The 144,179-nt window shown below is 38.4% G+C and overlaps 2 protein-coding genes and 1 long non-coding RNA gene across 4 annotated transcripts; 1 reads left to right on the top strand and 2 right to left on the bottom strand.

Moving 5' to 3' along the window:
- Nucleotides 1-27,154: 27,154 nt before the first annotated feature.
- APLF (aprataxin and PNKP like factor) lies at nt 27,155-104,702 on the bottom strand. The gene is made up of 10 exons (XM_032873749.1): nt 104,404-104,702; nt 89,625-89,696; nt 80,247-80,419; nt 76,382-76,529; nt 75,710-75,842; nt 68,166-68,347; nt 52,073-52,428; nt 51,294-51,419; nt 36,356-36,402; nt 27,155-27,693 (listed from the first exon to the last, which is right to left on the bottom strand). Exons 1-10 carry the CDS (start codon nt 104,497-104,499, stop codon nt 27,488-27,490), a joined length of 1,539 nt encoding a protein of 512 aa, XP_032729640.1. The 5' UTR covers nt 104,500-104,702; the 3' UTR covers nt 27,155-27,487.
- Nucleotides 104,703-104,916: 214 nt separating this feature from the next.
- On the top strand, nt 104,917-109,635 carry FBXO48 (F-box protein 48). 2 transcript variants are annotated; one of them, XM_032873750.1, is made up of 4 exons: nt 104,917-105,020; nt 105,694-105,837; nt 106,931-107,347; nt 107,718-109,635. In XM_032873750.1, the coding sequence occupies exons 3-4, from the start codon at nt 106,967-106,969 to the stop codon at nt 107,877-107,879; spliced, it is 543 nt and encodes a 180-aa protein (XP_032729641.1). In that variant the 5' UTR covers nt 104,917-105,020; nt 105,694-105,837; nt 106,931-106,966; the 3' UTR covers nt 107,880-109,635. The 2 variants fall into 2 exon arrangements, 1 of the variants encoding a protein (XP_032729641.1); XR_004384570.1 differs by lacking the exon at nt 106,931-107,347 and having other exon boundaries at nt 107,718-107,827.
- Nucleotides 109,636-133,073: 23,438 nt separating this feature from the next.
- Nucleotides 133,074-135,100, bottom strand: LOC116877114. The gene is made up of 2 exons (XR_004384546.1): nt 134,330-135,100; nt 133,074-133,450 (listed from the first exon to the last, which is right to left on the bottom strand). It is a non-coding gene; the product is annotated as an uncharacterized LOC116877114 (long non-coding RNA).
- Nucleotides 135,101-144,179: the final 9,079 nt, after the last annotated feature.

The following is a 144,179-nucleotide window of genomic DNA, read 5'->3' on the forward strand; positions in this document are numbered from 1 at the left end:
AACCCTGGTGTGCTGATGGTGGGAATGTAAAAGGAGACAGCCACTGCGGAAGACAGTATGACAGTTCCTCAAAAGTTAAATAGAATCATCGTAGGATGAACAATCTCACTTCTAGATACACACCCAGGATTGTTGAAAGCAGGGTCTCAAAGAACTATTTGTACAACTATGTTCATAGCAGCATTATTCACCATAGGAAAAAGGTGGAAACCACCCAAGGATGCATCAGCAGATGAATGGGTAAACAAAATGCATTCAATCAATGGGATATAAGTCAGCCTCCAAAAGGGAGGAAATTATGACATATGACACAATATGGATGAAACTTGAGGACATCATGCTAAGTGAAATAAGCTGGTCACAAAAAGACAAATACTGTATAATTCTACTTACATGAGGTACCAAGAGTAGTCCAAAGCAAAGACACAGAAAGGGGAATGGTGGTTGCCAGTGGCTAGAGGATTAAGGGAAGGCAGAGTGACTGTTTAATGGGTACGGAGTTTCAGTTTTGCAAGACGAAAAGAATCCTGGAAGTGGATGGTGGTGATGGTTGCACAATAATGTGAATGAGCTTAATTCACTGAATTTTACACTGCAAAATAGTTAAGATAGTAAATATTATGTGTATTTCACCACAGTAAAAAAGGGGGGGGAAGGGAGGAATGAAGAATTGATTCATGCTACAATGTGGGTGAATCTCGAAAACATCATGTTAAGTGAAATAAGTCAAACACAAAAAAAATTTATATGATTCCACATATATGAAGTAAATAGGCAAATTCATAGAGTCAGGAAGTAGAATGTTATGTAGCAGGGGAGAAGGAATGGGAAGTTATTGTTTAGTGGATACAGAGTTTCTGTTTGAGGTGAAGAAAAAGTTCTGAAGATGGATACACTTAAAATAGTTAAAATTATCTATAGAATAGCTCAGTCCTCATTAGCAAGGGATCCAAGGTCAATCCTAATTTGATCTCCAACTGTCCATAATGGAAAGGGAGCTGCTCGGGTTCTGGATCTCTACTCCTCTTGCTACTATCAAGCCTCAGGCAAGTCCCATAAATTTCTAGAGCTCCCTTTCCTCATTTACAAAATGAGTTGAGCTTACACTGGAAGTCACTGCCAGGTTCCAGTACTTCATGCAGTATCTTCCCCAGGGCCCCTATCCCTTCCTGAACACCTTCTCCTGTCATTCGCATGAAACTCCTGCCATTTGTAAAGATGTCACAATCCTTTCACATCTCTGAGTCTCATGTCCCCTGGGACATGGAACATGATAGCAATTTAGAGAATGGTATACAGAGTCCCCTGCCTCCTTTCCACCTAGCTCTGTACACAGGAGCTGTGTGACCCTGGGCAGTATGGTAACCAAAGCTGAGCTTTCCCATTTGTAAGTTACAGGTGGTAACGTTATTGCATAAGGATGTTGTGAGGATTAAATAAGATAAAACCCGTCAAGTGTTTGACACAATGCCTGATACTTAGCAGGCACCTGATAAACGCCAACTGTTACTATCATTCTATGATTCTTTCCCTATTGTGCTCCATGAGATCTTAATCAACCAATTTTCTTTCCACTTTGCACTGTTACCTGAAGAAGGGCTGTGTCTAGTTCATTTTTTTTTTAATCCTTTCTTGCAATATTTCTCAGGCTTGCCTGATGAGAGAATTATCCAGGGTGCTAGTTAAACAGACTGATTCCTTGGTCCCACCCCAAACCCAGAGAAGGGGCCTAGAAATCTGTATGTTATACCAGCATCCCCGGTGATTCCTATTATCAGATAAATCTGGGAATCCAGGGATCTAGATCAGAGCCTGGCACAAGATAGACAAATCTTGATTTATCATTTCACGCAGCATATGTGGGCATTCCATATAGCAAATGTCTTCTTGACTCTATTCATCTCTACTCAAAAATCGAAAACAAAGCACAGAGTTATCTATTGCTACTAAACAAATTACCTCGAAACTCAGCACCAGAAAACAACAAACAAAGTTTCTCAAGGTTGGGAATCTGGGAATGGCTCATCTAGGTGGAACTAGGATCAGGGTCTGTCATGAGATTGGAGTCAAGGTGTCGGTCAGGGCTGCAGTCTCATCTGAAGCCTCCACCGGTGGGAGGATTCACTCCCGAGCTCACTCATGAGGTTGTTGTCAGGTCTCAGTTTTTCCCGGGCTGTTGCTGGAGACTTTGGTTCTTCATCATGTGAGCCTAGCATAGGCTGCCCAAGTGACTTTATTTGGTAGTTGGTAGTTAACCTCTCCCCACCCCACACCTCTGTTATATGTTATTCACAAACAACAAGGACAATAATCCTGGTGCTATGTGAGAAGGAATCACGCAAGTGTGTGAATACCAAGGCGGGCAGGGATCACTGGGGACTGATTTGGAGGCCACCTTGGGGACTGGTTACCATACAAAACTTAGAATTTTCCTTTTTCCCCATCAAAGACCTGACAAGGAATGGTGCCTGAGTTTAGCAATGAGGTTAGCCACAATGAAGACATATTGAACTTCAGAGTAAGGATAACCTGCATAACCTCTGGAGTTGGAAGGCATAATTGGGATGATTTATCAGGCCAGGACCCCAATGAAAGAAATGAAATAATGGAGGTAGGTACACTCTGGCAGGTCGTATTGGGAACTCCCTTGGATAAGTCAATCCTTATGTGCCAAAGACTTCAAGAGATCTCCCTTCCATCTGAAGAGCACATGTCCATCAGTGGCATATGAATAGTTTGTCTCTATGACAGAGTTAAACCAGGGCTACCTTAGCTTAGAGCAAAATATGGCACTAAAAAAGTTAAAAAAAGAAAAAAGGAAGGAAAAAAAGGAATTAAAGAATTAAGAACACAATCTGCAACTCCAGTGGGTGTCTGTGTGTGTGTGTGTGTGTGTGTGTGTGTGTGTGTGTTTTCAAATTTATAGCCCAAAGGATGCCAACAGCTTTGAAATCGTTGTTACTGTTACAATCTACTCCCAGGAGCGGCAGCCGTGTTTTGCCTCATGATGCCAACAAAAGAAGCCATAGGCTGAGAGAATTTGCCATCTCAGGGACCCCTGGCCAAACAAGATCAAAGAACTCATTTAGGAAGCACTTTCTTTGGAGATGTCCTTCACCCTTAAATAACTTCCTTAGGATACTTTAGATTTCTTTTCTTTCCTATTCCACTAGCAGGAATCATCCAAAAAGTCCTCTGAATTCTCATTTCTTCATCATTTTAATCTATAGTTATATCCTTTGGTTTACACATGGAAGTTTTTTTTTTGTGTTTTTTTTTTTTAAGATTTTATTTATTTATTTGACAGAGAGAGATCACAAGTAGATGGAGAGGCAGGCAGAGAGAGAGAGAGAGAGAGAGGGAAGCAGGCTCCCCGCTGAGCACAGAGCCCGATGCGGGACTCGATCCCAGGACCCTGAGATCATGAACTGAGCTGAAGGCAGCGGCTTAACCCACTGAGCCACCCAGGCGCCCCTACACATGGAAGTTTTTAATGAACTGGGGCATTTTTCCGCCATGTAACCCCTGGGATACTCTAGTAAATACCACATAGGAACTCAGTTCAAGGAGCCCTCAGAATTCATTCAATGAGCACTCTTAGGTCGAACAAGGAGAAATCAGATGCTGGGGAGGGAAGCCCACTAGCCCAGTGGAACAGAGATGGCTTATTGCAGAGCCCAGACCGAAATCCCCATCTCCTGAGGTTGGACCTTGCCCTCCATCTCCAGCAGCCCCACTCGCAGCACCTACTGCTACCTGTCTTCATCTATAGATCCCCTTTCTCAGCGATCCTTGGCTCCATGGATCCTTGGTTCTGGTCACAATTACTCCCAGCTGGCAAATTGACTAAATCAGCTTATTTTCTGCTTTCATCAGACTTGTTCTCTTGGCACACATGCTCCTCCAGTGCCATGAAAAAAATCAAGGATTCCTGGAAGATACCCAGAGCTGGCTCAGAACTCATCCTGCTTCCTTTTCCAATTACCTCTGCAGCACTCAAGCCAACAGTGTTTGATGGGCTTCCCAAAGCTCACTCAGAGGGTCGTGCGGACTGCTCTCTGCCATTCCTCTCCACTTCCCCAAATCCCTCTGGAGGAGCTGTGAAAGAAGATTCTGATAGATACAGAGACATGAGGTCATTCTTGATGGAAGCCCAAACACTTCAAAGATGTCAATTCTTTCCTTAATTTCACTGGCTTAATACCATCCCTAACAAATATTTAATGGTTGACCGAAATATCCCTATATTTATCTCAAAGAATAAACAGGTAATAGCATATGAGAATTTTTCTTGAAAAAGTAGAGTAATACAGGGAAATTTGACCTACTAATAATAAAATATTACAAAGGTTCAAGGAGACAGCAGCTAGTGAGCTTGAGCATAAAGTATGCCCACTCTTGAGATGTGGGTATGTCTTGACAGGAAGTCTGATAACTCAGTGACTCGCCAATAAGGCATATTTCACATAGGGATGGGGGAGGGGAGAGCTGAGGACAAGGATGGAGCTGGTGCCTGGTATCTGCCTCCAATTCTGGTCTTCCTGACTAAGCCTGGTGGTGACAGGGCTTCAGGCAATGGGACTCTGAGAAACGGGGGCACAGGTAGTGCTAGCTTGCAGCCCCTGGTACAGGGAGGGAAAGAAAGCCCTTCTCATCTTGTTTGAGAAGTGTGGCCTGGTTCTAAGGCAGTGAGTACCACATGGAATGTCACAATATCCTCATACCCCGTTTTACCTTCTGAAGCCTTGACATGGGTCCTTTCTGTTAACATGGTGTTCTCTCAAGAGAAATAGCAGAGCCAGGCCCCAAAAGTCTTTATGAGTGGATGTGTTGAGGGGTCAACCAGGAGCGGAAGAATGTGAGAACTTGAATGATAACCGCCCCCACCCCCCGCCCTGCCAGAGACTTCCAGAAATGAAGGTCTGGGATTTTCTGCTTTATGCAGATGGTGGCAAGAGTCAGTTATACATTTACGTGAGTCCACTGTACCCACAAGTTAGGGAATCCTGGTGAAACTGGAGTTATAGGAGAACACATTACAAAGGAAGCAGTCCACATCAACTATCTCACCAAGTACAACACTTAAAGATAGTGATTTGATGGTTCACAGCCACTGTCTTACTTATATACCTTATTAATATTCTTGGATACAAAGACTTCACTTTTGTAGTTTCTTTTAAGGAAAAAAAATTAAAGGAATATTCAAAACAGTGTAAAAAAATAATAAAATGTGAGAAAGATCCCAACTCCAGCAAAATCGAATTAAGTGCCTATTAGTTTCCTACTGCTGCCATTACAAAGTACCTCAGTCTAGGTGTCTTAAAATAACAGAAATGCCTTCTCTCACTGTTCCGGAGGCTAAAATCTGAAACTGAGGTGTCGACAGGGCCGGCTCCCTCTGAGAGAGGGAATCCTTCCTTACTTCTCCCCAGCTTCTGGTGGTGGTTGACAACGCTTGGTGTCCTTGACTTGAAGCTGAGCCACTCCAGTCTCTGCCTCTCTCCTCCCATGGTATGCTCCCTGTGTGTCGCCATCTTCATGGGGCCTTTTCCTCTCATAAGGACACTGATTCAGACTGGACTAGGACCCACCCTAATGACCTCATCTTAACTTGATTACATCCACAAAGGCCCTATTTCCAAATAAAATCACATTTGCAGGTACTGGGGGTTCGGATTTCAACCTACCCTTTGGGAGGACACAAATTAACCCATAGTAAGCACATTATGATATGTTTATTTGTGACAGAATACTAAGAAGCTATCAAAAATGGCACTGTGGAATGAATCTATGCTCCTAGAAGTCAGGATGGAAGGGTAAAGCCTACTCTCAGGGAAGGGAGATCACTGGAAGGAGCCATTTGGAGGGCTTTTGGGTGCCATTAACATTCTTTTTCTTCATGTGGGAGCTGGATACATGGCAATTGTTCACTTGGTAAGAATTCGTCCAGCTATACACTTATGAAATGTGCACTTCTCTGAATGTATAGTATGTTTCAGTGAAAAGTTAATTAAGACATAGTGCCACAAAAGTACATTGATTGACATGGAAAGATAGTCATGATATATTACTGAATGAAAAAATGTCAAGTTACAATACCATATTGCAATATGATTCCATGTGGAGGGGAAATATGTGCATACATCCATAGAAGAAAATATCTGGAGAAACAAAGCAAATTGCTAACATTCAACTCAGAGTAGAAAGAAAATACAAGTTTTTCCCCCTTTATTTCAATTTTTTTTCTAATTTTTAAAAAATGAACCTATAGTATTTGTATTATGCTTTACATTTCATAAATGAGAAAAGAGTGAATTAAAAACAATGACAAACAAAGCCAACATCACAAGCTAAAAATTGAAATTGAATCAGTAGCTTACTTTAAGAATTCAAATAAGCTCTGTAACTTTGGAAGAATCTTGAGCTTTCTCAGATTCCTCAGCCTTTCCTGCATTGTGTCTAGAGGTGCTTTGTAATAAATACCGGTCGATTCTGTTGATTTCACACAACTGTTTTCTCCTCTTCAAATTTACTTCCGCCTGACATTTACTTGAGCTGCAGCCAGGAGGACAGATGGAGGAACAGGGCCAAGAAGATGATGTCATTCCAAGGAAGGTTAAGTGTCAGAGTACTTTGCTCCCTACACTTAGAGAGAAACCAACAGTACAAGATTGAACTCATGTTATACCTCAAAAATGTGTGGTTAATCTTTTGCAGGGTTATTGAATAAGTTACAATATTGTCTTATATTCAGACCATTTTCAAGGGTGTGTGTGTGTGTGTGTGTGTGTGTGTGTGTGTGTTGTGGGGAGTGGGAGACAGGGGATATGCATGGCAAAGCCCCAGAGGCATTTTATTACCAACCAAAAGCCAGAATGTAGTGACACAGCCGACCTAATGAAAACACACTTAATGTTGATTAACCTAAAGAGCATTCAGGGAAGGGGCAATGACAGGAAGGGCAAATATCTAGACAAGGGACTAGAACTTTCTATGACGTAGGTAAAGTAGAATAGAAGCCATCACTTAGTAAACAAGGTTTGAGAAGAGCTGAACATGCTCAGACAGAAAAATCATCTTGTACGGCAGCACCTTCTCTTCAACTCCCCGGCCTCTTCATCAGCCCTCCCGGAAAGATGGCGTCCCCTCAGCCATGCTCAGGCATGTGTCTAGAGCTGGCGCTCACCGCACCTGCTCTCTGTCTCAACCTCTCTTTCTCCCTCCCCGAACCAAATACTATTCTCAAGAACAAAGGGATATATATAACACATATATACATAATATATGCATAGCATACATATATTGTTTAATTAGGAATAGTACACGAGATATATATTTCCAGTGCCTTTAAGTTTTGTCTAATCACAAAAGTAACGTGTTGTCATTTTAAAAATGTGAGCATATTAAACAAAAAAATAAAAAATTGTTCACATTTACCTTTATCCCTAATACCATTATTAACAGTTGGATATAGAGACTTTCCTAAATATAAGTGTTTCAAAATAACCTTACACAGAAATCATTAATGTGATAATAGCTTATGTTAATGTACATTTGGACAAATAGGATAGACTATAAAGTCACAAATGTTCAAAATAGCTGCCTCAGTGTCAGAACATTAGTTAAACATTCTAAGGTGTCCATGGTTTGTTAGCATAGTTTCTATGTACACGTGTCAAAGAAATCAGGTGGGAGGCTGAACAATCCATGCTTTGGTAGAATTCCAAGCTCAAATTATTCCTCCCCCCTCCAATCCCCAGAGCTGGTCTCTTGGGAACCCAAGAGGACAAGACAAGAACACAGTTACTCTGCATCTCAGTCATACCAAGGCAGCAAATGGATGGGCATTGGGGTAGGTGGCAGAGAGACACAGAAAGGCCATATGGAAGAGCCAATAGTGGAAGTGAGCTGGTCTTCGAGAGGCAAAATGGTTGTGTGGCCAGACTTCTCCACTGTCCCGACTGATGGTTGGAACAACCATTAGAAAAGCCTTGACAGTGTGTGGGAGCCCTCTTCAGTCTTGGTCCCAAAATGAGAAGAGAGAGCAGACCTGGATCCATCCCAAATGCTGTAGCCAAGTCCAACCCAGCCCAGCAGCATTTAGCAGAGCCATAGGCACAGACCCATGAATGAAACATAAATGTTTATGGTTTAAGCTAAGTTTCAGGGTTATTGCACCATTCTTGCAGCAAAGGCTGATTAGTATAGCCTGTAACGGTTTACAAAGTCAAGAAGCATGGAATGCTGGCATATCCAGAGGTAGTCCTAAAGATGCCATGTAGCTCAGTGCTTGTATCCGTTTGCTAGGGCTGCTATAACACAGTAACACGAACTGGGTACTTTAAAAAACAGAAGTGTATTGTCTTGTAGTCTTGGAGCCTGGAAATCCAAGATCAACGTGTAGTTAGAGTTGGTTCCTCCTGAGAGCCATGAGGAAGAATGGTTCCATGTCTCTCTTCACTTCTGGTGGTTTGCTGGAAGACGTTGACATTCTTGGGCTTGTAGAAGCATCACCCCAAACTCTGTCTTCATCTTCATGTGGTGGTCTCCTTGTATGCATGTCTGTGCCCCAATGTTTTAATAAGCATGAAAACTTTTAATAAGGATGCCAGTCTTATTGGATGGGGGCCCACTCTTTCCTAGTATTACTTCATCTTAACTAATTATATTTGCAAAGGGCACATTCTGAGCAACTAGGAATTAGGATTTCAACATATGAATGGGTGGAGGGGGGCACAGTTCAATCCTTAGCAGTGTTTCCTATACTTTGTTCCTTGAATCAGAGAAAGAAAAGAGACCAAACACCATTATGGTGACCTTCTCCCCCTTGCGCCACTGGCCCCTATTGTAATGATTCTCATTTTGAGAGGAATAAGTTGTTCATGGCATGGTATGTGTTGGAGGCTTATAAGTTCTGGAACCACGATGAGAATCTTGGTATCTTGATATTAGAACCTTTCCCCTGCTGCATTCTGCCCTGTTACTGGTCAGTGATTCAGGGAGGTAACCGAAGCAAACAGAATAATGGAAATAGCCAGGTAGTGGTGGGAAAAGAAAACAATAAGCATACGCATTCAAATCACCATAAACTTCATCCACTATTACTAAGGCAAAGTTTCCCAGGCATGAAACCTCTGAAGGAAATGAACAGATCAGTGGTAGAGGACACTTCAGCAGTCAAAAAAAGGGATATCAGTATGGTTGTGTAGAAGATTTTCTTAATGTGAAAGTAAATTTTTATATGTTCTCATTTTATGGAAATTAGAAAAACTGACCCAAGAAGAGGTATAGATCACAGTAATTATAGATAAATGTGAGAGAAGGTAAAGATTTAAAGGTACCAAGCCCAGATTTATGCAAAAAGTCTACTGTTGAGGAATCGTTGAGGAACAGATAATGGAAATCTCCCCCAAGTATTTGTCCATCACCCTTATGAACAAAGATAAAAAACATTTAATAAATATTAGCAAAATTGGATACAGCAGGAGAATCATGGGCTGGATTTATTCCAGGAATACAAGCATAGTTCAATATTAGAAATATACTATGTAATTCATTACATTAATAGGTGGATGGTAAAGAAATATACTTAGTAGATGCTAAAAATTATGATAAATTCAAGACTTTTTTAAAATTCTTTTAAAGATATGAATAAAAGTAACTAGAAACTTAACTAGAAACTCATTTACAGAAAAAAGCAGACCCAGTGATCAATAAAATATCATATCACATATTCTAAATGTTAACATTTCAAAGAATTACTTAATATTTTACTCCTCTGGACCAACTCTGGGATCTCTTTACAGTCACTCAGTGTTTGACTTCCTTGGAAAATATGTTATGGTGCCTTCTTGAATACTTTCCTGGATAAATATCATGTGTGTTATCAATGACCTTTCTAAATTATGACCCAAGTGCCACTCTCATCTTCCTTTTTGAGATTTTATGCGTCTTACCTTTCCCACTTTATGTCATGAGACCCTTTTCCTCCTTGCTTACTCTAAAGCAGTTCTTGAAGAGCTCTTAGATTATGCTTACATTATATATATACATAAAAAAAGACCCCATGATTTTAATGCATAAAGGACCAAACTATTGGTGTTTTTTCCCTCTTCATTTCTTCCTCTATACAATTCTTCAGATAATAGACAGGAGTTTCATTTGTAATATTCTTTTTGAGAGAGAGAGAGAATCTCAAGCAGGCTCCAGGCTTAGTGCAGAGCCAAGGGGGGCGGGGCTCAATCTCACGACCCTGAGATCATGATCTGAGCTGAAATCAAGAGTCACAGGATGCTTAATCGACTGAACCACCCAGACGCCCCTCATTCATAAAATTCTAATACCATGATTTTTTTTTTCCTATAATGGCAGCAAGTCCCATACCTCATGGTGAAGAATTAGAAGCACTCCCATTAAAATCAGGAACAAGATAAGGATTCTTGTTGCCACTTCTGCTACCAACACTGTCCTGGAAGTTATAGCTAATTTAATGCAAAAAGAAAAATTAATGAAGTACAAATATCAGAAAAGGATGGGGGCAGCTGGGTGGCTTAGTCGGTTAAGTGTCAGCCTTTGGCTTATGATCTCAGGGTCCTGGGATTGAGCCCCAAATCAAGCTCCCTGCTCCATGGGTAGTCTGCTTCTCCTTCTGCCCCGCCTCTCACTCATACTCTCTCTCTCTCTGAACTAAATAATAAAATCTTTTTTAAAAATTTTAAAAAGGATAAACATAGCTACCATAGTTTGCAGATGACATTGTTGACTAGAAAATCTCTAGAATATGTGAAAGAAATATCAAAACTAATAAGACATTCCATTAAATTGGGCTGATAAAAAGATCAGCACAGGAAATGGGCTTGTTTTCATATTTACAGCAATAGCAATAACCAATTAGAAAATGCAAAGAGAAAAATATTCCATCCACAGAGGCAACAATAATTATGAAGTACTTAGAAATAAAAGTGACAGGAAATACGCAAGGCCTATTAAGAAAACTGCAATATTAAAGGACATAAAAGAAGAACAAAATAGATTGAGAGGCTGGTATGTCTCTGAATGAGACTGAATTTTGTAAGTATGTCAGCAGTCCCCAAATTAAATTATAAATTTGGTGTACTCCAATTACAAATCTGAAAAGAATTCCTTATTGGATTTGGAAATCTGATTCTAAAGTCTATCTCCAAGAACAGCCATGACAGTTTTGGAAAAGAACAAGAAGGGTTGTGGTAGGCAGCCTCTAAGATGATGCCCACTGACACATTTCAGCATTCATGCCCTGTGAAATCCCCTCACCCTCAAGCAGGGGGTGGTCCGGCTGCCTCACTTGTAATAACTAGAATATAACAGAAGTATGACATGTGTCACATCTGAGATTAGGTTAAAAAAAGACTATGGCTCCATATTGGGCATGACTTCTAGGTGTCTCATTTGGTCTAGAGCCATCAAGCTGCCATATTGTGAGCTGCACTATGGAGAGGATTTCTTTCTTTCTTTCTTTCTTTTTTTAAAGATTTTATTTATTTATTTGACAGAGAGATCACAAGTAGGCAGAGAGTCAGGCAGAGAGAGAGGGGGAAGCAGGCTCTCCACTCAGCAGGAATGCTGAGGCAGATGTGGGGCTCGATCCCAGGACCCTGAGATCATGACCGGAGCCGAAGGCAGCGGCTTAATCCACTGAGCCACCCAGGTGCCCCTGGAGAGGCTTTCTTGACAAGGAACTGATGTCTGGCCAGTAGCCACGGAAGACATAAGGCCTGCACCAGCCACATGAATGAGCTTAGAAGTGAGCCTTGAGACAACCTGGGCCCCATACGACACCTTGACTGGAGTCTTGTGAGAGATCCTAACCCAGAGGCTCCCAGCTAAGCCATGCCCAGACTTCCGAACCCACAGAAATTTAGAGAAATAAGTGTTTGTTGTTTGGGGCAACATGTAGGCGGTGATCAATATTAACATACCCACAAATACTTGATTCCTTTGTTTAACCACTACCACCTCAGTCTCATTCAGCTTCTACTGAAACTTAGAACAGAGGAGTCATGGGTTCTGTGAATTAAAGGTCCCATGAGAATTAGGCTCCTCAGGACTCCTGCTTACTCCCGGGTAGTCAAACTGAGGAGTTTTATGTAGAAAAGCAGCTACATTCACCGAGGGAGTGGCCTGAAGGCTGCCGTTCCCTCACAGGGCAATCACTAACTTCCTGTGTTCCCAACCACTCAGGGTAGCACCTTGCAGCCTCATGGGCTCAACAACCTGGTTTTACAGCCAAATGAGGCAGGTCCACCTCTTAACAGAGGACTCCTATCATTCAGGCACGTGAGACAGAAGCATTACACCAACGTTTCCGTGGACAAGCTTAAACGAAGAACTCTAACTCCCGTGGGATCTGGAACAGGGAGATCCCCAGGAATCAGCTGCTCTCTCTGGGTAAACTTCTTGGGCAGCCAAGTTACTCGGTAACTTGGGTTACCAAGTTGGCCAAGGTAAACTCCTTGGCCAACTCCTTGAAAGCCAAGGAAGTGGAGGAAGTTTGCTTGGTTGGTTGAAGGCATCAAAGCAAACATTCATTCCATCCATTATCGATTGCTGCATAAAAATTACCCAAACTGAGTAGCTTAAAACAACAGTCCCGAGCCTCTGAAGTGCTTCAGAACTGAAAATGCTTACTGCAGGACCCGGCGGCTCTCAGCAAACAGTGACGGTCACATTCATCCATCATCCGCGTTCCCGCTAGTGATTCGGTGTAAGAGGGGCCGAGCCTTGGATGGAGTGCCAGCCTTGGGAGCAGATATCCTGCGCTGCCATTTATTATCCGTACTGTCCGCGTCCACTGCGGGCCGGGAGCAGCACTTGGCTTCTGTTAGAGGTATTTGAGAAGTGAGTGGATGCCCTACAGTAGTACTTGAAAGCATCCACATGCCAAGAGTAGTAAAAAAGCCCTAGCAATCTAATACACACTTGCTCAGAGGCTAGAACTGAATGATTCCAACAGCTGAAAAGAAAGGGTAATTAGGCAACATGACAGAGGCCTTCATTATGGCTACAGGGACAATCATATCACAATGTATAAATATATCAAATTAACCTGCTGTATGCCTTGAATTTACGCAAGGTTATATGTCAAGTACATTTTAAATCCATGTCAATAAATAAATATAAAAATAAAAATGAAAACTAGACAAGTCTTGTTAAATAATCACCTAGAGAAATCCAAGGATGATAAACAAAAATACTTCTTGAGGCTGGAAGCATTTTAGAACCAGGGGTTGCAAACTCACATGTCTGCCTAGAAGGCAGTGTAAAGAGATGAAGCCTCAGAAAGGCAGACAAAACCAGACTTGAGGGTCATGTAACTTCTTCAGCGCTTCCGGTGGGAGCGGAAGTCTTCAGGGCTGCTGTTCATGCTGGCTACTTGGTGAACAAGCCATCAGGGTAGCACGGCCCGCATGCTGTGGCCTGTGAGATGCTCTACGCTTTCCCAGCCATCAGCTGCCAGGGTCCTCGGAAAACGGGAAATGGTAAGAGTGTCGGGAGCAGAGGCTGGGCTCCCTTGCCACAGAGTTAGAGAGGAATCTGAATGCTGGTGCTACAGTGCTTTAGCCATTTAAGGTGTAATTCTAGATCCGTGTGTTCATTTTAATATTTGTGCATCACAAGGAATAATTATGTGAAAGGGGGCTTTCGGATGATCACTCTGTCATGGACATGGAATCATATGACAGAGGGGTGTATGAAAGTCAAAAAGAGTTATTAAACTCATAGGTGCTAAAAGAGGAAGGCACAGTGTGTCATGTGGGGGACCACTGGCAGGAGTGTCAAGGGAGTGAGCTCAACCGAACAAAGTGGGGAGCCAAGAGAGGGTGAGGACCTGTGGACAAGTAACTTCACTGTGGTCAAGGTGAATTACACAGCCAAAGGCATGAAGGGATTATATCAACGCAATTGAATGCCACTAGCTCACAGGAAGGGAAAAAGGGGAAACTGTGGGTGCCTGGATGGCTCAGATGGTTAAGCATCTGACTTCAGCTCAGGTCATCATGATGTCTGGGTCCTGGGATCAAACTCCGAGTTGGGCTCCCCGCTTAGTGGAGTATGCTTCTCCCTCTGCCTCTACCTCTGCCCCCTGCTCATGCTTGTTTGCTATTTTTCCCTCTCTCTCTCTCTCAAGTGAATAAATGAAATCTTAAAAAAAAGGTGGGGGGAACTGTGGCAGGAAACAGCCTTATCACACTGATACACCTGGGCAGGCTGCTCACAGTCTGTTTGTGGAAGACATCAGAAAAATATGAAGTTTTAGAAATTTACAATATGGATTTAAAATTTATTTTGTAGTAATCTCCTTGGTAGCAATGAACTTACAGAAAGGAAAAGATTTACTCTAATTTTTTTTAGGGATGTTGATGAGAAATGTCCACTATGGGATCATGGCACTATCATTGACCATGAAAACAAGATATATACCTGCCAGAAAGTATGAGAATTAGAAATCATTTTAAGAAGATGGGGAATTTGCTAAGTCTGAATGCAGAAGGTGCATTTCCTTACATTCTGTGAGGTAGGGCTTTTCGTTTAGATCAAATGACCAATCTTCTAAGTTAACTTAACTCAGTTTTAATTCAGGTTTTTTGTTTGTTTGTTTTTTGTTTTGTTTTGTTTTGTTTTGTTTTTTTGTCTGTGCAAACAAATGAAGCAATAGCTATTAGTGGTTTGGCTCCATTTATAAAAGAAAAATTGTATATAAACATTTTATATTGGTGTCTTCAAAGGATTCTAATCGAAAGTCAGTTGAACTGATTCCAATAATGGTTTGATCAGCTTTTTTCAATACTTACAGACTCATAGTAAAGCTTTTGGAAATTCATTCTGACAAAGGCAAACATTTGACATTATAGTAAATGTTATTATAAATTCAAGTAATAAGTTCAACATTGGTGACAAAATTATATGGGGTTTGTGTGTGCATGTGTATTGATAATCAGAATTTCAATGCAGCACATTATCATGGCAAAAACTATGCTCTTATTAAATAAAGAAACCTATGGAGTAGAATTCTATCTCCAGAATTGGTTTTGTTGCACACATAATTCAATATTATACTCAAATTTCAATATTTTACAAAACCACATAGAAGCTACAGTTGTCAACATTTATAAATATTATTAATATACATAGAATAACAGAATTTTTAACATTTAGTTACTGCTAAATTAAAAAAATGTCTTTAGCTTAGGAGAATGTTCTATACTTTGTGTTATCAATCAGATTTTAGAAATGTTTGTATCTTTGATGAACAACTTTGTCAACTAAAGTGATGTAAAATTGTATAAAATCTTTTTAATAGGACCTCTAAACTTTGGTTGCATTTTGAGTAAAAACAATTTCAGATCTTCCATTAAAGTATTCAGTGACTGTAACAGCAAAACAGCTTAAATTTTAAAGCTTTTAGAAAATTACAATTATTGAAAACAAAGTTTATAAGCAGAAATATTGAAGTTTGTCCCTATGAAAGCTAGAGGGTCTAAAAAATTTGAGTAAGAGTTTTAACTGGTATTCTCTGATGGGGCTTTGGAATGTCTCTACTTTTAAGAAGAATTTTTTTTTTAATTGTGATAAAATATATAAAATATTTACTATCTCAACCACTTTAAAGTGTACATTTCAGTAAGTTAAATACATTCACTTTGGGGCGCCTAGGTGGTTCAGTGGGTTAAGCCTCTGCCTTTGGCTCAGGTCATGATCTCAGGGTTCTGGGATTGAGCCCCACATCAGGCTCTCTGCTCAGCAGGGAGCCTGCTTCCCCCTCTCTGCCTGCCTCTCTGCCTACTTGTGATATCTCTGTCAAATAAATAAATAAAATCTTTAAAAAAAATACATTCACTTTGTTTTGCAAACCATCTTCAGAACTTTTTCATCTTGCAAAAATGAAACTCTATCCCCACAAAACAACAACTGCTCGCTTTCCACCTCTTCCCAGCTCCTGGCAACCACCACTCTGCTCTCTGTATCTCTGAGTTTGACTTACTCTACCACCTCACCTAAGTAGAATCATAGTGTATTTGTCTTTTTGTAACTGCCTTATTTCATTCAGCATAATGTCTTCAGGTTTCATCCATGTTGTAGTAGGTGTCAGAATTTCCTACTGTTCTAAAGTTGAATAATTTCTATTATACATATATACAACATCTTGCTTATCCATTCATCTGTCAATGGACATTTGGGTTGCTTCCACATTTTGGCTATTGTGCATAATGCTGGCATGGAAATATCTTTGAGACCCTGCTTTCAATCCTTTGGGCAAATTCCTAGAGGTGAAATTGAGGGATCCTATGGATATTGTATTTTAAATTTTTTGAGGAACCGCCATAATGTTTTCAAAAGCAGCTGTACCATTTTACATTCCCACCAAACAGGGCACAAGGGTTCCAACTTCTCCATGTCCTCACCAAAATTTATTTTCTGCGTTTTGCTGCTGTTGTTTGTTTTTTGAAAGTATCCATCCTAATGGGTGAGAAGTGATATTTTTCTATGATTTCAATCTCCATTTTGCTAATGATCACTGATGTTGAGCATTTTTTCATATGGTTGTTGGCCATTTGTAAATCTTCTTTGGATAAATGTATATTCAAATCCTTTGCATATATTTATCAGGTTATTTGTTTTTTGTTGTTGTAGAATTGTAATGGTTCTTTATATTCTCTGGGTATTCACTCCTTAATACATACATGATTGATTAATAGGTATTTTCTTCGATTTTATAGGGTGTCTTTTCACGCTGTAGGTTATGTCCTTTGATGCACAGAAGCTTTACACTTTTTTTTTGCTTTACATTTTTATGTAGCCCAATTTATCCATTTTTAATTTTTGTTTTCTGGGCAGCTCCCCACTTGCTCCGTTAAACCCACTCCCTTGGCGCTCCTCTCTCGCAGCTCCCTGCATGGCACAAAGTTGCTGCATCACCCAGTCTTCCCCAGTAGAGGGCGCCGGAGAGCAATGAGGAAGCCAGGAAAGAGCAGGTGAAGGCAAGAAAATCAAGTCTACAGCTTGAGAAAACTATTTGTTCACATGAGCCAGCATAAACAAAGACCTGAAGAGGATATGAAAAATCTAGGCAGTTCAAAAGAAATGGGTTTCGGAGGCTCTTGAGAGCAGCGGTCTGCTAGAGCCTTCATTCATTCCCTTAGAAAGAAACAAGTCCTCTTTGGGGTGACACATGCGCAGAGGGACAAAGCTTGGCGCTAATTACGGTGTGTCTGCAAGGACCAGTCATCCTCCGGAAGTCCGCTGTGAAGTGGAATGTAGAAATAACACAGGTAATCGGATCCACAGATTGCTGGGATGATGCAAACACATTATTCTCTCCAAATTAAAGCACTTCATTCGCGTCCAGAGCCTGAAAATGCATTTTCTCAGTAAAGGTCAAGAAAAGCAAACACTGCTTGAATTTAATTAGCAAGCCAGCTGTCAGTCACTGGCAGTGACAGAGGCAGGAAGACGTTTTGAGGCAGGAAATGAGCTAGCATTAACATGACAAGATCCTTGCACTTTTAATCAAGAACTCCTGTTTCAGAAATACTTGATTTGTCACTGACAGAATGACACCAAGTTGGCATATATTTTATTTCCTGAGTTCTCATCCTTTTAATAGCGTATCTAGCAAAGGAGAATTTAGTTCACCGAAAGGAGGGATTCAGTAAGGCCGGTCACTGTATTAATCTGTCATTGATTGTCCATTCTAAATTAGTGCCCTGAAGCAAGATTAAAGCACAAGATAAAACTCAGACCTCCTGGCACTTTATTTTGTTCATGAGCTGAGGTGCGAGAGGGTTGGTCAAGACATCATGATGGGGAATGGGTTCTATCCTTGAACCCACCACTATTAACTAGTGGCAGCTTCAAAAGGTAGAAGGGACTTGGTAGGTTGGAAGGGAATTGTTCAACTATCGACTTACACTGAATAAGGAGAAGGCCTCAGTCACCTGCCATCCCTCTTATAGCCACACGCTACTACTAATTTTTACTCTGTAACTTCGGAGAACTTGCTTAAACTCTCTAATCTTTAGCTTATCAATTGCAAAACAGAAGAATACTCAAAAAGGGGATTGCTAGCAATGGTCTGAAGTTGGCAGCCCCTGTGGGTGATTTTTATGTTGTTCTTTCTGCTTGTCTGTTTTTGCTGTTGTTGTTTTTTTTTTTAAGAGAAAAAAAAATGGAGGACTCTAATTCATTATGAAACATTAAGTAAATACAAATCTCTGAATACCTAGAGATACTGCTGCCATTACTACTAGATAAATATTTTTTTTAAAAATCAAAAGAAAGAAAAAAAATAAAAAAATTTTTAAAAATTAAAAAAAAAATCAAAAGAAAGAAAAAGCTCATATTCACCTAACTTCTTCTTCTAGAAATTTTTGGAAACATTTATTCTACCTTTGGAGAAGAACTATATTTCATTTCCAGTAGAGAGAAAAATCTCTACTTTATAGTAGAATACCAGCTAATAAATGGGAAAGAAATGAGAGATTAGGAAATCACCATTTTCTAATCCCCCCAGTGTAATAATTGATTCAGGTAAGGATCATCAATAGATCCTGAAAAGTATCATAATTTGCAATGAGAAAACATCACTTTGCAATGAAGAGATTAGGTGTCACCCATCAATAATGGGATGGCTTAACATGTGCTTCCTGAGGCAATGTTTTTGCCAAAAATGTTTTACTGAATCTGATCAAGCTTTTGAATCTAACTCCCAGGAGACAGGAAGTACAGTGGATAGAGGAACATGGTAAATGACACCACAGTAAAACAATGAGATCAATACAAAATGTGGGAGTTCCTACCTTGTCTCTTAAAAAATAGCTGGGAGCACTCTAGACCTAGCATAAAGAATTTTTTTTTTTAAGATTTTATTTATTTATTTGACAGAGAAAGACACAGTGAGAGAGGGAACACAAGCAGGGGGAGTGGGAGAGGGAGAAGCAGGCTACCCACTGAGCAGGGAGCCCAATGCAGGGCTCGATCTCAGGACCCTGGGATCATGACCAGAGCCAAATGCAGACACTCAATGACTGAGCCACCCAGGTGCCCCTAGCATAAAGAATGTAAATAAACTACAACAAGCAATGCATGAATCTTGATTTGATCCTTGTTTAAAAAACAAACAAAAACTATAAAAGGTGTATTTAAGACTATTAAATTTGAAAATGAACTAAATTTGATTAGATGATATTAGGAAATTATTAATTTCCTCAACTATGATAACAGTATTTTGATTCTGAGGAAGAATGTTCTCAATTGTAGAAGATAGACACTGAAGTATTTATAGCCAAAGTGGCATAATAATTTTAGCTTATTTTTTATTTTATTTTTTATAAACATATATTTTTTTCCCCAGGGGTACAGGTCTGTGAATCGCCAGGTTTACACACTTCACAGCACTCACCATAGCACATACCCTCCCCAGTGTCCATAACCCCACCCCCCCAACCCCCCTCCCCCCAGCAACCCTCAGTTTGTTTTGTGAGATTAAGAGTCACTTATGGTTTATCTCCCTCCCAATCCCATCTTGCTTCATTTACTCTTCTCCTACCCCCTTAACCCCCCATGTTGCATCTCCTCTCCCTCATATCAGGGAGATCATATGATAATTGTCTTTCTGCGATTGACTTATTTCGCTAAGCATGATACCCTCTAGTTCCATCCACGTCGTCACAAATGACAAGATTTCATTTCTTTTGAGGCTGCATAGTATTCCATTGTGTGTATATACCACATCTTCTTTATCCATTCGTCTGTTGATGGACATCTAGGTTCTTTCCATAGTTTGGCTATTGTAGACATTGCTGCTCTAAACATTCGGGTGCACGTGCCCCTTCGGATCACTACGTTTGTATCTTTAGGGTAAATACCCAGCAGTGCAATTGCTGGGTCATAGGGTAGTTCTATTTTCAACATTTTGAGGAACCTCCATGCTGTTTTCCAGAGTGGTTGCACCATTTAGCTTATTTTCTAATGGCTTTGTTTATACACATACACACACACAAACAGATAATGAAAATATGGTACAATGTAAATTAATGTTGAATTTAGGTGGTGAGTATTCAAATACTCTTTATGCTATTATTTCAACTTCTCTGAAACGTTAAAATTAAAAAGATTTTTTTTATTTATTTGACAGAGAGAAAGCAGGAGAGCACAAGCAGGGAGAGCAGCAGGCAGAGAGAGAGGGAGAAATAGGCTCCTCACTGAGCAGGGAGCCCAATGCGGGGCTCAATCCCAGGACCCTCAGATCATGAGCTGAGCCGAAGGCAGTGGCTTAACCGAATGAGTCACCCAGATGCCCAAAATCTTATATCAATTTAGAGGAAGGAAAACATGGGGATGATTTCTTTTTTCCTTTTTTTTTTTTTTTTAAGATTTTATTCATTTACTTGACAGACAGAGATCACAAGTAGGCAGAGAGGCAGGCAGATAGAGAGGAGGAAGCAGGCTCCCCATGGAGCAGAGAGCCTGATGTGGGGCTTGATCCCATGACCCTGGGATCATGACCCCAGCCAAAGGCAGAGGCTTTAACCCACTGAGCCACCTAGGCACCCCATGGGGATGATTTCTTAAATGTCAAAAGAAAGTGATGAATAGCTCTATCCTAGTTAGTCTGAAAACAAAAGAATCCTGTTTGAAAATATTGATTATTTCAAGTTGATCTCATCCTTTTAAATTTTTAATTTTGTGTTTTATAGTGTATATATTAATATAGTAGTACATATAAATATTTTATATCAAGGATTTACATAAATACTTGATATTTACATAAATACTTGATATGAAGAAATGTGCATGCTCAAAATTTCCCGCTCGTGCACTATGCATCAGTAATATTTGGAAACTCCTTCCATGCCTGCAGTTTCTCATGTTTCCAGGTCAAATTTTAAACTTCCACCAAGGCAAGTAAAATCATCCAGCTGCAGAGAGGATGTAAGCAGAGTGCGCAATTAGGATTTGTTAGGGAGGCTTCAATCAGGATTGTTTTCTTGGGGGGGTCCCACTTAAACATCAGAAGTTAGAAGGGTAGCTGCACCAAGATTGAGTAAAAGTTGGAGAGAGCTCTCCAGCCTGCGTGTCTGTCTTCAAAGACTTTAACTTTGTCTAGGGGAAATTGGGAGTCTGTGAAATGTAATCGAGATGTTTCCTACAGCAGAGCTCCCCAGGCTCTGACTCTGGCTGCAGTGTTCCCTGCAAGAGCACAATAATTTTCTGGGGGAAAGCAACAAGTGGCAGTGACAAGCAGATACATCCTGACTCCTCACAGTGTCCTCCAACCCACACATCCTACAATAAGGAAGACTCGTGTTGGGAGGAGGCTGGAACCAGAGCAAGATTGTAAAGTGCTGTCCTGGAGGTCTGAGAGATCTACATGAGATGGATTTGGGTGTCATATTGCTGGTTACCATAGGGCTCTTTGGGTTAAAAAAAAAAAATCTCCAGAGTGGTCATCAGCAGACTTCTCTTTCTCTCCTGTGAGGGCCAGATTGCAGGTGCTCTGACTGCTGAGAGTGAGGCTCTGTTTCTGGTCTAAGAAAGAAAATAGGAAATTGGAGGCGGGAGTTGGAAGAGAGGGAGCAGGGGATTGCCTAGAGGTCAGAAGATGTCACTCCCCCCTCAAATATTCTCAACAGATTTCTAGAGCCAACAGCGGCCTTTCCCAAAGGGAATTCTGATGTTATAGGATGTTTATTAGGTGAGGCTCAAAAAGGAGTACAGTGGTGATCAGTTTGTGAAATGCTGGACTACAGGGGCTTCTCAGAGACCCAGCATAGCCTTGCATAAGCAAACCCATACGGTTGAAATCTTCAAAATTGGGCTTATAGTATTTATTGTCTTTGAAACTTATATAAACCTGATTTTTTTTTTTCCTGGAGCATTCTGGAAATCCTAGAATATCCATTCACTCTTTCATTCAACAAATATGTGTCAAGAAGTGTGGCAGACATTGTTCTTGGCACCAAAGATGCATAAATAAAGAAGACAATGTTCTTTCCCCGAACGGAGTTTATATTTAAGTGGGAGGGCAGCAAGTAAACAAAACTGGGACTATGAAGCAGTATAATAAGGGCTATGAAAATAAAGCAGGGCAAAGAGACAGGGAATGGTGTGAGGGCTTGAGGGGGTGGCTATTTTAGATCAGTAGCAGAGAAGGCTCCCTGCAGAGTGCTATTTGAGTAGCGACCATGAGTGAACGGCTGTGGCCAGGTGAAGATCTAGGGAAGAGTATTCCCAACACAGCATCAAGTCCAAAGACCACAGGCCAGCAGGGAGCTTGAGGAGTTCCAGAAACATCAAGAAAACCAGAGTGTTGAAGGTAGAATGGGCAAGATGGAGACGAGGGGCAGAAGACCAGGAGCGTTAAGAGACCTCTCCCTTTAGTAGAGGTAGGTAGAGCCCATTATGAAGGGCCAGGAAATGGGAATGTTCAGGGAAAAGCTGAGCAGATGCAGACTGTGAGTTCAAGGGCAAGTTCCTGACATTCCTCTTCTCCCTCTAACTCCTTCAATGAACCTTATCTTTCCATCCCTTAAAATAGTGACACTCAAGATCTCCCCCAACTCTCTTTTCCCTAATATCACTTACTCCTTTGGTGATGGACATGACTAGTGTTCACTCTATTTGGTTCTCATCTTTTCTGGGCACCCCTTTCAGTGGGCTGGACCATGTGACTGCTTGTGGCCAACAGCCTGTGAGCAGCAGTGATGAGCTCCCTTCCAGCCTGCAGTGTTGGATTTGCGGGGCCTAACCCCCCACTTTCTCTACTCCCCTGGCAGTCCTGGTTAAGAAGGTCCCAGGTTCCAGAGGGTGCAATGTAGGATGATGGAACCTCTGAAAGCCTGGGATGTCAATCTGTCCTGTGTTAGTGCCCCAGAGAGTCACCTAACACAGGAAATCTTGGCTTAAGAAAACTTTCCTGTAATTAAGTCACTGAGATTTTAGGGTTATCCAACTATAACCAACCTAACTGAATGGTGCACTGACATAACAGAATGGTTCTCAAAATTTTGAGCCTTGTGACTCCTTTTACTCATAGATTATGAAAGACCCCAAAAAGCTTTTGTTTATGAGGGTCATATCTATAGTGATGTATCATTTGGGAAGTTATAATTGAGAAATTAAAAATATTTATTTAGTAACTCATTTAAAAATAACAAACTGGGGCACTGGGGTGGCACAGTTGGTTTAGTGTCCAACTCTTGGTTTTGGGTCAGGTCATGATCTTAGGATTGTGAGATCAAACCTTGTGTTGGGCTCTATGCTCAGTGTGGAGTCTGCTTGAGATTCTCTCTCCCTCTCCCTCTGCCCCTCCCACTCATGCTCTCTCTCAAATAAATAATAAAGAAATCTTTTTTAAAAATAAAAACGTATTTTATGAAAAACAATTAGTTTTTTTTTTAATTTAGTGAGGTGAATGGCATTGTTTTACATTCTTATAAATCTTTCTAATGCCTAGCTTAATAGAAGACAGCTAGATTCATGGAGCTACTCTCATATGTTGTTTTGTTTGAAGGATATAGAGAAAAGTAGGCCTTACACAGATTAGTACTTGGGAAAGGAAGGAGTATTTTGGTAGGCTTTTCAGATAATTATGGATATTATTTTTGGTATGTCACCAAAAATAGAAAAATGGTAGCTTCTGGAAGGTTAGTTACAATATGCAGTCTGAAACTAAATTAATGAACCATACAAACAGGCTCTGTTACATTAAATTCCACTGGTCTATCTTATGCTTTGAATGGATTTTGCTCAAGCCTGATTTTGTAATGTACACTGGTCATTTGGAAAATATTGGCTTGCTCACTTCCGTAGCTCTTCCAAATGTTGACACACTACATTATATTATATTGCCACAATAACAGTTTCGAAAGCTTCGGGAAGCTATCAGGGACACAGTGACAAATCCAGATTTTCCAAAATTCTAACTTTTGCTTGAAAGTCCAAGTTTTACAATTACAACAAATAATGTGGTTGTTTTCCTTGAAAAACAGATTCGCTTCATACATTTTTGAGGAAACATCTGCCAAACACTCAAATTTGAATAACCATAGCATATCTACTATGCTAAACATTCTTTCAAGTAAAAATTGTGTTCTATGGGAAAATCTACTAGTTCAGCTTGCAACTCTATCATACAAAGGCTCTTCCTCAGGAATGAGACTATATTTCAAAATGCGACAAGACGGGATATTTAGATTATAACCCAGCATTTCCTTCTCTGACTAGTCCCATTTATCCACTGTTACTTGGCTAATTGCCTCATTGCTTTGTAAGCTCTGTGACTGTAGATCCATGTCTTTTTCTCCCTTGTAGCCCCCATGGTATGCAGTAGTCACTGTTACTAAATGAATAAATACCCAACTTCCCAAGTAGATTGTAAGCACATCAGAACAGGGATTCTATGCCATTCTGTGTGAAACAGGGTCTTGGGCACAACAGAGCCCAACTGTGGTTGCTTATAATAATAAAGTTTATAGACTGTGTTAGGATAGCTGGTCATAATGTCAGCAGTCATTCATCTTTATCCCTTTTCCTTCAGTATCTATTGTAGAGGAGCCTTGGCAGGAGGAAAATACATACATAGACACAGGCACAGACACACACACCCCATTTTAGATTCCTACTCAAGAAAGAGAACTTAATAGGAACAAGGTGGTCTCACAGAGCAGAGCTGAAGACAGCATGTCAGCATGCAGTTTCTCCCACCGTGGGGTGTGTTGGTGACATTGAACTCTGCACACATTAATTAGAAGAAAGTCACTGTCTATTTATTTTCAGCTTTATGTCACCATTCTTGGAAAACTATGCTCCCAATCTATTTGCTTTCATTACATGAAATGAATGTTTCAACCACAGGATCTTCCAGTTTTAGAAACCAATAGCACTGACAAGGCCATCCTCAACCTGGGGCAAAAATAGAATCAGTGTATGGGTGTCACTGAAAAATCTTCATGTCTAGGTTCCCAAGGTCATAGAAACCACACCCCACACACAAACACATGAGAGGTCAACAAAAAACATTTGCTTTCCATGACAAATCAGTGACAAAGGTCTATGTGACAATTTTTGGCTGAGATACAGTTTAAATTCTGTGAACACCCATGATAGGAAGCGTTGGCTCCTAAACACTGTTTAGGATGGCAAATATTGAAAAGAATCAAGTTTTTGTTAACACTACTCTTGCACCCACTGACCAGCTAATGTCATAAGTTTTCCTTCTATTTTGTAAGTCACAGATTTAAATGTAGTCCAATTACAAGTGGCGAATGTTCACAACACTCTAGTCAATTAAGTTATCTATTTATATAGCATGCTGAAAAGTGTCTTTGGGATAATTATGGAAGTCACATCAAACTATCCTTAAAAACAGATACCATGAGGTGTGCCTGTGTAGCTCAGTCAGTTGAGCATCCAACTCTTGATTTTTGGCCTGGGTCATGATCTCGGGGTTGTGAGATTGATCCTAACATTTGGTTCCACACTGGGCGCGGAGCCGGCTTGAGATTTTCTCTCCTCTCCCTCTGCCCCTCCCTCCTCTTTAAAAAAAAAAAAAAAAGCTACATGAGCTGCTATCACATTATTGCCAAGAACATATTCTGATTAAATGCTTTCTTCTTTCTGAAAAACTAGTGTCACCTTTTGCATTATCTTTTTATAGCAGGTTTATTAAAATACATAATCCCCATACCACAAAATCTACCCTTTGAAAGTATACGAGTCAGTGGGTTTTGGTATATTTACCAACCCCACTAATTCTAGAACATTTTTAACAATCATAAAAAGACCCTCTACCCACTAGCAGTCACCCTCTATCCCTGCCTCCTCTAGCCCCTGGCAACCACTAATCTATTTTCTATGGATTTGCCTATTTTGGATAATTCATATAAATTTGTTCGTATAATATGTGGCCTTTTGTGGCTGGCTTCTTTCATTTAGCACAACCTATTCAAGGTTTATCCATGTTATAGCATGTATCAATCCTTCACTTCTTTTTTATTAACAAAAATATTCCATTGTAGAGATATGCCACACTTTGTTCATCATTCATCAACTGATAGGCATTTAGGTGTTTCCACTTTTTGACTATTATATCACTTTTATTTTTATTTATTTATTTAAGTAGGCTCCATGCCCAGCATGGAGCCCAACACAGAGCTCGAACTCACAACCCCGAGACCAAGATCTGAGCTGAGATCAAGAGTCAGATGCTTAACTGACTGAGGCACCCAGGTGCCCCTACTTTTTGACTATTATAAATAATGCCTCTATGGACATTGTGTACAAGTTTTTGTGTGAACACATTTTCAATTATTTTGGGATATACCTGTGAGTGGACTTAAAAAACCTTTAAGGATTAAGTCAGTGCAGGGATGAAAATAAGTTCAAAGATTTTTTTCATTGGCCTGTCAAGCCCCTAAGAGTAAAGGGACATTAGAAGGGACAAATCAGTTCCCAAATAAAAGAGGGAAAGTCAGAATAGTAGGTAATAATAGTCTAAAGAAATACTTATCTTGTCCCGGACAGTTTAAGTTAATTTTAACATTACATAATTAACTTCAAAAGACATTCAAAAACAATAAGAAAACAAATATAAATCTGCCTTGCTCTTTTAAGATATAAATTTCTAGGTTCTCTTAGAATAGAAAATATTACTGTAAGAATGTTTTAATGTAAAGAAGGAACATGGAGAGTTAAAATAACCATGTAAGACTTTAGTCTGAAAAGTCTGAAAAAATAGTCTGAGTCTCTACACTGTCAAGTCATTTGGATTTTTCTACTTTTAAATTCAGACATAGAGTAAATTACAGATGTGGGACACAAAATAACATCATTCCCTGCAGGGTGAACATTTCTATAGTCTAGCTGAATATATTTTCAGTATTCCTTTGATACTCATTTCCCCAAGTTTCAAAGAACAAAAGTAGTAAATGAAATTGTAAAGCTCATATCCAGGGTACTAGAAAAATCATAGCCATTATATGATGGCTGTCACTTTCTAAAGCCTGGTTCTGCTTGAAAAATTACTTCAATAATAAAAGAGGCATGCTCTCCTACCCATGATGTCATTGGCCTGGTTCTGCTTGCCTAGTGTTCAATAAAGATAGAATCTTTGGAAAAAAGAAACAAGGCCAAAGTTTTGTGCAATCTATGGCTTTTACTTTTTATTCCCAACACACAAAGTACATGAAAAATATCAATTATTTCTCTTTAACTCTTTGTCTGCTTCCTATTTCCAGATGCTTTAAATAGGAGAGAAAAAGCAAGGCAACAAAATTAATTCCATCTACTACATCAAAGGCTGGCATATCAATGTTTCATCTGCAAAGAGTCAATAGCAAAGTCACAACTATAAAAAGAAGAAAAACCAATTATCATGTAAGTGCCTCGTTAGTACCTGAATTTTTTCCATAAAGAATAAATGTGAGCCATATATTACTGCAGAAAAAAGTTACTTTCTCCTTTTCATGAACTTTTTTGCTTCTTTCAAAAGCTCTTCCACATCCTCCTTCTCTTGGTCTTCCTGTCCTGGTTCCCAATCAGAATCTTCATCTGTTGGCTCATATTCTTCTTCCTCATCATCGAGAAAGCTGTCATTGAGGTCATACTCATTGGGTTGCCCAACATTATCACTGTCTTCATCTGCTCCGCTTCTCACTGGAAAAAAAAAAAAAATTGGCACACAACATATTAACAACCACTCAAACCTGGGAGCAGAGATAGCCAGCTGTAAAATGTCTTTCTCTAATGAGAAGAATTACTTTTACTTAAGACAGCACTAACCACCACAAGTTTCTAGAAAGGGGGCTTAAATTACTTTGTTAGAATTCTAACTTTTCCTACCGTGAGGCTCCTGAAACTAACATGTCCTGTGAGAATCATAACAACAGTTCCTTAATAATACCATAATCATATTCATCCTACCCTACCCTCGGGGTGGTAGAATATACTCTTGCTCCAGTTACTTATTGTCCCTCCCTATGATATGATTATATTTAATCAGCCCCAATGACATCACACTTGGTCAAAGGAAAGTGGGAGGAAATAGTTTGTGGCACTTCCAAGGGGAAGCTGTAAGTGCCTTTCTGGGGTTCTGCTGCCGTTGTTTTCCCTCCGCCACCATCTCCCTCATGTCCCAGCTCAGGGCTGATCCTTCAGCCTGGATTCCAGGATGAGAACACACATTGGACAAGGCCACAGCTAACACGCAGCCATAACATGAAGGAGAAAAACACCTACTTATTGTCGCGAGGCACTGAAATCTGGGGACAGTCTGTGATCACAGGAAAGCTGGCACAATCTGATTAACACACCACGTTTGTGATCAAATGAGAAAACATGAGTCTATACACTTCAGAAAGTATGGTTTTATAGATCTTTGTTTTGGGGACTGTGACTACTGAAAATATCAGGATTGCTATGATAAAGCCATTCTGCTTTGGAAGTTATCTCTTATAAATATGTGACATCTCAGTAACACCCGTCTCCTTTCAGATTCAGAAATTAACCTAGCAGATTCACAAGAAAAACACATAATGCTGAAACAACTTCAGGTTCTCCTCCTGCTTTATTTGGCTATTCCTTCTCAAGCCTTTGCTGGCTCTTGCTCGTCTTCCCAACCTCTAAATTTTGGAGTGTTTGAGTTCCTGGCTGGGACCTTCACTTCACACACTCTAATAACACACTCCAGTCTTATATCCTATATTCCCAAATGTATATCCCAAACCTTGACTACCACCTGAATTCCACTCTCCTTTATCTCACTGTCTATGGATTCTCTCCACTTGCATAAGGAACAGGCATCTTGAAACATCATATTCCCTGAACACAGCTCTTGAGGTGCTTCACCCAAATCTAGTCATTTTCTTATCAGTCTTGAGTCTGTGACTTCTCCAACCTTCCAAGAAACCCTGGAGTCATCCTTGAATATCCTCCACTGAAAACCCAATATCCAATATGTCAAGAGAATCCTATTGACTCTGCATCAAAAACTGTCTGCCACTTCTCACTCTACCTACTCCATTGTCTGGTCTCCATACCATCATCATCTTTTCTCAGTCAATTCTAATGTTCACCTAATGGATTTCTTGCTTCAACTCTTATCTATTCTCTACAGAGAAGCTAGATAGCTTCCAATAGCTTCCTACCTCACTCTGAATTAAATCTGAAGTTCTGACTTGCAGGTGCTGGCCTCTAAGAGCCTACACAACTAGCTTTTCTGAACTCATCTGCCACTCCTTCCTTACTCTCTTTGTTTCAATTCTACCCTTTTTCTACCACACCTTGAATAGGACAAGCAGGATCATCTCCAGCGCTTTTGGAGTCACCATTTCCCTTGCCTGGCAAAGTCTTCCCTTAGATGATCACCTGTCTTGCTCTATCCTTCAAGCCTCTGCTCTCATGTCAAACTATCAGAGTCCTTTCACCATCCTACCTGAGATGGCACCTGTCCGCCCCCCCCAACACACCCTTGCTATTCTGTCTTCTTACATACTTTTTCTTCTCAGCAGTTTCACTATATGACATCACATAGTTGTTTACCTGCGCACTGTCCACCTTTGTAAAATTCTACAAGGGCAAGGCTTTGTCTCTACTGTATCCTCAGCTCCTACAACAATGCCTAACACACAGAAGAAACTTAATATAAATATTTGTTAAATATATGACTGGATGAGCAAATGAACAATCCGCAAATCAATTGCTGAATACCTTTAGTTTTACAGAAAACCTTCTTAATATAACCTACACTTTTAATCACTAACCTGTCAATATAATGAGTTACATTAAGGACTTTTATCTAAATCCTGCTAATTGGAGGGGCTTTAAGCTTCAGTGAACTTTGGAAATCTTCAGCAGTTTACTGGGAAGGCTCAGCTCATTCCTTGAGCAACAAGGTCATGTTATTTATTTTCTCAAAAAATTATTTATAACTATCAAGTCTTCATTTATATAAACATCACATAATATGATTCTTTTATTTTTTATTTATATTTTTAAGATTTTATTTGTTTATATGACACAGGGAGCTTGCAGGACAGAGAGCACAAGGAGTGGGAGCCGCAGGCAGAGGCAAAGGGAGAAGCAGGCTCCCTGCTGAGCAAGGAGCTGATGTGGGGCTCCATCCCAGGACTCTGGAATCATGACCTGAGCCAAAGGCAGACACTTTACTGACTGAGCCACCCAGGTGCCCCACATATGATTCTTTTAAATAGCATCTAAAAAATCTAAAAAAAACCCATCCATAATAGAACTCCATGCAGCTGGTAGCAAATTTCATCCACTCTACTTCACATGATTGGGTATTTTGTGCTTTAAGTAAAAGCACCTGAAGAGCCAACTCATGACAAAGGCAAAGTCAGCTCTCTGTCCTGTGTTAGCAGGGCCATGCCATGTGGACACTTCTTAACAGGGTATTAAATGCTGACATGTGATTATCTTTCTGGAATCAATTACAATGGATCCTCTTTAGCAGACTCAGTTAGTGGCCTTAAGTATTGTACAATGTAAATACCATCTAGATGGGAGTCTACCTTTTTTTTTTTTTTGTTTTTGTTTTTTTTAGAAAAATAACAGTTTCTGCCTTTCAGTGTAATTGGGCTACGCAGACAGTGAGACTTGACTTTCTTGGAAAATGCTTTGAATAAGCATACTTGGTGATCTGAATTATTACACGATTTCCTGAATCATAGGAATAAACTCAGGAAGCAAGGTTCTGAACTAAATATGGCTAACACCTAACCTAGGAATAAAATGCCTGTCCTTAGCACACAATTAAGCTTTTATGCCAAAAGGGATATGAAGAACACTGAAAGCAAGGGGAAAAAAAAAAAAACCCAAAAACCCATGCATGTATTTTCCAACTGGGCACGCTGAACATACTACAGTATGGTAGCTGGGTATCTGGATTTGAAGTGATAAAACTAGAAAAGTTCACATAAACCTTGCTAGTAGCACTTTTTTGCTAGATAAAAACTTCAAACAAAGCTCATACAAGGAAGTTGGCTGGTAAGAGAACCAGGAAACACTCGAGGAATCCCATCACAGACCATCCCAAGCCAAGACTTCAGTATCGTACAGATACTGTAAATTGGTGAAAAGCTTATTAAAGTGCAAAAATAATAACAGAAGACATAGCAGGAGCTGTTTAACTTTTTTACTCAATAACAAAACATAATTTTTATAGTTATTTTTTGTAGATTTCCACAGAATTAATAATATAATTGCATTTAAAAAAAGTAAGTGCCTACACATTTTCCTATATAATAGCTAGATTTGAAATATGTTTTTTTGGTTTTTTTTGTTTTTTTTTTTTTTTTTTTTTTTTAAAGGGGTTGGGGGGGTGGAGGGGGGGGGGGGGAGGGCTGGAGGGAGAGAGAGAGAGAATCTTAAGCAGGCTTAATGCCCAGCACGGAGCCAAGGAGAAGCCTGAAATCATGATCTGAGCCGAAATCAAGAGTCTGGTACTTAACCAACTAAGCCGTTCAGGTGTCCCTGAAATATAATTCTTGAGTGTGTCTAAGAAATCAGAACTGCACTTGTTTCTTCCAAATCAAGGTAAGCTCAGATGAAATATTTTTTTTTTCTCTCTATCTTCACCTAGAAGTTTCTTGCTGTTAGTTACTGCTATTTTTATGTGATTGTCCATCCCCCTCATCCAACAAAAAGTCTCTAAAAAGCAGCCATGGTTTAAGAGAGAAGATAGACTGGGGAGTAGAAACCCAAAGATCTATGTCATAAACAAGCCCATAAACAATGCACAAGTCACTTAACTTAATGGCTTAATGGAATTTATGTTTTTTATCTATGAGTCGAAGGATGTTGATTAAATTACTTCAAAAATCTTTTCTGACTCCCAAGTTATAATTTTAAGTCCAAAGTAGGAATCATCATTTTCTCTACAAAACACTGAAGTCATATGAAACACAGGGATGACAGCCTGACTGCATGAAGCAGTGCAGAAGAAACAGGCGGTCACTTATTTTGAAGAACTGATGGGTAACACTGCACTTCCATGATGGAAAAGAACCACCTTTAGAAAAGTAACAAGACTCTTTTAACATCTTTAAAGTAACAACGGATTAACTATTTGATATTAGGCTGTGGTCATTTCTTAATTTCTGCTCATGTAGAAGGATGTGTCACATCAGAATGACAATTCCTAAATTTGTGTCTCAACTTTTCTTTACAGTTTAAAATTTCACTGTCAGTTCTTACCCTAAGAACATCAGTCTGAAGAGCTAGTGAAGAGTACACTGTGTCAAATGCATGTTGGAAGAAATGCTGGTTTTTACAGAGAGAAAATATCGTTCCAAATTGCTGATTTTTCCAAATAGATTTCTGGTGTTAGGATCTAAGACTGTCATCTTAGATGACATCTAAGAGATGTCTCATAACAGATTTATAGCTTAACATCAATAATTCTTCAGATTTTATTGTTCTTTCTTTACCAGTAAATCTGAGGACTAATTAGGATATTAATTCTCATTAAGTAAAAACAAATTTTAGCTCAATATTCTAAAGATGAAAACCTACTACATACTACAAGAATAAACACTTTTTCAAATACTTCATTTTACTACTAAAGACTCATCTTTCTCATCAAGCTACTAGTTGGGTATTCATATTTTAGCCTTGGAAAAGCAGCTTGTATATTCCGGTCTACTTTATTATACATTAAGTTTATTCCTCTTTTTAAATTCCACTGCACTAGCCTTTTTTGTATCCCCAAATCTCTCTGCTTTCCCTACACTAAGCATCAGTTTATAGAATCTCATTTAAGTTCCATTAATTTCCATAATAGCTTTCTAGAACTTTTGGGTTCTACTTCTGGAAGGAAAGTATATATAAGCAAATGTGTGCATACCATTGCAGAACTAGAGATAAATTAAAATAGCTATCAGTAGAACATTTAAAATTTTCAGCCATGGGTGGTACCAATAGCCTAGAATAATGCATATCACATAATAACAAAAGCCAGAATGACTCCAATAATCAAATAATAAAATGCTGATAATAATTTTTTTTAATGCTGTCAACAGGTAAGGTAGCTAAGAAAGTATAAAATAAAATTTTCCTGGAACTGATCGCTCTTGCATTCAGTATTTTGTGCCAAAACCAGAGTACTCTAAGAAGTGTGGAAAGTTAGTGAAATTTTAAATCAATTAGATATATAAGAAACTTAATAGATGACAGCAGTCAAATCTACAAAAAAAAAAAAAAACCTACATAAATTGTTACATGTGTGGAAGAACTCTGTAGACAGAAATGTTTTAGGAGAGCTAAAATCAGAAATTAAATATTAAGAGTTTAATGCAGTTATTTTAACATTGGTACCATCTTAAATTTTATTGTCTCATTGCGTAGATATGATACCCCACCTCAAATTCAACATGTTTAAATTAAAGCAACAGCTACCTGGCTCTTCCTCCTGATCTCTATGATATGTAAATGTCATCCCTAGTCTCCTGATAAATTGTATTATAATTCTGAGTCATCATTATTTCCTTTATGTCACCACAGGCCCCAAACCAATTAGTTGGCAAATCTGATATTTCTTTCAAAATCTTACTTGAATCCAATTCTATCTTTCCATTCTCATGTTGGCCAACAAAGCTCTGGCCCTTTATTCAACTGCTTAACATCCAGAAATCTTCCCCCACTCTAACTCTGACTGTTCATCGTCACCAACTTGATTTGGATAAAATACTGCCTCCCCACTCCAAGCCAATGCACCTGTATCTTTGGTATAGTTTTCAAGGGCTTCTGTAATCTGATACAATACAACCTTTTAGTATCATCCACAGTTAACTACAGACACTCTCCAGGTTAGCTGAACTGATCCACTTGCTAACCCCATACACCACTTACCATCTTCCTCCTTGGTGTCTTTCACTGATCTATTCCTCACTTTGTCTGGGATATCCTCTATCTACCGACCACAAAGCTAAGAAACACAGGCGATTCAAATCCAAGCACCTTAAAGACCAACTTAGCCTAGATTCCCACATCATGGTCTACCCTGATAAGCCCCAGCAGAAAGTACTTCTTCCCTTTCCTCAGAGATTTTAGACCGTCTTTGCCACAAGCACATATAGAGCCAGAGCTGGTTCTCACGATCTCTGTTAACTCTGCTTGTTTGGAAGACATAATAAATGAATCAATAAGTATATAATGAATCTATGTAAATGAGAGTAAGATCTTGGGTGATGTTAAACTTTAAGGATTCAGGAGATAAGAAAAACTAGGATGTTAGAATTCACTGTGAGATAACTCTAAATTAAGAAATATAATTACACCCCAATATTTAAGATTGGAAATACTCCAGAAACCTTAATTTATAAGTTTTAGAGTAGGAAGAGTGTTTCGACAATTTGGCCTTGAAAGTAGATTAAAAATATAAAATTAAATTTTGGAATGCCTGGGTGGCTCAGGAGGTTAAGCATCTGCCATGGGCTCAGGTCACGATCCCAGGGTCCTGGGATCGAGGCCCACGTTGGGCTCCCCGCTCAGTGAGGGATCTGCTTCTCCCATTCTCTCTGCCTCTCCTCTCCAGCTTGTGTTCTCTCTCTGTCTCTATCTCTCTCGCTGACAAATAAAATCTTTTTTTTTTTTAAATTAAATGTTGCTTAAAAATACCTACACTTTTATAAAAACTGGCTTTCCAATGAGATGAAAATCTTTTCTTAAAGAAAATTAGTTGCTGTAAAAATATGTTCTTCCTTCAGAAGATTCCCTAATGATAATTCAAAGAGGCTTTTCAAAGAAAGCTCAGATTAAACTATTGTACCTGGTGTGCATTGATAGTTTTTAGGAAATTGGTTCTTATTTTTATAAAGATACAGATGTGTCAAATGCATTTTCCTGGGACAGTGTTAAATCTTGCTAAGAAAATATGCTTTAATCAACATACATTACATGACTGCTGGTAAGAAAGTTTATTTAACCCCCAGAAATGCTACATCATTGGATACAGCCCCAGTAAAAATATGTGTAACACGTAAGGTGTAACCTCTATAACCTATGAGCTCGGATAAAATGAGTTGTGTTTGAAATACTAAAGTACGAAAATGTGTTTCAGTGACAAATTTCAAATGGAATTCTTTCATGGTGAAATTCTTTACTTCTGTCACTTGGTTACAAAGGGGCTGTGTTTATGCACACACATGTGCATGTGGTCATAGCTTGCAGAATATGCATTTTCTTCTCTCATTCTGTGGGTAGAAATATTGTGTGCCAAATTGGCCTCTGCATTATATGAACGATACAAAGAAGCCAGAATTTGTTAAAGTTAAAAAGTATTCGAGTTTGGAACGGGGGAAAGAGAAGGTAGGACGGATGCCTGCACCTAAGACTGAAGGACATTGGATGGATGCTTCCCTGGTATCTGTCCTCCCTGCCTCTCTTTCCCCCAAAACTTAAGTTTCTATCAGGGATCCCTGTGGTTCTGAAGAAAGTGACCTATCCTAATTCCAGGGATGGTTCAAATTCATCAGTGGTCCTAGTGATTCATTCAAGAGTAAACGATATGATCTAAATCAGTAAAAAAAGTAAATTTCATGATTCTTCCTAGGAATAGTGAGAACTGAAGTTGTTCATCCACTCTCTCTCCTGAGATGTAAACAAGGGTGCTGAATAAGGATGCGTCTAGTCCCTTTCTGGTGGGGAGGAGCCGGTCTTAGGATGATAATGACCCCTTTAAAGACAGAATGATGAAAGGAAATTGGGTCATTGGTGACATTATTGACATTACTAATGAGCCAAAGCAGTAAATGTCTAAATCCATCCACACTTATTGTATTTTTTCACTTAAAAAAATCAGTAAGTTCTCATTATCACTGAGGATAGTTTGAGATTTTGTTTTCAGATACTGGCCAACAAAAGAATTCTAAAAGATACAATGATAAATATATATTGTTGTGCAACGATTGTAGAAAACATCTGGTATATAAAAAATTTACCACTTTAAAAAAATTTTATTTATTTATTTGAGAGAGAATGAGAGAGAGAGAGAGATTGAGAGAGCGAGCATAGGAAGTGGAGGGTTAGAAGGAGAAGCAGACTCCCCGCTGAGCAGGGAGCCAGATGTGGGACTTGATGCCAGGACTCCAGGATCATGACCTGAGCTGAAAGCAGTTACCTAACCACCTGAGCCACCCAGGCGCCCCTATCACCTTTTTTAAATCTAAGAAAAACCATTAAAATCAGCAAATTCATAGAAGCAGACATTAAACAAAAATTCACATAACTCGAAATTGTACCTAGGTTTAACAAGAGAATCATTTGAAGATTTCATCTTGTTACCTGAGGTAAAATTACTTACCTGGAACTGCACTATGTCTATATTCTATCTTGTGCTGAGGATTCTTCCTAAAAAAGGAGAACCAAAAATAAGATCTAGTTTTCCAATCACTAAAAATTAGTAGGAATATTTACACAAAAACGACAACAACAACAAAATAACTAACCTACAAATAAAATTAGGCCCCAATAAGCTTCTTACTGAAAAGCATTTGTTTTTTTCGTTGTTAACTACAGTCACCATGCTATACAAAACCCTTTTTTTTTTTTTTTATTTTTTTAAGGATTTATTTATTTGAGAGAGAGAGCACAAGCCGGGGGAGAGGCAGAGGGAGTGGAAGAAGCAGTCTCCCCCTGGCAGGGAGCTCGACATGGGGCTTGATCTCAGGACCCTGGGATAATGACCTGAGCCGAAGGTAGACGCTTAACTGACTGAGCCACCCAGGTACCCAAAGCATTTGCTTTTTAATTACAACATTAAGTGCTTATTACATGCCAGGCATATTTCTAGATGCAAAGATATCCTGATGAACCAGACAAAAGTTTTTCCCTCATGACTTACTGGAGAAAAATAATATGAGATGAAAAACAAGATGTCATATTCCCCAAATATAACATATTATATTTCTAAAATGTCAATGCCATGTATCACATATATAAAAATACAATGTATAATCGTGTATAAAACATAGAACACAAAATATCAAATATGTGTGTATATGTGTTTGTAATCTCTGAAAGGATACTTTTATGGTCTTCTTGAATCCAAAGACAAAAGCATCTAAGTCATGTCTCTAAAGATCACCAATTGTTAAGAGAAAACAGAAAAGGCAATTTGCATTGAGAAATGTATACGACATACTCCAAAGTCAAACAGAAACTACTGTTTGGGTATCTGTTTTTGATTATATGTACCTATGATCCTTCTATTATTTTGTTAGTTAAATGAATGTTGGGATACACTATATATATAAGACATTCTCCAGATAATAAAAAACTGCCCAGGCAGCAAAAATCCAAATCAGTAGCTGGTCGATCATGACCCACTTGATGGGTACCTCTCTTAGGGGACTCACACAGGAGAGCTGGGGTACACTGACAATAGGCATGAGCTAAGCTACACAGCTCATACAAAGCTGTTGTGAGGATTCATGAAGAATACAGAGCAAGTCCTTAATCTAAGGGCATGATAGGTTGTAAGTAATGAATGTTAACCATTGGCACATCCATCACTGGTTCAATAAATAGTCATGGGGCACTAATTACATGTCAGGCTCTGTCAGGTGTCAGGGATGTTTCTTATTGCTAATATCTCTTCTTTCTTGGGTTTCTTGGGATCACTTTTCATCTGTGAGCATTAACACACTATAAGATTGCAACCACACAGTTAATTAGGGTCATAACTCAACAGTTTTGAAAAGTGGATAAAAGATTCTAGAAAAGATTGTGTATTTGGGATAATTAACCCAAATCTGACCTTTTAATGGAAAAGATACTTCGAAGTTGAGAGAAAGAAACTGGACAACTTCAACGTGGCCAAGAGAGTTGCACATGAACAAAGCTGCCGGGATGATCTGTGGGAAGACTGAACACACCAGCACAGCTCACTGACTTGTTGAATGCAGTCTATGAAAATGCAATTCATGCTGGAGGTCAGAGGAGGAGGAGCAGAAACATGAGGGAGAGGGACATTAATTCCAATAACCTGGAAAAAGATTGTTGGTCATTTGGGAGTATTTTTGGTAACCTTTTACAAAATCTTTTTGTGTGAGTGTGATAAAATTAAATACACTGGAAGGTTTTTGTTTTGAAAAAAATGGCAAACCTACTGAAAAGTAGCAAGATTAGTACACTGAAATTTCGTAAACCTCTGTTGAGATTCTTCAAGTGTTAATAATCCATATAGATGTCCAATTGTTGTTATTATTATTACTATTTATAGTCTTCTGAGATTTAAAACTGTTTTCTTCATTTTAATACATATATTTTTCAGGTCCCAAGCAGTCCCAACTTTTCCCACTTTGCTCTTAATAATTAAGAAGAAATTTATTGAACAGTTTATAGTCTTAACTGTTTGCTACTACAGCCTCTTTCAAAAGCTGCTTTTAGAAAGTCTCAAGTAAGTGAATGTCTGTCTTTAGAAATAAGTACAGAAATAGTACAGAGGACCTGAACAGAATTTTTCCAAAGAAGACCTATAAATGGCCACCAGACACTTGAAAAGATGCTCACCATCACCAATCAAGGAACTGCAAATCAAATCCACAATGAGATGTCACCTTACACCTGTCAGAATGGCTAAAATCAAGAACACAACAAATAACAAGTGTTGGTGAAGATTTGAAGAAAAAGGAACTCATGTGCACTACTGGTAGAAATGTGAATTGGTGAAGCTACTGCAGAAAACAGCATGGAAGTTCCTCAAAAATTAAAAACAGAAATACCATATGATATTTACCCAAAGAAAGAAACATTAATTTGAAAGAATATATGCACCCCTATGTTTACTGTAGCATTATTTATAATTGCCAAGATATGGAAGGAACCAAAGGGTCTATCGATAGAAAAATTGATAAGGAAGATGTGTGGTGTGTGTGTGTGTAATCTCGTAGACCCATTAAAAAAGGATGAGATCATGCCATTTGCAACAACATGGATAGCCCTAGAGGATATTATGCTAAATGAAATAAGTCAGACTGAGAAAGACAAATACAATGTGATTTCACTCATACCTGGAATCCGAAAAAAACCCAAGTGAATAAACAAACAAACAAAAACAGAATGAGACCTATAAATTCAGAGAACAAACTGATGGTTGCCAGAAGGGCGGAGGTGGGAGGATGGGAAAAATGGGTGAAGGAGAGTGGGAGAAAGAGGCTTCCAGCTATGGAATAAGTAAGTCACAGGAATAAAAGGCACAACATAAGGAATATAGTCAATGATACTGTAACAGCTTGTATGGTGACAGATGGTAGCTACCCCTGGGGTCAGCAGAGCATAATATATAAACTTGTTGCACTGTGTTGTACACCTGAAACTCATGTAACATGTGTGTCAACTACACTCAAATTAAAAAAAAAAAAAGATACAGAAATGGAACCAAAGAGTTTACAGAGACTCAAGTACAGTTTATGCACCAAATACCAGTTAAAAGACTGCTGATAACAGCTGTCACCACCACAGAGACTGAAAGTGAGAATTACTGTTTTTAAAGGCAAACAGGCTGGGGGCCTGGGTACTGATTCAACCTTCCGGTTGCAGAAGATAGTTCCTGCTTCTCCATTATCTTGAAACACAGCCACAGTGGGCCTCGCAAACCCCGCCTATATAATATCATCTCACATACTGCCTAGGGGAAGGCAAACCACTTCAGAAAAAAAGATGAGGAAAAAAGTTTTACATTTGTATATTCCCAAACAGAAGAGCAGAAAAGTGTATTTTGAAATTTTGTACCCAGAAAAGAAAAGGATTTGCAGCTCCATGGACAGATTTTCATCTGCCTTAGAAGGGGGGGATGCTTCTTAGAGACTCTGATAATAGTTTCCATCCTTTCCTAGAAGAACTTGCTATTTTCATTACAAGACAAGCGTAGCGGCACCTGGGCGGCTCAGTTGGTTAAGCGTCTGCCTTTGGCTTAGGTCATGATCCCAGGGTTCTAGGATCAAGCCCCACATCAGGCTCCCTGATTGCAGAGGAGTCTGCTTCTCCCTCTACCTACTGCACCCCCTGCTTGTGCTATCTGTCAAATGAATAAATAAAGTCTTTAAAAAAAAAAAAAAGACAAGTGTAAGACCATAAAGGAAACCAGAAGAAACGAGTCGATTTGATACTTTTCCACATTTAGAGGCCAAACTTCCAATTTCAAACAAAAGGATTATCAGTACAGTTTTTGCTTAAAAACGAAGAAAAAATATCTTCTGTGACAAATCCAAAAGTTTTCTCTTTAGATCTTTAGGATGTATTTCCAAGTATATTTTCTTCATTGATGATAAGTATAACTCTCAGCATGGACTTTAATAGGAAAATGAGCCAAAAAGAAAAGAGAATATATCACATGTAAAAGCACATACTCAAAATAAAAATAAGTTTTAGACATGTCTTGTTTATGTAGCAATTTAAATGTTAAAAAAAATCAGTATTCTGAATGTTAAATTCTTAAATTATGCCCTTCTTCAAGGTGTCCTGTAATCCCAGTCCCAACCTTTATTTGCAGTTCCAAGTTTTCATTTCTACTCCAGGAGAGTATTTTTGATTCTTTGCCATCAGTAGGTACTTGCTCACAGCGTTTTTGCCAAGAACGTTCTTCCTGCTATACAATGCCCAAGTTCAAATCATACCTCCTTTAGGAAGGGAATTCTGATAATCACTGGGACACAGCTCTAGAATACATGGCCCATATCTACCATTGGGTGCTCACTACATAATTTTTTTTTTAGAAGATTTTAATTTATTTATTTGACAGAGAAAGACAGAGTGAAAGAGGGAACAGAAGTAGGGATATTGGGAAAGGTAGAAGCAGGCTTCCTACTGAGCAGAGAACCTGACGCAGGGCTCAATCCCAGGACCCTGGGATCATGACCTGAGCCAAAGGCAGACGCTTAACAACTGAGCCACCCAGGCGCTCCTCACTAGGTAACTTCTTACAGTGTCATCTAAATTTTCAACACAAGTGTGTATGTATGTGTGTGTGTGTGTGTGTGTGTGTGTTCTCTATCATCTACCAAATGAGCCACTAGAAGCCACGGAGTTTTTCTTGCATCTTTTAATATCTTTTATAGCACCTTTCACAAGGCAGTATTCATCTGTAGTTTTAACAAATTTACCTACCAGAATGTAGATTCTTTTAAGGTAAAAGGTTTTTTTTAGTTAAACTTTTACATGTTTCCAAATTGGTGAAATATTTTATATTTTCCTATTTAATAAGAAAACAAGAAACTTGTTTTTGCTAACTTTACTACTGTTTCTTAAAATAAGTGTTGAAAGGAACTTGACAGAATATTATCAATATTGTATTGTCAATATTGTCAGTACATACCAAAGTTTAAAATTCTCACTGGTTGGAGCACAAAAAGCAGTTTCTAGTAATTTCGAGACTGGTAATAAGTGTTTTTGAGTTCATGTTAACACTTAACATTTTTATAGTAATCCTAATCCACGAATCCTAATGTTTTCAGAACCCTATCCTTTGAAAGGTGGTTTTTTTACCGGAAATTTGCCAGAGAATGCCTATTCTCATTAGGTTGGAAAGAACGTCAATGAGCTGAAACTCCTTTATATTCACACTTATAAAGTTAATAATCCAAGTACTCACTGAATCTTTTTATGCAAACCTAAGACTAAAACATGTTAGAATTTCCTGCCATTAACAATTCATATTACTTCCCCACGAAACAATGAAAATGTAACAATCGTATAAAGCAGACTCCACTGCAACCAGGTTCCTGAGATACTGACTGGTCAGCATCACCAGACACTTAGCTCTAGTCAATCAATCATGCATGGAATACAGGAACACACAGTCCTTCACAAATGCTTAAGAGATAGAGGCCACCGTGTTCTGGATCTGTCCTCATTTGGCTGGTTGAACTTTGGACCACTGGCATTGCTATGGAAGGGGTTCAGGTTTCAGGATCAGAAGGGCTGATTATGAATTCAAACTATACCTTTTACTGGTTGTGTGATTCATGGAAAGTCCTATAAACCAAGTCACCATTTACTCATCTGTAAAGCAGGGATAATACTGCTTAGCTCACACAGGGTTGTTCCCAGGGTTAAATGAAGTAACAGGTATAAAAACTTATAGGCTATTTAAGTATATTCCACATGTCAGCTATTTTTATAGAAACAGAAATTAATTTTACTTTAAGACAGCCAACAATGTGTGAAAACTCTATGTGCCAGTAAAAGTAACTGCCAATTAAAGAGTGCATATGGAATGAAAAAAATTAAAAAATTCGAAAGTCTATTAAATAACAAAATATGGGGGAAAAAGTATTGCCAATTAATACTAAATAGCTGAATTTTGTTTTTAATAATACATATTATTATGATAGAATATTTTCCTCATCATGCTTCACATATTCATGGAATATTTTCTTTCTTTTTTTTTTTTTAAGATTTTTCTATTTGTCAGAGAGAGAGTGTACGTAAAAGAGAGAGCACACGTGCAAGCTGGGGGAGAGGCAGGCAGAAGGAGAAGCAGACTCCCAGCTGAGCAGGGAGCCTGATGTGGGCCTTGATCCCAAGATCTCGGGATCATGACCCCAGTCCAAGGCAAATGCTTAATTGACTGAGCCACCCAGGCATCCCTATAGAAAATTTTCTAACATTCACCTGTGCATATTTCATTTTCAAAAATCAGTCATTTCATAACAAGGCAGAATGTCTTTTTCATATAACTCTGGGTTAAGGCTAAGTGGCAGTTTTGTGCAGCTCTGTGAGGGCACATGAGCATTTGAGATAACTTTCAAAGATAATGCCAAATTCCACCTAGGACTTTTTCCTAATAATGAATGGAAATACTCAGAGTTCATTCATAAAAGATTTACATCCATCGCAAATGGCATTTTCTGTAACTTAGCAGACCTCAAAATCCTTTCTGAGGTTTTTTTTTTGTATTATTCTTAATTATTAATGGCAATATTTGGTTTCTGAACATAAAACTATACACCCATAACCATACCAGGGTTTCAGGAGCTGTTATATTTTAAAATATACATTTTCCAAAAAAAATTCTGATTTTAATGATATTGGTATTGGAATAAATACATATCTGAAGGAAGAACACTCCAGGAAAAGGAAATGGAAAATGTCTGTAAATTCACTAAGTCCCTGAGGTAGGAAACAAGCTAAGGTATTTGGAAAAACACACAGATTTGTAAAGCTCAAAGAGAATGAATGAGAAACAGTACAGTATGTAGTCAGAGAAGGACTTGTAAGCTACAGTAAAGAGTTTTGTGGGAAAATATTGGGAGATTTTGATTAAGAAAACATGATACAATTTAATTTTAGAGAATTATTCTGGTTGCTTATGGAAAATGAACCACAGGAGGGCAAGAGGAGAAACTAGGGTAACACTTAAGAAGCTACTGCAGCACTTCAGAGGTAAGACGTGGTGGTTAGGACTAACATGATAAGAGGTGGGGAAGAGAGAAGTGCTCAGTGCCTAATATATTTTCAAGGAAGAAATGGCAAGAACCGCTGATGGGACTGAAAGTGGGACGTGAAGAAAAGAGAAAAATCAAGGCTGTTTCTAGGTTTGGAGCCTAAACACTGTGGAAATGGTGAAGTCATTTACACAGGTGGAGAGCACTTGGGAAAGAATTGTTTTCATGATAAAAATCCAGAGTTCTGTTTCACATGTACTAAGTTTGAACTACCTATTTTACAACCAAGTGTATGAGTCTGGAACCATTTAGTTGAATCAGATTCCCTCAGGAGTAAGAACAAATAGAGAAGGACCTCATTCAGGGAACTGAGCTCTGTGGCTTGGTGATAATTACAGGTGGGGAAAAAGAAGAGGAGGTAGGAGAGAAGGCTAAGGAAGAATGGGCTAGGAATATGACCGGTCTGGCTTTATGGAAATGAATAAATCGCTCTCTGCTCTGGGCATTGCCATTACTGAGTATAGGACCCTGGAACACAAATGATCCAACCTCTGCGTTTCCCATATTTTCATGAGGAATTGAAGCCCAGGAAAATCAAATGACAAAGTCATGCTACAGAGTTGGTACAACTATCTAGAACCCAGGTCTACTGACAATGTCTCTCCACCATAAAGCCCTACCTTAAGATTAACTAGGCAACGGTAACAAGAACGGACTCATACTTTTTATTTTTGTTTACTTCCAAAGATTTTGTAACTTAATACCAAAACTTAAACCCGTAATTTAAAATGAGCCTGAAGTACTATTTTACATCAGCTCCTATAAATAGTGACTACTGGCTGGCTGGATGCTCAGTATTTGCTCAGTAAGTGATCATACTATATTTTTGTTTTCATTCCAAAATAATTTATCTTGCATTTTTGAAAGTCAATATCTATTTTAAAATCTAAAGCAAAAAACATGAATCCTATGTTATCAAATATCTAAGTCTCAAAATTTAGAGGAAAAAGAAGAGTTAGTTAATATGGTCTTTATTAAATAATAAAAGAGTAAACCAGCATAAGATAATGAAAAGTAGCCAATCTGTTAAATGAACATCATTACATTTACTATCCATGCCAAAAGAACTCTGAAAATTCTTATATACATGCAATTAACACTAAACATAACAAAAAAATAAAATTTCTCATTATGAAAATAGATGCATATTCAAATAAAGAAGTAAGAAAAACAAAACCACAAAACACATTCCAGTACATTTTTTCAAGGCTACATAGACATAGTTGATGTTGTCACTACTATTTCTAAATGTAGTTAAAAAAAAATTATAGCCAAGTCTTATGTAAAACTGCATAGCTGAGCCTGTGTGTGTAGTCTAAGATACTTTCTTCAAAGATGATATTCTTACATGTGATTAAAGAACTGCAAGCATGGCAGGCAATGATAGGTTACTTCCTCTATATGCAGATCCTATAAAAATGGATTAAGATTCTAACAACTTTGATTATTTGTAACCATAAATAAAATGACTAGGACACTTGGGTGGCTCAGTCGGTTAAGCGGCTGCCTTAGGCTCTCGTCATGACCCCGCATCCTGGGACTGAGCCCCACATCAGGCTCCTTGCTCAGCGGGGAGCCTGCTTCACCCTCTGCCTGACACTTCCCCTGCTTCTGCTCTCTCTATTGCTCTCTCTCTCTGATAACTAACTAACTAACTAAATAAATAAAATCAATCAATCTTAAAAAAAAGACTGTTGGCCTCACATGATTGATTCTGGGAATCTCAACTACCAGACAACTAGTTTCCCTATTAAAACCTACTTATTAGGGCACCTGGGTGGCTCAGTTTGTTAAGCTGCTGCCTTTGGGTCCTGGGATCAAGCCTGGGATCCCAGGGTTCAAGTCCTGGGATCTCAGGGCCCTGGGATCAAGCCCCGCATGGGGCTCTCTGCTCCTTGTGATCTCTGTCAAATAAATAAATAAAATCTTTTTAAAAAAAAAACCTACCTATTTTGCCTCAAATAAAATAATACGGATTGATGTTAAACACACATTTCTAATTTTTATGAAGCAGCTCCCCAAAATCAGTATCCTCTGAAGTGTACATCTGCACATATGATCAATTAAGGTAATACTGCAATACTTTGGAATACTTTTCAAAAATAAAAGAGGAGAGGCGCCTGGATGGCTCAATCGACTGAGCAACCGACTCTCGGTTTTGGCCCAGGTTATGATCTCACGGTCCTGAGACTGAGCCCCATGTCGGGCTCCAACCTGCATGTGGAGCCTCCTTGAGATGCTCTCTCTCCTTCTCCTTCTCCCCCCACCCTGCTCATGAGCACATGCATGTGCACTCTCTCTCTCTAAATAAAAAATATGAATACATAAGTAAGGAAATAGCAAAAAAATTTAGATCATAGTTATAAGCTTGGATCAACAAATAACAAAAGAAAATGAATTTTCTTACTATCAAATACACTTTTAAAAAACCAGTTATGCTTGTCGCAGAACACTGTGTTCCTTCAACTATACAGATCACGTTGCAGATTCATGACAGTGAGAGCACTTACAGCTGACAACTAATACACTTCCTTACGCCATCCCTCTTGGAAGGTATTACAATTATAAAAAAAAATAAAAAGTAGGTCATTGGCTTCCAAAAAACATCAAGGCACCAACATTTTCATTTGCATAATACATACCTGCCTTGAGTGTTTAAATCTGAGGCAGTGTTATGAGTTTGACTTCACATTTTTACACTAAACTGGTTGCAGATGGATTCCATTCATTTTAGCTTATATATATTCTAAAGTTAGTGCCTAATTTAACAAACAAGAACAGGAGTAATACACTGCATAAAATCCTATTACACACCAGAGGAAGTGAATGAGTCAGAGACAAGCACAGCAATCACTGGGTTATATTAGACATTAAGTATCTAATATTCTATTTCCGACAAGTATTAAGCTAATCAAATGCATTAAACTGAGCACCTCTTCTGACAGACTATAGAGTACAGCACAAAAAGAATAAATCAGATTTACTAATGGGCAAAGTACTTAAAATGACAACATTAACTAGTTCTTTCATATTACCATTTTTTCAGGTTGATTTAATTTTGTGAGGTTTAAAGAAGTATAATGTCAGAAAATTTTAGTAATACTTATAGTCTAGAAAAGAATAAAATTTAATAATTAAATATCTTTTTAAAACATCAACCTCTTATATGGGCTTTAGGAATCTTTATTTTTACTGTAGTATGCATTTAATATGTGATTCATATCTGTTTTTCTGATTTACTCATGGGAATGAATGGCTGAAAATGAAATATATCCATATATGTGTACCTTGGTGTTTTCATATTTGCTCTATCATGATAAAAACTTTGACCATAGACAGCAATGCTTGGAAATACACTATCACAAAAATGTAGGTAGCTGACATAGTATAAAACTAAGATTATTTAGTGTATTGCACACAGCTGCGATCACCTATATATTTCAAAAAGAGAAACTGAGTTGCACACATTCAAGGGATTAGAAGGTAAAACCAGAAAACAAAAAACAAAAAACCAACTCAGTGTTTCACTTGAGAGACTGTTTTTACTTGAGAATAATAATACCCTGTTTTGTGAAGGCAAATTTTCAAAGATAAAAAGCAAACAAAAATGTTTCAGCAATAAACTTCATCTCCCTTCCAAATGTGTCAACAACCATTATGGAAAACAAGCTTATCACAGCTCTACTTTCAGAATACATATATTTTTTTACTTTTGTAAATATAGTAATTTCTGGCTGATTTTTGTGGGTTATTTTATGATTTCTGAGACTTTGGTATTTTTCTTCTGTGGCTATAGGAAAATCTACCATGCATTTACATAAAACCTTGTTTTTAAACAAACCGGATTAGAACATTTTATCATTCTGATACAGTAGACTTATATGCTAGCACTGTAGCAATAAAAAATCAAGTCCCAAGATTGAGTTGCTCCTGCCTGGGGTGCCATGTTAGCAAACCAACACTTAGATAACTTTCATGTCCCTAGAAATGCTCTCTTTGACCAAAATCATAATATATCCAGTCTGCCGATCCCCAAATGCCATACCAACTCTGGGTTGTATACTTATTTCCTTGTTTTTTCTCACCTCAAATAAGGTTGAATCTGTGGCCCCAGCTAACCAGATATTTTCTATTTTTCTCTTCCTTGTTCTTTATTCTTTATCCTCTAAAAGTTTCCCACCTTCCAACCTATTCTGCATCCTGGGATGGAGCCCAATGTGGGCTCCCGGCTCAGAGGGGTCTGCTTCTGCCCCTCCCAATGCTTGCATAGTGTGTACATTCATGTTGCTCTCTCCCCCTCTCTCAAATAAATAAAATCTTTTTAAAAAATGATATATTCTTGCAAATCAAGATTGTTAAAGAGTAAATTGCTAAAACTAAAGTAATGTTATATTATGATCAATGACATATCTACTAGAGCATGTTTTTTGCCTAAATAATAATAATAATGATGTGTCAAGAAAGGGTATATAAATATATATCATACTTCCATAACTAGGGTTTCTTCTACCGTCTTGATGATCTGAAAAATTCATAATTTCTTCAAAGTAACTTATCTAGAGTTGCTTTTTTTTTTTTTTAACTCCAAAATATTACTTTGCCAATTGAATAAAAAACAAACACTGTAATACTTTAGAAAGCCATGAATGGTATGCCTGGGTAGCTCAGTAAGTTAAGCATCTGCCTTTGGCTCTGGTCATGATCTCCAAGTCCTGGGATCAAGCCCCCCATTGGGCTCCCTACTCAGTGGGGAGTCTGCTTCCCCCTCTCCCTCTGCCCCTCCTCTGTGCTTGTGCTCTCTCTCTCAAACATTGATAACTAATACACTTCCTTATGCCATCCCTCTTAGAAGGTATTACAATTATAAAAAAATAAAAAGTATGAAGTAAATATATATAAAATATAAAGATAAAATGTTAAAAAAATAAAGAAAGGAAAGAAGCCAACCAGCCAGCCAGTCATAAGTAACAATGGTGGAGTCAGGCCCTGCCACAGAGAAATGCTGGAATGGAGCAAGGAAGAGATTTGGTTTTCATCTCACTGGCTTTAGAGTCTTTGGCAACTCATTAAACTTTCTTATTCTCGTTCCTTTATTCCTTTAGTAGTCAGAGTAAGCAATCATATCTATCATTCTCCAAGAGTCTCTCTGAACTGTAATTAAAATTAACAAGGGAAAAAAAACCCTTCAGATTTTATCTCCAAGTTGAACCAACACACCAAGCAGCTAAAGAGATGAAAAAAAAAATACACTCTATGTATATATAAATATATTTAGATCTAGATCTAAAAGTTTCTATTAGCATATGCAGGTCACTGGATTTGGAGTAATTTCTCTTGCCTACTCACAGTTCTGACCTCTTGTAAAGAGACTGATGACATGGAGGCAGCAATTTTTGACATTATTTTGATGATATTTCACATTTGATGATTCTTAGGAAGGTTTTATATTTTACATTCATTCTTCTCAAGAATAGGCACATTTGGATTTTGCTTCTAGGAAGGGCACAGGACATCATGGCAGGTTAATATCTTAACAACCAGGGAAAAAACCCTGATAAACTGTCAAAATTATTTTTATGACAGAACTGTGGAAGCAATGAGAATTTGGGGTTATCTAAAATTCCACAGAGAAAAAGCCCTTCCTAGGTTAGCTGACAATCACTGGTATTTTCTTCCCTAGAGGTCTTTGCCAGTTCTTGGTGTGGACTGAAGAATAAGATTTGAGTCACCTGGAGGAACTCTAGTTGAAGAAAGAGAAACTTGTAGAGCTTTTCATGGGCTCATGGGGTTGTCAGGACAATTTGAAAACTAAAAGAACCCCAAACACGAGGCTGATTCTTTCTAAGAAATACCTGCTGAGTTCCTGGGAAGTATAAGAGGTTTAACGTCTGTGTCTGGAACTTCAAATTGGTAGAATGAAATCTCTAATTCATGCTGTTATTTCAGAGATGAAGCCCCACTAGGAAGAAAGGATCTGCAACAAACACATAACTAGTCTCCTCTCAAGAAATGTGCCAGATTTTAGGATGCATGGGTGGTAGCCTAATTGGCTAAACTCAGAATACCCAAGGGAAGTTTCAGAGCTAAGAAGACAGAGACCTGCTTTTCTGTTAAAAGTCTAGACAAGCCATGCCAAAGGAATATAGACAAACCAAAGGCATATTGAGTTTTATTAAAATAACAACGTAGGTATTACTTATAATCCAAATCTCTGACTGGACAGAGATGACTAGCCCTATCTGCCAAACAGAGTAGGGGGGATGTTCACTGATGACAAATAACAGGCATAAAATGCAATTTCGGAAATTATGAACTCTGTGCATAGGTTTATCAGCAGCCTAGACACCTGAGAAGAGAGAATTACTAAACTCTAAGACAAGCAACAGCAAATATCCAATCTGAGGCACAGAGGTAAAAAAAAAGAAAAGTAATGGAAAGAATGAAACAATGTATAAGAGACAAATGGGACACAGTCAAAAGACTTAACATGGTTAACTGGAGTAGAAGAATGAGGGAAGACATAGAATGAGGCAGAACAATATCTGAGAGATGAGATAATAGCTAAGCAATGTTTTCAAACTAACAAAGACAAACAACATGCAAAAAAGCTCAGTGAACCCTAAACAAGATATATGTTAAAAAAAAAAATCATACCTAAACACATATTAGTTAAACAGTTGAAAGTAAAAGCAATGAGGGGCATCTGGCTGGTTCACTTGGTAAAACATGAGACTCTTAATCTTGGGTCATGAGTTTGAGCCCCACGTTAAGGGTAGAGTTTACTTTAAAAAAAAAAAAAGGTCATGATAAAAATCTTAAAAGTGGCCAGAGGAAAGGCAGGTTAATTTCAAGGCAACAATAAGACAAACAAGTAACTTTTTTTTAAAATAAATTTTATTTTTTTTAAACATATATTTTTATCCCCAGGGGTACATGACTGTGAATCGCCAGGTTTACACATTTCACAGCACTCACCATAGCACAAACCCTCCCCAATGTCCATAACCCCACCCCCCTCTCACAACGCCCCTCCCCCCAGCAACCCTGTTTGTTTTGTGAGATTAAGAGTCATTTATGGTTTGTCTCCCTCCCAATCCCATCTTGAGACAAACAAGTAACTTTTAACAGAAACTACAGATGCATGAGTCAATGGAACATCTTTAAAGTGACGGACAAAAAACCAAAGGTGCCAAGCTAAAATTCTACACCCAGTGAAAAGAGCCATCAATCAACTGATCAATTAGGACATATTCAGATACACAAAAGCTGAAAGAATCCTTTTCCCATAAGATTTTCACTAAAGAAATAATAAAAGAACTTCCTAAGCCTAAGAAAATGATTCCAGATAAATTCTTCGGTGCATGATACAGACATGCTATGAAAGGAAAGAGAAGAAGGTACTCTTCTTTTAGGATCAAATTTCATGTGTTGGGAAGAATGGCAGAGTGGCAGAAGTTGACGAAAGCAGAGATAACATCCTGAATTGATTTATGTCACACTAAGGAGCCTGGATAGAGTGTATGACGGGGTAACACTGACAGTTTTTCAATGATCTGATTTGCATTTTAGAAAGTTAGAAATGAGGAACAATTTCAGGCATTTACAAGGCTAATAACTTGAACAATTTATAATTATCTAAAAGAAATATTATAGTCCTACCTATTAACAAAATGAAAACCTACTATTTATGGAAGTATAAAGGCTTGAAGTGAGAAGTTGCCTGCCATTTCTTCTGAATATACCACAGAGACTAAGGAGAAAAGGAGTACAACCTAACATTTTAGGTGTACATACCTGTAACAAGATGCTCCATAGGGACATTCAGGCCGGTCATCAGCCTCATCTTGACACATGACTTGGACACCTCCATAATCACTATCACCAGGGTGACTGAAGTGTTGAAAGTGAACAGGATTCTTCCTATGAGGGTGGCAAATATACTGTCAGAAAAAACCATTAATAGGATACACGAGAGTTCTAGATATACTACAAAAAATAATTAATAGGATATAGCAGGAAACCAACTAATGCACATCTAATTATTCCAGACATTGAACCAATGTGCTACATTGTTAAAAATAAAGCTTATGACATCTGGTTGGCACAGAACCCTCATGGTAGCAAAATAAAAGCATCATGATGATTCAAAAGCACAATTAGAAAAATATAAAGGGAAAGCACAAGTAAGACACCTTAAACACAACTTACAATTCTTTTGAGAGTTATATTATATACTATAACTATTTATGAGGCCATCTTTCTAATATCTAAATAAGACATTAAATAAGCAGGCATTTAGGTATGGGTGGTTCAGTTCTCAAGTCTGGATTCCCTAGTTCATGTCCTTGCATTAATCAGCATGTCTACATATGAAACAATTCCCCCACTGTATCTTGAAAGTTTCTAGCAAGATTTACAGCACTGAATCCTGAGAAAGTGTCAACAAGCAGAAACATGATAAAGCTCCTTACCCTTAGCTCAGTGTGCTTTACTAGGCTTTTAATACACATATACTACATAGCCACCTGCTATGGAAATAATGGAATTCCGGGCTACCTGTAATTTCATTTTACCTGTAGCAGTTTGCCCCATACATGCAGGATGTCCTCTTGATCTTGTTTTCTTCAGAACCTTGTGCAACTGAGTCAGTTGCCTTTGCATGCAAAGTTTCAGGATTGGAGAGTTCAGAGCTGGACTCAGAAGGAGATCCTTGAGACTCCTCTTGGTAGGACTTGTCCTGGGCACTCATGTGACTCTCAGAAGAGCTCATCACCTCGCCTTCTTTACTTTGTGTTTCTTTCACAATACTTTTATGTTCAGGAACCTTACCAAGTTCCTCTATTGGGATTTCATTTCTCTGTGTACTAGCCTTCATATCATTCACCTCTGTATTACTTAACGTGATTGTAGAACATGACCTTGGCATTGCCTACAAAGACAAATCAGAAAAAAGATATTAGAAATAAATGAAAGATGTTTTAAAAGAAATATGTAAGCTTAAGCAAAAAGGCATGAAACTGTAAGATTCATTCAACATGTATATTTTTTAAACTTTTAAGATTCACATTTTAAAGTTATTAAAAATGCCACTTTCCATGTCTGTAATTTGGTTACTTTAAACCAATTTACAGTTATTAGAAAAGGAATATACAGGGACACCTGGCTGGCACAATCAGAAGACCATGTGACTCTTGATCTCGGGATTGTGAATTCGAGCCCCACACTGGGTGTAGAAATTACCTTTAAAAAAAAGAAAATCTGGGGTGCCTGGGTGGGTTGGTGGGTTGGGGCCTCTGCCTTCGGCTTGGGTCATGGTTGCAGGGTCCTGGGATCAAGCCCCACATTGGGCTCTCTGCTTGGCAGGGGGCCTGCTTCCTTTCCTCTCTCTCTGCCTGCCTCTCTGCCTGCCTATGATCTCTGTCTGTCAGGTAAATAAATAGAATCTTAAAAAAAAAAAAAAATCTTTAAAAAAGAAAAAAAAAAAAAAAGAAAAGAAAATCCAAGCAGAAAATCAATAAAGAAACAAGAGCATCGAATGACACATTGGACCAGATGGACCTCATAGATATATACAGAACATTCCACCCTAAAACAACAGAATACTCATTCTTCTCAAGTACACATGGAACCTTCTCCAGAATAGACCACATACTGGGTCACAAATCAGGGCTCAACCGATACCAAAAGACTGAGATTATTCCCTGCATATTCTCAGATCACAATGCTTTGAAACTGGAGCTCAATCACAAGGAGAAGTTTGGAAGGAACTCAAACACCTGGAAGCTAAAGACCACCATGCTTAAGAATGCTTCGATCAACCAGATGATCAAAGAAGAACTTAAAACAATTCATGGAAACCAGTGAGAATGAAGACACTTCGGCCCCAAACCTATGGGATACAGCAAAGGCAGTCCTAAGGGGGAAATACATAGCCATCCAAGCCTCCCTCAAAAAAACTGAAAAATCCAGAATACACCAGTTGTCTCTACACCTTAAAGAACTGGAGAATCAACAACAAATTAAGCCAACTCCACACACAAGAAGGGAAATAATCAAGATTAGAGCAGAGATCAATGAGATAGAAACTAGAGATACAGTAGAATGTATCAATGAAACTAGAAGCTGGTTTTTTGAAAGAATCAATAAGATAGATAACCACTGGCCACACTAATCCAAGAGAAAAGAGAGAAAGCTCAAATTAATAAAATTATGAATGAAAAGGGAGAGATCACAACTAACACCAAGGAAATAAAAACAATCATCAGAAGTTATTATCAACAGTTATATGCCAATAAGTTAAGGAACCTAGATGAAATGGATGCATTCCTGGAAAACTATAAACTCCCAAAATTGAACCAGGAAGAAACTGACAACCTGAATAGACCGATATCTAGTAACGAGATGGAAGCAGTGATCAAAAACCTCCGAAAAAACAAGAGCCCAGGACCTGACGGATTCCCTGGGGAATTCTACCAAACGCTCAAAGAAATAATACTTATTCTCCTGAAGCTGTTTCAAAAAATTGAAGCAGAAGAAAAACTTCCAGACTCTTTTTATGAAGCCAGCATTACCCTGATCCCCAAACCAGGCAAAGGCCCCACCAAAAAGGAGAATTTCAGACCAGTATCACTGATGATATGGATGCTAAGATTCTCAACAAGATCCAAGCAAATAGGATCCAACAGCACATTAAAAAGATTATCCACCATGACCAGGTGAGATTCATCCCTGGGTTACAAGGATGGTTCAACATTCACAAATCAATCAATGTGACAGAACAAATCAATAAGAGAAGAGAGAAGAACCACATGGTCCTCTCAATTGATGCAGAAAAAGCATTTGACAAAATCCAGCATCCGTTCCTGATTAAAACACTTCAAAGTATAGGGATAGAGGGAACATTCCTGAACTTCATAAAATCTGTCTATGAAAAACCCACAGCAAATATCATCCTCAATGGGAAAAAGGTCACAGCCTTCCCACTGAGATCAGAAACACGACAAGGATGCCCACTCTCACCACTCTTGTTCAACATAGTATTAGAAGTCCTAGCAACAGCAATCAGACAACAAAGAGAAATAAAAGGTATTCACATTGGCAATGAAGAAGTCAAACTCTCTCTCTTCGCAGATGACATGATACTTTATATGGAAAACCCGAAAGACTCCACCCCCAAACTACTAGAACTCATACAGCAATTCAGTAATGTGGCAGGATACAAAATCAATATACAGAAATCAGTTACTTTCTTATACACTAACAATGAAAATACAGAAAGGGAAATTAGAGAATCGATTCTATTTACTATAGCACCAAGAACCATAAGATACCTGGGAATAAATCTTACCAAAGAGGTAAAGGATCTGTACTCGAGGAACTACAGAACACTCATGAAAGAAACTGAAGAAGACACAAAAAGATGGAAGACCATTCCATGCTCTTGGATCAGAAGAATAAACATTGTTAAAATGTCTATACTGCCTAGAGCAATCTATACTTTTAATGCCATTCCAATCAAAATTCCACCGGTATTTTTCAAAGATCTGGAGCAAATAATCCTAAAATTTGTGTGGAATCAGAAGAGACCACGAATTGCTAAGGAAATGTTGAAAAAGAAAAACAAAACTGGGGGCATCACATTACCTGATTTCAAGCTTTACTACAAAGCTGTGATCACCAAGACAGCATGGTGGCATAAAAACAGACACATAGACCAGTGGAAGAGAGTAGAGAGCCCAGATATGGACCCTCAACTCTATGGTCAAATAATCTTTGACAAAGCAGGAAAAAATATACAGTGGAAAAAAGACAAGTCTCTTCAATAAATGGTGCTGAGAAAATTGGACAGCTATATGTAGAAGAATGAAACTCGACCATTCTCTTACACCATACACAAAGATAAACTCAAAATGGATAAAAGACCTCAATGTGAGACAGGAATCCATCAGAATCATAGAGGAGAATATAGGCAGTAACCTCTTTGATATCAGCCACAGCAACTTCTTCCAAGATATGTCTCCAAAGGCAAAGGAAACAAAAGCAAAAATGAACTTTTGGGACTTCATCAAGATCAAAAGCTTCTGTACAGCAAAGGAAACAGTCAACAAAACAAAGAGGCAACCCACGTAATGGGAGAAGATATTTGCAGATGACAGTACAGACAAAAGGCTGATATCCAGGATCTATAAAGAACTTCTCAAACTCAACACACACAAAACAGATAATGTCAAAAAATGGGCAGAAAACATGAACAGACACTTCTCCAATGAAGACATACAAATGGCTATTAAACACATGAAAAAATGTTCATCACCACTAGCCATCAGGGAGATTCAAATTAAAACCACATTGAGATACCACCTTACACCAGTTAGAATGGCCAAAACTAGCAAGACAGGAAACAACGTGTGTTGGAGAGGATGTGGAGAAAGGGGAACCCTCTTACACTGTTGGTGGGAATGCAAGTTGGTGCAGCTACTTTGGAGAACAGTGTGAAGATTCCTTAAGAAATTAAAAATAGAGCTTCCCTATGACCCTGCCATTGCACTACTGGGTATTTACCCCAAAGATACAGATGTAGTGAAAAGAAGGGCCATCTGTACCCCAATGTTTATAGCAGCAATGGCCACGGTTGCCAAACTGTGGAAAGAACCAAGATGCCCTTCAATGGACGAATGGATAAGGAAGATGTGGTCCATATACACTATGGAGTATTATGCCTCCATCAGAAAGGATGAATACCCAACTTTTGTATCAACATGGATGGGACTGGAAGAGATTATGCTGAGTGAAATAAGTCAAGCAGAGAGAGTCAATTATCATACGGTTTCACTTATTTGTGGAGCATAACAAATAACATGGAGGACATAGGGAGATGGAGAGGAGAAGGGAATTGAGGGAAACTGGAAGGGGAGATGAAATAAGAGACTATGGACTCTGAAAAACAATCAGGGTTTTGAAGGGGCGAGGGGTGGGAGGTTGGGGGAGCCAGGTGGTGGGTATTATGGAGGGCATGTATTGCATGGAGCACTGGGTGTGGTGCATAAACAATGAATTCTGTTACGCTGAAAAGAAATTAAAAAAAAAAAAAAAAAAGAAAATCTTTAAAAAAGAAAAGAAAATATATACCTGTATCAAATATTTACAATCACATCAAACATTCATTGAAAAAGAACCAGAAAAATACAAATGAAACATTAAGAGAATACAACTTTGCTTCCATTTGAATATAATTTTTCCCCAAACACTACTAGTCTTTTAAACTCCCCATTCAATAATGTGTCATGCTCTTAACGTGTACTGTCTTTATAATTTCTGTTACTGAAATACTTATTTCTACCCTCTAAATATAATCATGATTTTTTTCCCCTTCAGTTGAATGGTAAAATTACTCCTCCCTCACATAGAAAAACTTGGATGAAGCTTTGTCACAAAAAAACTCAGAAAAAAATTTGATTTCTTTGAAGTGGTCGGATAAAAGTTTCAGTTTAACCAAAAAGATGTTTTGAACCAAGTAACATTCTCATTAGCACTGCAGAACCTTTTTAATCTGTACTTATTACCAGGACAAACAGTAAGCCTATTCGTATCCTATTAAAAATGACTTCTTAATTACCTAACTTCCTGTGGAGTGGAAACGTAGCTCAGATAAACTTCAGTCCTCCTGGTAACCACTACTGGGATGTGCTGACAACATAACAGGTATATGTGAAGGTTCAAACCCATTTATAACCAAGGATTTGTGTATGCTGGCTGCCACCTGGAGAAAACTGGTTTTGATATCACTTAATATCCAATGGCTCACATTTCCTGAGAAGATACTAATTAGCATGACTTCTCCATCCTAGGACTCTAGGATCATGACCTGAGGTGAAGGCAGTTGCTTGACCAACTGAGCCACCCAGATGTCCAATTACTTAAATGTTTTGATAGTCTTTTCTTTTTTCCTTTATATATATTTATATATATATATATATATATATTTTTTTAACCATTGCCATTTGCCATTTACCAATTTTGCCATTCAACTATGTATGTGTGTGTGTGTGTGTGTGTGTATATGTATATATGTATATACATATATATATATATATTTGAGAGTAAGAGAGTGAGTGAGCATGAGCCAGGGCAGGGGGGTGGTGGGCAGAACGAGAGGGAGAGGGACAAGCAGACTTCCTGCTGAGCAGGCAAAGTGGGGCTCAATCCCAGGCCCCTGGGATCATGACTTGAGCTGAAGGCAGACACTTAACCAGTTGAGCCACCCACAAATAAGTGAAACCATATGCCCCTGATGGTCTTTGCTTTTTTAAGATACATAGTATTTAAGTTTTTTTAAAAGGCTATCCAAACTGACTAAAGATATTGCAAAAGGAACCTAGTTCTTACCCATATTTCTTGAATGGTAATAAACAACCTATGAGAAAGGCAATCTTGCTACCTCTTGGAGCTAACCCTCACCGTGGTATTCATGCCACAATTCTCTAAAACGCATACTCTTTTCTCCCAAGCTGCTCAATTACACCCCGATCTCATCTCCCTCCAATACAGGACCAAACTCACACATGCCAGGGACTGGAACTCTTGGGTAGGAATGGGGCAATCCTGACCCACCTTCCCCTTGGCAGTTCCTCACTGAGTCAACTCACCAATTTTTTTTCCCTGTTTATGTAGAAACAGGGCAGGTTAGCAATCCCTTGGCTAAGCAAATGTCCAATAAATGTCAATAAAAAAATGTCCAATAAATGTCCAATAAAATGTCAGTCTCTTGTTCCTGTTGGCATCTCTAAACTCCACAGTGAATTGTTTTAGAGTGCTTTCTCTCTTGGTTTCAAAGAGAGAACATAACATCTCTCCACAAACAGAGCACTCCCCCCCAAACTTAAAATCTTCTGGCCTCTCGGGTTTCTTTGTATAAAGCCTGGTGGGGGGTGGGAGGCAGCGGTAGGATGATGAACCCTTCTCATTCCTTTCAATAAGCCTCACAGGGAGAGGCTTGACTCTTACTGCTGGGGGTCCTTTCAATCATGAGATACTTATACTTAGAACTTTTGTCCCCAGCTTTGGGCCTCAGTAGCAGTTTGGAATTGATAGGGTAAAAAAAAAAAAAATCCCATTCAACAACCTGTCAATTATTATAGGGAAAAGAGAGACACAACTAGGGAAGCAGTTAAATAAATTAGAATCCATTCTTACCATGAAACACTATGCAAAGGTTGAAAATTAATAGATTTCTCTCTACATATAAGATTTTTTTAATTAAACAAGAATCTTATATATATATACACACACACACACACACACACACACACACAAAATTCTATTTAGCTTAAAAAAAAATCCCTGTCCACCTATGTATTTACTTGTATAAATTCAAATAAAAATGTTTAGAAGGATACAAACCAAAAGAGTAGTAAGGCCAATGGGATTGAAGGATAAGGCAAATCAAGATTTCTACTTTATACTCCTCATGTTCTAACATTCTTTTTTTGATAACAGCATGAATTTTTTTTGCCATTTAAAAAATAGAAAACAGGCCAAAGAAAATAAAAGATAAGAAATGTTTAACATTATTTCAACTCTCTCTACTGTTTTTTTTTTTTAATCTTCACAAAGAATAATTAACACACTAATTTATTCTAAAAGAGAAAGAAATGATAAAGTCACAGATACCAATACTATGGATCAGGGGTTCTCAAATATATTTTAGGAGGCACAAAAGCTGGAATTCATAATGTCCTTTATGGAACTTCATGAAATATTGATACTCAGTAGGCCCTTGGCATTCAAGAATTTAACATTCATGTTTTCAATTATTTATAAAGGATCCCAAAAATCCATTACATGCAGTAATTTGTAAGTTTGCTGAGACATAAATTTGTCCTGTGCCAATTACAAAGCTCATGAGCTAGAGCAAATCACTGAATTGGCAAGTGAGGGAAGAGAAAAGATGGAAGGTGCTGTGTATTTAGAAGAAGCAGGAGAAAGGCAGAGAGGTCCGTGTTTTTAAGCACCCACACTGCTTAGACGAAAAGGTGAAGAATGAAATGTGGGTGGCTGAAGGTTCATAATAGAGAAACAGGGTTCCCTATACTATAAAAATATATGCTACAGGCCTCAGGGATCAAGCTGGTGTAAGGTGACCTTGGTGCTTGGCAATGGCTGGAACGTACTATTAAGAGTATTAAATTGTCTGTTAACTTGCCCAGCAAGCCCTCCCTTGCCCTTCAACCATCTGAAGTTTTTAATGTTACCACAAGGGACAGGCTACAGAACTTCTGCCCAATATAAGTTCGCCGAGGTAATTTGCTGCCCCTGGAAGGAATGTCTGTACTAATAAGTTGCCTTCAAGGTCTTGCATTAGTCTCATTAGCACCACATACTAAGGATTAAAAATCCCAACCTCCAGCCCCACCTTTACTCTTGAGCTTCAAACTTAGTCAACCACTAACTAGACATTTCTTCCTCAATATCCTATGCACCTCAAACTCAAAATGTGAAAACTAAAATCCTCCCCCTGTATTCTATACCAAAGTTTCTGCCAACGTAGCTTCTCCATTCATTCTGGCCAGAACCTTGGAAGTGTATCTTTCAGTCCTTCTTTTCCCTCACTCTACTCAGATCCAAGCAACAAGTCCTACAGTTTTGTTTCTTAAATATTTCTCTGACCTGATGCCTCTGTGCCATCCTTAATGCCACCAACCTAGATCAGAGTCTTTTTATTTCTTGACTGAGATGTCCTCATTTCCTCTCTCATTTCCCTGTCTTTCATTTTATTCTCTTTCAGTCTCTCCTCTAAAGAGCTTCCAGGATTACCTCTGTGGCCAAAATCCTCTCAAATTCCTCCCTCTATGACTGGTCCCCACTGCCAACTCCATCCTCACCTGGCTTTACAGCACAAATTCTAAAAACAATAGTTCCCAGCAGGCTATCATTACTTCCTCTGCTCCTGTACCTGCTGCCCATCTACCTGGATGGATTCCTACTTCTACCTCTTCTGTTAAGATTCAATTCAGATCAGTCCTTTGAGGATCCCTTCCCTGGGAGTTGGCTTAGGCAGCCCCAAAGCCCCCAGAAAAACCAATGTGGTGTCAACATTATTTCATGATTTTGAATCATGTCCCCCCACAGGACTATGAGCTCCTAATCAGCTATCTCTTACTCATGTTTTATCCCAGATTCTAGCACACTGCCTTGCATATAACAGAAAGACGGCTTAGTGTAATGATTACTAGAATGATCTTTGAAGTAAAAAAAAAAATTGTATCTTGAATAATAGTTTAGCCATTTCCTAACTTTTGACTTTGAACAAGTTGATTCCAACTCTCGGAGTCTCAGGTCTCTCAATCGGTAAACTGGGGATATTATCAATCAACTTTCCAGGATTTTCTAAAAATGAAATGAAGTAAGTATAGTTGTGGGTCTAGCCCATAATAAGAGCTCAGTAAATGGTTCTGTGTTTGTTTTAGTTAATAGCATTATCAATGCCATGATATCGCTACTACTTGCTTAATGAATGTTTGCTGAATAAACGAATGAATGAAAAGATGTCTCTGTGGGGCTGAGGAGAGCCATGCTGTAAATGGTATTAAGTGGCCCATCAGAAAAGCAAAGATACAGGATTCTCTGATGTAGTAAACCAATACTGTGGAGCGCTGGGGCAAAATACAGTCTTACTTAAGAGATGGCTGTGCAGTAAGAGTTATATTCTTCATCTCCCCTGCTACTTTCATGAAGAAATAGGAGTAGGACTTCACAGCCGGCATGTGTATGGAGAGAAATGAGATGCCTCACAGCTAGCACACAGCATTAGCACAGCGGCATACACATACAGTGCAGGCAGCAACCCTGGAAATGGCTCTCGCTACCAAAGCCTCCACCTCCATATACACCTACACTCTAAATGCACTGTGTGCAAGTTTGCTTCCAAATAATGCAGATATAACAGAACTCTCTCCTTAGTCCTGATTTTTTTTTTTTTTTTTTTTTTTGGACAGAGAAAGAGTGTGTGTGTGCATGTGTGCATGGGAGTTGGGAGGGAGGGATGGGAAGAGCAAAAGGGATAGAGAAAATCCTAAGCAGGCCCCACACCCAGCCCAAAGCTCTATGCTGGGCTTGATCCCACAACCCTGAGATCATAACCTGAGCCAAAATCAAGAGTCGGACGCTTAACCTACTGAGCCACCCAGACACCCCTAAAGAACATTTTCAATACTTCCTCCTCAATATGCTGTTAGTCATCAGGTTCTGTTAATTCTACCTTCAAAATGTCTCTCATGGCCCTCTACTTCTTTCTGGTCCAGTGCCACTGTCTAGCTCAGGCCTTCATTCCCTGCGGCCTCCCATGGCACCTTCTTAGGCAGTTTCTGCCTCCATCTTATGTATGGTTGCTATGCCATCTTCCTGTCCCCTTATTCTCCTTCCCAAAACACTTCAAAAAGTCTCTGAGGCCATAAAATACAGTCCTGATTTCTGTATAGTCTGGCATCAAGTGCCATCTGAGTTGTTCCCCAGTCTCTTGTGGAAGCTTCCTCCCCTCCCCTCGCCCCACCCACCCACATCCACGCACCCGTCCATGCAAGCACTTTCGCAACACTCCAGCGCAGATGACATCCATGGGCCACACACACTCTCCTGCCTCTATGTCTCTGCTCACGCTGTGCTGCTCATGGACTGTTTTCCTCCTCACTAACCCCATTTGCTAGCACCAACCATCTTTCAACACCTAATATAAAAATCTCCTTCAAAGAGATTAAATAAGCATCTCTCCCCGACACACACAATATACACCTTCCACCAAACAATAATGTAATATAAGCAACCAAGCCAAGGTATCTACTGTGCTCAGGACAATGAAGATACTCTCAAAATAGCATAGATACCACCCCACCCCCAACCAGCTTTCAGGAATAAACAACCTTTTTGGTAATGCCTTAAAAGCTTCACTGAACACCTGGACCTTTTGATATCCTGGATGACTTAAAAAAAAAAAAAACAAAACCCACAACTTTCTGAATAACCCTGATTGCAGTCTTTAAGTTGGAAGAAAAAAATGATACATCCAAACAACCAATAGGGGTACATGACACTCTACAATCAGTTCTCGGGATTCATACTTCCTGAGATAAACACTTGCTAAATTATTGGTTTTGCCAAATAAATCACTATAGCACCCTGATAAGGCAGAACAACCTTTATCTTCAGGATACGCTAAATTGGGTGTTTTTCTCCTCTTTGTATCTCTTTAATATCTTACTGCCTGAATGGACTTCTGGGCTGTTCATGGTTAATTAAACTAAGATGCCCACTGTGACTTAGGGACTCATGACCCCTGTAGCTAGAACTAGAGGTCAAGATCATTTCACCTGCCATATCATCTACCACAATCAGTTCCAAGGCTCAAATAAGGACAAATTAATATAAATACCCAAAGACTTAAATGTGAAATTTAGATATGGGTCAGACAAGTATGAGGGGGGTGGAAATGGAGGAAAGATTACATTATTATAAATTGTTAGCTTACTATGCCACCTTCTACAATGTCTAGTCAAGCCTATCAAAACAGAAAGGCAAGATTAACTTTCTAAGATAGCAGAGTTAGGAGACCTTAGTTCCATGTTCATGGATTGGAAGGACAAATATTATTAAAATGTCTATGCTACCTAGAGCAATCTATACATTCAATACAATCCCCATCAAAACACCATCAACAATTTTCACAGAGGTGGAACAAATAATCTGAAAATTTGTATGGAACCAGAAAAGACCCCTGAATAGCCAGAGGAATGCTGAAAAAGAAAACCAAAGTTGGCGGCATCACAATTCAGAACTTCAAGCTATATTACAAAGCTATAGTTATTAAGACAGTATGGTACTGGCACAAAAACAGACACACAGATCAAAGAAACAGAACAGAGGGGCGCCTGGGTGGCTCAGTCAGTTGAGCGTCTGCCTTCGGCTCAGGTCATGATCCTGAGGTCCTGGGATCGAGCCCCTCCTCGGGCTCCCTGCTCAGCGGAGAGCCTGCTTCTCCCTCTTCCTCTCCCTCTGCCTGTCACTCTGCCTACTTGGGCTCTCCATCTCTCTGTCAAATGAGTAAATAAAATCTTAAAAAAAAAAAAAAGAAAGAAACAACAGAGAACCCAGAAATAGTCCCTCAACTCTATGGTTAACTAATCTTTGACAAAGCAGGAAAGAATGTCCAATGGAAAAAAGAGTGTCTCTTCAACAAATGGTGTTGGGAAAATGGGACAGCCACATGCAGAAGAATAAAACTGGACCATCTCCTTACACCATACACAAAAATAGACTCAATTTTCATGAAAGGCCTCAATCTGAAACAGAAATCCAACAAAATCCTTGAGAACACAGGCAGTAACATCTCTGGCCGTAGCCGCAGCAACTTCTTGCTAGACGTGTCTCAAAGGCAAGGGAAACACAGGCAAAAATGAACTATAAGGACTTCATCAAGATAAAAAGCTTTTGCATAGCAAAGGAAACAGTCGACAAAACCAAAAGACAATCAACAGAATGGGAGAAGGTATTTACAAATGTTTTATCAGATAAAGGGCTAGTGTCCAAAATCTATAAAGAACTTGTCAAAGTTAAGGAAAACAAAATACAATTCTATACAGTTTAAAACAAGAAAAAAGAAAAGCAGATGGGATTCAAGGTAGGAGGGACTCTAACTCAGATTAAAAGGAACAGACAGAAGCGGGCTGCAGGACACTGAGCAGTTTCTGCCTGGAACTGATGTGGAACAGCAGTCAGCAGAGCAAGGTGCAGACTGAGGAGTCTGGCGCTAGGCCAAAATCCTATATATGATTCTTCAGGCCCAAGCTTGGATAATCACAAGGCTTTGCCCGGCAGGCCTCATGGGGGAAACTGCCCTCCCCACAGCAGACATGGTGCACAGCCAGTGTGTTACAGTTTTCCGGAGGGAGTTGCAATCAAGGACTCAAGCCTCAGTGGGCTAGCCATGCTTATGGTGCATTCCTAGCCCAGGTGCCTCCATCCAGAGCCTCTTTGGTAGGTGTGGGGGAGGGGTGTGGGCTTAGGCCCTTCCCAGCGATCTTCAGTGATCCCCCCTACGTGGGGCTTCAGCTGAGGCACTTTTCTGTACTTTGACTCAGTATCTTTTCACTCCTAGCTCTCCTCTTCTCCTTCGTCCTTGTCTAGAAAGAGGCAAAGCCTTTGGTCCAAGGCTCCTCAGCAGTTAGAGAATTCTCTACACCTGTGCTGCTGATTCTTGCCCAGTGCTGTTCCCTGGAACAAAATGGAACACTGGGGAGCCGACAAGTCATTTCCCCTTTTGCTTGCATTGTCACACTAAGTGAAGAAAGGCTTGAGTTACTTTCAGTTTGGCTCTCTGTCTTAACTGACCACCTTGACACCTGATCACTCAACAGAGGCCAAGTCAAAACAAGAGAATCCCCTCTAGATGCATGAAATTCTGAAAGTCTCTTCTTCCTCACATCAGCTCTTTCACCTTACGGTATATCCCATGTGTTTCCAACCATTTCAAACCTCATTTGTTAAGTTGACATCGACCAACTTAAAAACTACCAGTTTCTGAATTTATCCAGATCTAACCATAGTATCCCCCTGTCCAAAAATACTATAATACCTATTATTTATTCTTTCTAGACCCCCTTTCCTCCAACTGTCTGATAATGGGTGTATATATGACTACAAAGGGGTAATGATACTACTTCATCTGTCTGAGCACTGTGAATGGTCTAAGTGGAGATTTCATGATCAAGTCCCTAGAATTTACCACATAAGCAACCACAGAGAAACTCATTTTTCCTCTTAAGTTGAAAAACGAGATGACATGAGCCTGGAGCTACCAGCGCCCACGTTGTATACCGTGTGAAGCAAGCCTGCCATCAGCAGTGAAGGATGATTCAAGAGGCAAAGATGGGAAAACCACAGACCAACATGATTTTGATCAAGTCCCTTGTACCAGGTGGTCTTTATAATCTATAGTTCTTGCTATTTTCCTTTCCATTCTGGAAACTGAATTATTCCTCTTTGTGTGCTAATCATCAAAGATGATGTCCAACAATTCCTCTCATCCCTTTATACACAAATTACTCCTGTCATCAAGCAGTGGAGTTCTTATCCCCTCCCCTTGAATCTAGGCTGGCCTGGTAACTTGCTCTGACCAAAAGAATGCAGCAGAAATGACACTGTACCAGTTCCAGTCGTAGGCCTTAAGAGAAGATTGGTTCTACTTTGACACCCTTGGAATCCAGCTTTCGTAAAGATGTTTGGCCTAGACTACATACTGGTTAAGTGGAAAAAGGGAGGCCCAGCCAGCTGCCAGCCATTCACTCAATCCTCATGGAGGCACTATTCACACAAGGGAAGCCATTTCAGATGCTCCAGCCTCTGCTGAGTTCCCAAATGAATGCAGCCCAGCTACACCATAAACATGTTACAAAAGAAATGCCCAACTGAGCCCAGCTAACCCACAGAAGTATTAAGAATAAAACATTGTTAGGTCACTAAATGTTAGGGTAGTTGGCTTCCCAGCAACAGTTAATAAGCTTTAAACATTATTTGCTTCAGTTGTCTCAGTTAGGCCTCCTTCTGTAGTTTATAAGAGACCTAATTAGATTATATAAATTATGTTGATTATTTCTTTGAAGTTAGTAGATTCAAGCACCCTCACGTTCACTCCCAAACTGGACAGTTACATAACCCATAAGGAGCTGCAGAAAGATGCAAGAAAATTAATGAGAAATAGGGACAATTTCAGAGCAATTATCTTCATGTCCAGACATTAGTAGAGTCACAAAATTGTAGGCAGTCTAATCTGTGTGTCATCAAAATCTCACAAATACCTCGAATATCTTGGATCTGTTTACTGATCCTCTCTGCAATCTATCAATTAAGAAAAGTGTTTCTTAAGTTTTACTTGTCATTGGCAAAGTTGGGTAATGGGTTGGGATAAACATAGCAAAATATATATACCACAGATTTTCTTCTGGGAAAAAAACAAACAGAAAACTTTTCTTTTTTGGAAAAAAAACCAAGGCAGTCATACTAATATGTTCAGAGAATATAGCATATTAGGACTCAAAGTTAAACAAGTTTTTTTGTTGTTTTTTTTTTTAAGATTTTAATTAATTATTTATTTATTTGACAGAGAGAAAGTGCCCAACAGGAGAGAGGTAGAGGGAGAAGGGGAGAGAGAGGGAGAAGCAGGCTTCCCCCTCCCCAGCAGGGGGAGCCCCATGCCAGGCCTGATACCAGGAACCCTAGATCATGACCGGAGCCAAAGGCAGATGCCCAACCAGCTGAGCAACCCAGGTGCTCCAAAGTTAAACAAGATTTATCTTAACTTGTTATAGTCAATACACGTCAGTCAGAAAATGTTGTGTTTTCATTTATTAAACCTGACTCCATAAGTAAGCCAAGGAGTTGACCCTATGGGGATTAGACCCCACTTCCCTACCTAGAAAAAAGGATCCAGCGAGAAGCTAGATCTTTCCTAATGGGAGAGGAGGCTGGAATGAAGCGAGTACTACAAAAGGCCCAAACCTCCGGAAGAGCAGACAGCATTTCAATCATCCCAGTGTAAACTATTCTAAAACCAATCTACTCCTTTGGTGTCCACTGACACTAAAAAGATGGAGACCATGAAGCTGAGCCATAGGTCTGTAACGATCATAAAAACTATTACCTAAAGCCACGTCTCTCTAAAGAGGAAAAATACCTAACCTTCCTGCCCTGGACTTGCTCACTCATTTGTGCAATCTCTCTCTCTCTCTAACTCCCTCTTTTTTTTTTTTTTTTTTAAGGCATCCAATAATAGGCCCCATTTTCATTAAGTACCCAGTGTTAAGGAATGCTTAAGTCAGCCAAACCATTCTAGTGAGTTAGCAAAAACTGAAAGAGGAAAGAGAAGTTTTTCAAATATTGAAATTAGCCCAGAAGTAATGCTGCAACAGGCTATTGAGAACTAGCCTATCAAGAAAAGGGTGATTAGGGGCGCCTGGGTGGCTCAGTGGGTTAAAGCCTCTGCCTTTGGTTCGGGTCATGATCCCACGTCCTGGGATGGAGCCCCGCATCAGGCTCTCTGCTCAGCAGGGAGCCTGCTTCCTCCTCTCTCTCTCTGCCTGCCTCTCTGCCTACTTGTGATCTCTGTCAAATAAATAAATAAAATCTTTTAAATAAATAAATAAATAAATAAAAGAAAAGAAAAGAAAAGAAAAGAAAAAGGTGATTATATGTAGTCTGAGAATGACCAATAAAAGAACCCAGGTTTTCAGAATGGAGGTAACCAATTACAACCGTCAAGTGGTCTCCACTTTTTTTCCAGTCTAAAAACTTCTATATTAAGTAGATTTGTTTTCTACAAAGTAAGTACTATATTAATTTTAGTAAGCCAAAAAAATCTGGGCTAGTTTTTATCTTCATAAACTCAGTAATAAAGAACAGCTTTGGTTTTTCCTTGCTGTATACAGCATATAATTAATTCTTATCTAGAACACTTGATGAAGAAAACAAATGATCAAATAATAAATTTTTTTTAAGATTTTATTTTTAATTTCTACACCCAATGTGGGGCTCAAACCCACAACCTCCAGGTCAAGAGACACACTCTACCAACTAAGCCAGCCTGGCACCTCCAAATAATACATTAAAAAAAAAAAGAATCACCTTGGATGAAGTGATAGACTCTTCCTGATCAGCATCTTTGCACTTTTTCCCTATGTCTTGTTCTGCTGATGTACTTTCTGAACTTCCTGATGAAATTAATCGCTTTCTTCCTTGCTGTGTTATGTTTACTTGAATTTTATCTTTGCAGAGTTCTTCTTTTCCACTTTCCTGGATTATATTATCTTAAACACACAATGAAAAAGAAGAAAAAAATTACCTCCTGTATCTTCAAATGTCAATAATCCATTAAAAGAAAGAAGAAAAAGGATTAAAGGACAATTAAAAGTAAAGTTCCATTTAGATTAATGCCAACTTGAAAACACTTATTTGCATATCTCAAAAAAGTATTAAGCAGCATTTGGTCAGGAGCTCCAGCCCTGGAGTGAGCCACACCAATAGGCTAATATGAACAGGTGTCATCTTTGAACTGCTTCACCTTACCTCTCTGAACTCTGGCTTTATCATCCCAATGAAAGGAATTATAATAATAACAACTCATAGAGTTACGAGGAGTAAATGAGGTACAATATATAAACTATAGCAGAGTATTTGATATGTGTTAAATATGTATTTTTTATTTTAGCACTGAATTTCTCTAACAGAAAATTCAACATCTAGCTGTCTAATGAATCTGACATACGATTATTGAGCCCCTAACATCCACAGTGAGGAATTCAACTCAATAACAGATTAAGAACCCAAAATAAAAATGAAAAAAAAAAAAGAACCCAAAATAACCCAAAAACAAGAGTGATCACCACAAACCTCACCAATTTCAAAAATAAGTCTTAATAACAATGGACACTGTACCCCATATAATATTTACCTGAGGTTCAATATATATGGCAAACTCAAGTTAGTATAAAATTTTCTTAATAAATCTATGATTCCTCTAATCAGAAAAAAAAATCTACTCTTTTATTAACTTACATGTATTATTTGTTTCAGGGGTACAGGTCTGTGAATCATCAGTCTTACACAATTCACAGCACTCACCATAGCACACACCCTCCCCAATGTCCATCACCCAGCCACCCTATCTTTCCCCCCTCAAAATCTACTGGGGTTTTTTTTTTTAAGATTTTATTTATTTATTTCACAGACAGAGATCACAAGTAGGAAGAGAGGCAGGCAGAGAAAATCTACTGTTTTTAAGAGAACAATTTTCATGTTTAATTATCTGTCTCCCCTACACTCAAATGACAACTTCCCGAGGACAGAAACTTTATGTGTCGTGTTCACCATTCTCTCCTGGTGTCTCCAGCACCTAGAAATGTGTCTAGCATAAAACTGATGCTCAATAAATGTTTGACTAAATGAATTGTGAACATAAGCAGAATTGGTCCAAAGATTCCCTGGAGAGTCTGAATATAGGTATGTAAGGCAATCCATAGTCACTAATGTTCTAAAGCAAGGTTTGGCAAATTTTTCTACAAAAAGCCAGAGTGTAAATATTTTAAGTTCTGTTGGCCATATAGTGTCTGTCATAACTACCCAACTCTGCCTCTATGGCGTAAAAGCAGCCACAGACAATACATGCAGGGATGAGCACAGCTGTGTTCCAGGAAAACTTAAGTGAAAAAACAGACAGCATGCTGGATTTGGCTCATGGGCTGCAGTGTACTCAAATTTGTACGAAAGGATATTCAAGTGGCCCGAAATAACAGTCCTTCATTAAAGTTAGGAAAGAAATACTATCTACATTATTTAATGGGAAAATCAATAGAACCAATATAAACATAATGTCTATACATAAGAAACTTATGAATAAACTATTCAATAACTAAACTTTGCCTAAATTACTTAAATATTTCCTTTGAATCTAAATTAGGAAGATTTCATATCATTTTAGAAACTGTCAGGACTATACAGCTTTATGCAGCAAATGTCCAAATGCTACAACAGATACGAATTAGTCAAATCAAGAGAAATAATCAACTTACTATACTAAGAACTAAAAATATAAATTAAGAACCAGCATTTGCCCAAACAGCAGTTTACCATATTCCAAGTGTCACACATGTACATAAAATCATAAAACTAGGAGCACCTGGGCGGCTTATTCAAGGTTAAGCATTAGGCTCTTGGTTTTGGCTCAGGTCATGATCTCAGGGTCGTGAAACTGAGCCCCAACTCTGAGCTCAGCACAGAGTCTGCTTGAGATTCTCTCCCTCTGCCCCTCCCCAACCCCTAGCATGCTCTCTTGTTCTCTCTCTAAAACAAATAGTCTTTTAAAAATCATAAAATTAAAAATATATATTTAAAATATTCTTCAATATTCCAAGTTCTCCACTACAAATATTCCTTCTAAGGAGCAGAGCTCATTTCTTTTTGCATAGGAAGAAGCCATTTTGGTATTGTTGTAAAAATCCTCTTTACAAAGAGTACATAAAATAAAGAGCTTAATTAGTTCATAATAATCTTCAAATCTGGCATACCAAACATTTTTCTAAATCTGGAATAGGTACTTCGGGCTCTCTGCTTAGCAGGGAGCCTGCTTCCCCCTCTCGCTCTGCCTGCCTCTCTGCCTGTGATCTCTGTCTGTCAAATAAATAAATAAAATCTTTAAAAAAAGGGGTGGGGCACCTGGGTGGCTCAGTGGGTTAAGCCTCTGCCTTCAGCTCGGGTCACAATCTCAGGGTCCTGGGATCGAGCCCCACATCGGGCTCTCTGCTCAGCGGGGAGCCTGCTTCCCCCTCTCTCTCTGCCTGCCTCTCTGCCTACTTGTGATCTCTGTCTGTCAAATAAATAAATAAAATCTTAAAAAATAAAAAAAAAATAAATCTGGAATAGGTACAGTTAAATGACTACAGTAGGAAAGAAAATCCGCTAAAACCAATCACCTCATTTTTATTTTTTTTTTAAAGATTTTATTTATTTATTTGACAGAGATCACAAGTAGGCAGAGAGGCAAGCAGAGAGAGAAGAGGAAGCATCCTTCCTGCAGAGCAGACAGCCCCATGTGGGGCTCGATCCCAGGACCCTGGGATCATGACCTGAGCCAAAGACAGAGGCTTTAACCCACTGAGCCACCCAGGTGCCCCAATCACTTCATTTTTAATATTACTAGTTGTATTTACTTATATGAGCTATTACACTAACAGTATCTGAAAGACAGATAGCTCAACTACACACACGTCATTCCAATCACATCCATCCAACTTCATCCTCCAAAAGAACCCCCCTAACAGTTATATTAACATTCGAAGTGTATCTTTCCCAGCTTGCTAAGGTTAACCAAATATACCTATATATATATATATATATATGTACATATATATACATGTACATATATATGTACATATATATACATATACATATATATATACACACACATATATATACACACAGAGGACCAAAACTATAAATGCTATTATTCTTGTGGGATAAATACACAGAATCTGTAGATCAAAGAGTGCTGTATATTTAAATATGTAAGGAAGACTGGCAAAGCAGTCATATATTTATTACCTATTTGTATTTATTCTTCTGTAGTATGTCATATACTAGGTCCAAAATTTGAGTTTTACCTTCCTTTTTGTTGCTAAGTAAATAATTATTAACCTTCTATGTTTTAGAAGTGTGACAGATAACATCTCCCAATAGGTTTGGCAGTCTGCTACTTGCCTCTGGCTTGGTTTTTGGTGTCTTCTGCAACACAAAGTTTTTGTTCTTATTTTTGTCTTTTCACTTTTAACCTAAATGCACCTGTCAATTTTCCCCTGATGGTTCCAGGCTCCCTCTCATCATAAGAAAGCCTCCCAGAAGTAATATAAATATTGTTCACATATTTTCTTCAAATGCCTTAATAGTTTTAATTTCTACATTAAGATTATTAATTCAATAAAAATTTAAGAATATGGTATGAGGTAGTGCTCTAACTCTGTTTTCTTTCAAATGGAAAGTTAATTTTCCCAACATCATTTATAATAATAATTCATCCTCTCCCTATAAATTTGAACCGATAATTTTTAATATATTAACTATATGTTAATTTGATCTGTTTCTGGATGTTTCATTCATTTTTTACTCGTCGAACTTACCTATTCCTAACATGCTAGAATTATCAATTACTAAAAGTAGGAACCAGGCTCAGATTGTGATATAAAAAGGTTCTCTAAAGGAACAGGTATTCCTGTTATTCAAACTGTCCTTGAGCATATAAGGAAAAATCTAATTTATTGCATACAACACCCACATAGTCAAGGTTAAAATCTGACATAGATGGCACACATGGAGGAAAATAATAACCACACTTATGAATACAGACGCAAATGTTCTAAACTAAGTATCAGCAGCTCTGATCTAACAGAGCTTAAAAATAATAAGCCATCAAGACAAATCAGACTTACTCTAGGAACCCAAGCATGGTACATTAGGAAATCTACCAACATCACTAATTACACTGACACATAAAAATGCAGGAGTATTTCTTTTTTTCCTTTTCTTCTTTTTAGCCCCACCCCACCCCACTGCTTGCTGATGCCCTCCCCTGCCTGCATCCCTATCTACCCCTTTGCAGGGCTATATCTATACTAAAAAATTCATCAAAGAATTCAATAGCTATTCCTGAAGGAAAAATAAGAAAAAGAAAAAAGAAAACATCCTAAACATGGTTAAGAGTATCAAAACTGAATACCATTTTAATGCTGAAATACTAATAGAATCCCTATTAAAATCGGGAATAAGATAGAGCTGTCAATTTTATCCATTTTTAAAATTACAGGGTCTAGGGCGCCTGGGTGGCTCAGTTGTTAAGCGTCTGCCTTCAGCTTGGGTCATGATCCCAGGGTCCTGGGATCAAGTCCTGCATTGGGCTCCAGGCTCAGGGGGAAGCCTGCTTCTCCCGCTCCTACTCCCCCTGCTTGTGTTCCCTCTCTCACTGTGTCTATGTCAAATAAATAAATAAAATCTTTAAAAAAAATTACAGGGTCTAGTTCATGAAATAAAATTTTTTTTTTAAAGATTTTATTTATTCATTTGACAGACAGAGATCACAAGTAGGCAGAGAGAGGCAGGCAGAGAGAGAGAGGAGGAAGCAGGCTCCCCGCAGAGCAGAGAGCCCGATGTGGGGCTCGATCCCAGGACCCCGGGATCATGACCTGAGCCGAAGGCAGAGGCTTTAACCCACTGAGCCACCCAGGTGCCCCATGAAATAAAATTTTTTAAGGGCAATAAATGGAGCAAAAAAGTAAGAACTGCAGTAATTTTGTTGATATGACTGTACAGCTAGATAATCTGAGAAACTTAAAAACTATTAGAATTACTTAGATAATTTAGCAGGGCTGCGGAAATTAAACAAAATAACTAGTACTTAAGTAAAATTTAAGTTACAGTCAAATTAACAGAATGTCAGTTCAACATTTATCATCTGCGTTGAGTGGTCATGTGGAAAATATTCAGAGTACAAAATTAAATGCAAACCAAATGATTTGGGGACTACTTCAATCTTTTTCAGCATGTGCTACTTTTCATGACTCCATGTTGGAGGGTTAGTAGATGGGAGAAGAAGCGTACTACAGAGTAGAAGGATTTAAAAATTTAAAAGCTCCATTTGCAACCCAGCACAGGTCTTAGCCCAGAAATTATGACTTGTCCTAGAGCCTAGGAGGCTAAGGGAACAGAAATGACTGGAAGCCAAGAGAAGAGAAGAGAAGCTCTGAAGGCCTATGCCCAAATATTTTCACTTGTGAATCACTAAGGGACAAGCAGAAAATTTTAGCCCAGGCCTAAGAAACTCAGGATAACATCCAAGGGCTAGTATCTGGAAACCCAGAAAATAAACTAGAACTAGTTCGACCATTCACCACTCCCCATTTCCTTCCTGCAAACTGAGGAATTACTACACTTAATGAGAAATGTTACTGATAAAAATGTTACATATGTAATGGTGGGTGGTGGAGGTTTGAAAACCACTATACTGGAATAAAATTCTTACCAGGAAATCTTGGGTTTATATATGAAAATTCTCCAGTTCACATCTCTCACCATATATAACATATAACCTACTTTTCCCAAGAGGTCACTCTGATCCTACGAAATTCCAAACTCGAATTAAATAAGGAGTATTTGGTATATAACATATGTGATCCAAATCTTGAGATTGCCTCTGTGACCACTATCCTGAATATGAGAAGCAGTGAGAGCAGTAACATTCAACTCTAGCACGTATTCAGTTGTGCTCAGGGTACAATGGCAGAGTAGTGTGACTGAACTAATCATACCAAATAAAACCAGTATAAATTTTGGACAAAATATTAAAAAACAACGATTTGAAGGCATTGCAGAGTGATGAAAAGGCAGAACTGGAAAAATTAAGTATAAGCTGTGGGATTTGTAAATGTGTAGCTTCCCCCTCCCCATCCACCCAGGGCATCTCCCAATACACAGGTGGCAGAAAGCAGCCTTATTGGTTTAACCGGCCAGAGCACAGACTCTGAGGCTTGGTAGATCGGGTAGAAAGTTAGGAAGCCTCAGAGGCCATGAGCCAAAATTTATATTTAAAACTGACCCAAGTCCTTCACTGGCTGCTGAGCCACATGTGGAAAGACAAGCAGCAGATGGAAGCTGCTAGGACTAAGCGGAGGCTTTGGCTGGTGACGGCAGCAGGGAAGAGCGGGCAGGGTCCGAATTAGTGCCTATTAGAAGAAGATTGCCTAGTAGGCCAAATTAATCACTATTAAAACAAAAATATTTCCTCAGAGGAACATAAAATAAAAAATCTCTATATCATTCATAATATCCAATATCCCATAGAAAGTTACTAAACTTGAGAATAAACAGAAAATGTGGCCCATATAAAAGAAAACAGGGGTGCCTGGGTGGCTCAGTGGGTTAAGCCTCTGCCTTCAGCTCAGGAAATGATCTCGGGGTCCTGGGATCGAGCCCCGCATTGGGCTCTCTGCTCAGCAGGGAGCCTGCTTCCCAACCGCTCCCCCCAGCCCGCCTGCTGCTCTGCCTACTTGTGATCTCTATCAAATAACTAAATAAAATCTTAAAAAAAAAAAAGAAAAGAAAACAAGCAGTCAATAGAAACTACACCCAAGATGGCTACAAAGTTGCAAATAAAAGACTACAACAATGCAGTGAACATTATAATCTTCAATCAATGGGAATGCCCAGCAGCTGGCATAAATCGCCGTGGTATCTGCCATGACAGTGAGCTGTACTGGGACAAAGGTCCTCTTTTTTGACTCCTCCAGCACATAATCATGTGTGCCTGGCAGTTTTTTATTTAATTAAATTAATTTAGAAAGCTCTTACTGTGCTGACCTTTTATCACTGACATGACACCAACAGGTATGTTTGAAAATCTACATTACTAGAAGTCCAGCACATAAATCAAAAGGTAATTAGCAGGATGGTGTATGATAAATGAAATAACGTAACTGCTTATGTTTTAAGTTAGACTTCATGTACACATCTGAAGAAATGTTAGGCTAAGTGATACTAGGCTAAGTGATACACTTATGGAACCACTAGTCTATCTCCATTTCTTCAGAAAAACTTCCAAATTCTGCTTAATGTTTTCAAAAAAAACCTACCCCCCTTGCTGACTGTTGCTGAAAGGTTTTGATCACTGAGTTTTTCTGTTAACATCCATGCTGGAAGGATTCTTCTCCTCTGCGAAGGATTTGACTGTTGCTTACTGTGGTCTCTACATTCACCTAGGAAACACTAAAAAGACATCTGTATCTTAATTATTAAAAATAATCATGCAACCTTAATGAAATTGTAAAATTATTTACTTTGCGGGAAACTACCATTAAAAAAACCTATCTGGGGGCACCTGGGTGGCTCAATGTGTTAAAGTCTCTGCCTTCGGCTCAGGTCACGATCCCAGGGTCCTGGGATCGAGTCCCGCATCGCGCTCTCTGCTCAGCGGGGAGCCTGCTTCCTCCTCTCTCTCTCTCTGCCTGCCTCTCTGACTACTTGTGATCTCTGTCTGTCAAACAAATAAATAAAAATCTTAAAAAAAATAAAACAAAAACAATAACAGCCTATCTGCAAGTATGGGCTGAATTACTCAAATTTCTCAAAGAAAGAAATTCATTATCTCTATTAGGTGACATGGTAAACTAGTGTGATATTCTGTACAGCTTAACCTAAAAACAGCTATGCTGGTAATATTGTCATGATATACTTAATTTCAGTTGTCTTTTCTCTCCTTGAAATAAGGAGTATGTTACAAATGGATGAGATCTTAAATTTCTCACCTCACTATTTGCAGAAGTAGTTTGGGTCTTAGCTATTTCTGTGCTTCCTTCCAGCTGTGGGGCACCAGTTGTCTCATCAGGCGAGTTAACAGAGAAAGATTTTGGTGTTTCATTCAGTATATCATCTTCATCAAGCATCTGACTATTTCTATAAAATAAAATAAAAAATCATTTAAAACACTTCTATTATACCATGTCATTATAAATGTGATTCTCCTAAGTACATCTAACTAATGTATTATGCTCCTTCTCTTGGCCTTAGCAAGACAGATGATGAAAAAAGCAGATGATAGCATAGAATAAAATACATAGACTAAAATATGTTCTTCAAAAATACATTTATCTTTCCAAATGATCGGCCTAGAAATCATTAGCTATTTATGAGATGGATAGTAGCTACCTCTCTTAAGGCTTAAGAGCTCTGTCCTTACTCAGTTATTTGTCCAGATAGCCCGTAAGAGTTAAGATGGCCACCCAGCACCCCAAGAGAAATGCAAACTGTGAGAATAACAGATAAGCTCATATGGCTTTTGAAGAAAAAAATAAGATCCTGATGTCATGTTCACACGTAGCTGCTACTGGAGTTCTGGCCTGTATAGCCATTTGTGAAATTTCCCCAAACCTGTAGTCCAATCGGGAGCTAATTCTTCTGACACAGGAACATCCATGGTCACATGTGGAACACACTAGCAGAACCAGCTACCTCACACTTGGCTGCAAAGTGCAGTAAGACCATCCAAAGTTGACGGATTATTATTCGTTATTGATACATAAAGATAAGCCAACAAATGTTTTTTAAACATTTGATAATATAGATGGAAATACTATTCAGAAATAAGAAGGAATAATCCACTGATACACAACAACATGGATGAATCTCAAAGAAGCCAAACTCAGAAGGCTACAAATCATGTAATTCCATTTAAACTACATTCTGTGCTTTTGGTTTTCTAAGAAACCATTGCCTAATCCAAAGTCACAAAGATTTATACCTGTATTTTTTCCTAATTTCACAGTTTTAGCTCTAATATTTAGGTCTCTGATCCATTTTAAGTCCATTTTTATATGGTGTGAGGTAGAAGTCTAACTTATATTCTTTTACAAGTGGATACCCAGTTGTCCCAACACCATTTGTTGAAAAGACTACTGTTTCTCCCATTTAATTGTCCTGACAATCTCGTCAAAAATCAGTTGTTCATACTGTAGGGGCTTTATTTCTGGACCCTTGATTCTATTTCACTGATCTATAGTCTTTCTTTACGCTAGTACCATACTATCTCCATTACTGTAGCTTTGTAGTAGGTTTTGAAATTGGGAAGTGTGAATCCTCCAACTCTTTTTTTTTTCAACGTTTAGGAACTGTTTATTTTCCATCAACCTTACTTCCATTTTGTTTGCCTTGGTGGAAGAGCACCTTAAGACCACTCAGTGGTTGTTCCCACCTATTCAGTGGCCTGAGAAGTGGGAGCTGCAGACAATCTTCACTGGCAGGCTGACGCTCCAGTCTTCAGCAGGAAACTGCTGAACAGACACAGAGGGCACCTGCACACCTCCAGTCTGCAACTTCACACTGAGTAGCAGTGAACTCAGAAGCTGGAGCACTCGTTCACCCTGAAATCCCTCATTGGTCATAGCCTTTCCAGCAACAGCCTGCTATGCATTTTCAACCTCTTGAGAAGCAGAGCTCAGGCATGACCTCCCAAGGGTATTCACAAGAAATGGTACCAGGTATGCACAGAACTTCCCGTGCCAGCATTCACCACATCAGACCCACTATTGAGCTCCCTTGTTGCAAGGGATGGCAATGTCCACATAGAGGAGAGTCTGCCTTACTCAGAGCGGTGGTAGGAAGGGAGGTTAACGTGAGATGGCTTTCTGAGAATGCAGCCCTTGGATCAGTGACCACCAGAAGTTGCCTGGATCTGGTTAGTGAAGGTTTCTGGAGTGAAGCAGCCAGCAACAGGAGTGGCTCCAGTTGCAGCAGCAAACTTCAGCACAGCTCGCTGGGCAGTATTCCTGGATGATATGACACTGACATCAACTGGTAACAATGGCACGAGCTGCCAGCAGAAGCTTCTCCCAGGTTCTCTTCAGATTTATGATGTAGATGCCATCACTTTTCCTTTTCAGATATACTGTTCCATTTGGAAGTCAAGGGTGGTGCCAACAAAGTGGGTTCCTGCTGCAAGGAATTTGAGGACATCCTCCTCCTTCATTGCAGGACATCAGGGGCTCCAGACATTGTGAAAGTTTCCCTTTCATTTAGAACAGGAATCCCTCAATCCAGCAGGAAGTTTGTTCCGATGGTTTTGGGGGGTGGTAGGTACCCCACAGGGCATTCATGCAGAATGCCATAGGGACCCCCTCCCCCGGGTAGTGCAAAAAACTCTTCTTCTTTTTAAAGACTGTTTTAGCAATTAAGTTATTCTTTGGGAATTATGCTTTGGGATTAATTCGCTCCTGTCTGCCTATCTTCTTAAAGTAGAAACACAGATCACTGGGTTTACAGCTTTCTTCTAATACAGGCATTTAATATAAATTTCCCTCTAAGAACTACTTTAGGTTCCTCTCACAAATTTTTATTTTGTTTTCAGTATTATTTTTTTCAAAATGTTTTCTAATTCCCCTTGTGATTCTCTTTGACCTAACAGTTATTTAGAAGTGTGCTGTTTAATTCTAAATTTGGGGAGATTTTCTATTTTACCGTTATTGATTTTTTTTTAAGTAACCTCTATGCCCAACATGGGGCTCGAACTCATGACCCCAAGATCAAGAACTGCATGCTCTACCAACTGAGCCAGCCAGGCACCCCTATTGTTACTGATTTTTTAATTTAATACTATTGTAATCACAGAACACATTCCGTACACTTTTGTCCATCTACTTCTGTTAGTCCAGTTTATGTAGACTATAATTTAAAAGCTGATGGCACCTGGGTGGCTCAGTTGGTTAAGCGTCTGCCTTTGGCTCAGGTCATGATTCCAGGTCCCGGGATCGAGTCCTGCATCAGGCTCCTTGCTCAGCGGGGAGTCTGCTTCTCCCTCCGCCCCTCCCCCTGCTCCTTCTCTCTCTCTCTCTCTCTCTCTCTCTCTCTCTCACACACACACATATTCTCTCTTGAATAAGTAAATGAAATCTTTAAAAACAAATTAAAAGCCGAAACAGTGGCAAATAATCTGCTAATGACTGCCTCAACAAAACTAGTGTATTAATATTAACTTTACATTAGATGTTTACTATAATACCTCATTTCCTCAGTTTTCCAATTCTATATTTTCTGTTATTTTTATGAGGAGTTATACTAAGCCAGAGGGATTAACACCTTAATAAAATTTAAAAAGCTAAAAGAAAATATTAAGAAAATGTAGTTGGTTTCAAATTACCTATCCTGGTTACTATTAGATGGAAAATACATTCTGAACACAATGGTAAGAGACACCACATATGCGAGCAATCACTATTGAGGTGTAGGTTTCCAATGTCAAATGTTTCCTAGAGAGACACACACGGACACATATACCATACATACCCCATGTAATTCCTATACTGCAACATAGTTTAATCCTAGAATGGTTTCTACTGAAGCATTTGTGGATGGCTGAGGAATTAGGTTACAATTACCATTTTTAAAAATTCTTCTATTTAAGAAAAATTTCTTTTAAGATTGTATTGATTTATTTGACACAGAGAAAGCACAAGCAGAGGGAGCGGCAGAGGGAGAGGGAGAAGCAGGCTCCCCACTGAGCAAGAAGTCGGACATTAGGCTGGATCCTAGGACCTGAAACAAAGGCAGACACTTAAACAACTGAGCCACCCCTAGGTTACAATTACTATTACTCGATCTAATTTCATCAGGCAATCTTACCTTAAAGTACATTCCATTTCTGCTTCAGAGTGTGTAGAGGAAACAGAGAAAATGTATTTGTCGACTAGCAAAGAAAAACTGTCTCCAGGATTCAACCAGCGCCATAGATTTCTCTTCAAGGGTAAGAGCTGGCTCTTCTCAGAAGACTGATAAAAACATGGATTTGTGTGTATCTAACAACAACAACAAAAAAATAGGGATAAAATTGTAAATTATGAGAAAAATACAACTAACATGAACTGATCCAAAACTTGGGTATCAAAACAATTTCATTGCAAATTTAGATTAAAAGTCTAACAAATCTGGCACTTATAAGTACAATAATTATTATCTATACATAAAAGAGGAGAAGGAGCTAAAATATACCTCTCACTTCTGTAGGAACCAAAGAAAAAAGCAAAGTTATCAATTAATTCGTTAGAAGATATTTCTGCTTTAAGAGGGACCATCAGACATTAGAAAGAGAAACACAAAAAATAATTCTCAGTATGGAAACTGAGTCCCCCAACTTTCAAATCCATAATTCACTAATTCCTTGAAAATAGCTAGTTTCTTTCATATTTATTTTCTTCCAGTAAATTCTTACTATGAGTAAAAGAATGAGATATTATAGGAAGAGAGCCTTTGATCAAATCTCTCAAGCAAACAACATAGCTTGTTTGGCTTGTTTTTGCTCTTCACTGAGGAGTTTTCTAACATAGACTAATATAGAAAAGAGAGCATTAAAACAAAAGCTGCCAATAAAAAATAAGCACTGTTGCCTACATGCCCAAATTAAAAATAAAAAAAAGACAATGTTGAAAGCTATAATGAATACAATCTATCCAGTTCTGGCAATTTAATTTCATGAAGATCTGGCCATAAATTTTTCCTATGTGTATCTGCAATTGAAAACAGTTCTATTTCATTTAAATCTGTTAAAAGAAAGGAGTGAAATAAAATTTGGAGTAAAGAGCAGAAACAGAAATTTAAAAAGAAACTTTACAAATTTGTTAGGCAATCATTTTACAGGTCAGAGTTATTTTACAAATTATATATAAGACTTCATAAGAATGGACAGGCAACAGAACACCATATTTATGTAACACCATACTGCTAAAAAGAACTGTGAATGTTTGATTTTTAAAAATCAAGTTATAATTTAAACAATGTTTATAAACCTTTCCTTATGCTCTCAACCACCCCTACTTTATCTCTCAGAGTGGCTCTGGTTCATGGTTAGAGTTTTTGAGGCAGGACAAACCACCAGATTCTAAGCTTGTGTACACTGTTGGGCTTGGAAATTGTTCCGTTATTCCTCAGACTTTTAAATGAAGCCTCCCCTTCCTTGAGTGCACCACAATCATCGGGGTCAGGAATGTTGAGTAGCAGGAAGGACAAGAGTTGGGACAGAAATACCATAGCTTCTGCCTGAGCCTTGAATGTTCTACAAATGAGGTTTGCATCTAATAGGCTAAGATCAGATCATGTTCTTATTCCTAAGTATTTTAAAGATTCAGATGAATCTCTAAACAACATTAAATTAACAACAGTCCTAAATTTTCAAAGGTCAAGATGTTAAATACAACAGCATAATATTCTAAGGGTAGAAATAGTAAAATGCTTTTTAAAAAAGGAAACTAATTACATTCCTTTAATAAGGCATCACAAACCCAAAGCCAAAGAAACATTCATTTTCAGTATTTTTTACTCAGTTAATTACTTAACATTTAAATTTTAAGCGGTAAAATATTTGGTATTTAGCAAATCCAAAGAGAAAGTGAACCAACGTATGTGGTCCATGATCATCTTTTTCTTTTCCTAAAATTGTTCATACAAGGGATTCCAGAACCAAGAGCAAAAATGACATTCCTATAACTAACCTAATACTTGATCCTATAATTTATTTATTTTTTTAATTATGATCCTATAATTTAAACCTAAATAAATATTACTCATTGAATAAGTTTTTAAAATCTATGTCAAACTACGAATGCTTCAGGGCACCTGGGTGGCTCAGTCGGTTAAACATACGACTCCTGATTTTGGCTCAGGTTGTGATCTTAGAGTTATGAAATCAGCCCCCTGCTGGGCTCCATGTTGGGTGTAGAGCCTGCTTAAGATTCTCTCTCCCTCTTTCTCTGCTTCCTGCCCCCTGTCCCTCTATAAAGAAACAAAAACAAAAGCAACTATATATACTCTTAACTAAAAAGCCACACAGACATGAAGACCAAAACAAAGGGTAGTTTTCTAAAAGTTATGAAGAAGACAAAAACTTAGCAATATTAATAAACAAAGAGGGAAAAGATACACACACACACACACACACACACAAATTCTGGAATGAAAACAATGACATAAGTACACATAAAACTTGGCAGAATACTACAAATACTTCATGGCAATGTATTTGTAAAAATGGCCAAAACTGACAATGATCTTAAAGAATATACACCAAACTGACTTAAAAACAAAAAAGTGTGTGTCTTTTTGAATTAGACCTATCTTTTAAAAATATAATCAGTAATTAAAAATCTTTCTGATCTTTTCCCAACTCAGACCTAAATGGATTTAATTTTTTTCTGAATATTCAAAGTCTTCCTAAAGACCAGAAAAAGATGGAAAGCTCTCCAATTCCTTCAGTATGGCTAAGTTAACTTTGATTCAAAAAGCAGATAAGGACAGGCAAAATACTGGCAAACCTAAATTCACAGTGAATAAAAGATATGATCCACCTATATGAGAAGCATATTTTTGGGAAGTGCCTTTTAACATATCCATAGGATTATAAGTGCAAACTTAAATATATTATGCTATAATTTTAGAAGTGGTGCAAAGGATGCATTATCCCTGAAGAAATGGAACTAAAATACAAATTAGTTTTCCATAGCTTTCTCTTGTAATTATCATAAACATTAAAGGATTGATGTGCACCACCCCAAAAAGTTCCTCTTATTTTCAATGTTTTCTTTTATTTAATTTGGAAAGCATTCTTTTATTTTCTTTCTTTCTTTCTTTGTTCTTCTCCTTCTCCTTCTCCTTCTCCTTCTTCTTCTTCAACAAAATGAGCTGTGGAAGAGCTATTGCAGTATTTTATAGCCATTTTCCAAGTATACTCATAATTTCTTAGGAAGAAAAACAATCACAACTCAGGAATTTTACTACACCAAAGAAAAAGCAGAGTCACCCAAAGATGTATATTTTGAAGATTAACACCAAGTGGCAAAAACATATCTAATCCTTTACAACTTATATGTAGTTATAGAACTACTCCCTCAATCACCCAAGAAACAAATAGTTTCTTAAAATGAAATAAAAGCATTGACAGCTATGAATTTACCCGGAGGACATAACTAACCACTAGTGATGCAGTGATTTACAGACAGCACTGTCGCTTTGCCTTTATAATACATTTTCTCCCGCTGATACCAGACAGTAGATTAAATTTAAATGACACACAAAAAAGCTAACATCATCTCCTCATGAGCTAACATTATCTCCTCATGCACTATTTCCAAGAACTGCTGAAAGCTAGAGCTTTTTTAAAAGGAAATGTTAGAGGAAAAAAAGATAAATTCATCCAATTTAAAAGTACAAATTAGTAAATGCCCTAATCGCATTCATCAATCATTGTCAAAGTTATATTTCTATTTGATTGGATTCCTAATTTGAAGGAAAGCAGAAAAATATTTAATTACTTAAACATAATTTGGAGGAGTACACAACCTACAGAAGGGATTGTAACAAAACATTTGCTCTAATTCATTTAAAGAAGTTTGCAAAAACTTTTTAAAGTAAAACTTGTCTCAAAATTTTATCACAGTTGTATACATAACCTGCTTTAGCAGATCAATTTATTTGTGACTGATTAGAGAACAGAGAATAAATGATATTTAGCACACATTAAGGTAAAATGAATGAATTATTAGTCACTCGCCTACCTCATTATTTTCAAGACCTTAACATTTCCATTCACAGTTAAGGTCAGTTTAGAATTTTTCTAAATTTCTCTAAATCGCACCTTGAAGGTACGGCTACAATAAGTGGCTGTATAAATAAGTAAAAATAAATAAATAAATATAATTTCAAGGAGAGAGGCATTTTGTTGAAACTACATTAACATAAAAAAGAAATCAAGCATTACATAAAGCAAAGGACCTATGCATACATCACCAAGTCCAAGAAGCAGTTTTCCTTCAACTGGTAAGGTATAAACAATTTGTGGAATAAAATTCAAAACCCAATTAAATATTGTTCTAAAAGCAAAATCAAATTCTAGTACAAGAATTGTACATATCCTTAAAAAAATACACTTTTTCATGCCTTCCAATGTTTGGTAGTTTGGCATTACAGAAGGAACTGCACCACACCATACTATACTCTACACTTTCTTCATGTCATAAGGATCCCATAATAATTTTTTGAAAACATAATGTTAGATACTATGTGTGGATCCACCACACAGTTTCAGAAAATGTATACTAACTTTTGATGTCCCTTTCGAGTCTTTCCCTATCCCAGTCTCTTCTCAGTTCCCTCAGAGATAATTATTATACCAATTGTTGTGTCACTTCCTTAGGCAATTTTCTTCATGGTTTTATCACCTAAGCTTATGACAGTGAATGTAATGTTTTATTTTGTAGAATTTTTAATCTTATATAAATGAAGTTATACTATATATATTCTTCCAAGGTTGCTTTTATCATTATCATGTTCCTGACTCTAATCCATATTTATGTTTTCACTATAATTTATCTTCATTGTTGTAGGATATTTCATTAAATGAATATATCACAATATATTTATCAATTCCATTGTCGATGGAAATTAATGTTGTGTCTAGTTTTTGCTATGATATAAGCAATTTTGCCCTTCAGGTTCTTGTACAAACCTATTAGTACATATGTGTGTGTAAGATCTGACTTGTAGGGAATGCATGCCTTCATCTTTAGGAAATAATGTCAAGCTACTTTCCAAAGTGGCTGCAACATTTAAGCTCCCACCCAAACTTTATAACTATTCTACTTGTTCTACATTCTCATTAACACTTCAAATTGTTAGACTTCTCATTTTTGCAATCTGTTGGGTTTTAGTATCTCACTGCAGTTTCAGTTACATTTCACTATTTAATAAGAGGGCTGAGTACCTTTTCCATGTTTACTAAACAGTCAGATTTCCAATTCTATAATGTGCCACTCAAGTCTTCAGCCCATTTTTCTACTGGATTGTTTATCTTTCTCTCACTGATTGAAGGCATTTGCTATATATTTTGGATATAATTCCTTTGTCAATTATATGTGTTTTAAATAACTTCTTCCTGTTACACTTTTCATTTTCATTATAATCCTTGATAAGCAAAGGTTCTTAATTTTAATGTAACTGGATTTTTAAAAAAGATTTTATTTAATTATTTGACAGAGAGAGAGAGAGCACAAGCAGGGGGAGCAGAAAGCAGAAGGAAGGAGAAGCAGGCTCTCCACTGAGCAGGGAGCCCAATGCAGGGCTCAATCCCAGGATCCCAGGATCTCAACCTGAGCTAAAGGCAGATGCTTAACAGACTGAGCCAGCCAGGTGCCCCTGTAATTGGATTTTTTTTCAGTCTTTCTTTTTATAGCTTATTTTAAAACTCTTCCCTTTATTTTTTTTAAATATTTTATTTATTTATTTGACAGACAGAGATCACAAGTAGGCAGAGAGGCAGGCAGAGAGAGAGAGGGAAAGCAGGCTCCCTGCTGAGCAGAGAGACCGATGCGGGGCTCAATCCCAGGACACTGGGATCATGACCTGAGCCGAAGGGAGAGGCTTAACGCACTGAGCCACCCAGGCGCCCCCCCCCCTCCTTTAAGGCCACCAAGATTTTTTCCCATATATTCCAAGAGTTTTATAGTTTTTATTTTCACATTTAAACCACCTAAAACTGATTTGTATGTATGGTTTGAGGTAGGGATCTAATTTTTTTTCCCTCAGACAAATAACATACTCTCCCAGTACCATTTCTTGATGAAAAGTCATCTTGTCCAATGATAAGCAATGCCAGCTCTGGCCCAAATCAAATTCCCACATACATAAGACTGAACCCAAGATTGCTTTCAGTTATAAAATTCTGTTCAACTGAGGGCACAAAAATTTCTTATGGGGGTGCCTGAGTGGCTCAGTGGGTTGAGCCTCTGCCTTCAGCTCAGGTCATGATCTCAGGGTCCTGTGATAGAGCCCCATGTCAGGCTCTCTGCTCAGCAGGGAGCCTGCTTCCCCACCCCACCTCTGCCTGCCTCTCTGCCTACCTGTGATCTCTGTCAAATAAATAAATAAACTCTTTAAAAAAAATTTCTTGTGAAGAAAAATCCAGTTACTTTTAACTTCAATAATTTTTTTTTTATAGAAGAGAATACCAAATGGCAAAAGAATCCTGAGTTGGGAAATATAATGGAGGAAAAAAAAAAAAAAAAAAAACAAACCTTAGATAGATTTCAAAGAACCTCAGTTCTAATTCCCATTTGACAACTTGCTGACTATATAATATTACGCATTCTTCGGAAGGCCTTAATATTCTATGCTGTCAAAAATAATGCTACCAAGAAAAGGGTAAAAAATATTTATCTTTCTCCCAAGAATATAAGATTACATTTACTAGAAAGTTCATAATTTATATTAAATAACATTTAAAAGAAAAGTATAAATAAAAGTGTAAATAAATAATTATAACAAATTTTAGTTTCATATCTATAATGTCATGAGGAATTTTGGCTCTAGCTTCTAATTTTGTATCTACCACCATCTGATACTCAAAAATACTTGTTGACTTCATATAGTTGTTTTGTATGAGTACAGTCTAATTAAAAACCAAGTAAATAAAAGAGAAAGGTGTTCTCTAAAAGATACCTTCTTTTAATTAAAAATTGTTAAACTCCCATGTAGAAATTTGACCCATTTCACAAAAAATAAAGTTTAACTCAAAGAAAGAATTTTCCATCAAGTTTTAATTTAAGTATACTTATATTATTACCACTTTTTTGAATAGTCATAGAAGTTCAAAATATATTTGAATACTTTTCATCCAGGTATAGACATAACTCCAGTTAAGTATCTTTATTAAGCCAATCTGGAAAAAAAATCTAGTTTTAAAATATAAATGTCCTGATTGATTAACACTGAGAAAAAAATATATGTAAGTTTTTCAATATTAATGCATTAGTAAAAATGACGGTTTCCCAAATGGCATACCTTGTATACATAAAAAATTTAATGCTGTGTAACTTTTGTTATAAGAAGGATTTCTTCTTAGCACTGAGTAAATAAAAATGTAAAAAGAAATCTAATAGCTATTCAATTCTTCACAATTCAGCTGATTAATTTGCTTACAAATAAATATGCTGAGTTCTCAAAATGGATCATGTCATTGTCTACAATTCTTCTGCTACAACAAATTTTTCAGATATTATTTGAAACAAAAGCAAAGCTTCGAAAATATCAGGAATTACAGGTCTAAACCAAGGATCTGTCTTACAAGTTGCCTAAAGAATAGTCTTGGCTTATTGATTAATTTCTGTGATATACGTATACATAGTAGGACTTGAATACTAATAATGCAAATCTAGAAAAGTCTACAAACCTACTTGCAGGAGCTGATATTCCCTGCTTTGGTATCAAAAATAACTAGAAATCTAATCATCAAGGACTAGTTAGATGTTACATTTTCCAAAAAGTACATACTCACCAGAAGGTCTCCATTTCGTTAATGTGAATGATAAGAGTAGTAAACCTAATAATGTAGTAAGTATTCAGTTGTAGGTATTCTTTGAGGAGCCGTGTGTATTATTTGCTATAATTACTATTTTGAAAAAAGTAAATATCAAGTAATGATATGCTTTATCAGAAAAGTCAGGATAGGAATTTAGAGATTCCTATATTCTCTACCTCAATATGCTTCAATAACAATAAAAATAAACTTGTTTATTTTAGGCCATAGTTGTTCATGGAAATGGTGTTAGAAATTATGTGCTAGGACTAACATAATTTTGTAAAAATTCATGATATCTCCACTTTTAAAAGTGCCATAGATAGTTCTCACTGCAGCATTTCTTCATGCATTCACAAATATGAATTAAGTACCTACGATGTGCTCAGCATTACACTAGATACTAAAGACACAAAGATGGGTCAGTGTTCCTATATTCAACAAGCTTATGATCTAGAAGGTCTCATCTAAGAAGAGGATAGTTGGAGAGGATTCAGAGATGAACAGCTAATGGTAAATAAAGGGGCTCTCACAGGAGAGATGACTGTAGCTATCAGCACTTTTCAAGAAAAGACAATGCAGAATGATATACAAACCTTTTTTCAAGTATCTATTTAATCGAGATGGGGTAAATTCAGCTTTATTCAAAACTTTTCCAATACCAGAATTAAAAGGATACTTCTCGTGTTTGGAAACAGCTCAACATAGGATAATAAAAGTACTTTACATGTAAAAGAAAGAACTAATGATAAATAAAGGCAGCTGTACGTATATAAGATGAAAATACAAATAGGTTTAAAAATATTACAAATTAATGAATTTTATTCCATAGTAATTTTACCACCACAGTATCTAGTCCAAAACAGATGGACTCTTGTACACATATTCTATTCTCCTATACAACACACTGTGCAAATGGAAAGGAATAATCACATAGTATATCCTCGGGAACTGATATCCCTATAATATATCAGTGCTTAAACTATAAAGCAAGCAATTAAAATGTTAGTCCTCAACAAGAACTTTCAAATTAAAATTATTTATGCAACCCTAAAGTTTAATAAGGTCTAAATTTTAGAATTATTCAATTCTACACACAGAGGTACAGAAATCTATTAAGGTACAACCCTGTAACATTTAAGTGACTTCAGTCACTACTTCACCTCCTTCAAACAAACCATTATACAGTTATAGGCTTTCTTATAGAATCTTAGTTGTAACAGCCAGTCAAAATGTATACATGAACTGGTAGTTAGCTTTCACTGAAATTTTTTTTTTTTTTAAGATTTTACTTATTTATTCGACAGAGAGAGAGAGATCACAAGTAGGCAGAGAGGCAGGTAGAGAGAGAGGGGAAAGCAGGCTCCCTGAGCAGAGAGCCAATCCCAGGACCCTAAGATCATGACCTGAGCTGAAGGCAGAGGCTTAACCCACTGAGCCAGGTGCCCCTTTAACTGAAATTCTAACTAGATAAACGTAGCACTGCCTTACAGGAAAATAAATAGTTTAGATGTTTATCTCCCAATTATCCTCTAGAAATAAGGATATATTCATTCTGACATCATTCCCTATTTCCATAACCTTAGAAATAAGCCACTTTAATCAGGAACTGAAAAAAGGTGAGAGGCAAAAAGTTAAAAACAATTCATGAATAACATATATACCGGTTTGATTCGAAGCTGACCACCAACCACCTCAAGAATGGCATGTCTTCTGGACACTCTCTTGTCTGTTATCTACAGGGGGAAAAAATAAACATTTCAAATACAGCTACCTCCATAAAAAAACAACAGTAACAACAACAACAACAAAACCAATACCAATGTTTCTAAAATTAGTAGATTAGATATGAAATAGTCACTTAGCAACTGTGTATTAAAATGATTGTCCTCACTGAACAGATAATGAAACAACTCCGGGATTAAGGGAATTGCCCAAGGTCATAAGAAGAATAAATGGCAGAGCAGAGACTCAGATTTGGAATCTAACACATTCCAAAGCCTTTTATCATAGTTTCCATTCGAGATAGGTATTCTGTGAGGATTCTTATCAATAAAATTCATAAAATGAGAAAAAAAATCTATATATGGTGTACTTATTAGAAAACCTTTCAAATACAAGAAATACATAGTATGTTATGATTACAAAAGGATTTAAAGAGCAGCAGTCTGGTAAATATAAAGGGGTGACTACAACTTTTCAGGTCAGGCAGACCAGCAACGGAGCCCTAGGGCCATCAGTTAAGTAGTTAAGAGAACAGGAGGGTGGGAGGGAAAGTGATGAAAATCAAATATTTACAGTGAAGAAAAGATTATCATTTATATATCCGTGTGTGTGTGTGTACGTGTGTGTATAATACAATATATACACATATACTAATATTATATAATAACATATAATGAATATATTTGCTTCCTGTTTTGAGCCAACAGTATTCTATTTATGCTCACAAGCACTTCTGCATACCAGAGTTTAGAAATCATTTGTACTTTAAATGCTGAAATTGCCAATTGAGCCTTCCCTGCAAAGCTATAAACATAATAGTTAAGATTGCCTTTGCTATTTCTGGCAGATACATAATAATAATATTTTATGCACAAACTTTCCTTAATGTCATAATTATCTGGCCCATCTCTTGATCACTTCAACTCTGATATTATCTATCTCAAGGCCAAAATTATCGGTAAAAACAGACTACAGCAATGCCTAATTCAATTAAACCCATTAGTTCTGCAAAAACCTGAAAAAATGTGAAAGTGCCAGGAATCAGTACTCATTCATTTTTCTTAAACAGAGAGCAGTTCTTCATGTAAGACAATGACTGTATAAAAATAGACCTCACAGTAGAATGAATTCCATTTGGTTGTATTTGCAATAGCTACAGTTAATTTTTAGAACATTCTCTAAAATAAAGTATCTTAAAAGTAGCCCACTTAAAATATATACACTGTTGGCCACAATGGCTAGTTCAGAAAAGTAAATATATTACTTTTTTTTTTTTTTTAAGTAGGCCCTGCACCCAAGGCAAAGCCCAAAACAGGGTTTGAACCTACGAACCTGGGATCAAGACTGAGCTGAAATCAAGAGTCAGACGCTTAATGGACTGAGCCACACCACCACCCCTCAGAAAAGTAAATATAAACTAATAATCTATTCTATCAGAAAGGAGAGAAGTAAACTGGAGGTTCCTATATTCTCCCCCATTATGTGCCTTTGGGGCCCAAAACAACAGCAGTTGCCTGATAACACACTTTACCATGTGCACAGATTCTATCATTTGCACAGAACTTTCACTTAAATGCTGAGATTCACTATAATACTGCCATAGGTTTATTCACATTTTACAAATTTGGAAATTGAAAGTCTAGAGAACTGAAAATGAAGTAACTTGTGTAGGCCACTCCTCAAGCAGGTAGCACTCCAAATCTATACTCGTTAATAAAAATAAATATGTGGGGAGAATAGTCATGTATGATTCTATACCTGCATATACTAATTTAGAAACAGTTTCAAGAAAAGAAAATTACTCTGTGTCAGGGAGTAAGAAGCTTCTAATTCTAACTTGGGTAGTAAGACACAATGATACAAATTGATTTTCTAACCAATTGAGCAGCAGACTGTCAAATATAAAACCATGGTATGCAATGATGGTTCCTTTAATAGTACAGCTTCAGTTTCTTTCTTTTCCAAACCATATTTTTGCAGGAAGCAATAATGGACTTTTCCTATCTCAGTCTTTCTTTGAAGTAGGCTTTCCTGACACTGGCATGAAAAAATTATATGAAGGCATAATATGACCTCTAGTGGACATTTCATTCCACAACAATGTCATTTCATGGCAAGCTGTGCATTTCTATAGTATATAAAAAAAAAAAAATGTTCTTTAAAGAGTCTTTAAAGTTAATATTGTTTGGGCATTTAGCTATAACAGTCCCTTTTAAATTGTATGGCTAAATCATGAAAAAGTTAAAAAATAATAATTTATGTTCCCTTTATGGGAAGCTTACAGTTTTAACGAATTATCATTAGAGCTTATTTTGATTTCAGGATGGTTGTGGGGAGGGTAGAAGGTAGAGGGTATGTGGAGGCTAGGTCATAAATAGATTATCCTAAAGATCTGATGACCTGCTTCATTTTCTTTAAAGGTTTATTTATTTTTTTAAATATTTTATTTATTTGATGAGACCACAAGTAGGCAGAGAGGCAGGTGGAGGAGTGGGGGAAGCAGGGCAGGATCCCTGACAAGCAGAGAGTCCAATGCAGGGCTCAATCCCAGCAGAGATCACTGTTCCTTATGCAGAGTAAATATCCATATATTCTTAATTACTATATTAACTGTAACAGTAATTGTTTATCAAGACCAAGGTACTGTCCTATTATTCATCAGGTATCATTTTTTTTAATATTCACAAAACCTGCAGAAAAGACACTATTATCTTTAGTTTATAAGTGAGAAATTAAAGTACAAAGATGTTAAGCAACTACTCAAAGTTACACAGCCAATAAGCATGACCAGACTTTAACAGAAGGAATCAGATTCTAGAGACAATCTTCCTTTTAACATTTTATTGCCTCCCTCATTACATAAAATACATTTTTTAGAGTATTTACCATCAGCTTAACTGTCTAAACTAGAACATACTAAAGTACTGGAAATAAGGCAGAATGACTATTTATTAAGCAAATAGACATTCTGAGAAAATCAAGCCCTAAAAAAAACTCCAGAAGGTCTTTGGGTTTCATTTGGTCCCATTTATTCTAATGTCATAGCCAAGTCTAACAAGATATGTTATTGGAATTCCCAAGAGTCTATGGCCATACCACCCTGAATGCACCCAATCTCGTCTGAATTTCTAATTCTCTACTCCCAGTAGACAATGAAGTGGATAGGGCTTAGTAGATGGTGCACTGACTGACAATGGGGAAAAATGACTGATGTTGGTCTGCAAGTGAAACGACCAAGCTATAGAAAAGCAAAGAAACCCAAAGACTCAAAAAGACTGCTCTGGCTAGAAGCTATTGAGTCTAGGGACAAAAGGCATTACATACTTCATAAGTTACTAAATATTTAACCAAGTTTACTTGTTGATTATCGTGTTTAAATGAAAACTTCATTTGAAAATGAAACATTTCACATTTTAGAAAGCCATAAAAATAGTTAAAATAGAGGAATTCCAATTTCCTATCAAATAACTATAGCCACCTAAATACTAATCACACCACATAAAAAATCAGAGATCAACAAATAGAACAAATAAAGTCACCTATATTCACATCTAAAGTGCAACTAAGAGACAGAGATTACCACAAGCTTTACATGTAAGAGGGGAAAGAAACACGAAATGCAACCAAATGTTACTATGCTGGAACAGAAAGTCAAGTGAACTGGGAGAAAAAAAGAGAGGGAGTGAGAAGCTAGGTGTAGTGGGGCATGGATAAGAAAACTCCCCCAAACAGTCACACCTTGATTGGGAAATAATGAAAATATATGTCACATCCAGCAGCTTACTGGTCCAGCAAAACTGGGAACAATCTGGGCACCAATATGAATAATGATAATAATGGAATACACACATTTTGAATACAAAATAATCCATGAGTTCATACTGAACTCAAGAAAGGAGATGGGGCTAGGGCTGGGAGGAAAAGCTCTTATTCATAAAAGAATGCCAACTGATGAAGAAAAAATGATGGAACCAGAAAAATCACTATTTTGTTACTACCAATATAATAACTGACTCAGTAAAGGATCGATGGGTGTTAACTTTCAGATGAGTGCTTGATGGGAAAAAGAATATTCTGAAGTCTCAAAGCATCACTGCAGAAATTACTCACAACAGGAACTGTGTCTTCACTGGAGAAGTCTGACAGACTCCACCTTCCCAAAGCGACCACACAACATCATCAACAATTTCGGGGCACCTGGGTGGCTTAGCCAGGTAGGCCTCTGGCTCTTGATTTCGGCTAAGGTCATGATCTCAGTTGTGAGAAATGAGCCCCACATAGGGCTCAGCATGTGGCTCCTCGTTGGGTGTGGAGCTGCTTTAGATTATTCTCTCTCTCTCTCTCCAATACCCCTCCCCCTGCTCACACAGGCATGTGCCCGCTCTCTAAAAATAAATAAATTATCTAGAAAATGCAGTATATGATTGCTAAATAACATAAATGAAGTATAACTTAATTTACACTAATTTCAGTAAAATTGATACGTCTCCTATTTAGTTGTAATTTTTTAAACCTCTTTGTTTTAGACTAGGCACCACAAACTGGTAGCCAGGCTTTTCATTCAGGTTTTTGTTTTCTTTTTTTTACGTTTTGCTTTGAAAAGCATATGTACCTTCCATCTCACCACAGTCCCCAGCATTCCCTATAACCTTCCACTGAGTACACTTCACAATGGTATACCTGGCCTCTGCAGGCATTTGAATTTGCAACTTATGATTTAAACTACACCTATACTGTTAGATGCCTTTTCTTCACATGTGACATTGTGTACTAGATGCTACTAGTTGCTTCATCAATAGCTATTCATTTCTTCTTCAGTACTAATATTTATTCCAGTTTTATTTAGGATAACAATGTACCCATTTAAAAATATCCAAATGCCCAGAATTCCCTGTAGCTATGGATGGCCAAATGACAAGTTCTAACAAAGGATGTTAAGAGTTGTGTATTAACCAGATTTTCTAGTTTCCGCATCTAATGTTTTGATATTGGCATACTGGACTAAGGAAAGACGACCTCTCCCAGGGTTATGGGCTTCTTAAAGACAGTCAGTGACTACCTGCAAGGATACCTTTCATATGCAAACTAACCAATCTGAAGCCTGTACTCCCAATTATGGCTCTACCTGGCTCTTATGCTGCCCCAATCACCCCAGGACTAGGCATCAGACAACTAGGGACAGGCCCTACAACTCAGAGCCCCATAAAACTATTCAAACTAGATCATCCTATACCTTCTAGCTTTGCCCTGCCCATCCATTGCTGAGAAAACCGTAAGAAAGTCTTTCCTGCAGTTCCCCTAGCTCTGCCTTCTACCTTCAACCAACCTCATGTGGCCCCACATGACACTGTGTGTCCTTCTGTCTCTTGGGAACTGTGAATAATAAATTATCTTTTCAATGCCAATCATCTTCCAATCTGTTGGCCTCACCATTCCTAAACAAAACAACAATATCTATGTTATTTTAAAACAGGGGAGCTTCTGGAAAAATTACAGTCTTCATGATAACAAGGAACAGGCTCACCTGGCATGGACTTTTTTGCCTGCTGCCTTTCCCTTTTCTTACTGTGTAAATGGGACACTTTAAGGTACAGCGGCCATCTTAAGCCTGCAGGTATGAAAGCCACCTGCAAAGGATGAAAAAGGAAGAACGCAGAAGAGCCCATTCCTTGAGTATCTGCACAGGCCCTGGACTGACTGCCCCAGAGATTCTCTTACAAAAGAAAACTCAGTTTGATTAAGCTGCTGTTTGTCACATTTCTGTTACCTGTTGCCAAAAGCAATTATGATTAATATCCTTTACTCCAACAATAGTTATATTGATACTAGACATCTAATAATAAATTTATGTTCAGCTAGTCAGAGAAGGAATATTAGAAAACAGAGAAGCTAACCAAATTGAACATTCAAGCCCAAGATTTTTTTTTTTAATAGTAAAAAAATTGCATAGCATACAGCAGGAGCTAAAGAATACACAGGCTAACAGGTAATGCTGAAATCACCCCATCCTTTGTTTTTGTTAAATATTTTATTTATTTATTTGACAGAGAGAGAGAGCATGAGCATAAGCAGGGAGAGTGAGAGCTGCAGGCAGAGGGAGAAGCAGGCTCCCCACTGAGCAGGGAGCCTGCTCTGGGGCTCAATCCTAGGACCCTGGGATCATGACCTGAAATGAAGGCGGCCACTTAACCCACTGAGCCACCCAAGCATCCACCCCTAGCCTTTGTTAACAACAGATAAAGTGACAGCAATTCTTCTTCAGATACTACAGAACAAACCAACCCTTTTTATTTGAATTCTTCATATTGTTTCTTGAATGGGGACAGGACTGTTTTTGTATCACTGTTGTATCAATAAAATGTAGATCTCTTATCTCTGATTTTCTGGTTCTAAACTGAATGTTTCATGCATTATGATAAGGACAAGTCCTTTCTGTTTGCCTTCATGCCTCGCTTTTAAGACATGAAGTTTGTGCTAAAATACAAGACATGAAAACATAAAAGAACTGTGATTTGTTTGCCAAATATTTATTTTTGGCATTTATTGAAGTCAAACAAAATGAAGATATTCTTATGCTACTAGCAGAAATGCTTGGATGTTTTGAATCAAGGTCTCTGACCTATTTGTTTATTATTTCCAACATTCAAAAAATAAAAAACATACCTGAATAAAGTAAAAGCGAAAAGCTACTGGATCCTGAAACAGAATACAATGGTACCTTTCATTTCACTTTTGCCTATATATATTAGCTGAAAAGCCAACAGCAGTTGATTTTTCTTAAAATGTTTCCCTAGAGAAATTTCTGAATATCACAGACAGGTGTAATATATCTCATAAATACAATGTCCCCAGGTAGTCTGGCTCCTATAAACATAAACGAAAAGAAGGAAGATTCATTTTTTCCAGTATAAATTATATAACACACCAAAGGGTAGATTTTTCTTATATAATACTTTATAACTTACAGTGCTATCACACAAAATTATCTGGTTTGCACTATTAACAACAGACAATAAATAAATAAATACATACATAAATACAACAGACAAATTAAAAAGTGACAAATTCAAACTTTTGTGGTAGAGAAAAATAAACAACCCTCTGGTATGGGATTTCAGTCTGTATTATGAGAAAATGCATAAACCTAAAGAAATACAGCACCTATTTCAGACATAATTTACATAAAATATTTTCCTTAAAGTTGTGTATGTGGCAAGTAAAGAAAATCTAAAATTAAGACTTGAATTAAGTAGAGACTAGTTACTGTAGTCTACAGCCATACCACCCTGAACACACCCAATCTCATCTGATCTCAGAGGCTAAGCAGCGTGGGGCCTGGTTAGTAACTTGGATGGGAGGCTGGTTACTGTAAACCAGCTGACAAACCATGTAATTTTCTTATCAAGAGTGCTTTCAAGTTATCAGATCCAGGACACACTCCAGAGCTCAATCAAACTGAGACTCTGTCATAACATTGGTTAAGTCCATCTTATTCCTCAACAGGGCAAAAGTTAGTTGATACAAAGTGTTTAATATTATTACACTTGGAATGTACCAAAGGTCAGTTTCTGATATTAACAAAGGGCAATTTTGAGGAAACAAACTTGATTTTTGCCAGAGGCTCTCTAGACAGATTCCAGTAAGCTCGCTTTAAAAGGTTATTATTAATAACTGGATGTGAAATGGGTCTTTGAAACTTGTGAAATACTTTCCCATAAGACTAATGGTATAATAGTAGTTAGGTTATCAGGCTACCTCACAAGCATCTATTTAATCCACAATACTGGTGAAATATGGATCACTTAGATTTTAAAAAGTAAAATCCAATACCTTCTGAGCTCCTAAGTCAAGGTTGCTGATTGTCAGCCAATATGATGGATCTGTGCTGAACCAATATTACTGAAATCTGAAGACACCCAACCTGTTTGGCTTGCAATGCTACTTGCAAAGTGAATGCTACACAAATGTGAGAATCGTCCTTATCAAGAATATATTATGAGTTGGGGCGCCTGGGTGGCTCAGTGGATTAAAGCCTCTGCCTTCGGCTCAGGTCATGATCCCAGGGTCCTGGGATGGAGCCCCACATCGGGCTCTCTGCTCGGCAGGAAGCCTGCTTCCTCCTCTCTCTCTGCCTGCCTCTCTGCCTACTTGTGATCTCTCTCTGTCAAATAAATAAATAAAATCTTAAAAAAAAAAAAAAAGAATATATTATGAGTTAACATAATGAGTAAAAACAGAAACAGAACTCAGACAAAACCGGGTTTAAATCCCCACTTGAGACTTTGGTACAAAGTTTCTGCATAGTTATTTAATTCAGTTCAGCAGATATTTCTTAAAGAATTGCTCGGTGCCAAGCATTCTTCATGTGTCTAGAAGAGGTTTCCAACTCTGATTTTGCAACAAAATCATCTTCAGAGTTCTTAAAAATACAGATACCCAAATGCTACCTACAGAATCAAATTACCAGAGGAAGGAAGTCAAACAGAGGTATGGAGGCACGTGAGAAGACGGTATATTCAGGTTGAGTAATATCCAGGAGACAGTTTAGAGAGACTGATTTAGAAATAAATATATATGTATGTACATATATATACATATGTATATATATATATAGATATACACACACACACACACACACACACACAAGAAAAGTAATTCACTATACACCTATCAGAATGGCCAAAACCCAAATCACTGACAACACAAAATGCTGGTGAGATTGTGGAACAACAGGAAATCATCCATTGATGATGGGAATGCACAACGGTATATAGCCACCTTGAAAGACAGTTGCAGCTTCTTACAAAACTAAACACATACTTACCATATGATCCAGGAACTGAGCTCCTTGGTGTTTTTACCCAAATGAACTGAAAACTTATGTCTACACAAAAACTTGCATGTGGGTGTCTGTAACAGCTTTCATTCATAATTGCCAGAACTGGGAATAACCAAGATATCCCTCAGTAGGTAAAGGAATAAACTAAAGAACATCCAGACAATGGACTATTACTCATCACTAAAAAGCCATGAGGAACCTTTACTAAAAGAAACCAATTTAGGGGCGCCTGGGTGGCTCAGTCAGCTAAGGTCTGCCTTTGGCTCAGGTCATGTTCCCAGGGTCCTAGGATGGAGCTCTTGCTCCACAGGGAATCTGCTTATCCCTCTACCTCTCCCTGCCCTGCCCCCACTCTTGCTCTCTCTGTGCCCTTCTCTCAAATAAATAAAATCTTTTTTTAAAAAAATGAAAGAAACCAATCTTTAAAAGTCTCTATATACATACTGTATAATTCCAACTATATAATATTCTGGAAAAGTTAAATCTATGGAGACTGTAAAAAGTTCAGTAGTTGCCAGAGGTTGGGAGAGAAAGGACAGAACACAGAGCATTTTTAGAGCAGTGAAACTATTCTGCGTGATACTATAATAGTCATATGAGTCATTACACATTTGATAAAACCCAAAGAATGCGTACCAAGAGTGAACCTTAGTGTTAAACTATGACTTTGGATGATAATGACAAGTCAATATAGGTTCTTCGAATAAACCACTGTGGTATGAAATGTTGATAGGGAGGTGATGGGGGAAGAGGTACCTACAGAAACTCTCTGGACTCTGCACTCAATTCTGCCATGAACCTAAAACTAAGCAACAATGTCCCTAGAAGTTAAAGGGGAACAGTGATGTAATGTGATTATCCCACAGGCCTAGTCAGGACTTAGCAAGTCATCCAATGTCATACACATTGCATCACCGAGCCAGGAAATCATAGATCATACGTTCCCTCAGACTGAAGGGCCGTTCCCTCTCTACCATCCACTCTCTACCGACCGAACTTCTAACTGTTCTGACACTTCAAAGTCAGCTAAATGCCACTGAGTTCACGAAACCTTCCCTGAAGCCTCATCTTAACTGAGGGCTCCTTCTTGTACCTCTCTGTATCATGGAACATTCTTTTCTGTTTGGCTCATGATACTGAAACAAAACTTTTAATTGAATGTGACCTTTCAAAAGTCAGAGGTTATGCTTAAAAATCCAGATTGCTCACTACTCTTGAAAATAACAAGAGGACACTGTTACCAGGTAGGCATGGGGTGGAGAGCAGGGACCACATTACAGATCCCTTTCCTTGTGGCCTTCCCCAAACTGAGGCAGTTGTCATCTAGGACACGGCTTTTAGTTACCATCATCCCTGGTTTTCTCCCTCCCTCCAATTTCACTTACTCAAGGTGCCTGCCTGGCTCTGGTCCCCATTCCCATTTGCAACCAGTGTTTAGTTACCTGTTTCTCTGTCTCTCATACCTATAAAACTGTAGTTTCTTGAGAGTAACAACTTCTCTTTCATCCCTCCATTCTGACTGGAATATATTCAACTATTTTCTGAATTTACCAAGTCATTACTCAATAAAATAGGGAAAGTGCTAACATTTAATCCATCATGAATGGTGCTTCATATGCTTTAGCAGTTGGTAGCACTGCTTCTTTACTATATTTAAATTCACTTCAAAATTCTATATCCTTTTCGCACCTGAGTTACAAATAAGCTCTTCTTGAGGGTTGGTAAAATGAAAAAGAGAGACATGGAAGGCCTACTATGTGCCAGGCACTGTACTGGGCTCAATAACTAAGGCAGTTGGTGGTGGGAGGGGGGAGGAATATCCAGCAGCTAGGGGTGCTTAGCACATCCCTGGGAACCAGGTAGGATCAGCATTCCAGAACAGCTAGTGAGCTTCTGCAACAAGCAGAAATAATGCAGAGTTGCCAGGCCAGAGTACTTACTGGTTACTTTATGTAAACTTTGTAGGACACTTAGAGCATTCTTGGGGTGGTGAACTGATGCCAGGAAAGAGTCTATACTAGAGCGCCTGACTATCTCCACCTACAACTGTGGGCCTCTTCTCTTTTCAGTTAAAGCAGTCAATTCCATACACCAGCCATTAGGAAGACTACCTAGACAGCTATGTTGTCCTATTCCCTTGGAGGAAAAAGATCAGAAAGAAATGTGTCATATAAACCCTATCAAAATAGAAAAAGGAAAATTTGAAATCAAAAATAGTAGTTTTAAGTGCATAACCAGCTTTTTAAAAAGAGTCTAATCAGTTTTATTTAAGAAAAATCATAAAGCAGGGGCAACTGGGTGGCTCAGTGGGTTAAGCCTCTGCCTTCGGCCCAGGTCATGGTCTCAGGGTGCTGGGATCGAGCCCTGCATCAGGCTCTCTGCTCAGCGGATAGCCTGCTTCCTCCTCTCTCTCTGCCTGCCTCTATGACTACTTATGATCTCTGTGTGTCAAATAAATAAATAAAATCTTCTTTAAAAAGAAAAGAAAAGAAAAACCATGAAGGAAATAATCTGGCCTAAAGGTCCTCTGTTGCTTGAGATGCTGTACTACTATAAAACATTTTTTTAAAGTATATTTTTTATTTAAGATAATTGTAGGTTCACATATAATTAGAAGATACAATACAGAAAAATCTCTTGTACCATATCCCCAGTTTTCCCCAGTGGTAACATCTTGCAATACTATAATGGGATATCCCAACTAGATAATGATATTGATACAGTCAAGATACAAAACATTTCCATCACCACAAAAATCCCCCATGTTGCTGTGTTATAGCCATACCAACTCCCTCCTACTCTCTTCTCCCCTTCTTTTATTTATTTTTTTTTTAAAGATTTTATTTACTTATTTGACAGACAGAGGTCACAAGTAGGCAGAGAGGCAGGCAGAGAGAGAGGAATCAAAGCAGGCTCCCTGACGATCAGAGAGCCGGACGTGGGGCTCGATCCCAAGACCCCGGGATCACGACCCGAGCTGAAGGCAGAGGCTTTAACCCACTGAGCCACCCAGGTGCCCCGGTTCCCCCCTTCTTTTAATTCCTGGCAACCAGGAATCTGTTCTCCATGTTTATAATTCATCATTTCAATAGCATTATGTAAATAAATTCATACAATATGTAACCTTTGGGACTGGCTGTTTTCACCCAGAATAATTCCATGGAGATTCATTCTGCCGTAAAACCTTTAATTGGTATAGATCATAAAACAGAATTACAACCTAGTAAACAAAGACCCTGGGTTCACTGTAGACTCCCACTAAAGCAAATGGCCCAAGAAAATTAAATTTCACTGTGCTCTGTTATCTTTGTCTTCTTGCCACTGTAAAAATGTAAAGACATTCTTATCAAATTGTTTCACCACCAAGCCCATTTTAAACACTGGAATTATAAACCTTTATGCTTGTATGGCCATGAAGGCTTGTGAAACTTGTCTCCAAAAAACATGATTTGTTAAGTGAGTTCCAAAATCATTATTATTAATCATCACATATTAATAATTAATCATTATGAATAACTTGTAATGAGCTGCCTGAATTTTCCTACTTTAACTAAGTCTTTGCTCTCTCACACTACAAAAAAAAGCCTCACTGGAATTTCTGCTGTTTGAAACAGTGCCTTAATGTTGCATCGCTGTTTGTTTTTTAAGATTTTATTTATTTATGGGGGGACACAGAAGGCGAGGGAGGGGAGGAAGCAGACTCCCCACTGAGCAGGGAGCCTGGCAGGGCTCAATCCCAGGACACCCTGGAGATCAGACCTGAGCGGAAGGCAGACACTTAACCAACTGAGCCACCCTGTTGCCCCCCCATGTTGAGTTTTAACTACTGCAAAGGAAGAAACATGTCAGTTCCAAAATCTTTAAAACCACAACCTGATTTGTTTCTTCTTCAAATTTTTCCTGCCAACACATTTAGGACATTGTTCATAACCACTTCTAACAGTTGCCAAACTTGGCAAGAGAATCTCATCACTGAATGATTATTTGAAAAGGAGAAGTAAAATTCTGACCAGATAGACTAGCTTTCTACTCCTTTCTACTCTTACTATTTTAAGACAGAAACCAACTATGCTCATCTCACCTCAGCAAGCCTATAATACAAAGATAAGCTACAAACAATGAAAGGGTCTGTAACCTGTTGCTACGTTTATAAAACACAGACCTAAAATTTATCAATCTTTTCACCAGATCCACAGTACTCTGTACTGGTGATACAATTTGTTGAGCAAATCAAAACTCAACTGTCACCAGACGTAAGATTTCAAGATGAAGCACATACTCTGTAACATTTCATATATATATTTATATATAGAGAGAGAGAGAGAAAGAGAGAGACAAGAGTGGGAGGAAAAAAAAAACCTCTCAGGCAGTTCTCTCAAATGTTTGTGTAAATTAAACTATGGAGAAATGTAACAGAATGTTATCGAAATATTTAAGTAATTACTTGTCCAGTTAAAAAATAAACAGCACCATAAAAGACTCTTAATCTCAGGAAACAAGCGGAGAGTTGCTAAAGTGGAGGGGTGCTGGATGGGGTGGCTGGGTGATGGACCCTGGCAAGAGTATGTGTTGTGGGGAGTGCGGTGTATTGTGTAAGACTGATGAATTACAGACCTGTACCCTGGAAACAATACATTATATGTTAATAACATATAATAATTATATGTTAATAACAAATAAAACAGATAAACGGCAAGTAAACTTCAACTTTCTCAATACCTTACTTCATGTACACACATGCAACAAACACATATACACACACCGCTTTAGAACTGACCTCATCAGAACCCCCAATTACCACTCCTTTTCCTGCTCAGAGAAGGGTCCTAAGGCCTAACTGTTCCACTTAGACACTGAAAGTGAACCCGGGTAATAATCCACACTCTTTACTCTGATACTAGCTCACTGACACAGGTTTGTCTCCATAGCCTGAGAAAACTCCTTGAAGGCAGAGACCCACATCTCCACCACAGTGCTACCACCTGCAAATGTGCTACACAAAGTAGGCACTAAACAAGATACGCTAAATGTTAAGACAATAATACATGTTTTATGTAGAGACCTATGTAATTCCAGAACGCAACAGGAAAATTTTCTTACTCTTAAACATCCTAAGGAGGGTGGAGAATATATAGCTCAGTGGCACTATGTGTCCTAAATCTTTAAATAACCACTCTAGGGCTCCATTTTCACACCTGAACAATGAAGATAGTAAGAGCACCTAACTCACAGGATTTTGAATGGGTTATAAAGTTGGTATAGGTTAAGACCTTAGATCACCACCAGGAACATTACACAGTACATAAGGGTTAGCTGCTGATATTATTGGAAAAGACTATTACAATAAAAGTAAGGCTCATGCAGTCCGACAAGAGGCCAAAAGCTTAAAAGAAATTACTGTAGGAAAGCTAAGATCAGAGGTTGGCAAACTTTTTCTGTAAAGGGCCAGAGTCTACTATAAATACTGTACCTTGTCAGGCCAAGAGACAATATCCTCAACCCGTGGGTCAATGATTCTCCCTGAAAGGCTAGCAGGCTTTTTGTTTGTTTACATTTCACATTTTAAAACTTAAGAGCCGTTCTCACTACGTGGGCCGGTAAAAAACAGGCTATATTGGGACTCGGGGACATTAGCTTGCCGACCTCTGGGTAAGACTGTAATAACGATAATACAAGTCAGTGCTTTTTAAAGGCAACATAAGGAAACGTTTGTGAGTTGGTTAAAGTTGACTGAAAAACGTGCTGCTCGCAGACTTCTAAAATCCAGACATGCAGGGCCGTAGTAGCGGGGAAGCCAGAAACGGGGAGTAGGGCTTCGAGAAACAGCGAGGACCTAACAAGGCTCTCCGGGTCCGGCAGATCCCCCCTGCCACACTTACTCCCAGCAGCGGCCCGCGGCCGATCACCGTCTCCCCGGACGCCAGGGCCACCCGGGGGCCGCCGTCCCGCGGCTGCAGCTCGAAGCCCCCAGACATGGCGGCGAGTACTACACCCCTTCGCAAGGAGACAGTCCCCGCAGCCGTTTCCGCCTTCCATGGACACGCGCGGGTCCTAGGAAGGCCCTTAGAAAAACGCAGGGGGAGGGGGAGCACAGGCTCGGCTCGAACGTCTCTAGGCCTCGCGCAGCTGGGGCCCCAGCTCCGCGTCTGGAGTCCCGCCCCCTCCCTCCGTCCAGTGACGCGCGGCAGGATTCTTCCAACACTCCGCCTCAAAATTATTTTTTAAAAGCCCGGGCTAACCACCCCCACCCTTTCTCACCGCGCCGTGAAGTATGTCGGGGCTTGTAGTCCTTGACGTCTCCTTCCCCTCTCTTGTTGAGCTGAGGAGTCCTGGTAAAACTACCACTCCCAAAAGGCAACGCGCGCTTCTCTCTACGCCTGTGCGAAATCCGAGTCAGCAAGGCGGGGCCAACAGAGGGCGGGACTGAAGGGACTATGGCGAAGGAGTCGAATTCCGAAGGAGTTAATTCGCCGGAGGAGCGACTGTGGCACTGGAGGTAGGAGGGTCTTCCCTTCCAGCCAGCGTTTGGACGGCTCAGCCTCTGCTCAGTCAGCCTCCGCTCAGCCCTCTGGAACTGCAGTGACAGTCGGTGCTGACGGTTGTTATTGTCGCTTATTTGTCATTGCTCCGTGTTCTTGGGACTCGGGCAGCTGCACACTACGCGAGACCCTCAAGGAGGGTGGCTCAGTGGGATGTGGGGTCATTCCTTCCGACCCGTGGGGTTGATCTGCGCTGCCTCCCGATCTCTTGCTCCCTGTGACACCTGAAAAGGGGCGAGCTCTTACCCAAATAGAAAGGTAATTCAGCATAGTATGGTTCAGGAAGAAGAAGCGGCAGAAGAGGGATAGTTTTCCAGGTATCCAATCAAAACTGGGCTTAGAAGAAGATGCCTAGCGAGAGTTTAGGAACCTCACCAAGGCATCCCCAGCTGTTAAATTCAAAAAATTAATTTGCCTCATGAGGAAGAACAATAACGAGGGGACGCATTTTATTCCCCATTGAGATTCTGGGAAAAGTAACAAATGTCTAAATGCACGGTAACGTTCTCTTAATATGAGATTTTTTTTTTTTTCAAGAATATAGTAGTTTGGCTTGGTTTGTATTGACGGGGAGAGAGATGAGTTCCGTGGCAAAAATTTGTTCTTGACTCATGAATTTGTTTCTATCAGTTTGCTTCCTCACTTCCCCAAAACTTCAAGAGGAAGTCCTCTGTTGAGCAGAGACATTAAAATTCTAACCACCATAGCTAATTCGGATCATAAACAACCAAATGAATGGGAGCAACTGTGGCCTTGGCAAGTCCAGAAACATAGGTGAGTAACATGTCTAGAAAAGGGAATAATCACTAGCTGAGTTAAAAAGAAGTATTTAACAAACCCCTCGTCCTTCATTGTCACCCCCCCCATTATAAAAGGAAGTGCAATATGGAATAAGCTGATGTTAAGTAATATGAGCTGTCTTTATATGCAAAAATAGCTCCGTGCTTTGAACTGATTTTGGATATGTATATCCAAAATATACATATATATGTGTATTTATATATCCTTTATATATATATATATATATATATATATATAATCTTTAATTATATGCTGTACCTAGCTGAATCATAAACATTGTTTATAGTTGTTAGTTACTGTTGCTTTATGGCTTCAATGACTTCTCTTCTTAGTTCATAATTATGCATGTAGGATAGCTTCAAGAGGCCATTTCTAAAACACTAATCTGAACTGAATACTTGAGTCCTTGTGTCATCATTGTAACCTGGACTTCGACCTCTTGTCTATTTCAGATAGTATTTATGTTGACTGTGAGCACCTACCTACTAGGTACAAGTAGATAAGTAATTATATAAGCTACAAAAGTACATCAGGTTTATGATTAGTCACAAATTGTAGATAAAGAACTTAATGACAAGGCATCAGTTCCCACAGACAACTATTCAGGAGTTTAAGAGAATTGAATCATACACATTTTCAGAAATATTTTGGGCAAATGCTTAGAATCAAATATGTTCCTACAACAGTCATTTCTACTACTAAATTCAAATTATAGTCTGTAAAGAATCACTTCTCTTTATTAGCTAATGTTCTTTGGGAGGAGAAAAACAAATGTTTAGAAACAAACCCATTTAACAAAAACATTTAAAAAGAAGAAGGGGAGTAACATGTGTTGAGTTCCTCCCATGTGCAATTCAGATGTGAAGCTAAGTGCTTTACACATAATCCCTGTTAATCCTTGTAAGAACACACAGAAGAGATGCATCATTGGCCCCATTTTACAGATTGAAAAACTCAAGTCAAGAAAGTTACGATTCTTTAAATCATACCCAGAATGTATCTGGCTCAGAGTAGGTTCTATAGTCTGATCTGAAAAGACTGAGCATGTTTAAACTTTGCCTTTTAGGTTACACATGAGGATAATTTGCTAAGACATCAAGCTATGCAGAAAAACTCCAAGAGGAACCATAATTCAAGAATTTCTGGCATAGAATTGAATTCTGTGGATGCTGAGAAGGAAAAAAAAAAGAGTCAAAATAACTTTGTTGAACTGCTACCTCCAGAAGTTACTTTTAAAATTTTCAGTCAGCTAGACATTGGGAGTCTGTGCAGGGCTTCACTAACCTGCAAGAGCTGGAATAACATAGTAAGAAACAGTGACTCCTTGCGGAAACCTCATTGCTTGACTCTAGGAGCTGTATGCCAAAGAGAAATAGACGATGATCTAGAAAGTGGATACTCCTGGAGAATAAGTTTAGTCTTTGTAGTCTGTAGTGTTTTTGACAATGTGGTGGTAGGCCAACTCCACCTTCTGCATGAGGAGGTAGGATTTACTAGACAGAGTGGCATACAGAGTGTGTTGGCTTTTGAAGTTACTCTTCTCTTAAAAACCATCCCATCCATTCTTTTACATTTTTTTTTTAATCCTAAATTTAGGCATATTCCTTTGTTAGCTACTTCCTTCTACTTTATCCAAAACTCACAGCAAACTCTGTGGCTCTCCTTGCATGTGTACCCGTATGCATATGCCCACATGTACGCATACACACACAACACATTTATTAGTATATGTGTTTATCAGTGTACATACTTATATTCTTTTCAGCCCTGTCAATCAACTCTTCTGGTTTTAAACAAACTTACTCACCAACCACCTACTACGTTCTTTAACAATGATGATTTATCTCTTTCAGGTAATACTACTGAGGAATTACCAGAAGAGTAAAGTGAAACACGAATGGCTAAGTGGCAGATACAGCAACATAGGTTCTCCTCTGAGCCTACCAGAAAAAATGATGTACCCAATGGATGTAGATACGTGGGGGGAAATTCTAGAAGCAGAACTGGAAAGATAAGCTGAAAAATTATCAAGATCTTATAACTTTGAGACTTTGAAACTAAAATGACTCTTAGGTTCATTTTGTTGTTGTTGTTTACCATTTTAATGTTTAACATTTAGAAGAAAACTAAGTAGAAAATAATGAAAGTCAAACTTTGTTTTTATTCTGCACTTTCATAAAAATTTTTCTGGTTTTATTGTAAGGTGGAAAAAATCATGAAATGTCTATGTAGGAAATACTATACTGATGGAGTGATTTCAAAATGTGTTGCTTCATGTATTTATAACAGCATATTGCACTACTTTAATGATGAGAGTTTGATTCGTATTTTCTACTGAATAGTAATTCAAAAATTCAGGAAACCATTTGAAGAAACTGATTAGAGATTCATTCAGTAGTAGACCTAATTAGGCTCATAACAGGAAGTAGACCACTAGGAAGACTATCTAAATGAAATTAATCACAATATGTTTAAATGTAAAGTATAATTTATATTTCAATAACTTTAAAATGTCCATTTCAGTGGAATCAGATTGAATTGTCAAACACTGAGCCCATCTTAAAATGTGTTAAACTTGAGGTTTAGTTTAAAATTAACCTGAAGGCTAAAGCTTGTGAGAGTAAGATTCCCATCACTTGCCTACTGACCTAGAACTGCTCTCAGGGACATACGGAAAGTTTCCAGAACACTTGAACTGCCAGTTTTTCTTGGCAAAAGCTTTCTTTCTAACAACCTTTTAGCACCATCTAGTGTACTGCTGGTAGATAACCAAGAAAAAGGACTTCAGGTCCTTTTTGTTTTCCTCACATTTCAAAGAAAAAATATATGTATTATTTTAGAGAACCCCATATACCTGACTTGTTGGAGTTTATACCTCTCCAGGAACCTTCAGTTTAACTTTTGTTCTCTTTTTCTTAAAAGTAGATTGTATGGTACTTACTATACCAGATTGTTCATTCTGAATCTGTGGTTAGCACCATGGTTTAAAAAAAAAAAAAAAAAAAGTATCTACAAAACATTTTGGTTAGTATAGCATTTTCTTTTTAATTGTGCTCCATAGCACAAAAAAGAAGAATCCAGGGAAGCTATATTTTAAAAAGACACACAGTATCAGAAGGATGCCTCACTCTATACAAATGCCCCTTGTTGGATCAAGCAGGTGAGGATCAACTAGAAGGGGCCTTGAAGACCAGGCAGTGCCGTCTTTAAGACTAATTAACAATCCCTTCTAGAGAAATTCCTCCCACCTCCCACACACCCAACTCTCTTCTTGGCAAACTTTCTTGTAAAACTTACCCTCTTTACCTGGAAACCATCCCTAGATTGTACCATTCTGGATTAAGTGACCTTAAATAGAGTTCCCATAGTTCTGTGTACATACCACTCTTAAAGCTGTCTACTACATTAAATTGTCTGTTTTATTTGTCTGTCTCCCCCTTTAGACTGTGAGCTTCTTGAAGGCAGGGACCATTTATTTATTGTTATATTCCCCAAACCTGGAATATAGTAGGTATTCCACAAAGATTTGTTAAATTATTTCTATATTATTTATTTTAATCCTTCCCAGATTGTATAATAAAAATAATTTGCTATATTATTAGCAGACAACACTGTACTGAAATGCAACGTACAACCCATAAGATAGATGGGTTGCTTACTATTAATGCAAATACATGAATAATTGTTTTAGTCTTCTCAAAAGCTGTAAGAGAGAAACAGGGAAATAGAAATGTTTTGTTTTATGTTCTGGAATAAATATTTGAAAATAAACTTAACCCAAAAGTATCACTTATTTTTTTAAAAAGATTTTATTTATTTGAAAGAGAGAAAATGAAAGAGAGCATGAGAGGGTACAGCGGCAGAGGGAGAAGCAGACTCCCCACTGGGTAGGGAGCCTGATGTGGGACTCGATCACATGACTCCAGGATCATGACCTGAGACAAAGGCAGTTGCTTAACCAACTGAGCCACCCAGGTGCCCCAGTATCAATTATTTTTAATTACTGGGTCATCCTAAAGAGTTTTGGGTTTTTTTCATTGTTTTTTAAAAATTTTTAAATTTTTAACTTTTAATTTTTTTAAATTAACATATAATATCTCCTTCAGGTCTGTGAATCATCAGTCTTAACAATTCACACCACTCATCATAGTGCATACCCTCCCCAAGGTCCATAACCCAGCCACTCTATCCCTACCCCCGCACCCACCCCAAACCTCAACTTCTTTCCTGAGATTAAGAGTCTCATGGTTTGTCTCCCTCCCCAGTCCCATCTTCTTTCTTTTTTTTCCCTCCCTATCCCCCATGGCCCCCACCCTGCCTCCCAAACTCCTCATATCAGAGAGGTCATATAATAATTGTCTTTCTCTGATTAACTGATTTCACTTAGCACAATACCCTCTAGTTCCATCCACATTACTGCAATTTGGAAGATTTGGGGGGTTTGATGGCTGCATAGTATTCCCGTGTGTGTGTGTGTGTGTGTGTGTGTGTGTGTGTGTGTATCACAACGTCTTTATCCACTCATCTGCTGATGGACATCTGGGTTCTTTCCATAGTTTGGCTATTTGTGGACATTACTGCTATAAACATTGGGGTGCAGGTGCCTCTTCAGATCACTACATTTGTATCTTCAGAGTAAATACCCAGCGATTGCTGGGTCATAGTGTAGCTCTATTTTCAGCTTTTTGAAGAACCTTCATACTGTTTTCCAGAGTAACTGCACCAACTTGCATTCCCACCAACAGTGTAGGAGGATTCCCCTTTCTCCACATCCTTGCCAACAGCTATTGTTTCCTGACTTGTTAATTTTAGCCATTCTGACTGGTGTGAGGTGGTATCTCATTGTGGTTTTGATTTGTATTTCCCTGATGCTGAGTAATGTGGAGCACTTTTTCATATGTTTGTTGGCCATTTGGATGTCTTCTTTGCAGAAATGTCTGTTCATGTCTTCTCATTTCTTGATTGGATTATTTGTTCTTTGGATGTTGAGTTTGTTCTTTATAGATCCTTATAGTTCTTTATAGATTTTGGATACTAGCCCTTTATCTGATTAAGACATTGGCAAATACCTTCTCCCATTCTGTTGGTTGTCTTTTGGTTTTGTTGACTGTTTCCTTTACTGTGCAAAAGCTTTTGATCTTGAAGAAGTCCCAATAGTTCATTTTTGCCCTTGCTTCCCTTGCCTTTGGTGTTGTACCTAGAAAGAAGTTGCTGTGGCTGAGGTCAAAGAGGTTGCTGCCTGTGTTCTCCTCAAGGATTTTGATGGATTCCTGTCTTACATTGAGGTCTTTCATCCATTTTGTGTCTATTTTTCTGTATGGTGTAAGGAAATGGTCCAATTTCATTCTTCTACATGTGGCTCTCCAATTTTCCCAACACCATTTGTTGAAGAGACTGTCTTTTTTCCATTGGACATTCTTTCCTGCTTTGTCGAAGATTAGTTAACCATAGAGTTGAGGGTCCATTTCTTGGCTCTCTATTCTGTTCCATTGATCTATATGTCTGTTTTTTGTGGCAGTACCATACTGTCTTGATGATGACAGTTTTGTAATAGAACTTGAAGTCTGGAATTGTGATGCTGCCAACTTTGGTTTTCTTTGTCAACATTCCTCTGGCTATTCAGGGTCTTTTCTTTCTTTCTTTCTTTTTTTAAGATTTTACTTATTTATTTGACGCAGAGAGAGAAATCACAAGTAGGCAGAGCAGCAGGCAGAGAGAGAGGGGGAAGCAGGCTCCCTGCTGAACAGAGAACCCAATGTGGGGCTCGATCCCAGGACCCTCAGATCATGACCTGAGCCAAAGGCAGAGGCTTAACCCACTGAGCCACCCAGGCGCCCCTCAGGGTCTTTTCTAGCTCCATATAAATTTTAGGATTATTTGTTCTATTTCCTTGAAAAAAAATTGATGGTATTTTGACAGGGATTGCATTAAATGTGTAGATCACTCTAGGTAGTATATACATTTTCACCACATTTGTTCTTCCAATCCATAAGCATGGAATGTTTTTCCATTTCTTTGTGTCTTCCTCAATTTCTTTCATGAGTAGTTTATAGTTTTCTGAGTGCAGATTCTTTGCCTCTTTGGTTAGGTTTATTACTTGGTATCTTATGGTTCTAGGTGCAATTGTAAATGGGATCAACTCCTTAATTTCTCTGTCTTCTGTCTTGCTGTTGGTATATAGAAATGCAATGGATTTCTGTGCATTGATTTTACATCCTGACACTTTACTGAATTCCTATATGGGTTCTAGCAATTATGGAGTGGAGTCTTTTGGATTTTCCATGTAAAGTATCGTATCATTTGCAAAGAGTGAGAGTTTGACTTCTTCTTTGCCTATTCAGATGCCTTTTATTTCTTTTTATTGTCTGACTGCTGAGGCTAGGACTTCTAGCACTATGTTGAATAGCAGTGGTGTTAGTAGACAGCCCTGCCATGTTCCTGACCTTAGCAGAAAAGCTCTCAGTTTTTCCGCATTGAGAATGATATTCGCTGTGGGTTTTTCACAGATGGCTTTGATGATATTGAGGTATGTACCCTCTATCACTACACTTGAAGAGTTTTGATCAAGAAAGGATGCTGTACTTTGTCAAATGCTTTTTCAGCATCTACTGAGAGTATCATAGGTTCTGGTTCTTTTATTAATGTACTGTATCACATTGATTGATTTGCGGATTTTGAACCAACCTTGCAGCCCAGGAATAAATCCCACTTGGTCATGGTGAATAATCCTTTTAATGTACTGTTGGATCCTATTGGCTAATATTTTGGTGAGAATTTTTACATCCATGTTCATCAAGGATATTGGTCTGCAATTCTCTTTTTTGATGGAGTCTTTGTCTGGTTTGAGGATCAAGATAATTCTCGCCTCATAAAATCAGTTTGGAAGTTTTCCTTCTATTTCTATTTTTTGGAAAAGTTTCAGGAGAATAGGTATTAATTCTTCTTTAAATGTTTGGTAGAATACCCCTGGGAAGCCATCTGGCCCCAGATGGTCTGGCCCCAGACTGATGACTGTTTCAATCTCCTTACTAGTGATGGGTCTGTTCAGGTTTTCTATTTCTTCCTGGTTCAGTTTTGGTAGTTTATACATCTCTAGGAATGCATCCACTTCTTCCAGATTGTCAAATTTGCTGGCGTATAGTTGCTCGTAATAAGTTCTTGTAATTGTTTGTATTTCTTTGGTGTTGGTTGTATCTCTCCTCTTTCATTCATGATTTTGTTAATTAGGGTCCTTTCTCTTTTCCTTTTGATAAGTCTGGCCAGGGATTTATCAATCTTATTAATTCTTTCAAAGAACCAGCTCCTAGTTTCGTTGATTTGTTCTACTGTTCTTTTGGTTTCTATTTCATTGATTTCTGCTCTGATCTTTATGATTTCCCTTCTCCTGCTGGGTTTAGGCTTTCTTTGCTGTTCTTTCTCCAGCAACTTTAGATGTACAGTTAGGTTGTGTACTTGAGACCTTTCTTGTTTCTTGAGAAAGACTTGTATTGCTATATACTTTCCTCTCAGGGCCACCTTTGCTGTGTCCCAAAGATTTTGAACAGTTGTGTTTTCATTTTCACTTGTTTCCATGATTTTTTTTCATTCTTCTTTAATTTCCTGTTTGACCCATTCATTCTTTAGTAGGATGCTCTTTAGCCTCCATGTATTTGAGTTCTTTCCAACTTTCCTCTTGTGGTTGAGTTCTAGTTTCAAAGCATTGTGGTCTGAAAATATTCAGGGAATGGTGCCAATCTTTTGGTACTGGTTGAGACCTAATTTGTGACCCAGGATGTGATCTATTCTAGAGAATGTTCCATGTGCACTAGAGAAGAATGTGTTCCTGTTGCTTTGGGATGGAATGTTCTGAATATATCTGTGATGTCCATCTGGTCCAGTGTGTTATTCAAAGCCTTTATTTCCTTTTTGATCTTTTGCTTAGATGATCTGTCCATTTCAGTAAGGGGTGTTAAAGTCCCCTACTATTATTGTATTATTGTTGATGTGTTTCTTTGATTTTGTTATGAATTGGTTTATATAATTAGCTGCTCCCATGTTAGGGGCATAGATATTTAAAATTGTTAGATCTTCTTGTTGGAAAGCCCCTTTATGTATGATATAGTGTCCTTCCTCATCTTTTATTATAGTCTTTGGTTTAAAATCTAATTTCTCTGATATAAGGATTGCCACCCTGGCTTTCTTTTGATGTCCATTAGCATGGTAAATTGTTTTCCACACACTCACTTTAAATCTGGAGGTGTCTTTGGGTCTAAAATGAGTTTCTTGAAGACAGCATATTGATGGGTCTTGGTTTTTTATCCATTCTGATACCCTTTGTCTTTTGATTGGGGCATTTAGCCCATTTACATTCAGGGTAACTACTGAGAGATACAAATTGAGTGCCACTGTATTGCCTGTAAGGTGACTGTTACTGTATATTGTCTCTGTTCCTTTCTGGTCTGTTACTTTTAGGCTCTCTCTTTGCTTAGAGGACCCCTTTCAATATTTCCTATAGGGCTGGTTTGGTGTTTGCAAATTCTTTTCGTTTTTGTTTGTCCTGGAAGTTTTTTATCTCCTATTTTCAATGACAGCCTACCTGGATATAGTATTCTTGGCTGCATATTTTTCTAGTTTAGTGCTCTAAATATATCATGCCAGTCCTTGCTGGCCTGCCAGGTCTCTGTGGCTAGGTCTGCTGCCAGTCTAATATTTCTACCATTTTATGTTACAGACCTCTTGTCCTGAGCTACTTTCAGGATTTTCTCTTTGTCACTGAGACTTGTAAGTTTTACTGTTAAATGATGGGGTGTTGACCCATTTTTATTGATTTTGAGGGGGAGTCTCTGTACCTCCTGGATTTTGATGCTTGTTCCCTTCGCCAAATTAGGAAACTCTCTGCTATAACTTGCTGCAATATACCTTCTGCCCCTCTATATCTTTCTTCTTCTTCTGGGATCCCAATTATTCTAATATTGTTTTGTCATCTTGTATCACTTACCTCTCGAATTCTTTCCTCATGGTCCAGTGGTTGTTTATCTCTTTTTCTCAGCTTCTTTATTCTCCATCATTTGGTGTTCTGTATCACTAATTCTCTCTCCTGCCTCATTTATCCTAGCAGTAAGAGCCTCCATTTTTTATTGCACCTCATTAATAGGGTTTTTTTTTTAGTTCAACTTGTTTAGATTTTAGTTCTTTTATTTCTCCAGAAAGAGATTCTCTAGTATCTTCTATGCATTTTTCAAGCCCAGCTAGCACCTTGATAATAGTCATTCTGAACTCTAGTTCTGACATCTTACTAATGTTCGTATTGATTAGGTCCCTAGCCATCAGTACTGCCTCTTGTTCTTTTTTTTTTTTTTTTTTTTGAGGTGAGTTTTTCCACCTTGTCATTTTATCCAGATAAGAATAGATGAATGCTATGATCTCTCTGATATGAGGAATATGAGAGGCAGAGCGGGGGGCCATGGGGGGGGGGGCAGGGAGGGAAAAAATGAAACAAGATAGGAGCAGGGAGAGACACTAACCATAAGAGACTCTTAATCCCAGGAAACAAACTGAGGGTTGCAGGGGGTGGGGGGAGGGATAGGGTGGCTGGATTATGGACATAGGGGAGGATATGTGCTATGGTGAGTGCTGTGAATAGTGTAAGACTGATGATTCACAGACCTGTACCCCTGAACCAAATAATACATTATATGTTAATAAAATACTTTATAATAAAAAAAAGAACAGATGAATGAGAGAACAAAATACTAAAAGCGTAGCAAGGACCCCAGAAAAATATACAGTAACCAAATCAGAGGAGACCCGAAACTGGGGGGAGAAGAAAAAAGGGGGGGAAAAATATATATGTGTGTGTGTGTGTGTGTGTGTGTGTGTGTGTATACATATATATGTATGATATATGTATATATATGATATATGTAGGTATGTATTAGACTGGTGAATACAACAGAGCCACACACTTGATTTTAGATGTATTATTTTGGTCTGTTAGAAGAAACTGCCTCTCAAAATTTTAAAGAAAAATTTATATATACACAAAAATAAGGGTAAACATGATGAAGGGATGGAATATGACTGTAAAGATGAAAATTTTAAAAGATTCTAAAAAAAGAATTGATGATAAGTTGGTTGAAAATAGAATAATAAAATAAAAAATTTTTTAAAAAGAGGAAAGAATGTGATCAAACTGGAAACTAGAACAAAGCCATGTGCTAGATTTATGGTATATTTTGATCTGTTAGAAGAAACTGTATCCCAAAATTTTAAAGAAAGAAAAACGTATATGTATACAAAAAATAAGTTTAAATACAATGAAGGGATAGAATATGATAATAACAATGAAAATTTTAAAAGATTTTTAAAAAATGTATTGATAAGATAAAATAGTTTAAAAATGTTAAAATAGGAAAGAGGAAAAACTTTTAAAAATAGAATAGGAAAAAAATAAAGTTTAAGAAATTTAACTTTGAAAGACTAAAGAATCATGGGGAAAAAGCCATGAATTCTATGGTCCATATTCCACAAGTTCTGAAGTTTTGTAGTTTTCATTGATTGGTGAACTTGGTCTTGGCTGGATGTTCTCGCTGATCTTCTGGGAGAAGGGCCAGTTGTCGTGATTCTCAAATGTCTTTGCCAGAGGCAGAATAGCACTGCTCTTGCCAGGGGCCAGCCTAAGTAATCTGCTCACGTTTGTGCTCCAGAGCTTTTGTTCCCTAAACGCTTTCCGTACAACTTTGAAGGACGGGAATGAAAATGGCGGCCTCCCAATCTCTGGTCTGTAGGAGCCGAGAGCGTGGGCGCCACTTCTCAGTGTGCCCTTGGGGAAAAACAGTCAATTCCTCCCGTCTCCCTGGTCTCCAGCTGCACTCACCTGGCCTGTGACCGAGCATTTCTGTCTCTGGCACACAGCCCCGTTTGGAGTCTCCAAACCCAGCAGATTCCTGAAGTGCGCTCCTGTGCCACTCCTTTCAGAGAAGGAAGGAGGGGGGTCTCCCCGGATCTGCTGTTTGTGGGGTCCCTGCTTGAAGAGTAGTGGCCCGACTGTGCCTTGGATCATGATTTAAGGTAACCCCAAGCTAACAGCCTCCACCTCCGCTCCATCTCTGTAGCCGACTTCTCTGCTCTGATAGCTGGGTGCTCTGCCACACTCACACGCCTGGTCTTTTTGTGACCCTGCGGGTCCTGAGAGCACACTGTCCCCGCAAGGGCTCCACCCCCGCTTAGGCTCTGGAGCAACATCCCTCAGTGGGACATACCTCTAAAAGTTCTGGTTTTGAGCTCTGCTGCTCTACCCCTTGCCGGGAGCTGACTCCTTCCCCTGGAGTCTATCTTCCCATATATTGCCTCAGATTCACTTCTCTCCACATTCTACCTTCCAGAAAGTGGTCGCTTTTCTGTTCCTAGAACTGCTGCTCTTCTTTTCAATCTCCTGTTGAGTTTGTGGGTGTTCAGAATGCTTTGATAACTAGCTGAACTCCTGGGACCAATAATATTTATCCTCCACCATCTTGTTCCTCTCCATCCTAATGAGTTTTAAGTATTATTTTGCAAATTATATGAATAACCTTTATTTGGTTGCTTTTAGTACAATAGCATTAAAATTATTTTGCATAATAAATTATAAGCTATGATCACAGTCAACACAGAAAGGAATATTTGGGAACTTAATGATAAATTTTGTGGCAAGGGCTTAGAATGAACTGTACCTTTATCAGAGCAAGCCATTAGCATCTGAGAACATGAGTGGGTGGAGTAGAATGGAGGGATGCAGTGCTCTTACTCATAGATAAAATAACATGTTACATAGACACAGTTTCTTAAAGAGGCAAGATTGTTGGTGTAGAATATTAAGGAGTTTCCAGCATTATTTAATATTTAATCAGTTCAAGATCTAATATTTTATAAATTTAGAAGACTTACTTTAGTTTCTCTAGTCTATAGCCCAATCTTAGACCTGAACATAATCATCAATAAAATCTGCATGAATAAGAACTTCAGACCTTAGAATTCTCAAGTAAATAAAAGCCTAAATTGAAAAATATATCCCTAACCACTTTAATTTCATCTTTGCTTTGATTTCATATAATATCTTCTCTCCAAAACTTCAATTGCCATAGTAATAGTAACAAAAATAAGATAACTAGTAACATCATAGGAAGAATAATACATAAGATGAAAGAGCACACATTTTTATTTAAAGTAGAATTGAAAGACCAAAATCATCAAATAGATGAAATTAGATCAACAATGGAGAACATTGATTAATTGTAACAGCCAACATTTATTGAGTGCCTACTCTGAACCAAGTATAGTGCTTGCTTATATAGGGGACACTATTACTCTACATCCTTTCTATGGATGAGGAAACTGAAAATTAGAGAATGAGCTCATCTATCTAGTTCATCACCACTCCCCAGCGCCTATGAAAGTGTAACATGTAGTGAGTGCACAATAAATTTTTATTGAATTAATTAAAAACTTACCTGTGACTGAGTAACTTGAATGAAATATCCAAGAATGTTCCTCCAACTTTTTATTTTAAAAAATTTCAAACACACAGAAAAATAAAAACATAAGACAAAAAACTTGGGGCACCTGGGTGGCTCAGTGGGTTAAAGCCTCTGCCTTCGGCTCAGGTCATGATCCCAGGGTTCTGGGATCGAGCCCCGTGTCAGGCTCTCTGCTCAGTGGGGAGCCTGCTTCCTCCTCTCTCTCTGCCTGCCTCTCTGCCTACTTGTGATCTGTCTGTCAAATAAATAAATAAAAATCTTAAAAAAAAAAAAAACCTCTTACATACATCCTCACCTAGATATATCAGTTGTTAATATTTACACATTTGTTTTGTTTATTATTTATTTTTGTTGAAGCATTGGAAACTAAGTTGCAAACATAATGGTACTTTACCCCTAAGTACTTCAACATGCATCTCCTAAGAATATTCTCCTATATGCAATACCATTGTCATACCTAAAATTTTATATTGATTCAATAATATAATCTAATTTACAATCTTTATTTAAAGTTTCTTAATGGCCCCCAAAATATATAGTTTTTTTTCAACTCAGGATCCAAACAAGGTTTACAAGTGCATGTAATTTTTTTTATGTCTTCTTAATCTCTCTTAACCAGAAACATCCCTCTGCCTTTGGTTTTGTTTTTCAGAATATTGACTTTTTGGGTTTCTTTAAGAATTCAGGTTCATTTTCTCATAAAACGTTCTTTAAATTATATGCTGATCATCTCTTCATGATTTGATTTAGCAATTATACATAGATGGATTTAATAGACTTCTTAATGTACCACATTAGAAGGCACATAATGTCTAATTGTTTTACTGTGTGACAGAGTAAGTCTGATTATTTGCTTGAGGGGATAATCACCAAATCTCTTCTTTCAAAGGGTTATTTTCCCATAGAACCAAAATTTCTTTTTTCAAGAACCTATTTCTGGAGAATTCCCCTTTAACTAAACCTATGCTAAATGGGTTTATAATAGCTATAATTTATCATATAAATTATTATATAAAATTATATAATATTTATTACATAAGTATTTACATAAAATTTATTAAATAAGTTATATATAATAATTTACTATATAAATTATATATATTATATAAATATAATTGTATATAAATTATAGATCATAAATTATGTATAATTTATTATATATGTATAATTTATTATATAAATTATAGATCATAAATTATGTATAATTTATTATATATGTATAATTTATTATATAAATTATATTTCATCTTCATAATTAGACTTTCAAAGAACCCAGGAAATCATCTTCAAGTTATTTTCCAGTTAGTCTAAATATCAATATATGAGGATGTAAAGGCACTAATTAAACCCAAATCCCTTTGATTTCAGAGACTAAGTTTTAAACCACTAGAGTATAGTGCCTTTTTATAATTTTGACACTTAGTCCCTACACTGAAGCAACATAAAGGACTAAGACTAACAGGGAACGCCTCCCATACAAATATCTAGAAAATCAGAGGAAATCAATATTAGATACATAGAATTTAACATTTCTGCTAATAGAACAGTTAATTCTAAGCCTTCCTACTTAGGACAACTTGAAAACCTCAAGCAAAAAATGTACTCTACCAGAAGGCATCATGGAGCTAACCAGATAGTAAAGAAATAGCGGACCAGTTACTAGAAAAAGAAAGAGAACCAGAGAGGTAAGTCCATGATTAAGATTAATCTTGCCGTGGAGCATTTGCTAATTTCTGCAAGAGTAATTGAGAGGTAAGTAGATGCTAAAAGCCTCTTGAGACTATGAGGACAATGAGTGGAATCTAGGACACACTCAGAGTAGGAGAATGGGGAAACCCTCTCCTTAGTAATTCCCTCTTGTAGTTTGGGACCCAGAGGGACTGCACCCTAGGAATGGGAGTGACTTGGAAGTACATACATAAAATCTCACAAGGGAATCAAGCACTTTCAAAACACCTCAGTCTCTGAAAGTAGCACGTGAGGATCCTGGAATAATAATGCCTTAAATACCTGGCAGCAGCAAAAAAAAAAAGTCCTCCCGAGAGAAAAAGATCAACATTGTAGGCTTCACATTATGTCTGCAAACATTTTTTAAAATCAGTGTCTGATGCAGATACACATACATACAGACACACATATAAATAAGGAGTCATGGTAACATGAATAAAAACAGAAAGACACAATAGAAAAGACCCACAGTTGGAGTTATCAGATGAAGCTTCCAAAACAACAAAGCTTGAGGTGATCAGTGAGATAAAAGGTATGCTGAAAATTTCAACAAAAGGACTGAAAATAATAGAAAGAGCCAAATGGGAATTTTACAACTAAAAAGAATGACATTTAAAAAAAAAAAAAAAAGTTAAAAAAGTGATCTGCTGGGTGCCTGGGTGGCTTAGTCAGTTAAGTGGCTGCCTTCAGCTCAGGTCATGATTCCAGGGTGCTGGGATCGAGCCCCGCATCGGGCTCCCCGCTCATCAGGGAGCCTGCTTCTCCCTCTCCTTCTGCCTGCCTCTTTGCCTGCTTGTGCTCTCTACCTCTCTGTCAGATAAATAAAATCTTAAAAAAAAAAAAGAGAGAGAGAGAGAGAGAGAGAGATCTGCTGTTTAATAGCAGCTTAAACCCAGCTGAAGAGAAGGGGAAAGCATTTGCGAATCTGAAGATAAGAGCAAACAAAATATCCAGAATAAAGTAAGGAGAGGAAAAGAATGAAAAATACAGAGAAGAGGACAGTGGGAAAATATTAATTAAGTGAGAAGTGCTAATATATGTGTACTTAGAGTCTAAGAAGACAAGGAGGGATAGAATGAGGCAGAAGCAATTTTGAAGCAATGACAGCCACGAACTTTCTAAAACTGATGAGAAACCTCAAGTCACAGATTCAAGAAGCCATACAATCTGCAAACATGTTAAATAAATCATATACTCACTCAACCGTAACACATTAAATCTGCTAAAAAACAAAGACCAAGAGAAAAATGAAAGCAGCCAAAGAGAAAGGAAAAACTACCTCTGGATGATCAATAATTAAATTGAATGATTTTTTTCTTAACAAGAGCAAAGAAATGTTATCTTCAAAGAAACTTTCGGAAGAAGGAAACCACCAACCTAGAATTCTGTACTCAGAGGAGATACTTTGCAAGAAAGAAGGTGAAGCAAAGACATGCTCAGGAACACAAAAACTCAAGAGAACGCCTCACGAACAGACTTCTATTCAAAAGGTAAAAGGAATAGTTTTCAGATTTCATCTGGTTCAGGTATAGGAAATACTAGAGAGCAAGAAAAGTGGTAACTATGTGAACAAATCTCAAAGAAGAACAAGCATGAGAAAATAATCGAATACAGAGTGAATTAAAATACAGGATAACAATGGCATTTAAATAAGGAGGACATAAATGGGACTTAAAACTCAAATTTCTTGCATTGTCTAAGAAGAAAGTAAAAAAGCCAATTAATGTTCTTGCTTTGGGAAGTAATGGGTATGCGAAGCAATCTCTGTGGTAAAACCCGAAGGAATTGTAAAGGAATATATAACTACCAAGCCAATAGGTAACTACCAAGGTAAAATGGAATTTTAATTTAAAACAAAATCAATTTAATTTAAAACAAAAATCTATTAACACAAGAAAATACAGAGATAGTAACACGGAACAAGCCAGATAAACAAAAAATAAGTAGTGAGATGGGAAATTTCAACCAAATGTATTTGTGATTATAGTTAATATAAGTACACTAAATGCTCTGGTGTAAAGATAAAGAGATCAGACTGCGTTTTATAGGAGATACATCAAAACATAAGGATATGTAAAAGTGTAAAGTAAAAGATGGAAAATTATATACTGTGCAAACATCAACGAAAGGAAAGTTGGTATGCCTAATATCAGACAAATTAATTTTTTAAGGGAAAATGCATTACTAGAGTGTTTTTTACAAAACTCTACAAGGATAAAAAAACAATTCATAATGAAGATTATTTTTTCTATTCATATGAATTTAATAACACAGGGGGGCCTAGGTGGTTCGGTCAATGAACTTAACAACACGGTATGAACATATGGAAAGAAAATCTGATTTAACTACAAGATGAAGTAAAAGAATCCATGATTATAATGGGAGATTTAATCACACTGTCAGCAGTTGATAGGAAAAACAAACAACAAAAGACAGTAAGGATATATGAGAGCAATGCTACTTCCTCAAATAAGTAGAAAAACTATAATAAAACAGAAAACATCTACTTAAAGGCATTGGAGAGCCCCATAGCAACCAGGGCGAGAGAGACCAAGATTCTGGAGAGGGGTGAACCTGAAAAGGCAAGCTGATATTCTGCAGTTTTCTTTTCCATGGAAGCATTTGGCAACTGCAGATGTGATACAAAAACCTGAGAATCTGGACTTTGTCAAGACCGAGGGCCCGGGTAGGGGAGCAGATCTGTGGGTGGTCTCAGGGGTGGGGTGGGGTGGGGGGTACTGGAGAGATAAAACTGGAGATTTGAGGGCTCACCAGAAGGGACAGGTAGAGAACGAAATCTGACACATGGCTAGTCTCCTTAAGACATTTGCCAAATTCTGGAGCTCTGCTGAATTGGAGACTAAGAAGTTAAGCCAGGAAAGCCTTTGGGAAGCAGAGTGGCGTTTCCCCAGAAACTCACTAGGCTGAGGAGACAGTGATTAGAGCTGAGGACCCACCAGAGGCAGCAGCCCAGGTGAACAGGCCACGTTCTCAAATTTAAGCCCCTGGGGGTTCTTACAAAAAGGGCTCCAGCCTCAATTCAGCTACAACCGTAACATGATTAAGGTGAGCAAACCACTCCATTTCTGTCATCTCCCACCAGAGGACAGGCTGAACCCTCTCTGGTGGGAGATGACATCGCTTGGAGCCTCTAGCTGGTCTTATGCAATGTCCGCCTCCAGTAAAAAATGGTCAGGCATGCAGAGCCATAGAGAAAAGAAGAATTACTGGGGCTAGAAAGTACGGTAGGGAAGGTTACCAAAATGCCAGCCCATTCTACACCCCCTGCACCATAAAACAATGCTGGGCAAGGAAGAAAGAGTAAGGACTACGAAGAAAGGCAGAAATTGAATTACACCAAAGAAAGTAATAGCGCAAACCAAGGGATACAAGTCAGGTCTCATAAAAACCCGGTACCCTTATCTTCAGCCCTGCCGCAAACGAAACCTGCTCTTTTAGTAAATCCATTTTACATTTTCCAACACCTCCCAATCCCTGCCCAATCAGAGCAGAATGGGTGATAAAATCAGATAAAACAGGAGCCTTGCAAACCACTCCAATGACACTATGTTACCATAACTATTAAGTTGTCAGGGAAACTTTTCTTTTTTTTTGTAACTATTTTCTGAGACTCATTTTTCAGCTGGGTGTCTTTGGAGCCATGTAGGGAAGAAACTAGCTGCTAGTTTCCCAGTTTGCTCATTTTGATTTAGTTTTAATATGACAAAGTTATGTATCTGATCATCACACAGTGAGAGCCTAGTTAAAAAAAAAAAAAAAGAAAGAAAAGAAAAGAAAATACAAGGGCACCTGGCTGGCTCAGTCCATAGAGCATGCGACTCTTGATCTTGGGGTCATGAGTTTGAGCTCCATGATCGATGTGGAGGCTACTTAAAAAAAATTAAAAATAAAGTATTAAAAAATATTTAAGAATATATATATAAACATGAAAGAAGCCTCATAAAAACCACATTTGAAAATCTCTCAACTTAATGTGGTGACTGTAGTTTTATTGCCAATGAGTAGACTAGGCACAATTTTCTGTCGTTTTTTTATTCTTGGGTTAATTAAAAAAAAAAAGTTTACCATTGTTTTCCTATGAGCGGCTTATTGTTTTATTAATGCAGCTTCCTTTTTCTCTCCTAGACTCCTTTGATTATGTGTATTTTTTATTTTTTTTTAAGATTTTTTAAATTTTTAATCTATTTGACAGAGAGAGAGCACAAGCAGGGGAAGCAGGAGAGAGAGAGAAGGAGGCTCCCTGCTGAGCAGGGAGTTGGGAAACAGGGCTGGATCCTAGGACCCTGGGATCATGACAGGAGTCAAAACCACTTAACCAGTCACCCAGGCACCCCTGATTATATGTTGTTTTTTTTTTTTTTTTTTAATTTTCTTTTTCCTCTAAATATTTAATCTTGGGGTGCCTGGGTGGCTCAGTGGGTTAAGTCTCTGTCTTCGGCTCAGGTCATGATCTCAGGGTCCTGGGATTGAGGTCCGCATCAGGCTCTCTGCTCGGCAGGGAGCCTGCTTCTTCTCTCTTTCTCTCTGCCTGCCTCTCTGCCTACTTGTGATCTCTGTCAATAAATAAATAAAATCTTTAAAAATAAATAAATAAATATTTAACCTTGAAATTGTCAAATATACAGGAAAGTTGAAAGAATAGTATAATCATATAATCACCTAGATTACCCAACTGTAGCCATGTTTGCCTTCTTTCTATCTATATGAGGTTTCTAAACCTTGGCACTATTGATATTTGGAGTAGTTTAAGGGGCTTTCTTGTACCTTGCTGGATATTTCACAGAATCTCCGGCCTCCACTCATTAAAGGTGCCAGTAGCCTCCTTCCCAAGTTGTGACAACCAAAAATCTCTCTAAACATTGCCAAATGTCCCTGATTAAGAACCACTGGTCGACAGTAAAAACACTTCTGTTTGAGTTGTGTTTGAAAGTAGATTCTGATATTTTATTCATAAATACTGTAGCATATATTCCCCAAGGACATGCACACACTCCAACATAACCACAACACAATAATCACACCCAGGAACTATAACCTTCATAGAATAATGATATCCTCTAATACCCAGCTCAGGCCCAAATTTCACTCAACTGATTACAGAAAAGTGTGCTCTCAAGCTTGTGAATGCTTGCCAGTCTGAGAAATGATATCTCAATGTAGCTTTTCCATCATTTATTATGACCTTTTTCAAACATACAGTAAAGCTGGAAAAACTTTTTCCCTGCAGATTTAATTTGCTTTTCTCTTGTCATAAATGAAGTTCGTAGGTTTAAAGGTGCTTGTTTTTTTTATGTGTATGAATTTTTGCCCTTCTCAATTTTTGAATGCTTCATCTATGATATATGTTGCAATTTTATTTTTCCCAGTTTGTCACTTATCTTTTGATTTTGCTTGTAGAGTTTTTTCATAAACTTTCTTATCATTGTAGTCAAATGTGTTGATCTTCTCTGTTATTGTTTCTGGATGATGAACATATTTTAAAAGGTTTTCTGACAGCAAAATTATAAATTCACTTAGGTTTTCTTCTAGTACTTGTATGGCTTATTTTTTCCATTTGGAAAAAATACCCCTGAAGCAGAACGTGTGTTATGGATTCAAAATTATTTTTTTCAAATGGCGTGTAGTTGTCCTAACACTGTTTATTAGCAAGTCTATCTTTTCTCCAATGATTTGAGTTACCATTTTATTCATATCATAATTTTTTCTTTGACTTGGTTCTACTTCTGAATCAGTTATGCTCCAGATCTGTCCATTTATTCATGCCATGCTGCTTTAATTATAGAGAATTTATAGTGTATTAGTAATTTTTAGAGTTATCTCTCCTCATTAATCCTTTTCCCTCCCCCCAGGTTTTCCTATATATGCATGTATATCTGGGGAGGGGGGTTGCCATGAGAACTTTAGAATCAATTTTCCGGAAAATTGATTTCAGGAAAAGTACTTGTTGAAATTTTACTGGAGTAGTGTTAAACTAGGGATGATTTATATCTCAATGATGTTGAGTGATCCAAGACCAAGGAATATTTCCACTAGTCTTTCAGGAGTGTTTAAAATTTTTCATTTGAGTTTCGCACATTCCTTTTTAAACTTATTCCCAAGTATTTTTATCTTTTATGTTGCTATTATAAATGGAATTTTCTCTTCCTTTATCTTCTAATTGATTATCATTACACACACACACACTGCTATTGATTTTTGTAGCTTGATTTTGTAGCCTGCTAACCACTGTATTCTTTTGTTCATAGTAGTGTTATCATTGAGTCTACTGAGTTTCCCAGATATATTATCATATCACCTGCAAGTGGAATTTTACTTCTCTTTCAATCTTATGTCCCTATTGTTTTTCCCTTGAATGAGTACACTGATTTATGTATCCAGTATGTGAAATAGTAATGGAGATTGTGGACATTTTTGACTTGTTCCTTACCTTGATGGGGATGCTTTCAGTATTTCTTTCAACAATCTCTCTGTCCCTCATGTGTGTATATATATATATATATATATATATATATATATATAATGTTAAAGGACAATATATGATAATTATATAATTTATAATATATATTATATTAGTCACATTAAAGGGACATCCAGGGATGCCTGGATGGCTCAGTCGGTTAAGCGTCTACCTTCAGCTCAGGTCATGACCCCAGGGTGCTGGGATCGAGTCCCCCCTCGGGCTCCCTCCCCAGTGGGGAATCTGGTTCTCTCTCTGCCTACCTCTTCCCCTGCTAGTTCTCTCTCTCTCTCCCGGACAAATAAATAAATAAAATATTTTTAAACAGGAACATCCATTAATTTCTATTTTATCTAATACTTTTACTAGCAATGGATATTGAATTTTATAAAAGGACTATTTGACATTTATGATTTAAGTTAGACATTTCTCACCTGAGAATTTTTAAGAACTTTACAAGTATTATGTTACTATTCTACATGCTATAACAATAGCTTCCTAGGTTGCTATAACACGTGCATGTTCTCTCATATCCAGAAAATCAACAGTATTGAAAATCATGTTTTACAACCTTGAGAAACTGGATGAGCAGCCAGGCTTTCTTTCCCCAAATTGTCTTGTAATAATAATATCTTCCATTGATTTACTTTTACATAGCCATTTACTCATCAAATAGACTTGAAACCTAGTGCGTTAACATTAATATTTTAAAGATGCAAAAATTGAGATTCATAGAGGCAAAGTAACTTGAGTAAGGTCAAAGAGCTTGTTACCGGAGGAAGGAACTTTGACCCCAGGACTGGCCAAGAAACTTTTATCTCTGCTACACCATCCTGGAGACCTGGTAGATGCTACCTGGTCGCCAGCAGGGGGAGCAAAGCCTCTGTTGAAACTCTGACAAGGAGTTTAGGAATAAGAGCACAGAGTTCCTCATTTCAGCCATGTTAGCTGATTGGAAAATCTCAGAAGTCAGAACTTATACTAACCTTTTTGTTGTAAATGACAGAACTGAAACCAGTCCTGCCCATCTTCTGGGCATTTCCCAGTAGAGAACACTGGAGATAAATAAAAAAATGACAAGCAGTTTTTCTAGCTAGAGAGTTAATATGTCAGGGAATAGAACACGCTAATGAAAAGAATTCTCATTCCATGCTGCCCTCCACTCCTATCCTGACCTCTCCATAGATTTCTATCTTGATTTCCACAAGCACAATAAAGAACACATGAATTCAGTTTTGCAGTTTTTTCCCCAAAGAAGTATGTCCACGTTATTATTCTGTGCAGATGTTTTTACATAAGGATATTACTTCTTTTTTTTTATAGGTTTGTTCTCCAGATTTTCAGCCCCGTGTCCATGGATACTGTAGTTCCTTGAGGTTAGGCTGTTAGTGTGAGTATATTCTATTGAAGTGACAGATGTGACCTCTGAGGTGGTCGCATCCAAGACTTACAATTTATGGTTTAACAATCTTTAGGTGTCAAGAAGTTTCTTACCCTTTTACCAACATTGTCAATAAATTCTATTCTCTTTATGAAGAGACTATAAAAGGAATTCATCCAGCTGTGAAGACTCCTCTAGAAATATGTTTTTAGTTTCCCTTTGAAGCTCATTTGGGCAGAAAGAGTGAGCCAGGGGCCCTAAGTAGTTGAGTAAGGTAACCAAAATTCATGTGCAAGATTCCATTTCATTTACAAATAAATCTGTCACTTGTCCACTTCTTGGATTACACATTTTATTATGTATATAAATATCCTTATCTCAAAATGGAAAGCAAAAAGTATGTTGTATAATTTTATCTCATATCACTTAGTTTTTTTTTATTCTATTTTACTGACCCTGCCTAAAGGACAGTATGTTTCTGATATAAAAGTCACCACTCAAGATTAATGCCTATAGATAATAACTGCTACCCTAAGGTGAGTGCTCCCTATGTACAAGATACCTTTCCAGCAACCATTGGACATAGTTCGTTCCTACATCTTCCCCTTACTGTGTGTGCAAGTTATCCATGCCTTAGATTTTCATCTGTAATATGATTACAAAAAGATTCATCTCATGGACCTGTCATGAAAATCAGCAGTCATGTCCCATCTCCCCATTTCCCCTTTCCCTGCCTCAGTTACTGCTTATCTACTTTCTGTCCCTATAGATTTGCCTATTCTTTTCATTTGAGTCAATTTTTATAAATGGTGTGAGGTAAGGCTTCATAGTTTTGCATTAAGCTCTCTACTTGTTCCATCACTATTTGTTGAAAAAAACTGTTCCTTCCTCATTGAATGATTTTGGGACCCTTGTTGAAAATCACTTGACCATAGCTACATGGGTTCATTCTGGATTCTCAATTCTATTCCACTGAACTATCTATTCTTACTCTGGTGCCCCTTTGTCTTGATTCCCGCAGCTTTGCATTAAGTGCTCTCAGGAAGTGTAAGTCCTCCAACTTTGTTGTTTTTTAAGATTGTTTTGACGATTCTGAGTCTCAGGAGGATAGTTTTTTAACCTTACTCTAGCTGGGGGAGTTTTCCAAAAGGAAGAGAGAGAAAACTGTCCTGGGTGGGGTGTGGGGGTGGTGGAGACTTCTGAGTGATTGGACTGTCTTTTCTCACAATCTCAGCATGGAGTATATCTCTTGTAGCTAAAGTGGCAGAAGGCATTTAGTAATACATTAATACTTAAGACATATTATCTCTCTGGTATTTTCCATATTACATACTTTTGTGCAGTAGCAAATATGAACAAAGATAAAGCAATAGAATTTTTTTAAAAAGATGTTATTTATTTGACAGAGAGAGAGAGAGAGCATGAGCACAGACAGGGAGAGCTGCAGGCAGAGGGAAAAGCAGGGTCCCCACGAAGCAGAGTGCCTGACATGGGGCCCCATTCCAGGGCCCTGGGATCATGATCTGAGCCAAAGGCAGACACCCCGCCCACTGAGCCACAGAGGCGCTCCAAAGCAGTAGAATTATTAGCACTGGTTAGCAGTGATGCTCCAGGCTGAATCCTTCTGTTGACAAAGAGGCCTGCTGTTGGCATTAAAGAGGCACTTGAGAGAACACAGGCCCTGGCAGTTTGGGCAATCTCTGCTCTCAGAAAACTCTTCCGGGGACCCCAGCCCCTAGGAGTTACTAAAGCCCAGAGGTCACTCTGAGAGGTCATGCTGAGTAACTCATGTCACTGTCAGCCTTGTTTCTTTTTAAGTAATGGGAGCTTATTTTTCCTGACCTTCATTCCACAAATACTTGAGGATTTGGAGTTAAATTTAGTAAGGTTTAACATTTTGATTTTATGCACTTCCCGCTCTAGTCTTTTGTCACCTCTCTATTTTTATTCTCTGTATTTATCCTTTAGCTTAGTTTGACTTTATTTTTACTTTTCACCCTATCTATTCTTGACTTTACAGTGTATATTTTACCCTTCTTTATATCCTTTTTATTTAGCTCAAATATTTATCCTTAATCCTTGTTTCTTTAATTTTTTAGTTATATCCCTTTTACTGTTTCCTTTTTATTTTATTTTATTGTTGATTTTTGAGAGAGAGAGAGAGAGCAGATGGTAGGGAGGGGCAGAGGGAGAGGGAAAGAGAGAATCCTAAGCAGGCTACACGCCCAGCACAGAGCCCAACACAGGGCTCCATCTCATGACCCTGAGTTCATGACCTGAGCTGAAATCTAGAGTTGGACACTTAACCGAGTGAGCCACCCAGGCACCCCTCCTTTTTATTTGTTTAACCAAATCTATTACTTTATTTTTCTGAGTTATTCTTGGCTCAGTCCTGGTTTAAAAAAGGGGGGGGGGGCTTACTTTTGTAAGGAACCGTATAATGTTTAACCCTCCCCTAAGTCCCTATGGAATAAGGCAAATTCATTCTTCACAAGCCTACTTCTATATATTTTTAATTGGATTTGTGTTCATTTTTCATGAAATTACTAAAAGATCCTTTCATTCTTACATTCTGTGGGTTTAGTGAATTTTCTTTTCTCTCCTCCCTTTGTGTTCCTTTCAGAGTCAGGAAGTTCCTAAAGAGTCATTTGATTTCTTTAAATACAGGAATACATAAACCTCAAATGCCTTTAGGGGCCAAGCTGGCAATAAACAGGAATGAAGCAAGCTGAATATAAGAAAAAGTCACCTAAGGAGGGGCGCCTGGGTGACTCAGTCGGTTAAGCGTCTACCTTCAGCTCAGGTCGGGATCCTGGGGTCCTGAGATCCAGCCCTATATCCCATCTCCCTGCTCAGTGCAGAGCCTACTTTTCCCCTCTCCCTCTGCCATACCCCCTGCTTGTGCACTCTCTCAAGTAAATAAAATCCTTAAAAAGAAGAAGAGAAAGTCAGCTGGGGAAAGAGAATTAAATTTGCCTTATTTTTACATGATTGTGGCTTAAGCACATAATCTCATACACATTTATATAATATTAGAAGATTTATTTTGAAGATGAAATGGAATACAAATAAAAAATATAAATATTGAATTTTCCTGAATACTTTCATAGGTTTTCTTACACAACATATACACATAGAAAGTGTTTTTCCTTTATTTAGCTGACATGACTGATCAGGTGTTCGTTGGAAGCCTCCAGCCTCTGAGTTTCAGCAGAGGAAGAAAGGTTTACTATTGAATCCATTTCAAACCTTAGACCAATCCAGTGACATAAAGTATTTTAAATATCAAACTTTTGAGAGAAATGCTCACATCTTGTATTTCCTGCTCTCTATCCTGTTCTCATTCAAAATGGTGAAGAGCGCTGGGGGCAGAGGGATACATGTGATTTTGCACCAGAAGAGATCATATGACATTTATTCTCCTCTCATCATGTGGGCTTATGGCTGCTGAAGCATAGTTGGCTGGTACTGTCCTGGGCTGCTTCTAGCCTCTGCTGCTGATTTACATGGGCTTTTCTCCACTGTCTCATGCTAACCAGGCCTGCCTTTAGTGATTGGTTGGCTATAGACATGACTCTCCTCCAGGTCCTCCATTGGTCTCATAGTCAGTAGCTCTCCCTTCTGTTCTGCTGTGAATGACTGCTCCTACAAATGGCAGACATGATGACAAGCCCACTGGCTCTCAGCCTGGAGCCAAGATAGGGTTGGTGTCTAAATGAGAGCTGCTCTCTTCATGGCCACGCACAACAGCTTTCTTGGCTATGCTGGTTCACCTATACTGGCCCAGAGCTTCTACCCAAGAGTCCCTTCCAGAATCTCCAACTGTGAGCAGGGAAAGCCACTCTCCCTTCGATTTATCTGACTCTGCCCATTCTCTACACCAAGGCCCAAAGATGGACAATCACAACACACTTCTATTCCTTCTGATTCTTTCTTTCTGTCCTTTCCCACAACCCCAGAAATAGAATGGTCGGGTGTCGACCGACCACCGCCACCCCTTGTGGTGCTCTAGCCTCCCCACCTGGCCATCCCAGCGGGAGTCTCTTCTCTACATTAACTCTACAATCTCAGTTTGCAAGACTTAGAAAAATGTTAGCCCTTTCTCTCTCCCCGTTAACTGGATTTCAAGAATATCATCTCACTGTAAATCTCAAAGAATGTCAAAAAAGGAGTATTACCTTATTCTTGCTCTCACATCGCTTCTGTAACAGATCCAAATCTCCTCCAAAGCTAAGCAGGAAAATGGTCACATACTTGGAAAGGCACAATTATACTTTTCTCTAAATATCATCACTGTTACATTTTCCTTCTTTAATTGGTTGCTTCTTTGATTTGGAACTAAAATATCATGCATTTTCTTCTTCACTAATCTGTCACTGCCAGGCTTGTATTTTTTGTTATAGTTTGCAATGCAGAATTTAGTCTTGAATCATTTAGGTGAGAGAGATAATTATTTTTATTCACAATGACATCAGCTGATCACAAATGTAGGTACTTTGAAATATGGGTACGATATTTGCACCATGGTTTTTATACCTAGACTAGCCATTCTTAGGCTATTTGTAAAATTCTGCTCTTCTGAAATCACTTGATTTTTTTTTTTTTTTGCTCTTGCTTAACTGCATTTGGTAACTTTCCTTTGTAGCAATTTTCTACAATATCAATACTCAGATGATAAAAAAGAATCATCCTAGCTCGTTTTCATAAATTTAAAGTCAGAGAACTTTTTGAAATTTAGTTCTTAGCTTCACAATTATACTTCATACCATGATTTCTATTTTTGCAAACTGACTTCAGTGTAGCAAAGTGGGTCAGATTATTTTCCACCAGTTGAATTTCCTCGATACAATTTCACTAAAAATGAGTAGATTTCATGTGATATGTTTATGTCACCACATATGGATGCCCATGCAAGGTTATATTCACTATGATGAATTGAAATGTCAGGCAAATGACCAAGTTTTTGATCTGATCTTGTCAGGTATCTAAGGTAGGGATTTTTTTTTTTTTTCATGGCATAAAACAAACTGGTTGCTTTGTTTTGTTTTCACATTTTAAGCAATCTCTTCAACATTTTGCAGAACTAAGTCCTTCAATTGCTGCTACCACATTGTGTAACAATTTACTGAGCAGAGCATAGAACTGTCTGGGTATTAAGGAACTGGGCCATATTTAGTTCATAGCAATACATCCATAATGTTTTAAATGATAATTGGCCCAAGTTAATTCTTTAATAAACTGTAATTGCCACATTTTGTTTTGAGGCTTCACTTTTTAACTAGCCCTTTCACTGATTTTAATTTCACTGAAATTTAGTTTAAAGAAAACTTCAGGCTTAGTAAGAGAAAGTACACAACGCATTCTACCAATTAGTATTTGTAGCTGACATCCAGGTGCCCGGATGGAGTAGAGAATGTAAGTGGACGCCTTCACTTGTGTGCACCACATACACAGACACTGTGGACTTTGGGGTAGCATCCCTGGCACCTTTGCTTCCGTATGATGCTGAAACACATGAAACAAATCAAGTAAGGGGATATTTGCATCTTTGCTGACTCACTTGACATAAACAAGCAACCAGCCCCCAAAGGTGAATGCAAATGAAGAGTGAGGAGATAGAGAATGTGGGAGGGAATCAACTGGAAAGATATTTTTCCAATTCGTGATAAGACCTTGAGCCCTGAAGAAGCATCCACAGGGAGAGAGAGAACATTTAGTACCGATATACGAATGCATAATGATAGCCACACAAAGGTGTGTAAAACTTACAGGTAATAGGTTAGCATTCTACATATTAATCCACAGCTCCTAGATCAAGTTATAGAACATTCCAGCATCCTACAAGATTCCTTGCTGCAATTTCCCAAATTATATCCCATGCTCCCCCAAAATAATCAATATTCTGATTTTCAAAACCACTAATTTTGCTGGATCTTAAAAGCCACATAAATGGAATCATGCAGTATGTATTCTTTGGGGGCTGGTTTCTTTCATGCAATATCCATGAGAGTAATCTATGTAGGGTAACAATTTGAAATATTATCAGAAACACTTTTTATTCTTGGCAATTTGTATTGCTCCCTTAGTCTCTTCAGAGGGGTGAGCAGAACCCAGCTACCAAAAAAGGAAACACTGTTTGACTTTTAGTTCCACACTAGGGATTGATACCATTTTAGAGATAAATAGTTATGAAAACCAATGTTTTCATTAGCAAGTGCTAAGTTTTATTGGGAGAAGAAAGGAATTTTATGTTCAGTTGAGCCAAAGCTATAGGATTAGATAGAGTTCATTTAAAAGTTAACTAGACACTAAGGAAATATTAAAATAAGATATGTAAGGACACTTTCTGAAATACAAGAAAGGCTTCTTTCCAAAAATACATACCAATTCTGTTTGAGGTTAGTGATTCCACTTCTTGCCTGCCGATCCCATGACACGTGGAATTCGAATAGCCCAGGTGGCAGCAATAACTTGTAGTTTACTAGCAACTTTGCTGGGTCCTCTCAAGAGAGTATGCTTCCTGGGGATGAGGACCTCTAACTTGCAGCATCCAGAGTTGCAAGGACCAGTAGCCCAAAATCACCTGGTGCGTTGTTGGGCATGATGGTAAGTGAGGCTACTCCTGCTTCCACCCATTGGTTCTCAGACACAGTGCCACATAGAGGTCTCTGATTCAGTTGACACACTGCACCCTTGATCTCTGCAGAGTACTGCTCCAAACTGTCACTTTAAGCTGTGCTTCCAGTAGGCCATTCTAGAACATTCTACCACTCCAGAAGTTTCGGGATGATACAGTATGTCATATGACTAATGGATCCCATGGTAGTAGGCTCATTTCCTCACCTCCCTCATTGTGAAGTGGGTTGGCTGTTTGAATGCTATGTTGTATAGGTCCCATGCCTTAGATCAGGCACTCTATAAACCCTTGGATAGTGATGCTGCCTGAGGACTCTATGGACAGGAAAGGAAAATTCACACCCCAAATTGACGTCTGTTCCTATCACTGGCCCTTCCAGGATGGAAGGTGTTCGATGTAGTCAGCTTGCCAAGTGGCTGGTTGGTCTCCTTGAAGAATAATGCCATACAGGGAGCTCAGCATTCCTCTCTGTTGCTGACAGGTTGGGCATTCTGAGGTGGCAGTAACTAGAAGAGCCTTAGAGAGTGGAGGTCTATTCCATTGGGACTAGTCATAGCCTCCATCTCTGCAACTGTGACTACTCTATTTGCGCATCTCTTGTGCCCATTCTGTAGTAGACCAAGGACTCACTCACATCAACTGACCAACTTTTAGGGTGAATGCTTTTTGTGGGGTATTAACAAATGATACAAACACCTTCATACTTGAGGCCCACTTTCATTATGTCCATATACCACTACCCCAGAACTTCTTGGCTATGATCTTTTTCTTTATAGCCCATTTGCCACTTCAGGAGTCCATCTGTATTATCATCCTGGGCCATCTCTTCTTCCTCACAAAGCTCAAACGTCTGTCCACCGGGAGGATTATCCTTTGTCACTGACTTCCAAGGCCACCCCTGTCAGATCAACATCACAGTCTAAAAGGCTTTCTCTACCTAACTCCACTTCCTTTTTCTTTTATCTTGCGTGGGATTAATGCCCCCCACCACTCTTCTCAGTAAGCTCCTTTCACTCCTAATGCTGTCTCAGTGTCTGTTTTCCAGAGAACTCAGCTGACATGTTCTCCCTTCAGAGGAGTGGTCTTCAGGGGAACAGAGGAGGAAGAACTGTATGCATGTGTCATATATATATATATATATATATATAATTTTTTTAATATATATATAAAAGAGTGAACAGAAACTGCTTCATGTCAGGGATGGGCAATGATAACTAAGATAGGAGGAAGAATTTAGAATGAGAAGGGGGGAAAGAATATAAGTCTTCTCCTCACCCTTCAGAAGTTTTGGAAAAATTGGTGAGGTTGTCAGATTTCCCAGGTGTACAGGTAGACAGGAACGAAGTCATCTTGTTTGGATGCTAAAAGAAAAGATAACCGCAGAAGAAGGCTGGAGAATTCCTGCTACAGTAGGTGCTAAATGTAGCAATGGATTCAAATGACACCCAGAGGAAGAGCATGAGGAACAGAAGAGAAAACATAACATTGATTAAAATTGCAAAATCGGATTTTGAATCCCATTTCCGGTGGTCTAGTCGTGTAAGCTTGGCTAATTTATTTTGCCCTTCTGAGCCTTAATGTCCTCATCTATAAAATGGGGATAATGAACGGAACTACAGCAGAGGGTTAAGATGAGGTTGAAAGAAAGCAATGTTTATTCAGTCCTTAGCGCAGCACCTGGCCCAGGCTACTGATTCTGTAAATGGTTATTCTTTGATTAAATCCGAAGAAACACCAATATCACACGTGTCACCCCTCAAGGAATAAATGATAGTGCACATTTTTCCCCAGAAGGATTGCAAACATATGGCTGAAACTGTGCCACCCAAATTGTACCATCTTTGCCCTTGCAAACAAATCTACTGTTCGTAAAATAACTTGAGTCTCCCACTCATCCCCCAGGAAAGAGAAAAGATGTTAAAGAAGCAAGACCAGGGCTCTTCATGATTCCCTCACACGTAGATACTCAAGCAGAACTTGGAGTTAGAGGAACTTTCAAAAAGAGGGACATACCCAAGACATTAGGAAGTATGTACTCCTTCAACCCTGTACGTGCCACATGGCAAATTATACATCCCACATACCCCCCCACATCATTATGCCGAACATGTATCATAGCGTCTCATCAGAGCCTATTTAATTATGAGGACAAGCCACAATGAGGAAGTGGAAGGAGCCCCAGGAGAAACTTGTATTCCATCCCAGGACCAGGATTTCTGCTCTGATGTTTCTAATTCTGTACATCAAAACCTTCACATCTTGTCCCCCTTTGCACAGACCAGGGTTTGCATTCCCTGACCATTCGCCTCAGACTGGGAGTGTATCTCATCTCCTCATCCTCCAGGGTTCTTCTCCAGAACTGTCACACTGGTAAGGATCCTCAAAACTGTAGTGTCTACCTGAAGTGTCCCAAAGACTGCCAAGCAGAAGAACTTTTATATTATATGCATTGAAAATTGTTTTGCTTCGTGATTTCTTACCTTAGTACAATCTTAATATATAATAATAATCTTTGAGCTTTTATTATGTGCCAGGAACTGTCCTCAGGTATTTACATGATTTTGAATGTAATTCTCATGTTAACCCTACCTAGTAGTATTTTCATACCCATTTTGCTGATAAATAAACAGAGGCTAAGTTAAGTAACTGGCTGAAGGGCATCTAACCAGGAAGTAAAATGCTCTGCTGCTAGGTAATTCCCTGGAGGAGACTGAACTCCAGGAGAGCCTCCTGGACCTTCCTTATTATACTTTTATGGGAGTCTGCTCAATTCCTTCTATTATTGAAACAGACCCTGAGAATCTGGCTGAACATTAACCTCTTCGAACATGCCTGTATTTCCGCTTCTGAAACAAGTGTATATGCATTTTTAAAATTGTGAAAACATAAAAACATATAAAAAGTAAAATGTAGTAAATTTATCTATAAGAAAGATCCTTGGATCTCTGCAGAAATGCACCATTCTTATTTTTAGAAGTATATAACCTTTGAAAGTCTCATTCTTTAGAACAGCTCATTACAAATTTTAACACACATAGGACATCACTCAGGGATTTAGTTAAGTTTCACTGTCTGACTTGGAACCCTGGCTTTCTGGAACAGACTCCCAGGGGATGCTGACTCTGTGGTCTGGGGACCCCACTTTCAGTTGCACTTCTATGCTGCTACAAACACACGCAATCTTCCACCCACACCAGGAACCTAACCTCTTAGCCCCATTCAGGACACTGGTGTCCTTCTGTATCCCACGTGTGCCCTGTTCCTACTGCTGGATCCAGCCCCCACCCCGCCCAGGCCTGACTTATTCCCTTCATGTCCCTTGTCCTCGCCTTACAGTCCCTACAGACTCTGACAGATGTCAAGGGCTTTTCTTACTCCTTGCACTACATTGAGACTGATGTTCTCTACTCTCAACTGAGTCTCCAAAATTTCTACTCCAAACCTCCTCTGTCCTCAGGCTCCAACTGTTCCTCTCACTCAAATCCCCCTGCAACCTCATCACTCACTTGAGAGAGAGATGTCAGAAGGCATGCAACCTAAGCTGTCTTCTCTCTCCCATCAACCTCTAAAGGACTCTGTAGCTACATGTGCTTGTATGTCCTTTTCTGCATCAGTGGTGTCCCTCCTGCTTTCCATGGCAACCCTCTGTCTGGCCCCATGATCTAATCCATCCCCACCCTCTCTAAAACCCTCCTTCCTCATTTTCCTCCTCTCTTCTCTCTAACATATTCCTGTCCTCAATCTATGACTTACAAACATGCAGTCCTTCAGTAGGAGAAAAATCTTGCCCTTGGTTCTAACCACTCCTCTGAACCCCACCTCCACCTGGATGGCTCTAAACTCATCACATATGAGCACAACGAAACCCCTGACTCCCACACCATACCACACCCCACATCTGCAACTCCTCTAACCTTCCCATAACAGCAAGTGGTTTTACTGGTTATGCAGTCACTCAGGCCAAATACCTAGGAGACATCCTGTTGTGATTCTACCACCAACACACTCCCCAAATCTGACCCCTACTCTCCATTTTCAGCGTTACCTGTCCAGTCTAAGCCACGCTTATCCCTTCCCTAACTTGTTCAGCTTCTTCTCCTGTGTCCATGCTTGAACTCTTGCTTTCTTCTGCAGTCCATTCTTCACAAAGCAGCCAAAGAGAATCTGAAAGTTGTAAATCTGATCGTGTCACTTCCTTGTATAAAATCCACAATGGTGTCTGTCTTCTTGCATGTAGAATAAAATCCAAAGTCCTTCCCTGTGTCTCTTGGATGTCTCCTATCACTTTCCCTGTGATAGGGAAATTCATCAAGCACCAAACACATTGTCTTTTTTGTTCCTTGAATATGCACTCAATCTTGCTTCATGATCTATGAACATTTTCTTTCCATAGATGGAAAAGTGCTTATTTCATGCCTTGTTTTATTTTCATCAAAACACTTTGAAGATCTGAAGTTGTCTTCATTGCTTACAGACTGTCCCTCCAGAATAGAAAGCTCCAGAATACCAGTGATCAAGCTCACCTTATTCACTTAGCAGTGAACAAGCAGGTAGTGGGCTCTAATAAATATGGTCCTGTTGAACAAATAAATGAATGAGTTACCTATTATTCCTGGAAGCTACAAACTGGTTCTCTACTCTATAATTCACTGTAATAAACTTCTAGAATGAACAGTCTGCAACCACTGCTTCCCCCTTTCACACCCTCCCTCCCCATTGTCTCTATGCTGTGACTTTTCCCCTTGACCTCCTTCTGAAACTGTTCCCTTGAAGGTCACTATAGTGTTTTAATCAACAAACCCAACTGCCTTTTTGAGGCCTCAGCCTCCTAAGCTCTACACATTTGACACTTTTGACCACTTCCTTTTTCTTGTAGAATCACCCTTCTACTTAGGCTTCTGACAGTCATCATCTAGAAAGATTGCTCCCAATCTCCACCATGGTTCTTCCCAGTGGTTTGAGATAAGGCTGTATTGTCTTAATTCTACATATTTGCCTTTGGTGAACGCATCTCCTTAGACCTCAGCTCTTACTTCTTTGCTCAGGAGTCTAAGCAGATCCCTGCATCTCCCCCTCACTCCTTTATCTTCAAACTCATGTCCCAAACCTGCCCTCACTATATGACTTTCCTCTTTCTGTTAAGGAACTCCTGTCCTCAGAGGATCAAGTCTCTACAGTCCTCCCTGAGTACACGTAATGCTCACCGTCTTATTCGGTGGGTACAATATGTGGATTCTTCCTTGAGATAACTGTGCTCACCTTATCTCTACTACCTACACAGTATTACCTCCCATACAGATAAACTACAATAGTCCCCAACTGATTACCCTGTCCCTTGAGTCACTGTCCTGTAAGCTCCCTCTGTCCTGGCCCCCTTTAATAAATGCCTCCCATTGCCTACAAGGAAAAAGAGAAAGCTTAAGTTCTTTAGTTTTTTGGCACAAATAGTCTTCAAGTCAGATTTCTAGACTTTCCTCAACATTTCCACTTTCTTACTTTTTAAGAGATTTTCTACAAATGGAAGTATAATCTCATCACAGTGATCATCTATGTGGTTCATGGGCCTTAATCTTTATAAACAGATGTTAAGTCCCAGGGTCACGATCAAGTCTTGACTTTTCTGTGCCTGCATAACCCCTGAGGATATGGTCAATTAAAGTTTGTCCAATCAATTTCTTTTGAAGATTCATTGCTTGCAGGGCAGAAGAATCAGATAACAGGTGGGTGAAGTGAAAGGTTACATTAATAAATATGATTGAAATTTCTGCAAATTTTATTAATATTAACAGCTATGTATACAATCAACTGAAATTTTTGTTATAGTTTTCTCATTGATGAAAAGCTTTTTTATTCAAACATAGGTAAGATTCAACTAAATTTTCCACTCTAGGAAGTCTCATCCTTAAAATGTTCTCTTGGTTTTCTATTCTGTCTAATTATCAGCTATCAACCACTTCCCCCGAACAATCAAGTTTCTTGAAAGAAAAGTACACTCCTGCTCTTTCCAAAAGTGTACATCTACCCAGCTTGATCTCACATTTCTTCATTTACCACATTGTGGGGCTCTCAGTAGATACTGAATGTGTGAGTGAATGAATGGATGGACTCTTTCTCCCCTTGGGCATTCTCATCTATTATTACTGTTTCAAATACCCCCAGACAAGCTCTTGACTCTGAAATCTAAAAGCGTTGACCTTTCTTCTTTGCTCCAGTCCTGTAGGTCCCTAAGAACCAGTCAGCAGTCACTCCCAGATTCCTAACTAGAACTTTGTTATTGTTTTTGTTTTTTATCTAAGTACATCCTTTTTTCCCACTAACTAGACTGTTCTTCTTTTATTCCTTACACTTGTCAATGAAGTGACCATCTTCTAGGTGCTAAGTCATAAACTTGGAATCATCTGAGATTCCTTCTTCTTGTTGACTCTTCCCCTTAAGTATCTTTCAAATCTTTCTCCTACCCTCTTTGTCTGGTAAACCCTATTTGTCCTTCAATATTTCACTCAAAACAAAACAAAACAAACAAAAAAACGAACCTTTGCTCAGTTGTCAGCATTTCTAGGAAGGCTTCGCGGCACAGGCCATTTCCCCTTCTTTGTGCATCGCAGCACTCAACAGTCACAGAATGTTGAAGACATCGCCCTAAGAGTTCTTTGAGGGCAGAGAGGAAGGCTTAGCCACTGCTTATTCTGGCACAGTTTCTGATATATGATGTACCTTCTGTAAATATTTGTCCGACTGTGATTGAAATGGACTCTGATCAGCCTCATCCTCACTGGTGTGACTCCACCGTGTCTTCCCTGGATTATAACGACAGGCTTGACTGCCGTTGTTCTCCCACAGATATCTAGCTCTTCATACTCTTCAACACTGTCACCAGAATGTGCTTGTAAAAGCCTAACATGAGCACTTTGTAGAGAGGCCCAGGGAGCAAGAGAAACAGGAAGGGAGGCTTACCTGAGTGGGCTGTTTATTCAAGGGTCGCTGTGACAGGAAGCAAATGACCAAACTGGGGCATGAGGCTTCTGGCCGTATGTTAGCCTCATCTGCAAAGACAAGACAACCAGAAAGTTATCTTCCTTGGGTGTAAAGACATGGACAAAAAAAGAAAAATCCACAGTGATATCAAATTTGTCTTTCTTCTTCTAAATTACTACTAGACCAGAGTCCATTTAAAAGGATAAGGAAAATCCTAAAAGATTCTGATATTTCTGGTTATTGGTCACGGAGATGAGGAGTCTAAAGGGGAGAAATAGACATTCATGGAGATTTCAGGGGATAGAATATTCAGGAGGTTCTCTTCTGCTGCCTTTTTTTTCCCACACTGATCCAGTCAGAGGGTATTAATACTGCTGCAGTAAACCACCCCAGACCCCGGGGCCTTAAACTGCAAACGTGTATTTCTTGCTCACATTGTACATCCATCATGACTTGACTGTAGGATCTGCTCCATGTTTTTGACATCTTCACTTTAGGAACAATCCAGACTGATAGAAGAACTACTCTCTGGAACAACATTACCCAATAAAAATATAATGTAAGCTACAAATGTGAGGCACATGTATGATTTTAAACTTTCTAGGAGCCATATTTTAAACAGTAGAAAGAAAATAATGAAATTACTTTAAATAATAGCTTTTGCTCTACCCACTTTTTAAAAAATAATATCTTTTCAGCAAGCAATAAATTAAAAAATATATTAATATTTTATCTTAACATCATTATCTTAATTATATTAAGTACTTACAAGCATTTTGTTTTTTTGGTATGAAGCCTTTGAAATCCGGTATGTCTTCTCGACTAAAGACAAATCTCAGTTTGGATTAACCATTTTTAAGCGCTCAGGGTCCACATAGTGGCTGCAGAGAGGATGTGGACATTGACAGAGAAAAGAGAGCTCAGGAGGGTTGTAAAGCTACAGTGAGATGCTCAGCGTGGAACCGGTCACAGGGTGACACCCAACCCCATGGGTTGGGAAGTGCAATCCAGCCATGTTCCTGGGAGCGAGCTAGGACTGTGCCATGAGCAGCCCCCAGGACTGTCACATAAGCCTCCATGAATAATGTCTCTGTTGTAACCATAGCTACTATAACCATTATGCTGAAAAACCAGCATTCTAGAAGGCAATCAGAATAAGCCTTAATCCATTCGAATCTATTCTGAGGAGCTAGGTCTTTCCCACCCTGGGATAGACCCTCAGGCAGGTCCCATCATACTTTCCAGTCTCTCTGAGGAAAAAAAAAAAAAAAAAAAAAGTCCTCAGTCATTTCAAATCACAAAACTATCTAAACTGACTAATTAAAATGTAGCATTCCATGCAATACTCTGACCACATTTAGAGTTAGGGAGTCTGTTTCCCACAGATCAGGCCTGCAAGGCTGGAGACATCTGTAGAGGGAAAGGGCGCCCAAACGGTAAGAACCTCTCCATTTCCTTGCCCTGTGCCTCTGGCTCCACTTCCTTCAGTTATTCCAGAAGTCGAGTGAGGAGTGGGGAGGCAAGGGACAAGAAAGTTTTCACTTCACTGGTACCTCATTGGTCTCCTCTCACCTTGCCCAAGTTCAAAACTGCCTCTTCAGGGAGGTTCTGGAGGGTTTTCAGAGACACCCTCCCCGCAACAAAATTAGGACGCCCTTCCCATGGTGCTGCTGCCTACAATTTCCCCTTTAGCCTCTAGGAATCTGATGGTCCATGTTTGTCAAGCTCATATATCCCCTGTTCAGACAATCCTTATGGCAGGACTTCTTTAAGCCTACTTGGCCCTCTCCCCTTGGGGCCCTACTGGGAAATACTCAGGCATCCTTTGTCCTGGCAATCTAGGAGCACAGGCCATTTCCAGTGTAGCCCCCTCTCCTTGCCTCTGCCACAAGGGAACCCATGAACCACAGCCTCTGGGTTTTAGGCTTTTTTCCAGCCATGATCTACCAGCAGCCTCTGGGTTACACAGATTCCATTAGGTACAGGTCAAGGTCAAAACCTTCTTTGAAGCCCTTCCCAGTGTGTTTTGGATGAAGGGAAGTACCCACACTACCCCCATGGAGTGGAAAGGAAAATTCCATTGCATGGCAACTGCTTTCCCCAAAGAAACAATCTCCCTAATTTCCAGCAGATCTCTTCAACTCTTAGACCTTCCAGATGACAGAAGAGTGAAGGGCTGCAGAACTGGCTTTTGGCTACCCCTTTGCAAGTGTTTTTTCCTGTGCATGCATCCAGTGCTATCTGTAAAGTTAGGTTTTCTTTTCTTTTTTTTTTTTTTAAGATTTTATTCATTTTATTTGACAGACAGATCACAAGTAGGCAGAGAGGCAGACAGAGATTGAGAGGAGGAAGCAGGTTCCCCGCCGAGCAGAGAGCTTGATGCGGGGCTTGATCCCAGAATCCTGGGATCATGACTCGAGCCGAAGGCAGAGGCTTTAACCCACTGAGCCACCCAGGCGCCCCATTTTTTTAGAAAAGATTTATTTATTTATTTTAGAGAGAGACAGATGTGCAGAGAGAAGGGACAGAGGGAAAGGGAGAAATGTAAGCAGATTTCACACTGAGCTTGGAGCCCGATACAGGGCTCATTCTCACAACCCCAGCCAAAGCCAAGAGTCGGAC

Source organism: Lontra canadensis, unplaced genomic scaffold, assembly GCF_010015895.1.
Source record: "Lontra canadensis isolate GAN:19392208 unplaced genomic scaffold, GSC_riverotter_1.0 scaffold50, whole genome shotgun sequence".
Classification (NCBI taxonomy): domain Eukaryota; kingdom Metazoa; phylum Chordata; class Mammalia; order Carnivora; family Mustelidae; genus Lontra; species Lontra canadensis.

What these genes read in the sequence shown, in the direction of transcription:
- APLF (XM_032873749.1), bottom strand. Translation starts at nt 104,499, where the DNA reads ATGTCTGGGGGCTTCGAGCTGCAGCCGCGGGACGGCGGCCCCCGGGTG. An exon ending in GCCGCGGGCCGCTGCTGGGA is followed by an intron (nt 89,697 to 104,403) that starts GTAAGTGTGGCA and finishes TTCCCCCTGTAG; the next exon opens with ATAACAGACAAGAGAGTGTC. An exon ending in TATGGGGCAAACTGCTACAG is followed by an intron (nt 51,420 to 52,072) that starts GTAAAATGAAAT and finishes CCACCCTCATAG; the next exon opens with GAAGAATCCTGTTCACTTTC.
- FBXO48 (XM_032873750.1), top strand. Translation starts at nt 106,967, where the DNA reads ATGCAGAAAAACTCCAAGAGGAACCATAATTCAAGAATTTCTGGCATA. An exon ending in TCCACCTTCTGCATGAGGAG is followed by an intron (nt 107,348 to 107,717) that starts GTAGGATTTACT and finishes TATCTCTTTCAG; the next exon opens with GTAATACTACTGAGGAATTA.